A 121,896-nucleotide genomic window follows, 5' to 3' on the forward strand; every position below is an offset into this window, starting at 1 on the left:
TTACTTTGTGAATACTCTATTAATCATTTCATTCATTTTCATTATATGATTAAGAACCAGCAGATCAAGATTGTATCGGTGACTTGGCGTTATTCAGTATTACTTGGAATCTCGAAAGCACCTAGTATGGCTAATATCAAGTTGCAGTAGATACTCGAGTAAGGACGCAGTCGACCGTAAAATCGTCTCGAAGTTGGAAATTATTAATAAATATTTTGAATTAAGTTGAAAACATGTACAGCAACTACACACGTATTTTTAGTTTGTCATAGAATTTTATTTTTTTAAATCAATTATTTATTTATTTTTATTATTATTCATTACGGATTTTCGTTATATAAATATCTGATGATAAAATGGTGTGAGAGATGTTCCCAATATCAGTATACGACAAAAGTTAAAGATAAAATACACATTATTATATTCATTCGGTTTTAAATATAGTGGAGAATCTCAACCGTTCCATGCAACGTTGATCATTTATGATATTTTAATTAACAATTATGAGTTTGGTGAGACGTATGTTTTTAATGAGATTGATTTTTCCTGTCCATGACATCAGCATCATCGGTAAATGTTATTGCTAATAAACTGTATTTTCGTACATCTCATATATTGTTAACATTTTACTGTATTAGTTTCGTACACAGAAAGAAAATACCTTGGTGGTTTAAACGCATAACAAGGGTTAATCCATAAAGGTCGTATAACATAGGGAAAATCGCACGGTTTAGCCGACAGTTATGTAGATAGTCAAAGTCTTAAGTGAACTATTATAATCACTTACTAAGAAGAATACAGATACAATTATAAAGGCATTGTCAGCCTGCGATTCTGACCCAGGAGGTCATGGGTTCGAACTCACAGAGTTCACAACAATGGTTTAATCTAATCTGATAATTTGTTAACATTTTACTGTTTTATTTCAGACACTGGTTTATTTACCTTATTTCAACACAGTAAACGTTAAGAAACAATTGGCTTTTGATATCGGCAGGTCGCGCTTCGCCTTTTGAAATACCTTATCTGTAGTGGACAGTGCATTTACGTGAAATATTAACTTGTGCGATGAATGAGAAAAATATTATTTGTATTGCACAATTTAGCAGGCAGTAGAGGCATTAATAACTGTTGATCTTATACGAACAACTGGAAAAAAAGGTCATACAATCTTTGCTCTCATACGTACCAATGTAATATTAAGTGGCGTATTTTTCGCCACAATTTTTTTTACCGCTGTATAATGTCCGACCAATACTGATAACCGCATAATTCAAACTTAACCTAACTATGAAATCACGAAGCATAATTGAAAAAACGGTTCTTACCAAGAAAATCTGTGATCTTTGATGGCAGCGACCACTTGCGATCCTCGTTGCTGGATGTACTGCTTCCACTCGAGATTGACTGGTTCGAGGAGCTTGGACCTGTAACATGATTATTAAATCAATATTCCTACAGTTACTTATCATACAATATCTAACCAATTACATCAAAGCCTAAATCGGAATACACATTCAAACATAAACATAAAACATAGCTTACAATTATAACACACTTATACAATAAATATATATGATAATATATATATAATAAATTGTATGATGTGATCAATACATCATAATATATTTAAAATAAAAGAGTAATAACAAAGCCTCTAAAGTCTAATAAAGGATACCAGATTTTTTTATATGATTTTTTAAGCATGATTAAGTTTCAATAAATATATCTATTTTCTAGTAATTTGTGTTAAAATCTGAAGGTATACGATACATGACCGAGTTACGTAAATAGTTTGTATTAGACCGAAGAATTTGAAATAGTTGCCTAGTTTGTGTGAAGAAGGGTTGTGAAATTGTTAAAGCGACAATAAGTCAGGGCAGTCAATTAAACCGTTGCAAATAGCGTGTAAAAACATAAGGTCGTATTGTTTACGTCTACATTCCAGGGATTTATTACCAAAGTCCTTGCAGGAATCTATACTTTCGGAAAGCCTTAAAATTTTGTAAATCCCTTTTTAAAAAGAAGCCTTTTTTTAATGTTCCTGTTGCTTCAATGTGTTTCTTGTAGATCCGGCTATATGTATTTGGTTTGATCTCCTACAAGAATTGATGTCGTTAAAATGATTAAAGAAGCCAAAATAAACTACGTTACATTGGTTTTTTATATGTCGCTTAATCTATAATGTACCAAGGACTTTTAAATATACAATTACATACACCAATTAAGGAACTAGAAAATAAAATGCACGTTTGGGTTAAAATAATTCCGTGCTCGCATTAAGTGAATAATACAAGATATAACAGCACGTTTGCAAGTCAAATTTGAAAAAAATTAAGTTTTCCCACTAACCAGAAAAGGGATTAATAAATCATACAATGCATTTAATTTAAACCCTTACGAATATGTCTTATATTAAACCGGATATTATGCAGCTTGTTATGAGGACTTATAATATACTCGTTTTAGAAGTTATCTCTCACTCAAGAATTTAATAAAGTGAATTTCAGGAATGCAATAAAATTTCACAATAAAATTGTAGTGATCATTTCAAATAAAAATTAATGTAATTCATATCAATACCAACTATTAATTTTTAGGAACTTTCCGTATTTTTATTGATATATATTATATTAATACTAGTCATACTAATATTATAAAGAGGAAAGGTTTTGTTTGTTTGAAATGAATAGACTCCGAAACTACTGGACTGATTTCAAAAATTCTTTCACCGTTGGCAAGCTACACTATTCCCGAGTGACATAGGCAGTTTAATTTTCAAAAAAATTAGGGATGCTTACTAAAACTTGAATAATCTAATCCAAGGTGTAAAAAAATAAACAAAAAACTTCCTTCAATCGTGTGCGCTGCGAAAACTATTAATGATAGAACAAAATGATGTATTTCATTTTTTTTAGGAAACATCACTATCTATAAAATCTGTCCCGACAGCATGTCTCTATCTTTTATAGTTACGTCACAATAAGCGTCCTTTTATTATTTTTTTTATATTAAAATACCACCGCTATAAAAGGCTCTTTATTCGTACCTAGGTATTGATCCTTATCAAAATAATTATCAACGTTTCACATAAGCTACAATTTTAGGGCATAACCACTATAAAAGCATGGTGGATTGGTGTTCTCCTGCCGTTTCTCTTGAATACTTTACTACTATGTAATGTAACAAAAACCTTAGCCACAGCAACGCTTGGCCGAGTCTACTAGTTTATTTATATTCTAAATTATTGGATCCTACAACGCAAGTCTAAAAGGAATTACCTATATGCCAAAATAAGAAAAAAATACGCGTTTCACTTGTTTTTGATGGGTCAAACAGAACGATAAATCGTGTCGCGTGTCTGTGGTTAGCCTATCGGACTAACAGACACGCCAGTGTACTTTTCACAATTTAGGGTCTTACGCCATCTTTATGCCTGTCTTTGATATTCTAAGATCACAGATCTTATCTATTTTCTAATGGAGACATTATAACTTTTAGGCGTTAATTAATACAGGAAGAACAAGTTACACCCCGTAATAGTTTGTATATTAGGTATTTTAACCTAAAAATATATAGAAAGTTGCAAAAATCACCATCAAAACAGAAATATATCTGCCCGATTAAAGAGTTGCAAGGTTCGAAATCTTCTCTTTAACGATTAACGAAAAGTAAAGGTAATACTTATTATTAATAAGAAAAATAAATATAGTTTAAAAACTATAAAACACGCTTTTAAAGCACATCAAAGTAAAATGTGAAAAATAATTCCTAATTTACGCTGAAAATGGTAATGAACAAAAAATACTGGTTTTATTGTGAAAAAGCGTGGGGCGCTCTGTGCCATATTTTTCGTCTATCGAGCATATTGTCTGACAGCGTATATTGTCGCTGATTATTTATAAGTGTACAAAGTTTGAATTAAATCTGTCTGTTTAAAGTGGGTCAAAATCAAGTCCGAAGGAGTCGGTTACATACATACATACATACAGGTGAAGCTGTAATATAAAGCGTGTAAAAATAGAATATATGTAGTTTTTCAGGTAGTCTATTACTATATTTCAAAATAGTAAAAATGTAATGGCTTTGTTCTTGGAATGCGAGAATAAAATATGTTAATATTCACATCAATGCCAGGCTCTGTAATTTAATATTGTTGCATGTTCATTTATGTCTTTATGAAAGTTCTTTGACGTAAAATAATTCACATACAATTCCTTGTTTTATTACTACTACAAATGTTAACTTCCTTAAGCATTTCACATTGTATTTTTATGCAGTATACTTAAATCTTGAAATTATTAAGAATAATTATTTTTACGATTTATGAGCTTCTAGCAAAATAAATACAATTTTCCTCATTTGTTGCCTTTCATCTCACTAAGCACCTTAGTCGAATCTTTGAAATAATATTAGCATTGGTGATTTATAAATAACACTTTGAAGGATCCAATCGAGGAACGATGCCTGGATTTAGATGGTCGATTTTGAACAATCAGTAACAATATTAAATAAATTCAGTACTGTACACACTAACATATCGCAACTTTTACTATACTCTAGTTTAAGTTATTTCAGATTGTAGGGTATGCATTAAATTAAAAAAAATCTGTGGCGCTACAACCATTTTAGTTCTGGGCCTCAGATTTATGTATCTGTTTCATGATCAGTTGCTAACCAACAGGCAAGTAGGTGATAAGCTGTGCCTGATACACGCCGTCGACTTTTTGGTTCTAAGGCTTCCTCACGATGATTTTCTTTACCGTATGAGCGAATGTTAAATGCGCACATAGAAAGAAACCTACGACCTCAGGAATGAGAGTCGCACGCAGAAGCCACTTGTCCAACACTGTTCTACTGCAGGTTTATTTATCTCAATAATAATTATAGTAGCGCTACAACCGCTGTATTGTCTCACTTTCTTAAATAATTTATTTAAGACTGTAGTCTATAAAAGATAATAAGTAGGTCTTAGTCTTGGCCTTCGTTGATCTGTCAAACATGTTGTAGATTTTGGTTTGTAGGGCAAGTCGGTTTCTTCACGATGTTTGATTTCACTGTAAAAGCTTGTTTTAATTTCGCACATGGCAAAAGAAAGTAAAAGTTTAATTGTATATTCTCGAAGCCTTGTTTTATGTACAATAAAATTACACTTTAAAATGTAATAACTAAAATATATTATTTAAAGAAGTCCCTTTAGGCAAGTTTCCGAAGATACTGGCAGCGTTCTCCCTTTGAATAGCTAGACTAATTCTTCTAATATAAACGAGTTCAAAACAAATGTTGAATTTCACCAGTATAATACTCGAAACAGAACTAATCTATACGTATAACTAACCAGGCTCCAGAAGATAAACCACTCCTTATAAGGAAATTGTATTCGTTTTTAGAAACTCCCAAGAGAAATTAGAGAATTATCACTGAATGAATTCAAAACTTTGTTAAACGTAAATTAAACAATAAAGCTTATTGGACGATTATTTAAATGATCCTAATCCTTGAGATTGATTTGCTCCAGTTCAAATATTAATAGCTGCTCTGATTTACAAACAATTTGTATGGCTCAAAACTTAACGATTAACAAGAGTGGCGTAGAGTTCCATGCCAGTTCTTCTTGCCCGCTCTACGCCCTTCTTGCAAATGTAACTTTAGAATCAATTTAACATCTTTTCTCTTGATGTTTATAAGTGTACTTAGTTACCTACATGAATAAAGGTACTTTGAGTTTGAAAATCCATTGGTAATTTGAACGCACTTGCACGTTGAGATTTGCACGGTTAAGCCACTAGGTCAACACAGCTCTTTAAATTTTATATTCACTTATTTACAGTACGTAATACAAGTACATAAGAGCATTCAACCTGCGATTTTGTCCCAGGAGGTCATGGGTTCAAACTCAGTGCAACAATGGATTAAACTTTATCCACAATTTACAGTTTTTCCAATGAAAAATAATCGTTAGGAATCGGCTTGGCTTGATTTATTCTAGATTATATAAAATTTTATAACAACTCAAAATTTGAAACTATCCCGATGTTTACAACGCGTTATATTTGATGAATGATGTGTAAGTAATTTTAACATATAATTTAAATGCTCAAAATCAACGGAAACACTTTGTAACAAATGTGGCATTACATCGATTTTCCACGTTTTGGAATGTCACAAACAATCTAAATGACTTTTAAAGATGCAATTGCGTCCATTTATTTTGAAACAATTGAGTGAGTCGCATATAAGAGGGAAACGCTTCAAAGGGATTACTCTGTATTTAATCTAGAAAAATTTAAATAATTTATGCTTAAACATACAAAAACACAGTACTGTATCGTCGGATTAAGCGGTTTCTCATTAGTGGAATACTTAAGCTGAAATAAAAGCTGTTTATTTTACGGGTGTTTTCAATAACCGCACATTTGGCTGAGTGGTTAAAGTGGTTTCGGAATATTTCTATAGATATTGGCTATTTACACGGGATATTATGCACAAATTAGTACGCAAGGATATTATTTAGTGAGATGTGAAACTTAGTGCCCTGCCTCACCGGGACGCCATGGCCACGTCGCCGGTTACGTAGCCATGGCTACCTCTGGCTACATTCGGATGCCAAATGGAGTAGCCAAATGGAGTAGGCCTTATACTCTGATAGGATGGATATCTGACATAAGACGTAAGACCGACAGCGATAAATGGGGTGAAAACCCATTTTAATTAGGACATTAGCTCCATCCTGAAAAACTATATGTCACCGTCACTCGCAGCGTGCGTGTACAAGTATTTTTTAGTTTCTAAAATGCACATTTTTTTTTTAAATAATAATTAGTAAATCTGAGAGTCGAGCATATTGACTCTCCGTTTTTCTGGGTCAATCATTGTTAGATATTGGCTTAGAAATGCGTTTCATTTTGACAAGGTACTTTTAAATATTTGATGAAATATAAAAGAGTGTTAGTTCTCTAAATATAATACATAATTCCGTAAGTTTTAAGCTTGTATCAATGCGCATACCGTGTGATCGTGAGGATACCAACGCCGCCGTTTTAAATCTTCACTGCACCGCTACTTAGCAATACACCCTGTATTGCTAAGTAGCGTATTCATTTTCCATAATACACAATAAAACATGCGAGTAAATATGAGTTTCATCATATTTCATAGCATAGCTATATCTAGAAGCATTTCATTAACGTGTGATTTATAAATCACAATCGTTGCTTGTGGCTTTCCGTTGAGATCCTACGTGCTGCAAGGTGAATCGATTTTATACTTTAACCACTCTAAATGTCCGTTGCATTTTCTTAAACTGGAGAGAACATTATTTAAAAATTCATTTGAAAAACGCCAATTAGTACGATCGTCTGAATCTTTTTATGTACACTTAAAAATTATTGATATAATTTAACTTGTACGAATAAACAAAGCAATGGGGCATTAGGTAAACGCATTTTTGCTTGTCTTATTGTGGCGCGCTTGAGTCACGTTATTTGGATCAAAGATTTGTCTCAAGACGTTTTCCTACGAACATGTATTAATTGTGCAAGCAATTGCTGTATAGCCGGGACTTAAACGTGTTCAAAGCCGTAAGCACTTAGCATGACAGCTCACTACCAAGAGCCAACAACTAAAATTATCTCTGTCAAATTTAATGTATTATTGTAACGAGTTATGGTAGTTTTGGTCACCTCTCTTAGACACGTTTATCGGGATGCGAGAATTGGAAAAAAACATTTGTGAATCTATTGCGATCAACGTGAACTGAAGATTTATTATTCCTTAATATTCTTAAGGTCACCGGTCTCCGAATCACTGTTCTACGTTTTACTTTGTGGAAAATCCTCACAATAAGGCAAGCGTTTACCTATTGTAAAGGAACATTCCCAACTAACGTTAGACTCCATCACACTAACTAACAAACGATGGACGATACAATTTTCAAAGCAAATATATTTCATACTGAACATTTGCATATTTTTTTTTACTTTCTGCCATTTTTGTTCAACAAACTTAATTTTTCATAAGTATTATTCCTTTCATTTTGCAAAATAACTATTTCTAAATTTCGAAAAAGCCCTTTCTAGTTTTCTTTTATATAAGTACAGAGGGCAAACAGGCAAGAGGCTCATCTGATGTTATGGGATACCGCCAGAGGATCGCGAGTGCGATGCCGGCCTTTTAATAATTACTACGCTCTTTTATTGAAGAGCCCTAAGTCGAATTGGTTCGAAAATATTTCAGTTGGCAGCTGGTTCCACAAAGAGGTAGAGCGCGTTAAAACCTGCCTCAAAAAACGCTCAGTTGTGGAACGACGGACGTTGACGTGAAAAATGTGGTGTGGAAAAACTATTGACTTTTTCTTATTGTTTCTTGCATGTACATTGTACAGTCTAATGATAACATATCGCTAATTCAAAAACTCAAAAATTATTGTAATGATCTCAGGAGTCTAAATTCTAATTCCATTTCGAAAAAGACCAAAATATGTTAGAAAAATACTAGAATAAAAAATTTACGATGGAGATCTAAAGGAAGATTTTTTATCAAATGATGTACTGGCCTCTGACACCCTGGATACACTTGCAGCTCTTTGGTCAAAGCATCCCAGTGCACGAGACACACATTTATTTAGACCCTCCCACAGATGTCCAGACCTGCCTTCAAATTCAGTCTATGAAAGAAATTTTAGACGCAAAAAAATCATTTAACCATCTTTAGCTATTGGCTTTGATGGGATGTCACCCCATCATCTAAAAGATTTAAAATAATTCTCATAGAAACTTTTGAAGAATACTTTAACTCGACGGTAATATTAAAAAATCACCGTCTTCTGGATATAACCGCATACTCAGCAATGTTCATTTTAAAACTGTCTTTTTATTTCTTTGTATCTTTACTTTATATGTACTTCGCTGTAGCCTTGTAGTCCTGCAACTCTTAGGAATCATTCAGTTCTGTTGAGTGATTTGGATAATCTTTTAAAAACTTCTTTGGAATCTATTTTAAATGTTCGTTTTGAAACATCTTCTTGGAATCAAGCATCGATCAGTGCACAGGCGCTAATTAAATATTAAAGTTGGCGCTGATCTTTCTGTCACTCAACGAATAAGTATCGCAATACAGGGAGGAAATATTGCCAGCCATACACTGCCACAGGGACCAAACTTTTGAATTTGTTTTATATTTATATCTTTATTATTATTAGTATTATTATTATTATTATTATTATTATTATTATCGGACAAGCAAAACATCTGGGACGGCCGCAGAGCAGGCAGAAAATAATAAACGGCCCAAATATAAGAGTCTTTCCTCCAACTTCGATTGTGTTTCCTTTGGAGTAGAGAGCCGTGGGGTTTAAGTTGGCGCCTAGTAGATAGTACCGGTGACCCCAGGGCTGGCACTTTCCTGGCTCAACGAATAAGTATTGCAATACAGCGAGGAAATGCTGCCAGCGTTAAAGATACATTGCCACTGGGACCATACTTTTTAAATTTTTTTTGATTTCCTTTTGAATTATTTTTATTATTACTTTCTAAAATTTTAATAAAATTATATTATTATATTAGGTATATGAGCAGTGTTGGCCTAGTGGCTTCAGCGTGCGGCTCTGCACCAATGGACTTTCTTTCTATGTGCGCATTAAACAATCGCTCGAACGGTGAAGGAAAACATCGTGTGGAAACCGGCTTGCCTTAGACCCAAAAAGTCGATGGCGTACGTCAGGCACAGGAGGCTGATCACCTACTTGCCTATTAGATTAACAAATGATCTAAAAAGGTTGTAGCGCCACTGATTATTATTTTCTAAATTATATATTATTTTATTTGTATAAAAATATATATATATGTATATTTTTTGTGAAATTTTAAAATTCTCAATTCAATTTTGTAGACAAAATTTTTAATTTTTCCATTTTATTTATTATTGTAGTAGATATTTTATTGACTTAAAAAATGTTTCCTAGAAATAATATACACGGCAATAAAACGTTTTCCGGGTTAGCTAGTTTTTTAAAAATTCGATGCCTCGACCCAAAGAGAATTGTGGTATCAAACACAAGATTTTTCATTTATTAAAATTTTCTAAATATATTTAAAATATTCCGGACCTAAGTTCAAAAGCACACCTCTGTATCCCTTTCCCTGATTAAACATTCTAATTCTAGCCCATAAAGAAGAACCGGAAATCTAATCCAGAACTATACAAATACCATACTCCGAGATTAACAACTGATGCAGGCGATAACAGTGCACTTAAGTAACTAATAAAATTTATTTCAAAATGATTTTCAATAAATTGCCATCGCGTCGGTGCCGATTAATAATAGGTTGAGGAAAAAGTTTCTTCGCATTTTTCAAGAAAATTCACAACATTTTTTAATATAGTTTATTGTCAGAGAGCAAATTTTTAAATTTATTTGACTGTTGTATTTTCACATATGACATGTTCCATTTTCATAAAATATATATCACGAGATGTTAAAAATCAAAAAAATCGGTTGTTTGTAAAGTCGGTTTACTGACGATAGTTGAACGTGACAACGTCACGAATCGCTCACTCAAGTAGGAGAGAGACAGATGTCGAACGCAGAAGAGCGCGGAGTCTGATTGTGCCTCTCTGTCGCTTCGCGCTCTCGCTTGCACTTCAAGCCTTAAATGGAACGCCTCAGAGCGAGGTAACGCCGCATGAGTCATGTTTTTTCGTGCGTGCAGCCGGCTCCATCGAATTATAAGACGTTGTCGCGTCAAAAACACGTGAGTTATATTCGTATTAATGAGATTATGGAATCGTAGAAACTATTTCCAGAAAGAAGAAAAGGTTTGAGAATTATATCACATAGGCTATAGTAAAACGAAACGCACACCTTCTTTATTGAAGCGTAAAATTGTATATCAATTGTTTCTTTTACTGATAAAAAATTACTTCATTAATCTTTATTTAAAAAGTGATAACATATATTTCGTTTTATATCTTTATTTTTTCGTAATAGAAACATATTATGGCAATAAATATTAAAAGCTAGATAATGTTTGATATCGTATATATGTAGTCCATTCCTTTATATTCGGCATCAAACCGGCGAGCCTATTAGCGTCGCAGGTGTAGTGTAAGTAACCCGTTAGCAAGTTAGGCCCCTGTTCCATTAAAAAAATAAGTAACGAAATTCAGCTTCACAGGTTATTTCAAGGGAGTTAATAAAAACAGATATTTTAGCTGCGTTAATGACATCATTTTGTGAATCCTTTATTGGTATAACGATAGTAAAGTACCGTTACGATTGGGTTAACTTTATCGCTGTTTTTAACGAAGCTTTTATGAATTTCCTTCGTTCAACAAATGCGAATTAGTACACTTAATATTGTTGGGTCTATATTTTAAATTTAATCTCAAGTCGCAAACTTGTTACGCGCTGACAATTATACCAAACCTTATACAGAAAAATTGTTTGATAGCTTCGGAAACTAGGTTAAAGTTTGATTGACGTTTTGGAGTATGGGGAAAATACACGCAAGTATTTCGTAAACATTTAAATTTTGATGCAAAAAATGCACATTTATTAAATAGGAAAATGTTTGTAAGAATACAATTTGTTTTCATTAAATTACGTAAACGATAGAAATATATATTTTATTATACATAAGAAGTATTGTTTTTATATATTATTTTTAATATATATAACATAAGTGAATATGGGTTATTGGTTTTAATAATATATCTGCGAAATTATATAATATATATAAATCATATAAAAAATAAATATATCATTAATCACGAGACTAACCAAAAATTTCCTACGAATTTTCTACAGTGGTTTCATAAAGTTATAAATAGAAGACGATTTCCTGAAATAATACATTGGATTAATTATCGAATCAGTTTGGTGGAGCTTGTTGAATTCAGATTTTTTATGTGTGGTGTGTTTTTGTACTTTGTTATATTTTATTTAATGTCATATTATCTTATTTCAAACTCGCGTGACTTATCTCAATTAAATAATTTCTTTATTTTTCGATATTGTGAAAAAAACAGTTTAAATTTACCAGAAACAGTATAAACTATATAGTCTAGTCGACAAGTTGAAAATGGTACAAAATAGAGATACTGCTCTTAAAATTATGTGCGATACCTCATTGGATCCGGAATGACGTCTAGAAAAAGTGCTAAAAGCGTGTATTAGCACATAAAAAATTGCAAAGGTATACACAATTAAAGATGAAAAAAAAATGTCATTTAGTTTTTCGCCAATATTTAATAAACTATTAATATTTAAGAAATTTCAAAAAAATATTCTGAAAGAAGAGGAAATTTCCAATAAAAAATTCCTAAAATCCCGGAACTCTATCTCCATTATTTATAATTTTAATTTAACGCTGATAATAGGTCTGCGCGTGACATTTTTAGGATTCGCGCGTGGCGTCAAAAGTGACTACGGCACATTAATTAATTTATTTAAGGTATTGAATATTTTTTTTTAAATTTGAAAAAATTATGGTGTGTTCTGAACACTATCATTAATTTAATCCCGTTGGAAATTTTACTTAAAGTTAATTTTTCAACAAGTTAAACAATTGTTAACTAACGAAATTTTCTCGAACGACCGTCTTACTTGTAAGTGAAAAAAAATGTTTAAATAATGGTCGTAAAAATATTTCGCTTCTTAGAGAGGGAGTTAATAAACAATAGAATTGTTGATTAAAAAATTTTTTTTTTCTGTTACTTTATAGAGGACTGTCAATTATGATTTTTAGAAAAAAAATTTTTTTTAACTAATTATTTAAACAATAGAAAATTAAAAAAAACGATTATAAACAATTAAAAATTGTTATTAAGGAAAATTTTTTTTTTAAATCATAATATTTTTAATGTAATAAAGTTGTGAAAATTTTTTTTTTAAAAATATTGATTTAATCAATTTGTTTAAAAAAAATTATCAACAAATGGCGGGAATTTTTTTTTGCAAATCAATAAATATCTTGTATTAATAAAAAAACGATTATATGATGATTAAGAAAAAAAAAATTTTTTTAACAACATTACATGGATTTTTAAGTTTTTGTTTAAGTAAAAAATTGTTATAAACAAAGTATAAACATTTCTTTAACTTTTATGGCACAATCTTGTTAAGTATGTATGTAAGAAAGGCTCTAAGAAGCGAAATATTTTTACGATCATTATTTAAACATTTTTTTTCACTTACAATTAAGACGGTCGTTCGAGAAAATTTCGTTAGTTAACAATTGTTTAACTTGTTGAAAAATTAACTTTAAGTAAAATTTCCAACGGGACTAAATTAATTATAGTGTTCAAAACACACCATAATTTTTTCAAATTAAAAAAAAAATATTCAATACCTTAAATTAATTAATTAATGTGCCGTAGTCGCTTTTGACGCTACGCGCGAATCCTAAAAATGTCACGCGCATACCTATTTTCAGCGTTAAATTAAAATTATAAATAATGGAGATAGAGTTCCGGGAGTTAGGAATTTTTCATTGGAAATTTCCTCTTCTTTTAGAATCTTTTTTTTGAAATTTCTTAAATATTAATAGTTTATTAAATATTGGCAAAAAACTAAATGACATTTTTTTTTCATCTTTAATTGTGTATAACTTTTGCAATTTTTTATGTGCTAATACACGCTTTTAGCACATTTTTCTAGACGCCATTCCGGATCCAATGAGGTATCGCACATAATTTTAAGAGCAGTATCTCTATTTTGTACCATTTTCAACTTGTCGACTAGACTAATAATATTTGTAGAGCTCGCATCTCAACAACATTATTCACTGTTACACGACCATATTAATTTATTTAAAAAAAATCCTGACCTTCCTCAATTTGTGAAAAATTTTTTAATAAAATATTCGTGCATAATAAAATTTTTGATTGTCACTTTTTCAAATAACCGAGACCTCAGATCAACCTGACGAAGGTTACAGACGAGTCGTGGACCTGAGATTAACCTAAAGGACCTCAATCCTCCATCAACTTATCTTTAAACTTGAACCTACCTTTGGCAATTAATATTCGTTATAATTTAGAAATCACTAATAAAAAAAATATTCTTACCTCGGACCTCGGTCTTCGAGTCGAAATCGTCACGCCGCGAGTTTTTTAAAAATTTTAAAGCACTTGACCACAGCTTTGCGCCGTTGGCGGCCCCGTAGGGCCTACACTTTACGCGCGAAAAACTACCGGGCACGGCAAGGGTTGTGTTAACAGCTGGGAGGCTGAAGACACAGTGATGAGAGACCGCTTAGAGTTCTCGCGCAAAACCCTGCCTCTCTCCTCTCCCCTCTTAAATAGGGCTGACACTTTTTTGTAATTTCAATGACTCGAAATAGGAAACTATAACCTACCTGTAGAATAAATTAGGCTTTAAACTTTAAGTAAGATAATATAGATAGTCAAATAGATAGAATAAATCATTGCAAAGTTAAGTATATATAACTGTTTAAATTCGTTCAAACTGTGCATCTGTTGATGTACCTATGTATCTAACATGAAAATTATGCCGTTTTTTGTTTTTTTAGTATTTATTTCGTACAGCGTATGTTGTACGCAGTATATTTTGTCAAAGCGACTAACCCTACACGTTTAAGCACCCTACTAACCCTGAAAACAGTGTCGAATCCTTTGTACCTGTTGAATCATTTCATTGTGCACTCGGTATTGTGTTCGTTTCGTTTCGTTGTTAGAATTAAATAATAAATGACAGCCCTATAAAGACCCCTCCTGATTTTACCTTCACTTTTATAATAGGCGTATCAATTTCGGGATCTTTTTTGATAATATGAGACACAACAAGCTGTTTCGGGTAAGAGATCGAAAGATGTTTAGGTTACCTATTTTTTGTGCTAAATAAATATAAACCGATTAGATACACTATTTTTAGTTTTTAAAGCGACCTATATAATTTTAGCTTAGCTTTTAATTGTTTGTCGATTGTAGAAAAGAGCTATAAAAATATCGTTTTGGCCAAAGAATAACGTGCCGCTACGCTACACCTTGCGTAGACACGCTACGCTACGTAATCGCTACGTGAACCGTGCTACACATGGCCTACGAAATGGAAATATAAGATTACGCCTTATATTTCCATTTCGTAGGCCATAAATATACATTTACTTATATACGTATAAATTAAATCGAGTTTGTACTATACATTTTATATAATTGCTACAGGATCATCTTTGCATTGGAGTCTGGAGTTGCATTACATCTGTACTTCCAGTGCTCAATGTTGTTGTTGTTGACCGGGCTCTGTAAATTGATTTCCCAACAATAAGAAAAGGATCGCCTCTGCGTTATTGTTTATATTTCTTCGTAGTGTAAAGTTGTATAGCTTATGTTATAAGTATTGCACGTATTAGTGTTGCAACGAATACAAATATTCGAATATATATTTCCCGAAGTTGAAAAACTGTCTTAAAAGTATTTTTCATGAGAGCCAGTCGCCTTAGAAAGACAGTCCAGTGGGAATATACACACAAAATAAAAATTGCCTAAGTTACATAGGTTGTGTTGTGTGATGTTAATTATTTCGACTATGTGTTTGCGTGTTGTTCCCACGAGAATGTAAGTGCGTGCTCCTATTTCACCATGCCTCCTGCTGATAGGGGACAAGTCGTTGTTTTTAATTTATGTTATTATTATTAATTACTTAAGATGTCATGTGGAACATGGTGTAATGGTTGCAGCTCCTTACAAACGTTGTGTAAAAAAAAAAATGGCGATTAAAAAGAGTGGCGGAGAGTTTATTGCCAGTTCTCTTGCGTTCTACGCCCTTGATTTGAGAACTGGCAGTAAATGTAAAATTAGAAGCATTAATATTTATTTCTTTAATGACGAATCATAAGTGTACATTGCGTTACCTATGTGAATAAATGATTTTTGAATTGAATTGAATTGTGCTTTTTGAATATAAATTTAGCTAGTTATCACACATTAATCGAATCGAATTAAATGATTCATATGTTAAACATCGATGTAAAACACTAAATCATGCTCATTTAAATGGAGAAAGATACGTAAAATTTAAAAACATTTTGATCCCACAAATTTACACAACAAAGAGCAATAAAATTTTAATCAACTACAATTTTCATGTTATAGGCTACATTATAGCTGAGAGCAAAAATAATACAATTACATTAATAGGAATTCTAGAGATCAATATTTGTATCCAGGCGCAATACAAAGCAATGCTAGAGGCTACGCCTGAAATCATTTTTTTTTACAGAGCAGGGGACAAACAGGTAGGGGGCTCACCTGATGTTAAGTAATACGAATGGACACTCTCAATGTCAGAGGGCTCACGAGTGCGCCTTTCAAGAATTCATGCGCCGATAAATGTTTAATACGGAAAAAACAAGATCTCGAGAGGAAACCAGAACTTCTAAGCTGCATAGTCAAGTTAATTGTCTTACCCAAATTAAATATGTTATTTTTATTTATATAATATTTTTATATAAAAATTATTATTAATTGCAGCGGCTTGGTGTTGATCAATATACGAACTTTGTTTTCGCTGTCCGTGTGAGAGTTGAAAATTAATCTAAACTTTGAAATTACAGCGCTGAGTAGACTCGCATTTTACAATATTTACAAAGATAATCGAATTTCTTTTTATTATTTTTCTTTGCTTTCGGCGCAAACTAGCTGCTGTGGTCCCTGGCAGAATGACCAGCGCTGTGGAACTTTTTGCTCCTCAGCATAATGCTGAGCCAGGGCCAATTACAACCACAGTACACACACATTGCACACTAGAAGCGAACCGAATGGCAAAAGGGAATTTTGAATTTTTATTGTTTTTGATATGTCTTATGTTATTTTTTCTTTAAGTATTGTTATTTTGTGTGTTTTCGTTTGTAATAAATGTTATGTCTAATATAGACGTGGTTATAATTTTTTTAATGACTTACATCACTTTATGTAGACAGTGCAGTGAACTGCTTTTTGTCATTTTTGTTTGGAGACTTACATCCCGGAGCTAGCGGGTTCCACGTGCCGCATATTACATCGCCATCCAGCGAGGATATCCATCATTATTGGGTATGCTCTGTTTCAGTCTACCAATTATTCATGTTGTCTAATAGTTTCACACAAAGTTTAGGTCGTATTATTTGTAATAAATTTAAAGAGTTTGGTCCCTATATCGGAGTACTATTAATTCTGAAACCTATATACATAAAATTTGTTACTGTCACAAATGTCCTAATATAAAAATTAAATAATATAAGGGAATTACACATGTTTATATATTGTAATTTAGTATATGCATACACCCTTAAGATATCTATTTAATATAAAATGATCCGGTATCTCTGTGAATAAAAAGGTAATCCAGTGAGTCATAAAACTAGAAGTCACTTTTTCCTTTTTATTTACTGGGTATTTTGTGCAGGGCGGATTGCATGCGCCTTTGTGTTTATAAAATTCCGAAGTGATAACCCACAAACACAAAAGTTCTCTGTACAAAGAATGAAATTGAAGAGTTTGTTTTCTAACTTCATTGTTAGTGATTACTCAATACGGTGCTGTAAAAAATTTCATTGATTTAATTCTCGTCGTAGTTTGGTAAAATAGGGTAATCACGTACACGAAAGCCTTACTTCGAGAACGACTTCGTTTCTGGTTCAAAGGTTCTTTGGCGATTTGGAAACGCCGCGAGCTTTCTCCCTTTGAACTACCCTAAGGGTACTGTAGGGTATTTAACAATAAACACTTTGGCTTAATATTTTTTATGATTTATTCAGACGCAAGCAACACCGTCATTATAATACTAGAGAGTTTTTTTCTTTGTCGTAAAATTTAAATGCAAGCTGCAGGTTTTCTAAGGTAAATAATTTATCGAAGTAACACTATTGTTTATAACTAATTTCGACTTCAAGATACATAATTTTCTCAGCTTTAAATGTGTTTGATAGTGAAATTGATAGTTGTCATACAAAATACAATAACAAATCACTAATATATCAAAAACTTTCCTGTTTAGTTCGTACCGTGAATACTTAAATAATTTGAGGTACTGAGATTTGATAGTAAAAATAAACTTAAAATTTAAAGCTTTTACATAAGCCATATTCCCTAAGCCCATAATTTTAACATAGACGTTTAAGGGTCTGTTTCACTATGTATGGATAAAGTACCAAATAGCTATGCAACACATAAATTATTTGCAAGATAAATTGTGCTGTTTGACATTCATCGGACTCTTAACTTATGATGGACTTTATGTGACGAATAGCGCTATCTGACAGTCGTGAAACGCAACAATAGTGTTTATCCTACCAATAAGTAATAAATAGATAATTTGGAACTTATGTAGAACTTATCCTTACATTGTGAAACTGACCCTAAATGTGACAAATTACCTATATATTTCCAAAGTAGTTGGAAAGAATAATTTGAATAAAGAATGCCCTGAAAATATTCATATATTTTATTTTCTAATGAATTAACCACTGGTTGTAAGTTACCTACTGGTAACTATACTATACTGGTAAAATACTTATTATAGAGATTCTCTGTGTTGACTGTGGCCCAATTTCATGTCATGTCGATCCTTAACTGGAGCATGCGTGATGCGGCACCTGTGACACTGTGTCAAGTTCAAATCACTTTTATTCACATCCTTTCGATTTCATTTAGGGCGTACTAACCGTTCTATTTCCAAAGTAAAACATACCTTGCACAATTTAAACAATATCTAGAAATTAAAACCGGAGACTGTTCTGTATGTTTACAAGTATTGGGAAAACATATTGGAAATTCGTACACAAATTGTATTATTTTCTTGACGAAAATTTAAATAAAAATAATCAAATTTAACTAGTAATAATTAGCAGATAGCAATCTGTATACAAGTTAAAAATAACAATATCATTAAATGCGTCATTTGTTTGTTTTAATTTTAATTCGGGAGATAAATTAAAAATTTCATAAACTATACCAACTATTTCTACTGTTATTGTAAACTCATTCGGCGCTTACGTTGATAATGTAAAAATAAAATCACGAAATAATAGATACATTTTTTATTTTTAATGTACTTTTCTTACCTTATGAAAATCAATTAGGTATATAATTAATAATTATATTAGAATTAGAATAGTTTATTAATTTTATAGTATCATGTCTATATTACATTAACATGTTAAATAGTGGAGGCGGACTGACTAACACAATCACAAGTCCATCACAGCCCTGAACATATGAGCTGTTATAATATGTCCACATATTAGCCTAATGTTCATCCACGTGTGTGAAGATACTTTGACAAGTATCTTCATAAACTTACAGTGGGCGTGAGGAGGCGGACGCAACCGCCATATCGCATGTCGGGAAGAGGATAAAGCTCTGCTGTTACCGCATCTCGCCTAAGGCGACGTTCCTACAATATGCAAACAATATCGATTGCTTGCATATTATTTATAAACGTAGAAATTACGGCCGCGACATCACCTCGGTCATGTGGCATTGGGGCATGTGTAACAACAACACGAATAAAGCTTAATATAAAAGACATTAGATAATATAATACAGATTAGATAGAACGTGTAATGTTGCGATACGTGCATCATCCTATAATCTACAGATACAGCCAATATATTGATATCATACCCTTAAATGCGCTAACAAATTGCCAGTGCGCTTGCGAGTGGCAGTGTGTCCATGGGCGGCGGTATCACTTAATATCAGGCGAGCCTCCTGTCCGTCTGCCTCTTGTAACATAAAAAAAGCTTATTACGGCCGCTAAGGATTAACCAGAGAATTCGGGCCGGCCAGTAATTATTTACACTAGTCGAGGATCCACCCTTCGGACGAAAAACAGCACTTTTCATCCATACACTAATATGAATCTAAACTATTGACAACGTTAAAATAAAACTTGCTTCACAGCCAATTAGACAGCGACTGTGAAAATGTCGCGGCTTAATCTTAATATATATAAATTACGTGTCACGTTGTTTGTCCGCTATGGACTCCTAAACTACCGAACCGATATCAATCAAATTTGCACACCGTGTGTAGTTTGATCCAACTTAAAAGAGAGCTTACATCTCAATTTATACCCGCAATATTATTTTATAGCAAAATATTTGTTTATTATTTGATAGTCACAATTCTAACAGATGGCACTGTGTTGAAAGTACCAACGATTCACATAAGCTACAATTTAATGGCATAACCACAAAAAAAGCATGGTGGTCCCCATGACTGGTGTTCTCCTACCGTTTCCCTTGAATAATTTGCTACTATGTAATATAACAAAAACCTTAGCCACAGCCATATTATAAAATAGCAATTATTTCTGTTAAAAATGTTTTATTCAAGACCTGTCTAGTGTCCGCCAAAAATAAACTTCTTTTACTGACATTCGACGTTTGGAGCGCTTTACTATCGTGGTTATTAGAGAGAGTGTGAGAACACTTATAAGGTAATAAATTCGCGTTTATTTATATTAAAAAAAGTCAGTTTTATCTACTGACCGCTTAAATGATAATATTATTGGTAAATTCTACAAAGCGTGTAATAAACTCACTGGCAATATTAAATTCTTAATTATATATTTTTGTGTTTCAATATATAATTATAAATTGACTTAAAAGAACGTACTTTTATATGTTTATACGTAAATATATCTTAACTAATATCAAATACAATTAAATCATTAACAAACTAGAAATATATGCTCATTACGTACTATAATAGTAAACTTTCGCATCAAAGTTTAACGCTGATAATAAAATACAAAATATTTCTATAGGAAATAAACTTCATCTTCCATAACTTAATCATCACATACCTAATATAAAATAATAAAAAAGCGGTCTTAGCAGACATCTTATTCGTTTAAAAGAAATTCTTTATAAGGTACGAAGAAACCCAAGTTTTAATTATCCACTTATGGTAACATTGATTGGTATAGACTATTATTTTCACTAGTATAAAAAGCATTAAGAACTGTTTCGTAGAAAATTAATTTTGCCTTGGAACTTGAAAGACTTTGCAGTGGGTATTTCGACCAATTTTAATTTTTTGCTGAGATACTCGGTTCAATAAACTCCTTAGGTTCTACTTATGTTTAATAAACTTGTTAGGGTTTCATACGTATGCTTCTTTTACATATAATTGAAACTAAACCATGTTTGATAAGTAACGGTTTTCACGTAGACCTATTACTTTTTTAATCCTCTGAGTTATGCGCCATATTAACTACTAAGCCACGGAGGAGGAAAGTATAATTAAAACCGAAGGAAGTAGAAGTTTGCATTTTCAATTAAAGTTACGTTCTGTTCTGAACGCAACACAAATATATTGCGCCTGATAAAAATGTTGTAGCAAAAATGATTATCGCAAATTTTCAATTAACAGAAATGAGTAGGAGTAAAATGTTTATAAGATTTTAATTATTTTAGTATTAAATTACTTCATATTTTACCTTAGCTGCACTTGAAATTAATTTAATAAGGAATTGGTTGGAACTGTGCTTTTGACAGGCTTTATGAATCGGGGTACGAACTTTGTTAACTTTATCACGTTGCTGTTTGAGAAGCATTTCTGGGTACTAGATTGGTAGTTTTTTTTTTCTTCTTTATTTATTTTACAGAATAATATAATAAAATCATACTATGTGACATTAGAATACCGCTGTGGTTAAAAGGACTTATTTCCTTTCTTTATATAATTATGTTTATTTTTATTTGAGTGATAATAAAACGAAGCTGTAATAAACTAAAACGCTCCATATAACTACTAAGTTGTAAAGAAATCAAGCGAGGTCGGTGAACTCATAAGCTTTCAAACGAGATGCAGTCGGTTGAAGGAAGCCGTTGCCTTTCAAGAGGCTTAAACGTATGAATGTATATTTTATAATTAATAATGTTATTTTTTATAGGAATAAAATTATTATTCTAATATATATATCAGTCATTTAATGAATTTTGTCTCGGAACTACCTTTAATAAAGCAATGTTTTATCACACCGCAATAATGTAGGTGGTGCCTTCCCTTGGTCATTCAAAGTGGAGTTCGACGCAAAGAGACAGCCTAGAAGATCGGCCTTCTCCTTCGCAAACGGCTAGTAAGTCATTCTCTCTGTGCAGTGGTGGAATGGAAGGCAGCCCGCGAAGCGAGGCCGTAGAGGGCCCGTAAACGGCACAATGCTCCGGACCACACAATGGCCCCAATGGCGGGTCAACGGAGACCTGGTAATTCTCAGCAGCAGAAGGTCCAACAAATAGGGTTTATGATCATCCACATCTGGTAACCGAGTAATCGTAGAGACCATTTTCGTCAAGTCCTATGCTAAAGCAAAGTCGTGAAAGAATCTTCCCGCGTGATCGCCGGTTTCTGAGCCGACATTGTAAGCGTTGAAATCGCGGTAAGGTATCGCGATTTCAGCGGTCGGAACCCTATCGAGCAGGGAATCTGTAGCCGATTGGATGTGCTCGATGACGAGACGAGAATAGATATCCTCTCTAACGTACACGCACAAATGAATGTTCCAATTTGTACCGGAACATTCATTTGTGGTAGGAAGTATCAGCCGGGGAGGCTATCTGAGTTTTGGTAAGAAAGGGCAAGGCCGGCTTTGCTGCCTCTAAGTGAAAGTGGTCAGCGTGGATGAGGAGTCGACGGGCTCGGGAAATTTCTCTCACCCTACGAAACGCGAGTACAATAAGGCGAATCAATTGCATCACTTCACGCCGGTTTTCTGAGACACAGTGGTATTGCCCCAGTCGTGCCTGCCCATTTGGCTGTAGCTTGAAGATAGCATGGCACTCCCACTAGGTCGACTGATTGCGTTGGTACCTGTATTACATGTTATTTAGCCAGTGGGCGATGGCATCGTCACGACGCCGAAGCTCGGGATAAATATCGAATTTTGACCTGAAAATTATCTTGACATACGGGAGTCACACTCAGGGTTTAAGTATTGTCACTGAATCTGAGAATATATGCGTTAAAATATGCAAAGTAGCGGCAGGGCAGCCGTTCGATTCACATACCTACAAACAGATTCAGCTCTTAAATCACTTGTGAAGAGGTGCATTTTAGGATTTGGCATTATGATATAAACAATAACCGCAAAAAAGGCGTTGCTCGGGTTATATTTGACACTAAAATTCACGCCACTCACGCCAATAACTTAAAGGCATTTGGCATTCTGATAATGCTACCTGACATCTCATGGGAATTAAAATCGGCAGTGAGGTCGACTTTTTTACATTAAATTAAAAAATTGATCTTTCCTCGGTGAGTGAATGTGAGTTTACAAGCCATTTTTAAGCGATGTTGTTTTATATAAGTAAGTTTATAAAATAATATTAATAAATACAGTATTTTATAGTAAACATAATATTATAAGTATTAAGCAGAAATAGAACATTGTTATTGTAACAGAAAGCCCGTTTGCAATGTAAACGTTTCTCTATTTCAAGAAATAAATCATGTTTACACTTAAAAAAGATAAGTACACCCTAATGATACGCACTATTGGTGGAGCATTCGCTTTGGTCGAATACCCAAGAAATTAATTGGTACCGACGAAACCTCAAATGTTTTCTGCTATATAAAGGAACGTAGTCTTTGATAAAAAAATATGAACTAAGGTAACCTTTTGATTAAATGAAGCAATAAAATTATCATTTTTAAGTCACAAGCAATTTTTTCTCATAGTTAAGGCCCATTTAGATGGAGAGAGTTTCTCGTCTCAAACGTACGATTATTGAAAGAATATAAAAAGTTTCTTCGCCTAAACATTCACACACCTTGCTCTTCCACGTTGGCAACAAATGCGTGAGGGTGCGACGAAAACGGAAAAAAGATTCGAGAGAAGAGATTATTGGCTTAAAAAATGGGTTTTTATAATTTTCTATTGCGTGTTCCAAAAAACACTCGTAACTTCTATAAAGTTCAATTAAGTAACTTAATATTATCGGCAGCGCCAACATTAAAAGGATTTTCATGTAATTTTTGAGAACAATACCCTAGTAATCACTAAACTCGAATGAAACATCTCGCACTCAAAACGGTTCAAACCGATTTGTACGATATGAACATAAAAATTGTCATACGAGATCTTTTTTATAGTCGAGATTCTCGTAAGTAAGATCTTCTTACTAAAATGTCGATGTGAAAACAGACGCAGGAAATTATCGCCTAGCGATAAATTACTGGCAATTCTCGTATGAGATAATCATAGGTGAGAATTTAGTTCTTATCTGTATGTAAACATTTTGAAACGATAATGCTATGGCGATTATTGCTGGTGATAGTCGCGACTTTAAATCGGAAAGATTAAAAAGCTGAATAAGTGCGTGGCTTTAGGTGAGGGGTACCGGGTTCGATTCCCGGTTCGAGGGCAAGTTTTAATTTAATTTAATTTTTTTTTTTAATTTGTTCTCGGCCTTTGGGAGGGTTGTGCGGTACCGGGCGAGTGCTTAAACCGTACATGGAGGGCAGGGTCTAATTTCTAAGGCAAGCAGTGAGTATGCTACCTAAGAAGGAGACTGTGAAGGTTTAGAACGTAGCAATACGTTCTAGGCCTATTTATATGCATTTCGTTATTTTTTTTTGTTTTAAGTTGAAGGTTATTTATACTAAACCAATAGACAATCGAAGAGAGAGCATTGTTCTCATCGTCAAAATTTAATTTAAGAACCATAATTATACATCTCTATATATATAAAATTCTTGTCACAATATTCGTTCCCATACTCCTCCAAACAACCCGACCGATTCTTATGAAATTTTCTATGCGTATTCAGTAAGTCTGAGAATCGATACTACTATCTATATTTCAAACCCTAAGGTGATAAGGGGCGTCCACCCCAAATGTTTTTTTTTGTTTTTATTTTTTTATGATACAGCATACAAAAATACATACAACCCCTAATTTTCACCCCCCTACGATCAACCCCAATTTTTATTATAGTAGATAATTATTATTATTGAACTAAAGAATGTTTCCTAGAAATAATCTTCATGGCAAAAACAATGTTTGATCTTAATGGATCAGCTAGTTACACTATAAAATTGATTAGGGATCACAATGTTAACACAATTTGATAAAAAGAGTTCGTTGATTGTGATATGAACACTGTTATCCTCTTCTACGGGTAATCCATCCTTTCTTCATTAATTATGAAATATTGTAAAACAGGACATAATATCTGAAATGGTTGATATTTTGATCCGGTTTAAATACTTAATTGATATTCTCCTCTTCTCATCCCAAATGTCCATTCTACAAAGTTCTGGTTTTACAATAAACAATGTTATATTGTTTTTTATCAGCATTTGGAGTGTTAATCACCAAAAAGTTTTCTGTTGTACTCTGCATATATTTTTAATTTTTGCCATTAGTCTTTAGAATTCTGTCATGTTGCACACATACCAGCCCATTTTGCAACTAAATCAGTAAACCATCTAGAAGCTCCAACAGCCTGCAATAAGATTGTAAATCTATTAAAACTCATATTCTATTATTATTATTATATATGATATGATTACAGGTAAATCTCAAAATATCTAATATTGATGACAAACATTAATATGTTTATGTAAGTTTCGTATTAAACACCATTTGATACTATTCCATTCCATCATATTCCAATAGAATATGATGAGAAAAACAAATGAAGATCTATTTCTATATAAATACTTCTTAATGCTGTACTTCTACACCGACAGTATTTCTGAGACAGTTATTTTTATCATCTCTTGCAGGATGGCTGAGCTCAGCTACCTATGTGGTTAGGAAGACAAGACAGTTAACAGATATAGAAACCACATGTTTGGTCTATTTCAGTTACTTTCACATTATAATGTTGTATGTCATTTTCCTGGGGATCGAGCTACAGACATTGTATCCATTTTTATTTTGCAGAAGAGAGCTGTCAGAGCCATATTTAATAATATAATCTCTTAAGAAAATATCAATAAAAATAGTTATAACAGTGCCTTGTCAATTCAATGTTGATTATTCTAAAACTTTAATTAGTGTTGTTTATTTTAAATTAATAAAACCGTGATTTATAAAATTTTAAGGTGTTTATTTTGAAATTATTCAAAAAAATAGAAAAAAAACGATAAATATAAATATTTATTGATGAATTAATAATCGATTTTTATGCAGAATCTCACAATTCACATCCCTACAAGGAATGTTACTTAAATATTTAACCAGAATATGACAGCTGTCAATTTGTTAAACTTCAATCAGAAAAAATGGTTTGACAGTTCTTGAAAGTTGAAACTACTAATCAAACTTCAAGTTTGATTGACGTTCTAGAATACGGGTCTGAGACTTCTGAGCTTCTAAACAAAATACAAAATAGTGGCAATCATAAGAAAATTATTTATCGTTAGTCTGTGGTTAATGTTATTTCTATTATTTATAGCATAAACGTTTGTAAAGCTCTGTCTATAAGTATCATGTGTCAGATTATGTCCTAACTTTTTAATTTATAAAACAGATTCGTGTCTATGACGGTGTTCTGTGCACTTGACTATGGTCAAAATAAAAATTAATCGAAAGAAATAAAAGGGCCGTGGCTTGAGAATATATCGTTGTATTTTGTATTCTCATTAAAAGTGATCCTATTTAGTGCGGGTATTGAATGATTCTGCTCAAAGGCTTATAAAGTTTTCGGAAAATTAAATACATTAATTTAACAATTATTTGAACATTAAGTGCTCAAGTCTTCTTCGAATCCATTACAATAGGGAAGATGTCGTGAGCTCTTTTCATTCAATCTGAGTTTCAAGAAAAAAATCAAAATGTGGTTCCCATTGCCACAAGAGACATTGTCTCTAAACGATATGACACCGAACAGTCTTTTTGATCAGTGTTTATCAGTTATAACAGACAATCTGGATTCAATATCGATTCCTAATCCAACAACTCGTAGCCGTGTCCTCCGTCGTAACATCGTACTGCCAGCACAAATATGCGACAAATTTCTAGAAGCTTATCAAAAAAAATATCGATTGAACGACAGTATTGCTCATATATTCCGCGATCGTGAAAGCACAAGATTAACGATTGTAAAATTAGAACATGCTACTATTACAGACAAAGGACTTAGATATCTTCTTGCACACCGACCACTACAGGTCGAGCTCATCCATTGTGATTGCATTTCAGAAGCGGCGGTTGGTATAATCGCAGCATATAACCAGAATCTGGTTCGACTTAAATTTGGACCTTTAAACTTTACATCAAATTCTAGGGGGGTTGTTGACAATCAAATCAGAATGAACATTATCAAAAGAGATTTGATGCAACTCACACTAAAAATTGACAATTCCATGACCATACCGCTTCTACGATTAAAACCATTAAATAACTTAACTTTTTTGAATCTGTCCAAATTACCGGAGATGTTTAGTTCATTACAAATGCGTATAGAAACTGTAAAGTTCCTGATATTACATAATGTTCCGCTAACTCCTAACAACATGAAATGGATATTACAAGTATCAGACAATATTAAATTACTTGACATATCTCAAGAAAATGAGGCCCAGGGCACAGTAGAAAATGCATCTTCGGTACTCCATGAACTGGCTACAAAACTGCCGAAGTTGCAATACCTAGACATTTCAGGCACTAATCTAGCTGGTACAGGACAGGGGCAGTCAATGCTTCTAGATGGAGGGAAAGTGGAAGTTAAAAGTGACATACCAGGGCTTATTAGCCGAGCAACTAACCCACTAGAATTCCTAGGTTTATATGGAACCCATCATGGGGCTTGCCAGAGACATGATATTCCTGCCAGTCTGGTAAGTTTTAAACCCTTTTTTAAACCTTAAACAAGAGCTTTTAATGTCATAGGAATAATTTTGAAGTAAACTGACAAAATGTCCTAAGAATAAAAATGCACAGTGCACACTACATTTGTACACACACATATTGTATTTTGTTTGTGCAAATAATTCAATTCCCTTATCTGTTTTATTATCAACTATTCAATTCCATCAGATAATTACTTATTTTTATTGTGTGCAACACTTAATTATTTTAAACTAGCGGACCCGACAGACGTTGTCCTGTCTTAACTATGAATATTGATTTCAAATTGGTATAATGAATTAAAAAATATTTCAGAAACAAAGTGTTTATTATTCTAATGCTTTATGTTATACAACATTCTTTGTTTGTTTTTCTGGCTCGCATATTATTATATTATCAATATAATAACTCCGATCGAAGCATTTATTTTGAACGATATTCATTTTTCTTACATCCTCTGACGATATTTGCAGCACGCATTCTGTCAATGTTGTGTTATGTCAAATGCCATAAGGTTACACCAAAAAGTTCGAATTGTATGGTGTAACCTTCTCCTGACAATTACAAACACAACAAAAAAAAAATCAGACAAATCGGTCAAGCCGTTTGCATGTTATGTCGTGACAACGGAAAACGGGTTTCATTTTTATATATATAGATTATTATGATATAAGCAAACATGTAATACATGACAGTAGGTCTTTATTGATGCTGGCAAATAAATTCAAAAATTTGATATAAATAAAGAGAAATTAGAATTCAAAAATAATCTTGACTCTTTCCTTTGTTTATTTATATTCTGTAAAAATTTAATCTTAATACACAAAAATGAATCACTGAATTGTATTGTACATGCATAAGCTCGAATGAATGCACTAAAAAGGATTTTTGGGTAGAAGTTTACTGTCAGGATAGAATTTGTATTCTAAAAAGTGATAGACTATTAAAGATGTATTGCCAAATATCATTACAAAGGTAAATTTTGAAATTATTAAACTTAATCAGCATATGCTCACACAGACAACTTGATTTTACAGTTTATTCAAACCATTGGTATTAGATAATTCTGTTTTTTTGTTCACAGATCTCTGGAGATGCTAATGAGAAGCAAATTTTAACAGCTGCTTGGGCCGCAATTGATTACCCAGTCATCCTCTCAAAAGTTCTCAGTGATTTATACTACTTTTTCCGTTTTGAGAATATAACAAATGTTGGAGCAGCACTGAGCGTTGTACTTTTGTCTCTAAAAAAATTCCCTTTGGAGACTCAGATCCAAATATCGGGAAGGTATGATAGCACTTGCCTGAAAGTATTGCAAGAACTCACAAAACCTGTAATTTTTAAAACACCAAGAGGCACCCTACAGTTATCATATATCATGTTAATAATCTAGTATTAACCTTTTCAGTGCAATAATATACTATATTGTGAAAGGCAACCAAAAGGGGAATATTGGACTAAACTTGAAGAGGCGTATTATAACATTGTTGCTGGATAGTATGGAAACACACATTACAGATCACACCTTAATGAGAAATGGATGTCTCGCTCTCTGCCAATTTAGGATTCCTGAAGATGTTGTAAGTTAATTTTACTAACCTATGTCTACACCTGACTAAGGGAAGTAGAAATTGCTTTAATTCTTATAATTTTTTTATTAAAGCACACCGCAGCACTCACAGCATAAGAGAATTCTCTATATGTGTTATAATTTTTTTTATTTTAACTTAATAATTACTTATTTAAAGATACTTTTTTGCTTATGTAGTCTAGGTCTAGGTACCACTTCGGTGCTATACTACCAGGGTTGTTTTTTATTTGATTAGCCCACTAACAAGGATATTTTTAATTATGACCAAATACTGTTTGGTGGTCGCAAGACACAACAGATGTGGATACTTTAATGTCTCAGCTGTTTATTGTGCACCAAAACATCGAAAAGACTTAGAGTTTAGGCAATCGCTTCATAACACAAGGCGACTAGAACTCCAAACATGTTAATTGGGACTAATTACAACTAGGGGAAGACAATTGAAGTTGACCATCGATACAAATCACCTAAACTCAATTGCTCCATCAGAACCTACCAACTGGCCAGCTGATCACAGTGGAATCCCGGACATACTCCATTTCTTCCTAACAAAAGGACTCTCCAAACAATAAATGAAGACGAGTCATGTGTCTTGCTCACTATCGGCTCTTTACTTTAATTGAAGTCGAGGAACCCATAAGATTATATAACCAGAATACAGATTGGCCCTCCATTAGGGAACAATCTAAATCATTAATCATCAGACTTAAAGAAGCAGAGGAATTTGAAATGGCAGTAGTGCAGTTTACTAATCTCATACAAGCTGCAGCGTGGAGAACCAAGCTTACTATTGAACACTGAAACCAGCCCACAAACATACCATTGGAAGTAAAGATCCAGGAGAAACGCTGATTGCGCAGAGTTTGGCAACTGAGCCATCATCCATAAGACAGGCCGCCCTTATTAACGCCATTGTAAAATTGAAGGAAGCTATAAAGAATGCTAATGATTTAACAATGCAAGCAAAGTTGGAGTCTCTAACCGCTACTAAGGCCAGCAAATGGTGTGGAAAATCACGGCTAGGCCAGAACAAGCCTGGACAAAGCGGACTTGTTTACGAACTATGTAACAAGTTCCTTTAAGCCTCACTCATCAGAAAACTATGTTGACCAAGTTCTAGATCAAGACCTTTAAATGGATCTTCCGCCTAGACCTGTGTGGCCCGCCTAAACTGGGTGTTAGGAAGAAACTCTAGACTTTCTCTAGACACAAACTTATATATAAAGTCATCCTAACGCCCAGTAAGTAATACCAAGCTCCTGTGGGGCAGCAAGTAATACCAATATGAATATACGTCAGCGACAACAGAAAAAGATCCTAAGAGCAATTGCAAAAGTATCATGGTATATAACCAACGACAAAGTTAACGAACACCCGAACGAACTGGCTCGCCAATTCACCATAGACTAGTATGTGAGAAGACGAAAACGTCACCATATTCTAGAGCTGGAACCGACAGTAGCTCTACGCAGCAGATGAGTAGATGCTTCCAATGGGAAGCCTTTCTACAGGACAACATCACTGAATAGATTCGCTCATAGTCTTAGGGCTGATTGCAAATACCAGCAGAAGAAAAAAAACAAATAAAAATCACAACCATTTTACAAGGCAATGCCATTTCACATTGCCATTTACCATTGCCAAATTAAATCGTATATTGTTAAAAAATTCATACATTAGGGAAGCCTTGTATTTTCATATCCTAAATTTATTATATTAATTAGCCTTAATGAAGTTTTATGCTCAATTTGATCCAGTTGAAATGGATTGGTTGAACAAGAAAAAAATTGCATTGAATTTACATCAGAAATTAGTCACTGTCATCAAAAATTAAGTTTATAATGATTATTATTTGTAAATAATTATAAAATACATTAACAGTTTTAGGGTCTGTTTCACAATGTACAGATAAGTTCTACATAAGTTCCAAATTAGCTATTTATTACTTATTGGTAGGATAAACACTATTGTTGCGTTTCACAACTGTCAGATAGCGCTATTCGTCACATAAAGTACATCATAAGTTATGAGTCCGATGAATGTCAAATAGCACAATTTATCTTCCAAATAATTTATGTGTTACATAGCTATTTGGTACTCTATACATACATTGTGAAACAGACCCTTAGCCTGTTATTGTTATTTGGTCCTTATAAATTAAACGCAAAAGCAATATTTTGTATGTGTTCTTATAATAGTAAAATTACACATTAAAGTAATTAATGTGTTATTTAGGGTAAAGGTCAAGAGTTAGTAGTATGGCAAAAATATATTGGATTTTGACAACAAATGCACAGCACCAAAAAAAATATGCCTAGACTTATCTAGGCATATTTTTTTCGTTATCCTAGGATACATTTTAGAAGTAAGCTTTGGCCAGTACAAGAATTTGTATACGTTGATACGTTTTCAGCTATTTGAGTACGACCGTATAGTGCAAATTCTGCTGGACGTCTCCGAAGATAGCCATTACACATTCGTCCAACGAATTGCGATTTATCTCCTCAACTCACTTGCGTGCCAGGTTGACGGGCAGCAGAAACTCTTCTTAGGCGACAGGGGAGCCATTACTGTGAGTATATTCATTATATAAATTCGTATTATTTTGAAACAAGTTTTATATTATAGCGATGTACTGGTTGATTTAAAATTTGTGTGATAAAACATTTTTTATGCTTGATGCCCTGACGGCTATATTCTTAATAGTATTTCAAGCAGTGTTGGCTATTATTAAAATAATAAATTTTAATAAAAAAATAAAAATTGAATTGCAAAGCTACATGATAATAGTTTTGTGCAGATATTGTGCATATAAAAATTAACATTAAATACTGAGCATATGATTGGAAATAATGTTTATTTTACATAAAAACTACTGACAGAGGCGAAGTTACAAACTTTTTCATATAATGTTATTCAATGCTGAGTTATGACTCTATAAAGCTATTCTACTGTATTGATTTGGAAAATGAGTTTATATAAGTTAATTTCAGGAAATGAGTTGTCGGAACAAGGTTATGAATAAATAATTAACTGATATAAACGCTTTTTTGTTGTTTGCGACTTTGTTTGGCTTCGCGTTTGTATAACAATTCTTTCTGAAATAAACAACGGTATTTCTCTGATTTTATAAGAGTTCACTTTTCTTAATTTGTGCCTAAGAAATGTTTCGAAATAATTGGTTTTAAGAAACCGCGACCTCAGAGTAGAGAATTAACAATTAGATCATTAACAAAAATTTAATTTTATGACACATGTCGGGTAGTTTAGATAATCTCTATATATATATATATATATATATATATAAATATGTTATGTTGGTTTGTGTAAGCTTCAAAAACTCAATAAGTTCTGGACCGGTCGAACTGAAATTTTAGCATGATATATAATCCGCATCAAGGATTGTTTTTATCTATATTTTTTATCATTTTTGGTTCTTTTACTTTTAATTTTTTTCCCACAAGTATTGCAATATTAAACTTATATGAAATGTTTTCTTTGTTTTGTTTCTCATTTCTCAACCATTCAATCACAATGTGCCACAGCTAGTATTATATAAATTAATGTACAAACTAGGGAATACTTGATATTTTTTAATTTTAATTTTATTAACGGTTTTAAAAATCATTTAGTTCTCTTCAATGTCTGTTATGATACTTGCAAAATCCGAAGTTTTTTTCAAATTGATTAAATTAGTTATATACAAATAAATTAATAGTAAATACATAAATCATCAACTATCAATCATGTTTTTTCACTTAATGATGTGGCAATGCGATATTGTAATAGTATTGATATTATGCGAATTCCAGTATTCTAATTGTTTAACAATTCTTTGCGATATATATTTATTTATGTTGCCAAATAAAAAAAGCCCTTATTTATATTATTAATCACCCACAAGGGTTTGATTAATTTTGTCACAAACATATTTTGTTATGAGTTTTATTATTATTATTTCTAAAACAAAATTAGTCTTATTATTTAAACTAAACTGAGGCAAACGATAAATGTAAACATATCAACTTTTTATTACAATTCATTAATAAGAGTTATTGTTATGGGCTTAGTATTCTTAAATTTTTGTCAAGAAAGTCAAAATGTCCTAATTTGACTTTCTACCGAAATATTAGCTGTAGCGTTGAGCTTGGCGCCATAGTAAATATAGTAATTAAGTTTCCTTTGACTACAATATCAATTGACACATGCAAATTCTCATAATAACGATAGTAGTGTAAATATCAATTTAATTTTGTTATAATTACAGCGAATGCTGCATGTGATTGCTTTGCGCGTCGACCGTAGACAGTGCGACGATGTAATGGAGGTTGCCTGGTCCACGATGTGGAATGTTACCGACGAGACACCAATCAACTGTCAACGTTTCCTTGACAATCACGGAATGACATATTTCCTAGCTTGTCTTAGGGTATGTTGTTTGTCATATTAATATGTTTATTTGTAAATTAATTAAGTTACATGTAACATTTTGCTATAAAATCTACCAAGTATCCATGAATTCAATTCATTACATTTAATATAGCGATAAAGAAGTTGACCTGATATAGAGTCTCAATATAATGAAACGGCTTAATGAATTTATTGAGCTGCAATAGCCGTCTTTGACCAAAAGGTGAAATATCATCGAAATTTATCACGTAAATCATATGGAATATCGCGGGACAAGAACTCGGAATTGTGATCGTAATAGTAATCGTCATAGCTATTGCAATTTGTATGAACATTTGAACCATGACCTCGTGATGGAACCTAAATTGGATTGTTTAGCCGTAAACTATGACAAACAAGCGATCCCGAAAAAGTTTCTTATTATTGAACGATTTGTGGATCGAAGTGGCCAAATATTTGTGCAATAAATATATTCATTAAATTATGATTACAATTAAAACTTGTTTATCAAGTAAGATTAAAATGTACTATGTCTAATATATTAAGAACAGCATAATTTTTAGATATTGTTTGTTTTATTAATTGTTTAATATTGTATTAATTTTGAGTTGTAATTTTGTGTGATTATGAGAATTTAATAAACACTGACGGAGATAAGAAGCAAAACCAGAAGCCCCTCCTAGTAACTTCGAAGATTATATTTTATGGATCAACTACTTTGATTCTTTGAAGATTTCAGCGACCTACAAACTATGTTTAATAATATTCAATGAATTAATTAAGTATGTAGAAAGCGTAACAATAAAACTCTATTTCTTAAATTACGATATTTTATTTTAAACCGGCAACCGCCTGCATTGATTTTGCGTATTTTACCAAAATCTCTTGCAACCTCTTCACCGATGATTTCATGGATTAAAATACCAAAATGAATTACACACCTTAACCTTCTTTAGGAGTCAACAAACATCGGTGTGATAGTTTCAGAAATGGTCGCGTTCATACAGACAGACATACGCAGACTGATTATTTCGCGAGATTATAAAGTGTCGAAAGATTGTGAATCTCAGCGTACTGGTTACAATTTAACGTATTATTATTCGGTAGATTGTAATCTATCGATGTGAAACCGTCAATTTGTGAAACGGATCGCAACTCGCGCGCTGACTGGTTGAACGGAGTATGCCCCGCGCCGCCATATTTGTTTGTTAATTCGTTTGTTGTCGAATGCAAATTGATTGTTTTGATGAATGTAAATTGATGTCATGTTGAAAGTAACTCACAGCTTTAGAATTAGTTATATGAAATTGTTGGGAAGTAAAATTAATCTGTGATTGACCAAAGAAGTTTGAATGATAACTAAGTTAGTGTTGGAAATGAAATGAAAGAAAATTTCTAGAAAGGTATTTTTAAAATTTGTAATACGTAAATGAAAGGCATTTCAAAGTATTCTAAAAACAGTATTTCTTAAGGCAAAGTTCAATAAGGTATAATCATGTAATTAATTGGGACTCTTTGCCAAGATGTATCTCGGCGAATGTCAAGTCAAGTTTGAGCTGAAAAGATATTATCTTTTATATTTTAAATGAAGACTATCATAGAATAGAACTAATTTGTACGACCAACCAGGCTCCAAAAGATAAACCACTCCTTATATGGAAATTGTATTCGTTTTTACAACAAACTCCCAGGCGAAATTAGAGAATTTTCACTAAATAAATTCAAAGCCCTTGTTAAACGAAAATTAATCAACAAAGCTTTTTATAAATTTGAGGACTACTTAAATGATCCTAATCCTTGGGATTGATTTGCTCCAGTTCAAACAGTTTGTATGACAAATACTTGTCGATTAAAAAGAGTGGCGGAAAGTTTCTTGCCAGTTCTTCTTACCCGCTCTACGCCCTTGACTTGCGAACTGGTAGTAAATGTAAATTTACGATTAATTTAACTTGACGATTCAAAAGTGTACTTGGTTACCCACTTGAATCAAGATATTTTGAGTTTGAGTTTGAATCATCTGTAAAAATTTAAGAACTTATACAGACCACAAACAAAACTACCGTTCATTCTTTCGGTCTAGTGACTCTGATACGTTTCAGGTTATTTATGGTCTAAGATCCCGATATACAACGACCTTCACCGAGATGCTTATCTAATGAAACGTATTTTATATTTAATTTAATATGTCAATAAATATAATCCATATGGGTTGCCTAGCAAATTTCAGTCCAGAGTATATTTAATTAGTATTAAAAAAAAATATTTTTTTAAACATTTCACCGGTATGATTATTAGATAAATTCTATACCAATCGAAAGTATGAAGCCCATAGAATATGCAAACGTTAGGTTGTTTTTAGTCAATTAATTATTTATGTGTATATTTTTTATTTGACACTAAAGTATATAATATACATCTTTAGTAAAAAAGACGGTTATAGTTATACATATATGTATAATACTACCCTGATTAGAAATATTGATTGAAAAAAAATAAAAAAATTTACTACATGCAAATTATAATTTTTTTTTTTTAATATTAGTTAAACATACTCTGGACTGAAATTTGCTAGGCTACCCATATGGATTATATTTATTGACATATTAAATTAAATATAATATACGTTTAAATAAATAAGCATCTCGGTGAAGGTCGTTGTATATCGGGATCTTATACTATTAGGTACGATGTTACGAAAACGTGCGATTCACTTTAGGAACCTAAACTCACTGGGATCTCAACTGGATCGTTTTAACAAATCTCATAGGGCCACACCCTCTGGGCACTTTTCATGCAATTCTGATGGTATCTATGTTTTATTACAGTGGTTCCGTGGTAACTTTGAACTAATCCGGAACATGATGGGTCTCCTCGGTAATGTTGCTGAAGTGGCAGCCCTACGTCCCAAACTGATGCGCCCTGTCATAATAATGGCTTTTTATAACCTCCTGAACTCTGTTGCTGATGGGATTGAGGTACGTTATGCAAATAAGGATATCCAGATATTTTAAAAAGGTAACGTATTGATAACGTCCTTTGATTTTTAAATCGTTAAGATATAGCGTACTCTAGCTTGTCAACCAGTGGACTATAAAATGTGTATTTCAATTTATCTGTACGGGTGCGTACAGACTATGTAACATATTATATAACTTCTGTTTTATAACACGTCCATATTATGTAACCTTGTTATTCAACATTATAACGTAAAACAATACTGTACACATTAGAATAACAATACAATATAACAATGTTATATAACCATTTTAAATAACAAAAGAAAAACAAAAAAACGTAGATGCTGGGTTCGTCCTAGCATACATATCAATAACATGTTATTATAACATGTTATATAACATTCAGTGTCCACATTATCTGAAACATGTTGTATAGCAATGTTGTATAACATGTTATGTTATATAGTCTGTACGCACCTTAATGAGTGATCGTGTAGTAAATATAGTGTGTAACAAAACTAAATATATTAGAGCGTGAGAACTAAAAACCTAACAACCCTTCAGATCCCTAAGCCCTACAGTACCCTAAGTAAGAGATCTATGGTAACAGACGGAGCCCTACAGATAGGATCAGATGATTAAAGGCCTGAAGCAGTCCTACCATTACGACACAGCAATTTTTAAATCGGATTTATTATGTATAAAACAACCTCTTAGATTCTACTATTGACAATATAAGTCACGTGAGCTATTGTTGTTGCGCGCACCTTCAGATTTAAAGTATTGGGACAACAGCGTCATATCTGTTAGCGGTCGATCAATCGTTTATATATATAATTCTTCTGTGAGTGTGTATGTCACTGAACTTCTCTCAAACGACTGGACCGCTTTTGATGAAATTTTTTGTGTGTGTTCAAGGGGATCTGGGAATGGTTTACATTCACAAATCAGCCCGCCAGATGGCGCTGTAGTCGGTACTTTCATACTTTGCTTTACTAATTGCTTGAAATATCATGCAGGACAACGTCTGTCGGGTCCACTAGTGTACAAATAAAATCTGAATAGTATATAAAATGACTCCAATGGTTGCAGTATTTGCCCCTGTTTCGACTACGTCGACTTGCTGGCTCCAAATCGTTCTATTTTTACCTTGTCTTCATAATTCATTCTTCATAAAGTACTTATACCCAAACCCATTCCATCTTTCGTTCCAGAGAAATACATAGTATGCTGGAATAGAATAGAACTCTGGACCTCTCTTGTGTGTTTCAGTAATTCCATGAACCTGAAGTAGTATGACTTCTCTTTACTCCATTCAACAGTCTCTGATTCACGTATGCCCCTGACATCTGCCAATCCTAATCTTTTTACGGTGCTGTGGGTTCTTAGCTGTAGCTTGTGCAGGTTAGGGGGTTAGGGTAGAAGGACTCCTTTCTCCGCAATTAGACTCGTGGTTGGTCCGTTGTGCGTACGAGTCCTGGCTAATTTAGCCAGCCTAGCTCCTTCCAGAAGCACAGAAGTCTCCTGGGCACTTCACAGGCTTCCCGGAGCGACCTCACCGTTCCGAGGATTTTTTCACGTTGATTAGCCACAGTCTCGCATTCCAGGACTACGTGGGTGACTGTTTCCTCTGCGCTGAAACAGCCTCTGCACAGGGGGCTGTCTGTCGCGCCTAGGATAAAAAGATGTTTATTTAGGAGGCAATGACCCGTTATTGTCCCTATCATTATTTTAAGGTTGGTTCTGTTTAAGTTAAGTAGTCGCTTTGTCAGTTGCGGGTTTACTGCTGGCAGAGCCACTTTGGACTGTCTGCAGGCCGCACCATGCGACCATCGTTGTTGCTGGAGTTCAGCGGATCTCTGGCGAATCCAGGTTCGCACCAGCGAGAAGGGCAAAGGAAGGAGCGGATACGGGCCAGCAGGCATCATTCCGGAGCCTCTTCTCGCAAGCTCGTCCGCAGCATCGTTGCCGAGAGATCCACTGTGTCCCTTTATCCACTGCAGGGTAACCCTATTTGTTCGGGTTATGACCTCCAGTGCTTCATGACACTCCAGTATTAGTTTGCTGTTGGTTTTTTTGTTTCCGAGCGCCATCAGCACGGATGCACTGTCGGATACGAATTTAATGCAAAAGTCATTAATCCCTAGCCGCTGCACGGCTCTGGCTGCTTCGGTTAAGGCGACACATTCACATTGAAAGATCGTGCTCTGTGTGCCCAAGGGTAGGTGTATGTTGATGTTGAGATCAAGAGAGAATATGCCAGCGCCTGAGCCAGACCCTGTTTTGGATCCATCTGTATATATACGTAGCTCATTTACGGTCGACCGATCATGTTCCTCTTCTCTCAGTTGTATATGATATTTCCTGTTAAATATTAATTGGTTAGTGATTCTATCACAGGGCGCAGCAATAAGAGGTTGATACTCTATTGCCCTGTTGAGAATCGCTGTGTGTGTACTGTAGTGATTTTTTCCCTAGCTTGTGCAGGTTGAGACGGTCTGCATCAGTAGTATGCTGTGAACACTGAGCCTGATGAGTCGCTGCTAATTATAGCAGTAAAAGTAATAATGATGTTTTGTAGCTGGACGAACAGTGTTGGCCTATTGGCTTCAGCGTGCGACTCTCATACCTGAGGTCGGAGGTTCGATCCCCGGCTGTGCAATGGACTTTCTTTCTATGTGCGCATTTAACATTTGCTCGAACGGTGAAGGAAAACATCGCGAGGAAACCGACATGTCTTCGACCCAAAAAGTCGACTTATTAATAATCGTAGAGTATTTATAATCGAGAGTATTTATAATCGTAGAAAAATCCAGGTATATGTATTATTGTGTAGTTCTACAGCATTAGTTATAACTGTAAAATATAATAGTTATGTGAAAAGAATTAAATAATAATAAAATATTCTTGTATATATTAATTGACAGGTTAGTTACAATGCAGCTGGTGTCATCGCCCATATTGCCTCCGATGGCCCCGAAGCCTGGACAATTCGCGAGCCTTCTCGTACAGCAGTCCTTAACCGTATGTCTGCAGCCATACACCGTTGGGACCGCAAAGCCGAAAGGAACATCAATTACCGATCCTTTCAACCGATTTTGAATCTTCTGAATGCCCGCCATACCCCTGAATGCCAGCAATGGGCCGTTTGGGCTCTCGCTAATCTTACCACCGTATATCGTAAGTATTTATATTCGTCTATTTATCTACTCAAGATGGATGACTAGATTTTGGAAACGGTAAAGTATCAATACATATTAACTTCGATTCTCCTATATGCATGCATGTAATTGATTTTTTAATTAATTCACTTTGGTATGAAAATTACACCTAAAAATAAAAATGTAGTTTTTTACAATACTATATTGTAAGAATTCAAAAAAATATATAATGCCTGCAAATTCGCTTGTCCGCTTTGAAAAGAGCATTCACCGTGATGGAAGACATCATCCTTATAATTTACTGCAATTATAATAGTATAGATACAATTTTGTTTTTTAAGTTTAAAATCGGCGCTGAGACACCCTTTACAAATAGCTTTTCGATAGTCATTTACTGTTTAAATTTCATGAAGATATCTTCAATAGGTACTGAAGAATTTTTCGTTCAGGATCGAAAAACAGAAGTAAAAACTTCTGTTTTTCGTTTACTATAGGGGGTAGGGGTGTTAAATTAAGTGCATGGCTATTTTACCTACATCAGATGCGAGTGTCGTTTTCAGTTAACCGGCTACATCCTGTTTGTTGCTTTTTGTTTTCGACGTTTAACTGTAAAACGCTATATAGATCCGTATATGTATATGAAAACGCTTACTTTTAGATTTTTCAACTTACTCGTGGTAGAGCTACTGAATGTTGATAATTGATTTTTATAAAGTTCTCTTCCTTTACAGCGGAGAAGTATTGCAAATTGCTGGAGCGAGAGGGCGGAATAGAGATGCTGAAGCAACTCCTACACCCAAATTATTCACTGTACAACAGCTTGTTTGCCAGCATCAAGAGACTTGTGACAATCGTTATCTCCAACTGCGAGAACTTCTCCAACGAGGAGGTACCGCCGGACCAAATGGACCACTAACTAGAGGTTTTCTTTGAGGACTACTACCCTCGATTACGGGAATATTAAACTATAGTGAACATATAATCACGTTATTCCCGTAGTGATAGTGACACAAGTGAAGTGTTTGTGGTAGTGACGATGCATCATGTGATGTATCCCACATGTTATGCAGAAATTTCAATCTTGAATTAGTGTTTATTAAAATAAATTGAAAAACTGGAATAGCTCAAACTCATGTAGGGCCGTGTAACAGGTATATTTAAAAGTATTAAGTTTAAAGTTAATATATTTGTAGATTAAGATTTAAACGTCTTTTGAGCTGTGTTATTAAACATGAACTTTTACGTCTTGAAATTAAGTATTTTAGATACTGCTACTTACAACTGTTAGCTACTTTTTTTTACTTTAGAACTTGTCATATTGAATCATTGAATTTTTTTTTTGATGTTCATAGTAAATCGATACCTATGTACCAATGGTATCTGGTCGTTTTCATTTATTTTTCATTACTTGCAGCTATAATATAGTATCATAATATCATCATATTATGATGCAGTGAATAATTGTATATCCATATCTCATAGTGAACAATTCTCTTTGACAAATAAAATGATTGACACAGCATATCTGTGTGATTTAAATTAACTATCAAAACTGTCGTAGTTGGCGCACTTTTACAATTAAGTAGAGGGTCGATGTTGTGCGTTCATTTATTCCGCTTAAATTAAATTATAGGAACTACATATAGTATAACTAGTATTACTATACTGTTTTAAATTAATCAATAAATAAATTTACAGCGCGCAAATGTTTCGCGCTTTATCTAATACATTGTAAAACTACTCGTATTGTTAATGTAGTTAACTGGCTGTTAATTTTAAGAATTGTTCATTTGACCTGTAAAACATTTAAATAATCAATATACCCCATTCTATGTCCGTCGGATAAAAGTTGGTGTTGAAATAAATAAATGTTCTATCGTACTGTAGTTTGATTAATATTAGAAAAAAATTATAACACCCTCCTGATCCTGGGGCATAATTTATTTACGTTTTAGACAGGGGTTGCCTTTGGATTTTGTACTAGCTTCACCTGTTTCACCAAATATTTTTCATTTATAGGCTGTTTCAGACTAGCCTTTTTTTACGCGCGTATAAGCCCGTCTTTGGAAGCGCATGTAGGCACCTATAGGCACACGAGCAACTTGCGCTCACGCGTGTTGCGCGCTTCTAAGCTCGTATAAATTCGCAGTTCTAGGTAGAGTGTATTAAAGTGATCGGTTCTCAGTCTTAAAGCGACCATCGATGACACCCAGCATCTTTTTCGCCTGTTAGTGAACGGCGAAGTAACGCAAATAGCAATGTATCTTCGTCAGAATCCATGTTGATACTGATACGACGCCACTACCAGTTCGAGCGGACACGCTGAAATGTGCTAGTTTACGTGCACCTGTTTTTTTGAAGCGCGCGTGTATGCGCGTATTCTGAAACGACCGAAAACGCCCAGAAAACGCTAGTCTGTAACCGCCCTAACTGGTGAACAGCTTTTTGTCCCATTGGGATTTTGGATGTAAATCATACCATTTTCACTAGTTTTCTTCAACCTACGTGTATTGGTAGAAAGAAAATCTGTTCTCTAATCTATCGTTTACACCCTTACGGTTCAAAGTCAAGACTAAACTTAGGTATGAGTCCAGCGTATTTGACATACGATAAAGTGCCCAGGCGACTTTTAATTTTACCGGTAGACCCATAAATCCATCTAACTGGTACAAACTGACGGTCGCTATGGAAAATGTTCGATGAAACGTAGAAATCTATGGCTTAGTAAGTATGGTAGACCATAAAATTATAGGTAATATTTAAGATAAATATATTTTGATTTTACCAATTGTTATCTGATAAAAGGTTGATTATGAGCTGACGACAGAGCCCCAAAGTCTTTACTGAACCTGGTAGACCAAGGCTATGTTGAAAGCATGGAGCTGTCAATGACCTCAAAACAATAGGTGGTCAAAATTTCCAAACGAGATTGTTTACGATGGCGAAAAATACTTATCGACCCTGAGACCCATTAGTTGTAAATAATGCACATGTTTGAAAATTCACCAGCGGATAATAGGATGGTTGGGGAAGATGATGGAAACTAAGGAAATCCGTCTCATCAACATATCTGGGTCATAGTAGGCACAACATGTAATGCGGAGATAAATAAAACAAGTATATCATACAACAATATTATTTAATTTCATTATTAAACATTTCATTCCATAACATATTGATAAACATTTTATAATTAAAAATGTTTCATTCAATTCCTTGTATTTTATTATTTAAATAAAATTACACTAGCAATGGCCATGCAAAATATTTATAAGCATTTTATGCAAATTCTTTCAAGATATGTTAAATTTGTTTTATGGTGATCGTTATAACAATAACATGAATAAAATTTCTGCTATAGAAATAACCAAAACTGTATCTGAAACAAGTAATACTGATACAAGAAAATGGAAGATTAAGAAGATCCTGTTCGTATAGCACAGCATAGTTATAAAGAAGACCACCATAATTATTTAATCATTGAATTAATAAATTGTGTGTACCACTTAATTTTTCTAAGTTATTTGACAATAATCTACACTAAGCCTAACTTGATATAAGACGACATGATAAAATTGTTCGATAATATTTTGTAATGACATGTGATTATTATGCGTAGACTATGATATGAAAATAACAATAATAATTAACCTTTAAATATCACATAATATTCGTAAAATATCCTCTATAATTATTTATAATATCTTATGTGGTCCGATAATACGCTACCTTTACCACGCTAGTCGCTAACCTAGCACATAAGCTGCCCTTGGAATGTTTTATGATCTTAGATTATCGATTTTGTGCATTTGTATGGAGATGCTTCAATAGCCTATTGGTCATGTATAAAAGAAATATTATTTACATACACTATATTTCTATATATCTATTAAATTATGGAACACCATTAATTGATCAGAGTTACAAAAAATGTATAAAACTTGAGTCAATACAAGACTCATATTAAATATATGTGCGATACGTATTCGTAGATTTAGGAAAATCTATGGGAAATTTCCGCGACATATCAAGTGGGAAGGCGCTAGCTAACGCGTTTAAAGGCGGCATTGCTATCACTTTCATGTTATTCATTCAATATGCAAGTGCGCATGAGAGCATCGATGACAGAGTAAGGATCACAGTTGGATGATGGTCGACGGTCCTCCAGGTAGCCTTTCTTTTCTTCGGCCACTGCACGCGGTATTCTGATACTGCAGCCGCGATTTGCGACTCCTGAAATCAAATTTTGGTACTTTTATTCATTCTACTGCATGATTTTATTGCTAAACTCATTTTTAAGGCAAGTAAGTGGTCAGTCCTCTATGCTCAGCGTAATCTCTTAGCTGCGGAGTCATTTAATCATAGAAGTAAAGTTTTTTTTAACCAACTACCCTCGGGTACATTAAAAGCATTATTCGACCGACACATGTTTGTAATATGATATGGTTTTTTACAGTTTAATCTTTGCATATCAATTAGAATACAATGTAGGGTAGAATAAACTTCTTTGGGAACATCATGAGGAAATAAGCTGAATCTTACCAGCACTGAAGTCGTTAATACTGGCGGTCTCGTGCAGACCGGTGAGACGGCGCTCGTTATCTTTGCCTCCGCGAGGATCGTACACCTTGATGTGCTTCATGTGCACCTTGGACAGCTTGTCTATGGCCTTCTCGATTTCACTGGAAATTAAATGGTATATAATCTAACTTGTAGTTACAAAGCATAAAACAGTGGCTCATGGTCAGGGACCCCAACAACATTCTAGTGACACTTACTCTTCTTACTTAACAAACGATAATAGAACAGTATAGTATAGTCAAAGAATATTAGTCAATCATATTTATTATAGAGTATTTCCCAACGCCGGGCAATACCGTCAATCGGCTATTGTATTATGGATAAAAATAGTACATAAGAAATTGTCCATTGCTTAGAGATCATGCTAAATTACAAATTTAAAATATACCATATATTGAAGAAAATACTTACATAATACCGTTCTCTTCTCTCATCTTCTTCGTGGAGAAGTTAGTGTGTGCGCCAGAGCCGTTCCAGTCAGCTACAGGTTTGGGATCAAAGGTTACAATAACACCGTACTCCTCAGCCAAACGGTGTAATAAGTAACGCGCTATCCAAAGGTCATCCCCAGCTGTCACACCCACAGATGGACCAACTTGGAACTCCCATTGAGATGGCATCACTTCCGCGTTTGTGCCGGAAATCGGCACACCAGCGTACAGACAGCAACTAAATGAGAAATGGAATATTTAGAAATTTTATAATTGGTAGAATACGATGTCTTAAAACATCATCTTGTAAGAACAGATTGATGTAATTAAGTACATAACTCGGTTTAGTATATTGCCAAATGTAACGAAAAGGTACTTTGGCAAGAGAGAGAGTTTCTCATTAATTGAATAAACTTACATGTAGTGAGCCTGGACGAGATCCCTAGCGAACACTTTGTTGGCCCCGACGCCGCAGTAGTAAGGTCCCTGAGGGGGTGGGCAGCCGCCAGGAGGCCATCCGAAGGGGCGCAGGTCTGCGTCCAGAAGAATGTACTCTTGTTCAATCCCGAACCATGGCTCCTCATCCTCGCATTGGTCGTATGCTTCTTGGCATTTAATGCGGTTGTTTGTTTCTATTAAAATATCAGGCAATTACATAACTACGTTTATAATATATAATGTGATTATAGAAATTCAAATAGATTCACGGAATTAAATGGATGGAATAAGTATTGTGTTCTCTCCGAAATAATAACATTGATCACTCTCCAATATTATAAAGTTCTTTGTTCATAGCGTAATAAATTTTATTAAAATCCTTTGTAAAATAATATAATAATCAACCAAACATAACCAGCCATGTCTGCCACGGCGAGCATTTACAAACACTATCTTATAAATTTTATAATAAAACTTCATCTTACCAGTAGGTTTCATGTTGTATTTATAGGTATCACACATAACAAGGATGTGGTTTCCTCGTCTGAAGGGATCCTTGTAAATAGCCCTCGGAGTAAGGTAGGTATCGGCATTGTGGCCTTCAGCCTGTCCAGTGGAACTTCCGTCAAAATTCCACTCCGGAAGATCTGGAAATAATAATACAATTGTATAGAATCTATCTCATAAGTCTGTCACTTGCCTGATATCGTCCGAACACAAAATATTGGGTAAAACGCCGATATATTGGGTAATATAATCCAAGGATATTAAATCTATTATATGATTAAAATCATAATGGATAGGAAAGTACTCGTATAAGTGAAAATTAAATCGTATTTAGGTCATGACCCAGGACTCCTTCCAGGCGTCAATATCAGGCGAAAGTAATCAGATTTTTTGCTCTACTAATTAGCTACGCTACTTGCAATCAGCGCTTGTTTGGTGTTTTTCCAAAGTTGGAATGGAATTTTCCAGATTACAATTTATTGAAGTAATAAAACGTAAAATTTGTTTCTCTAATACACCAATCAAATAAAATCTGATGCTACATACTATCGCTCAACAGTAAATTAATTATCTTTTTATTAATTGATTACCTAATGCATTAAAAACTATATTGGTTTTCCGTACCAATTGTGATTAGGCTGCCAAGACCAAGCTCAATTATTACTAGCGTGTACCAACGTTTCACGCAACGACACACTTCTTTAATAAAAACTAAGAGCTATATAATTAATCTGAACGTCACGAGTTAAGACACGCACACAGGGGTTACTTTACCCTCCTTATAAAAAATAAATCAGTTTAAATACATTAATTTAATCTTCATTTAGTAATTTGTCACTTTTCATTATAAAATAAATACATTTTGACGGAAAAAAGAAAGAGTACTAAAAACAGTGCAATAGTTCTGATTAAATTTTACCGAAAATAGTCGTAACTGATATATAAAGTCTTAACGAGTGAAATTTAAAACATCAGTGAAGGCGTGATGTAGCTGGTACAATATATAATAAATAACATAGTATTTCCGCGATGACATCTTTTAGACTTTATACATTGGCAACCGCATATTATTTAATCAAACTCATGATAAACTTCTGCGCAACTAAGTGATTAAATTGCGAAACAAAAACTGTTTATATTAATCTGATAAAATCCTGGTCAACAAGTCATTGCTTGATATTTCACAAATAGTGGTCTAACAAGAATCTACACTAAATATGCAAATATATTTATTTATAGACTACATCTGTGCCTCAGCCAAGAATATTAATACTGAAAATTATAACAAATTTACGATATGTTTACTTATAGTTTGAGGTTGTTATTAACAAATAGTTTCTAATGCTAGACAATACAATATTTTTAATAATAAGATAGTTTTACTATATACCGTATATACAACATTTAATTTTAATTATAAATAATTAGGCAGAGAACGCAAAAACTTTCCCTTTTTGGCGTTCTCTGCCTTGGCTGAGTCGAGTAGCTGGTAAAGTGTACCTATATATTTTAGACTAACAACCTAGCACTAATCTACACTATATAAAATTCACTTCATACACAACCCTATCCAGAACAATAATACGATGAAACCTTTTAAATTCTCATCAAAAGAGCGTTTATTTGTCCGTGCCAGCAACTTGCATTGGAAATCGAATTCACTCTCTAAGTCTTTAGGGTTAAAAAACGGAGGGCAGTATTTTACAGTATACATGGAACTGCTACGGGCGTGTGCTTCATACAGACAATGCTCGGTCATCGCTTCCAATATCCTTGTCAATTTGTCTAAAGATAAACAGATTCTTTAAGAGCTCCACAAATTTTGGAAAATTGGGTATACCTTTTACTAGCAAAAGGCCTCTGTCCTTAATGACAAACGTGGTTGTCAAAGCTTCATATCTGTATATATTTTAAAGATTTACTTTGTGAAACAAAAGTGACGACACTGAAACTATGCTTTTGTCAGGAGGAACTAGAATCCAGGTTTAAAGCAATTAAACAAGCGTTAAATATGCACAGTTTAAAGATCGTTTTAATCGATCGGTTACTAAATCTCCTTAAATCGAATCAGAACCTAAAACGCTGAACTGTCTTTGTGGTGGCCTAGTACTCGACGTTGTACCATAAGTTCGTGCTAGTCCGGCAGCGCTCCTACAATTATCTTTCTATGCGCAATTAACACTTGTTCGTACAGTGATGACAAACATCGTGAGGAAACTTTCATACCGAAGTTGAAGGCATGTCGCGGAAAGTAAGTTGTCTACAAAATAGAAATTATCAATGAAACAGATTAAATATGTTCAAACATATTTCCCGGATCAGTAGCATTTCGGGTTGTCAGTTCGAATGAACTCTATTATTCATATAATCCATACTACACTTCACTACCTACAAAGTAACGGTTCTGTGAAAATATAGCAAAGATCTACGTTTTTAAACTATTAAGTATAGTCCGTCTCAAAAGAGAAATACGAATGACGATTTTAAGTAGACTAGTATAAGAATTTTAATTATATTATTATTTGCCAAAACGTTGGTCGTACAATTTCGAAACATTTTCCAACAAAGCACTTATTTATTGTTTCCAAGTTATCAGTAAATAACGAATAGTATAATCTAGAGCGGAAAACAATACGCGGTAACTGCATAGAACTATAATAGTAATTATGCAATCATAGGTAATATGACGCGCACATTTAAACTGGAACATCCGCATTATGAACTACAATTAGCATGCGGCCTTCATTATTAAATGTTTTAATTATCGCACCATTCTGTAATTTGACTTAGACCAGAATCTAGTCATTAGATCCTTCACGTGAATGAGGTTAAAAAATGTATACTTTCTATATTGACAGCAAACGGGTTGAGGGCTCACCTAAGTAATACTTTTAAGAATTGGTACTGTATCTTTCAATTAAAGGTGTGACAGTTGTTCAACGACTAAGTTCTGAAATAGGTTTGAGTTTCAGTTTTAACTATTAAATGAATATAACGAAACATTAATTCACACATACATTATACCAGTCGTAATTGTTACGAGTAGTTGACTGAATAAAATCAGTGGCGCTACACCCTTTTTAGGTCACAGATTTATGTATATGTTTCATCATTATATGTGAATCTAATAGGCAGGTGATCAGCCTGTGCCTGACACACGCCGACGATTTTTTGTGTCTAAGACATCGGTTTCATCACATTGTTTTCCTTCACCGTTCGAGCAAAAGTTAAATGCTCACATAGAACGAATCTCCATTGGTGCACAGCCGGGGATCGAATACCACTATACCACTTGTGACTTGACGGATAGTTACAGCGAGAGATTTAAAGAAACATATAATTAGATGCATGCAGATATTGTATAGCCTTGCACAATATGTAATTTTTATCAATGACAAGGGGAAAATTCTAATTCACATCATTCAATACAAAATGAAAATGACAAGGAAACTATTTATTATTTTAATAGACCCTAAATAGGATCCTGATACCTGTTACCGTGTATTATTTCCAGGGCGGAACGTTAGTTAGGGATAGACACTACAGGTTCAATAAATCACATATATATATATATATATATATATATATAGATAATTAGACATATACCTTTTGGCTGCTTTGGAATGAATCCGATGGTACGATCCTTGCACCGCAAGTGCTCTCCAGTGCCATCTATCCAAATGTATGTGGCAATTATTTTATCAGCTGGCAGTGGTAGGTCTTGGTACCGGCTTAGCAGTGTTTTTGATAACACAGCATTAGGCGAGTTCGTTAGAACCGGCCCCGATAGGATTTTAGGGTTATCTGTAAAAGAAAACATGATAAGTACATAGTAATTAACACGTGACCATCCAATGTTATTATTTTAATAATGTTTAAATATTAATTTAATCATAAATATATTTTAATATTCTAATTAGCGTTTAAGATACTTCAATCTATAAACAGTGGAATTATCTTCAAATTATGTATATGACTACAAAAAAATTTGTATTTAGAATCATATTAACGCTTACGAATAATATTTTAGAAATAATTAAAAGCCTTTTTGTAGTTAGTTCGGTTCAAAAATCAATTTGTATATTTTATTTTTACTCAAATTTTCCTTTCTACGCTTGTTGCTCGAGAAACAGCAATGTTTATATAAATGAAGATATAAATAAGCGGTCAGTCAGTGGCATTGAAGACGTAATTTCTTCCCGGAATACGGCGGTTGCCTTGTCCAACACTGGCAAGGAAGTCCATAATTACTTTTTACGTTTTTCTAAATATACCATATATCGGCGTTGAATGAGTAGCGCAAAAATCTATTTATCTATTGATGTTATTTAGTTATCATATATTTCTTGCTTTATACAGGTTAATAAGCCAATATAATAATAGTAAATTAGTAGATTAATAAATATATCTAAACGATAAAAATTTATCACCGTTTCTAACTTCCTAAAGGATTTAAGGTGAGTTTAAAATCTTTACAAAATATCTTCAACGTTGACGTGATCTAAATGAGCCGGAGTGTTATTGTGTATGTAATAAATTCCAAAAGACTAAGGTAAATTCCATAATATTTATAAAATTTCGCTAACATAAAATAAATTTCTTATATATTTTAATTCCTACTCCATTCTTAGGCGAATGCTACACGCTCGATAATTATCGTGATATTTATCGTGATATTTATCTTGTATTTTTTTAGTATACTACACACTCGATACGGATCGCGTCAGTACGACGGTAAATTTCATTGAGTACACTCGTACATTTCGTGTTACAATATGAGTAACAATATTAAGAAAGCTTGCGTTGCCATTATTATTATTATTATTATCAGTATATGCTGATATACATCAATATCCAAGACTTTGAATTGTAAACATTTTCCGCTGCAGCACCAGATCGTTTCAAATCTGTTATTTTTTAAATTATTTTCTGTAGTTTGCCTAGTTTGCATTTGAGGTGTCCCATATGGCCGATTTACACGTATTAAGTTAACTAAAAATTTACTAAATATTAACTTAATTTTAAGTAACTTAACCCGTGTAAACAGTGAATTTAGTAAGAAGTTGCAAGTTAAAATTTAGTTGCAACTAAACAAGGTAGAATAGAATTTTGTCTATTTTTCGGTTAAGTTGGTGGGCGTGGCTAATCACTTGACACGTTTGGACAGGCAAAATTTAGTTAAATTTAAGTGAAAAGCATAAGCTGGCGGAGTAATTGCAAAGCTATGCTTTTGCTTTCGGCGCTGGAAGCTCAAAAACATATCCAAAACTATTTGTCCGATATGCGTATACAACAATTAATGAACAGTAGTAGAACCCCTTCCCCAATGAATAATAGTAGCCGGTTTACTCCTTCGCCTTCTTCAAATACGTATTACGTTGAGTCCCCAGAACCTTCACAATCATGTATTGGAGCATACAATACAGTAAATCCCCAATCAGGAAGAGAAAATCCTATAATATTTTGTTCTGTGGTCGTCCATCTTGAGCGAATAAATGAGTTTAACTAATTATTTAGTATTTTTACGTGTAAACGGTTACTTAAAATTTAGTTAAGACTTGGCAACTTAATACGTGTAAATCAGCCTATACTTATAGGTAATGTTTCTAATACAAGTATGAATTCTCTATATTATTCCGCCTCCATATATGCGCGTCCTCTTCCATCGCTGGCAGAATAAATACTGACGCGATAAATATCGAGCAGAGACTAGACGCTCGATATTTATCGACGATAATTGATACGGATCGTGGATTTTTAGATTTCTAGAAATCCAGCGATCCGTATCACGGATCGTGATACGCATGTACTACACATCGTAATTTTGGATCACGATCCAAATATCACGATAAATATCGAGCGTGTAGCATTCGCCTTAGAAGTTACATAACTTGAAATAAAAATGACAACCTGGCCGTCGATCTTTCAGAATCAACATCACATAAAATACATACAGCTGTTGTATCTTGAATATATTTTAATAAAAAAACACTTTAATATTGTTTGTTTCACAAAAAATTTCCCATTCATCAAATCTATTGACAATTTCAACAACGATGACGTTTTATACTTCGAATTTCTAATAATCTAGTACCAGGATCTGTCAAACTAAACGTCACAATGCTTATTATTTCCGAGATGACCCGGTGAACTCCGTATCACCTACATGTATTTGTGCCAATACTTAAAAATTTTAAAACAGCCTATAGAGATCGGACCTCATACTACAACTATAAGACAACCAAGTAATAATTGTTTATTTCTAAAAAGACGATATACATCAAATATTTTAATTAGTCAAATCGGTCCAGCCATATTAGAGTTTTCGTGTCATCTTTCAATAATAATCTGGTGTTTTATGGTGACTGTACACACTCGAAAACCCCGCCTGGTAAGATTCCGATTTAAACATTACATTATCTATATTTTTAATTACATGATTGTCCATTTGGTGGCGCCAATCACCAGTCTTGATCACGGTGTATACTTAGGCCAAATGTGAGCGCCTCTAAATACAACGTACGTTTTTATCATCATAACTTGCGCCACGTTTTTTAATCTAACGCGTATGAGCGCACACAACAAACACATCTGTTAAACTAAAAGCACCCTTTGACTCGGGCCCAAAGACCAACATGCGGTGGAGAGCAAACAGGGCGAGTATACGTTTGCTCTCGCTGGTTTCGTTTAAAAAATTCTACTAGTTTACAATCACGGCCAACGCAGATAGATTTTTGTTGTAACTTACTTTCTATTTTCGTGCTGTCCGCCATGCCTGCTAATTGTTATGACCTGGAACAAATAAAACATATTATAAGCATGTTTTTATAATTCAAGCCTTTGGTGCTAATTATTATTATTATTTATTTATTCAGATAAAATAATCCATCATTATGTTAGTATAAACTTACGGACTAGTGTTAGTATATTATTATTAAAAAGCTAAACATAAAAACATATAAACCCATGAATCATTCAGTTTTAAAAATATGTATTTATATGTCTATCTATCTATACTATGTATGTATATCCGTTGCCTAGTACCCATAACACAAGCTTCACCAGCTTAGCATGGGACTAGGTCAATTGGTGTGAATTGTCTTTAAAAAAAAAAACTAAAGCTATTTTAGTGGCTTGACCGTGCGACACTCCCGAGGTCGTAGTTTAGATCCCGGCTGGATGGATTTTCTACGTCCTCGTATGGCGAAGGAAAACATCGTGAGGAAACCGGTGGGCTTAAACCCAAACACAACGGTGGGTTAGGACAGGCTTAATCATCATTAATCATCTTAAAAAAAGAAGATCACCAACCAGATATGGAAATCGGAGGCAAGGGTTTGTAGGTCTCTGATTTCGTTATAGTACAAAAGGTAATTATTATAATAACTATGCGTGTTCATTCTCCCTTTTAGTACTAAATACGGGGCGCTGCCATAGTAATATATACAACAATTATATATAATTGCGTATCGTATTGAAACTATCATAGACCTGACTTTCGCGATGTTTGTAAATTAAATTTTACTTATCGTTGTATAATACACGTGTATTATTGAAATTAAGACGATTCGTATATTTCGGAATGTTATGCAGCTCATTTGGCATTGACACAAAATACCGTTTACGATAGGGCGTCAGGGCATAAAATTTTCGTCATCAATCTAAATCAATTTAGCAATATGGAATTTAGTTTATATTAAGGTATATTTAAATTTTTTGTTCAATTAATTCGTATTAGGGTTCTTAATGATCCAGGACATATGTAAGGAATCTAAAGCGGAGCAGTCCGGACATGAGTCCGATGATGGAAATACAACTATCTTATAGGTACACAAATTTTCTGTTCCTGATTGTTGGTATTAGGTATATAGGTATATGGGTAATACCTTTCAGGAAAGTGTTTATATAAAATTTATTGGCCCGCGGCCCGGTGCGTGCTTGCGTGAACAAAGAAATAATTCTAGCTATCTTTTCATACTTGAAGCAAACTTCCCCCTTCTTAGTTCAAACCATAGACCCGGGAGTCTATAAATAGGCCATTCTAAATTAACTTTATGGATACGATGTGGCAATGCCTGTATAGCAGAGGTTAAATCTCTAAAACAGGAAGATAGAAACGGTGCTAGCGGATAGTGACATTTAAATTTTTGTATGACACTAATATTATACTCGTATAGACACATTTTATCGTGGAGCGCGCGATGTTGTCTCAATACATGAGTTTCATTGTTTGAATGTAATGCTTTTAATTTTAATTTTTCATGGTGGTTGCAATGAATGTATGACAGCTAAAAATATAAAACTTTGATGATTTAATGCGACAAACGTGTCTATACGCCTATAAGATTACTATACATTTAAGACGCAAGAATATGTACGGCCTCCTTAACGTCCATAAAATGATCTCTCAAAGAACATGAATAAAATTAATGTAATAGACGAGGACAATAGTTAAAAGAGGCACGAGGTCTTTTTTAGATTAATTGTCAATATGGTGAAGTTTAAGAAATAATCCAGTATCGAAATTCAAATCGAAAACCCAGAAATATGCCTATTTGGGCGTCACACGTCAAGTTGAAAATGATGTAATCCATTTTCAACTTGACGTGTATTTTGTGTGAATGTTATAGACAATAACGTGAACAAGGGTTCTTGACTATTCGGTTTATCATCTGTCAAGAAGGCTGACGAATGTGACGGTTTCCTCACGATGTTTAGACCGTTGAAGTGTTAATTGGGCACTTAGAAAAAATATCAATCAACGGATTTGACGGCACAATGACTAGTGACTACGAGAGAGCGAATCTCAGCCCTGAGAGCGTCGCCCGCTTAAGGCCCTATCCCAGCACGAATTGCTGTCTCAGTGTCTCGGGGTGGACTGCGGTGCGCAGTGGAGAGCTGGAGCACTGAGGCGCGCCGGCCCGTAATAACAATTAGTTATTTAAAACATTAAATTATCGTAATTTTATCATTTTTTTTCTGAAATGGATTACTTGGCTCGCGATCAAATATATCGTGTAAATTTCAAAATCATGTTCTATATACATTTTCATTATAAAATGAACTCAAAGCGTCAAAAATTGGCTATGTTTGGATTTTTTTTCTATCGAGCGAAGTTATTTAAATCGTGTATCGATCTTTCAAAATGGATACATAAACTACTCAACTCCACCATATATTTCCATTCGCCCTCCTTCAAGAAACGATGACGAAAAATGGAAAGATTTTTCTTTTTTGTAGTTTGGCGACCGTATAGGTCCTTAACCACAGCAACGCGCAGTGAACTTAAATAATGTTTAGTAACACTTAACTCAGAGTACACTGAACCTTAACACAAGCGATAAAACATTCATGTTTATATATCTAGTTCGATACGTTTATCTCGTTAACTTGACCCATTTGTGTGTTTCGGGCCTTGGTACACATATATGCCGGTTATCATGAGATTAAAATTCACTGCACTCAGTAATAACGATTATTTATTATTTCGAAATTAGGTATTTGCACTCCATGTCAAGAAAAAATATGTTTGTCAAAAATATACTTGTTTTTACTCATTATATACGAGAAATTGTTTGCTTTAAAACAACGAACGTGAACTCTAAAAAATTCAACTACTAAATAATTCATATTTGTACTTACAAACACGTACCAAGTTATACAGATATACACAATAATCTTATTGCAAATATCTATTTGCATCAAAGCGTAATAGATATACACAAATATAATTATATACATAAGTTACTGTCCTGTGCCTTTTGCATTTCCTCTCATACGAAAGCAGAGTACATAGCTTCTTAAAGAGAATTTATAAAGAAAGTTTTCAATTGGGTTCAATAGTTATGCACTAAGGAATTTTAAATTTATCGTCTTGGCAGAGAAATACATTCAGATAAAGCAATGGCCCAATACAAAAGTATTTCGTTTAGATGGTATCCTACAGAGCGTCCTATTGGGACCGACATCTTTGCGTATATTTTTCTTTATAGGCTTGTTTAGTAAGCTGAGCGTTTTATAAAATATTTAGTGTGGCATATTATGTAATGTTGATTGACTCACTTGGCAATGAATTCCTGGCTTATTAATGTACTTAGTCAACCTTAGACCTATGTTAGGAGGAAGAGTCGGTTTAAAGAAGTTTTTGAATGAAATTTAATTATATTTATATGTTTTGCTATTTTAGATAACCTACCTAACTACCAACCACTAAGCTGTCTCTTTTCTAATAATTTTTATATAATCTCATTCGGAATATTCTAATTATGAAATGAAATACAGACTTTTATTGGCATATTTTATTTACATACTTTTTTAAGAAAAGTAAAAAATTAAATTAAAGCATTATTCTCCTAACAAAACAATGCTTTAAAATATTTTTTTAATTATTAAAGTACAATGTGTCCCAACCAAGGAGGTGTCAATTCAATTTAAGTACACATAATCTGTGGCATGCGCTGGTTCCGAGCCAATAGACCAATAACAGAGTTTTCCATTTTGGCGCTATTTCGTACATACGAATTTGAGTAATATTTTCTTGGATAAAACTTTAGAAGCAAAAATGTCAAGTAACACCGACTATACCGATGAAAATTTAACTCCACCTGACATTCTAGAAACAGCTACGAAACTGACGAATAGTCTTTTGCCAGAAAAATCAAGAAAAGCGTACGACAAATGTTACCAAGACTTTATGACTTGGAAACCTATAGCCATGAGATTAAATAAAGTAGTGTATGCAACTGCATATAATTAGGTATTAAAACACTCGTGTAATCTTATTTTGAAACTACACTCATGTTTTAATACCCTCTATTATACAGCTGCATAAACGACTAATTAAATATACTTCATTGCAACTGGGCGACGTTTATTGCTATTTTGTTTTTTTGTAACCAAACCACAATGATTTTAGACATTCCATTATAACAAACGTAATTTTGAACTAGTCATTTTCCTTGAACAATGGCCTTATTGTAAATCGATTGTTTATTAAAATATCGAGTATTGTTATTACGATTTGCTTTACGTCACTAAAAAATAATTACGAAGATAACATTCAATGCTGTAAAAAAGATATTTATTTTTTAACAAATGTCAAGATATCTTTTATAACGAATATGAATTGTTGGGCAAATAAAAGTGTAAGCAAGGAGTATGGAAACATGGCTAAAATTATCTACATAGAATTATCAATATCGCGTTGTATGAATTAGTAACGAAGTTTATGGATAGTTACTTAATTTCTGTATTCCTTTATATGATAAGGCTACCACTGTGGCCCTGCGACCATTGTGCCATGTTATCATAATTATATACCCCATGTCGATTAATTGATGTAAAACTATTATTGTTACGTGTTTTTTTGTTTATATTAAGACATTTTCATAACCCTTTAATCACGCAGTTTGACTTTTTAACACTATGTGTAATTATTTTATATTAGATATTATTCCTTGTTTTTGTAATTTATTGTTATGTTGCGCTCATTTACGCACTTGCGACTGAATTCTTTTGTGTATTTTCCTTCATTCAGTTTGCCTAGAAATGGCTTGCTAGGCTTATTTGTTACTTAAAATTATGTGTGTTTTGCATAAATATTATTACAATAGTAGACACGTATTCATAGAGTCATCTGATAAATTTTTATTATTGTTATGCAAGTTACCTCGCAACTAATTAACATCACTATAAAATGTATGGCAATGTAAACAAATAGCATTACCCTATCGATGTCTAGTGCGCGTCCTTGAACGGATATTTCGGTTCTCTTCCAAAAGCCTTCGGAGAATCGATTTGTATATCAACTTGTTACGGAATTTTTGTGCTGTATTGGTACTTTCCATACTCCAAATATATATATGTTTAGTAACACCTAATAGAACTTTACATACATATATTTGTCATTAGACAAGGAGTGGACATTTATGAGCATGTTTTTATTCTCATAGCAACAGTTAATTGCGTCAAGAAAAATACACTGGTTTAAGGTTTCAGAACGCACGCTTAACAAGATTGGCTCTCGACTAAATACTATCCATTGTCTATAAATTAATATAATATTTTTTTTATCAGTAATAGGTAAAATCATATAATTCTACAAAACTAAACTTAATTTTTAATACGCATATATGATATAATATTCAAAATAACTCTGGTATCTAAAGATCCAAAGGCTAGGTATTTTTTTTCTAATTTATAGCTTAGTTAACAATATTTAAATTTAACACAACACAATCAACACAACGAGTATTTAAAAGTTGTAAAACATAATACAATCACAGATTAATTCCATTCATTAGCTTAGTACCAAGGTGAACACCAGTTTATAATCACAAGACGTCGCCAACAATGTCACCTACATAATAATTACTTTATTTGCATTTATTGCGACTGGACAAGGATTTTATTGCCCTCGAGTAATTCGCTACTTGGGAAATGGGAACATCTTGAACAGCCTTGCGATTCTGTAACTCACTTTCCGAACTCTCACAGCGGTTTTCACAGCGGCGGTCGCGCTCAAATCAGTCGTGAAGCAGTCATTTTACGATTTGGCATTCTGATAAAGAGCTTGTAGTTCATTATTAATTGGTTGAGATATGGCATGGGACAGACATCAAAATTCGTTTCATATATATTTTTATGATAGATTTATATGCAACAATTTTTTTGACGGGAATGTATCATGTACCACTCATGCACGAAGGTCCATAGGTACGAATTGTAATATATATATATTCTTATACTATGATAGCGAATGTATAAGCGAGTAAAAATATAAATTATACTGTGTATAAGGGACTTCCCCAAAAGGGTAGCACATATCAATGATAATTGCTGGTGTATTATCTAATATACAAAATTCTCGATCCCGTACTCCTCCGAAACGGCTCGACCGATTCTTATGATCTTTAATGCATATTCAGGAAGTCACCCCAATATTTTTTTTAATTTTTGACAAATTTTTGTTTTATTTTTATATGATACAGCATACAAAAATACATACTACCCCTAATGTTCACCCCTCTACAATCAACTCCTATTTTTTATTATTGTAGACGGTTATTTTTATTGAACTAATGTTTGAACATTGAAAAAATGTTTCCTAGAAATAACATGGTAAAACAAAGTTTGCCGAGTCAGCTAGTAAGTAAGTTATAATATAACAGTAATTATTCATCCATCAAGCCACGGTGTATTTAAACCATTTCTTTAACAGACGCGATTCAATAATAATATCTTTTAAAATCTTGTTTAGCCCGGAAAAATTTCAATTCCCAAAGTGTGAAATGAAATTGTGAGGGCGAGCTGAATCGTCTAGGCCGAGCTTTTAAGTTCTCTATTCCGATTTTAATATTCGGACTAGATTCTGTTTTAGACATTGCTTCAATATAACTAATTAAGGTCAACATTGATTTTAGTCTATTTTAACTTCGAGATAAAACCGATAACCGGTAAATGAACTAATAAATATGTGTTTTAGTGTCCACGGATAATGTATCGGATATAAACGCGAATTTTGTTTACGGAATGCATTATATTTCAATACAATGCAAATGCAATTTATTAATTGCTATACAACGGAGTTAATATATAATTAATATTTTGTACAAACACCATTCACTTCGAGTGACGCAATGAAATATTTTTATCCGGAATAAACAAAATGTATTATAATTACCCCAGCGCTGGTGATTTCCTCGCTCAAAGAGTATATATCACAATACAACGAGAAAATGCTGCCAGCGTTGAAGGATGAAGGCCACAGGGACCAAACTTTTTAAATTTCAAATTTATAATGAGATAAACGTTTTCATTACAAAAAAATGTATGAATATTTTCCATATGGACAAAGGAAAGTTAGAAACTTAATTAATTGCATTTGAAACTCTTTCAGTCTCGCTCAGAGTGTTCATTATTAATTCACAAGTGAGTATGAAGGCGCACGTTACGACAGTTATCCTCCATTAGTAGTTAATGACTAAATTGAGAGTATAGTGTATTATTAGCATGGTAGAGATCGGATAGCGATAAGGTCGCCTGTTGCACTCAGCTACTTTAACGTTTATTGTTTATGTGTGCAATTGAGTGTGAATTTCCTTAATAATAAGTCTGGCTGAGTGGCAACGACATTTCTGCAATTCAAAACAAAAAGTACGTCGTGTGATTCACCCGTATTCGTCCAAAGTGCATTGCAGCCGCGTTTTGAAACGATTTCCATTCCATTATCTAAGGTTAAATGTTTTGGACGCGGGGTCGTTAACCTTAACGATTTATCTTTAACTTTTACGATTGACGTATGGTTGCACGTATATAACACATGTTCGGTTTATCGGTTTTTGTGCAGTGTGATATGGAAGATAACAATCATAACTGGATCGCACTGGTTGAGTTGAGAACATGGATTGCCTATGGGTAAAGGAATCGTGCAGCTTTGGGTTTAGGTTTGAGGCAAAATCAAAACGGCGCCACTGGTAGTACAAAATATTGTCTATTTTTAGACGGAGTGATTTTTTTAATGATTCGGAAGTACAGAACGCTATGCAAAATCCATAAATCGAGCCATTGCCAAATAAAAATAAATATAATAGCTACTATTTATAGTCTGTTGCTGGTACATGTTACAACTCAACAAAATTAAGTAAACCATTAAATATTAACGAAGTTCTTTTATCAATTCTGCGCTGTGTTCATTATTTTAACTTTGTTCAGCATTTACTCCCTGGCGAATTTGGCTAGTATGACTGACGACTGTGTTAGCGCGTTTCAGGGTATCGTCATCCACGTCATCCGTCACCATAATCCACCATGTGAGATACTAATCTTAATCCAAATGTTGTAACAAGTGTGCCAAGAACCAGTCGATGGATTGTAATGGCCATCTCTCGACAAAACTGGATTGTCTCCGTAGGGTTTGGTTATTGGGATGCAGATAGGAGATCGATCGTCTGTCACGGTCTGATTGAAAACAATCTGAGATTGTGGATTAATTATTGGGTTCGGGCGTTAGTGATTCGTAGGCAGAGATTGTTCCAGTCGCTACAAATTTTACCCTTAATGAACATCCCTGGTCTTCAATTATTAATTGAAAAATTAATCGAGTTCTGCGTTCTTCTGTCAAAGCCATTCAAATAGAAAAATGCCTTCAATATTCAGAAGGATTTACTTCAAGATAACTAAAAATTTCCTTAATTAATAATGCTGAAATTGAATAACACTGATTCAATTTATACCTACCTACCATCTCATTAGTCTTATCACATTTAATTACAAGTTAATGGTATTCTAACGGTTCTTACGGTTTAAAGAATGTTAGTTTTTGTAGACCCTTAACCAGTTTTCAAAACGACTTAACTGTCCGACTGTATTTGAAGTATGTTGATTTGTAATAACATAACATTCTTATCTCCCATTTGATCTATTACGAGGTATCTTTCATTAAACTATATTATCATTATAAGAACATAAAATTTAAATATATCTCTCTTAAACTAAAATTTTAACCTCTTAAACTTGCAGTAAAATTGTATGTATACTGTGATGAAAGAGTTTTTTGTGAAAACGCTGAAACTGGATTGATGCTTTTATGAATAAGGGAAGAGTTCATGTGGCTAATCCTAAAAGCTACCGGTTACAATTTATAAAGGGAAAAATCTGTTTATCTAGAGACCAACCAGATTTTATAAATAGTAATCAAAATGTTAATTCATCTAACTGCTAATGGTTTTTAACAGACATTAAACTGTAGATAACTTTAAGCTTAAGTTAACTAAATTCGTAAGTATTTTGAATTACCGTGACAAGCTTTTGATGCTTTGTAATAAAGAATATTAACAAACATTTGGAATTTTCAGACCTTATCAATAGGCGTTATCGTAAGACATGAAAGGGATCCGGAATAGTAATAGTAGATTCATCACAAACAGTCTCTTTTCTTAGGTTCGATGCCCTCTGCATACCTTAGAAATTCGACCGTGCCCGCCATGTACGGTTTAAGCAGTCGCCCGGTACCGCACAAGCCTCCCAAAGGCAGAGAATAAATTTATAGAAATAAACTTGCGTTCCGACTGGGAATCGAACCCGATACCCCTCACCTAGCGGACGCATGATAAGAAGATAATATGAGGCCTTTTGGGACCATACTGCTTTTTTTTTTTTTTTTTTTTTTTTATACGAGGTGAAAATGCGCTTACGCAGGCCCGCATCAAGGATGTCGAGCTTGACGCGGGGACTGTGGGGCTGGGTCTACACTCAAAACCCTCTGCTATTCAGAGGGGTAGCGAGACCCACTAAAAACACCTCAGCCCTTCACATGCCCTTAATATGGGCCCTCGGGGTTCGCTAGGCATTCTACCCAAGGAAGGGGACCATACTGCTAAATTATCCCTGAGTAACTTATTCTGCACCTATAACCAAAATATTCATCAAATGCGAAGAACAGAACACTGGTAATAGATTTAAACGTTTTTAAATCATTTTAAACGAAAATGGAAAATGGGACGGGCATCCTACTTGTGTGGACACGTTTGCCCCGTCTCACCTCCTTCAGACGAACTAAAAAGTTAGGTCGGCCGCAGAGCAGACAGAAAATAATAAACGACACAAATATAAGTCTTTCCTCCAACTTCGATTTTGTTCCCTTTGGAGTAGAGACTCTTGGGGGTTCAAGTGCACAGGCAGGTTATTAAAGATTTAAGTTGGCGCCTAGTAGATAGTACCGGTGACCCCAGAGCTGGTGCTTTCCTCGCTCAACGAATAAGTATCGCAATACAGCGAGGAAATACTGCCAGCGTTAAAGGTACTCTGCCACAGGGACCAAACTTTTTAAATTTGTTTTGATTTTCTTTTTAATAATTTTTATTATTACTTTGTAGGTTAAGAAAATTGTAAATACTGTATATTTCATACAATAAAATTTTAAGACATTTTAAACGAAATCTATTTACTATGTTTCTTTTAAGTGCGTATTAAGATAAGAGCGGTGTGAGATCAAAGCATAACAATTTCATTAAGAATTAATGAAGACTACAATTTTTATCGGAGTTTGCGTCAGTTTTATTTGGGTCAGTAGCGTGTTTAGATAATATTATATTGACGTTTGACTCCGATAAAAATTACCCTTGTGATAAAGGATGTTTGTATGATCCATTGATATCATTTATCAATATTGATTATGGGGTGTTTACTTTTAAATAACCCTATAAGTAATATTAGAACGCATTCAATAGATCGAAGAAATACGAGTAATTAATATAGTATAATTATGTTAATGTGCTTTTAGATATATATCGTGATCGTAGAACAATGTCGGATTTGAAAAAAGAACCACTTTTTGCCATATTTGGATACTACATCGACTAAATATTACGGCTACATCAAAAAAAATCAAATAATCAGTCGGTAAAGTGACGGATTTGATGGCAGCATGTGATTTTTCTAGAAGACTGTGTATTGTGTAATCTAATGTTATTATTTTTATTTTGTGTAAAAAAAACCCTTTTGTTTGCTTGTAAGCCAATTTTTATAATAACAGAATATGAATTAAAATAGTTACGACAAAAACAAACATGATATATTATTTTGAAATGGCTGCCCTGTAAAGTTTACTATTTGTCAGATCCGTCACTATTCTACGACTATGACGATATGTGCAAGGAAATATTGTTTTGGTATAATCTGTATTATTCTCGTCTATAGCGAGCAGATGGTTCATTGCACGTCACGGACCGACTCACCACGTCACTTTAACAAGTTGCCCCGGTGCAGTTGATAAATTTATTCCCCAACAATAAAAATCTAATCTAAGTCAAGAATGAATAAAGATCTAAAAAAATCTTCTCTTATGATCATATTTGGAATCAAATGGATAAATGTACTTCCCCTAAATAAAAAACAAACAATATGAATCATTAATTTTTATCATCAAAATGATGCCAACGAGGAATTTGTGTTTTAATGTTTATGTACATTATCATATGCTTTTAGTCCTCATAATATATAAAGTAATCAAATACAATTAGTTTAAACGCATTTTAGTGAAAATGTATTCGATATAGAGTATTTTGGGATGGTCCTAAATTAAATAATTCTATAAAAAGCGAAAGACAAATTGGTACAAACAATATTTCTTTGTTAGGATATTATATGCTATCACAAATTATGTTATCATACGTTAAGTATATAATATGCACGACAAGGGACAATAAACCGAGATAACCTAGTTAATTGGAATTTATAAAACAATGCTATATATATAGAATTAAAACATAATTTATAGTTAAGATCTTTTTTTACACAATGCTACAATACTATCTTTAAAATACGAAGTCTTCGAAATATTTCAAAACAAAAAATATTTCCTTTTTTTATGTAATAAGAGGCAACCGATGCACACTGCCATTCCTAAAAGGCTCTCAAGTGCGTTGCCGGCCTTTTAAGAATGGATGAGCTATTTTCTTATTTATTAACATCGAGACGTACCAATTACGATTTTGAATATTTAATAATTATGGGGAAAATAATTTTTATTTTTTTCTAAATTAAATAAAGAAGTTAATGTCATAGAATTATTATTAATTCTATTGTATACATGTGATTCGTATGAAACCAGGCGATAATTGAATTTAATTTTTTTCTAGAAAAAACTACTTAAAACTTCCCAAGTATAGGACCTTTTGACCCATCAGTCATCACAAACGCGGGCAATGTTACCGGCCCATTTATATCTATCTATATTCAAATACAATTATATATTTCAATTGAAATAGTGGATAACGATATGTACATCAGGCCATAGTATTATGTTCTGTGGTTTGAGAATGGCCCTTCACAGTCTTAAGCAATGTACCATCGACCTTATTTGTATTGTTATTATAATCAGATACTCAGGTAATAATACTGCGTCATGCCTCATGACGTCAAGTATTTTTATAACAAAATATATTGCGTGTTATAAAATTGAGTTTTGTTCTAGAGTTGTTATTGTTCATCGCATAAAGCAAGTCGAGTTATTTTAAAAAGAACCTTAAATTCATGTATTCATGTAATTCATACAATTGTTTTTATACAAAACAAGCCCGAGACTATTAAAAAACTCGATGTGCGATGTAGAACAGGAGAAAGCGTCCTTTTAAACCGACCGTAAAATTTCCGATGGACTGTAATTCTATGTGTGTGTGTTTAGTTTTTATACACAAAGACACTCTGCATGTGCATCTATCGTTTTATATACACATCGTCATATAACATTAAAACACAAACATATTATATAGTAGTTCCTGAAATTTGCGCGTGCAAACACTTTAGCTTTATGTTAAGATATTAGATAATAAGAGATATTTAGATAATAGCAGGCCCAGTAGAAGTAGGTACAGAGGATGGGAATAGGAAGAACTTCAACGTACTGTTGACTGTATAATTAATATAACATAGCAATAATAGCACAAAATAAATTATAAGAAATTAATTTAAAAAAAAAAGGATTTTTCGTACGTGTAAGCGGCCCCATAACCGGACGATACCCTTGTCTCAATAATATTGTTAAAGATAATAAAGCTAAATGTGAATCTACGCAGAAACGAGGTTCATTGCGATGTGAATAATATTATAATTCTTTTGGCGCGAGTCAACGGTCGATCACCTTGACATAATAACACACTGTAAACGACCTCAGATCACAAAGAAATTTCCGTACAAGGAATGTTCTTTGTTTGTTTTCGATAATAATACTATGTATTTCAATAAAACATTTTTAAATTAAAAAGTACTTTTATTTGTTTTAGTAAATGAAGACCTGGATTGGTCACTGGTCAATTTTATATATTTTTGGGTTTTCAGCTGAACAATTATAGTTTAGAAGTTTAAATCATCCATTCGTAAGTAATAATAGGTGGAAAATACGTGGATTGCAGCGGCCTATGGAATTTGCATCTGATGATTAGTGCGTCGTTGGCTCTTGACGAAACAGAGACAGTCATAGGAGACGTAAATTAATAAAAAAATAATTAAGTAATTTTATAGAAAAATATAACCTAAGTATAAAACGATTAATTAGGTAAAACGAGTTTTGTATTTTGGTAATATTAAATAATTTACGGTTTTTGTATGTTCAAAATTCAATAAATCAAAAATCATTTAATCATATAGGTACACAGTACACTTATGACTCGTCAGTAAAGAAATACACATTAATGCTTCTAATTTTACATTTAGTGCCAGTTCTCAAATCAAGGGCGTAGAACGGAATGTTGAATTTAACACAACTCTACAAAATTGTTCTGACATATTTTTACTAAAATCAAAAGAAAAAAAGTTATTAAGCAAAAAAGTAAATTTTGAATCTTATCCTTATAACTTTTTGAATTTTGGATTTATGAAAAAAAAGTCTAAAGAATGTCTTTACAAATGAACAATTTAAACAGTAGTACAGTTTATGAAAACCTTTTCCTTGTTCCAATTACGTAACCTACAATTTAAGTAATTTACAAAAGAATCATAACGTTAAGTATACGCTGCACTTAGTAATTGTGAAATATTTATTGTTGCTATAATTAACTACATGTAGGGTAATTTATTATATACTGTTAATATAGGTTAATAACATTTCATATATAGGTTACAAGACAGTTAGTGTCATAATGTTATAAAGAAGTAATAAAAAGGTAAAAATATGAATAATTCCAAGTCCCTATCTCAAAGTGCCTTAAACACATTAACCTAAATTTAAGAAGAGAATTGACTGTCAGGCACAAACGGCTGAGCGCTTTAAAGAAATATTATCAAGAAATACAGTAATATTATATTAATATACTTTTATGCCCTCTGATATTAAGTCATACTGACAATACAAAGGAAACTATACAATAACGACGTGAGAATAATCACAAAGTAAATCAGTAATTTAATCAAATATATCAACGAACTGTATAATATCAAAACTGTCAAATAAACCAATTTAATTAAGGTCGTAATAAATGTTTACGATTTTGACCTCTTTATTGGTTTAAATATATATGAGGAAAACTTCTAAAGAGAATTGCGCTAAAAAACCAAGGATTTATATTAACCTTAAAATTATACAATTTCGTATGAAATGTTGTTAACATAACAATATTTCATATGAAATTGTATAATATATAATTAGTTTAAACGCAATATTATAAAGTATTTTCTTTAAACTAAACGAAACCGTACCTATCTAAAATATATTTGTCAAAATTTGGGTAGAATCTTAGGTTATGCCAGATATGGTGACTGTGTCCTATTGCGCAAATGTATAAAATAGTAATAAATACCATAGTCAGAAATAAAAAATAAAAAATTTATTCTTCCCATCTCTCTAAGGTAATTACGGAATGTCATAAGGTGGAGATATGTAATTAGTACTGATTTTATTTTATTGTCATCATAATTTACTTTCTGTTAAAATACTGCAAATCTTCCTAAAATTTAATAAATAAATAAATGATTGTTGGACGAAAAGTCCACAAGTACCCTTATTTAATAATTTATTATTATAAATATACGAAGTAAGCTATATATTATTGACCGACATAAGTAATATTTAGGAATGTAGATTTTTGTACAGTTTGGAGTAAATTAGAGCGTACCACTTAATAAAAAACAAAGGGAAAATTACAGCCTTCGGAAACTTGTACATTGAGTGTAAGTGTTCAATATTTTTAAAAGTACAATATAAACAATGCACTAAAAGTTATAGCAAATAATACAATTCATGCGGTAAGAACCTATGATAATAATAGAACTGAAATGCCGGGTAGTTATCTATCCATAATCTCTTATAAGTACAGCTTTGATAACAAAATTGAGATAGGCCAGGTAATATTCGACCTTACATGTGGTAAATGTTCGTTCAAATAAAACCGATTACTAAATCCACATATTCGGTCACGCAATGGTTATTATAGAACGCTTCGATCCAATAAGTTGAAGCTTAATTTATTCTAAAATCTTTATATGACAAAATGAATTTAATTGATCTATTGTATCTTTCGACATGGATTTTAAGTTTGTACACTTACTTTTGTGTTGTAACCGTGTTAAACATATAAAAGTTACTTCCGTTCGTACCGTTTATTTAATTCTCCATTACAGTTTTTTTTTCAATTCCGATTAGATTCCCTGATTCAAGTTTTAGATTTGACAAGTTAAAGATTTGTATTTTTATTGATTTCGTAATCCTACAGCTAACATAAGCTACGTATATAAAAAAAAATATACTAAAGATATATCCAAAGATGGAATACATAATATTTACAAAAAGTTTCAAAAAGAAAAAATTATTCAATACATTTAACTAAGTAATACCTAATTCGGCTGTGTTGTGTGATGGAGTAAAAGTTAGGATTAAGCGCCATTTTTTATTTATTTATTCTTAATACTTCTTTTGAGCGTATTAGACGAAAGCTTAAACAGGTCAAGTCTTAAATAATTAAATATCGGTCATTATATCCAGGGTGCGCCATACAAAACTGAAGTTTTTGTATAGTTGGCGTTGACGCAAGAAACAATATATTCAAAATAAAATGCACTGGCATTTATAGTGATAAGGGTAGTCCCCTGATCGATCCGGTATACATTATATGGCAGGTTTTCTGAGTAAAAAGGTTTCTATAAAGATAATAATGCTTATCTGAAGTTTAAATAACCTAAACCGGTAATCAAAAGTTATAAAGTGCCTTCACGTGAAAGTATAATGATTGTCAGGTGCTAACAGCATGTTCATATAAAATTATCTCCATTAAATATTGCCGATATAAAGAGATTATATTTTAGTTAGGAATTGTGCACTTTTATCTTGTATCTTGATTTAAGATAAGCCATCATATATCAAAATTGATGACGGTAATGATAATATAGTAATATAAAATACAATAAATTTATTTTTAAATTTGTAATCATGTACGGGTTGCTAAGCTGAAGCGTGAATTTTTTTATACATGTAAAGTGAAGAAATTATATATTAAACAACAAATCTACACCATGTGAGACAAAAGGCTAAACACATACAGAGCGGTAATATCGCCGGTTTCTATTATTCGCACAGTGCGCAAAATATTACTCGTATAGGACGGTAGATGAAAAAACCTATTTATAAAAATAAAAATTAAGCACTCTTTGATATAAACAGTTTTTAACTTTAAAGTTTTAGACTCGAAATGGTGTGAAGATTTTATCTATTTTATTTTTTAAGTCATAAAGTGTTTTTTGTCTACCCTCCTGTAGTGTATGATATCAAGATTATCTCTGGACTCATACTAAACACAGAAAATCGTATCTAATCACTATTGTGTAATGCTTTTAAATTTTATATAAATATTTTCTTTTCGTTTTATAAATTTACTCTACTAACAATATATATGGACTTATAATGCTCTGAATTAAATGATTTTTAATTTATAAATGCAAAACTATATTTCCGAGAATCAAAATCTATTGTACTAAGTGTTGGATGGGCTCCTGCTAAAAGTTGTATCGTATATCTAATGTACCTATCGGCCCCATTTGACTAGACATATAGCTATAAGAGGACTAGGTACATACAAATAAAAAATGTGCGAGTAACGGTTTTTTTTCCTTGGGCTTATCAAACAGAAAATGCTACTGAATTTCGATATCAGTATTTAGTTAGGTGACGAGCAAGGCCGTTTTTGTTGGCATTACAATAACGCTCTTTCGCGTCTTACAATTGCAATCTATAAACTACTATTAGTTTGCCAAGAAAAACAATATACTCAAATTTTACACTAATAAAATTGATTTTACGTATATTGTGATGTATTTCCATAATTACAGTAATAAGGTGAATAAGGAGGCGAAAAGTTGTTTTTTGTTTGTAACATATTCTCGTGGATACGGTGTACCCTAGTGGATATACTGAAATCCCGGAATGAGTAGTCGGCGCTGGCTGAAGTCGGTACAGCTACAGTACGGTAGACAAGCTAGACAATGGAAGCCATTTCCTTGGAAGCAGCAGATATCAAAATGCATTTCTACCTCTTTCGCATTTTATTTATGTGCAATTTTTTTATAACAAAGTGCAAAGTAATACGAGTATATCTCTCGTAATGATAATAAAGGCATTTTTATCCGTATTTTTCTGTTTGTATAATTTACACGCGTTAAATGTAAAACTAATATTGGCATTGTTTGCTTGTGTTTTATTTAATGATACAACTGAAGTAATTTTTATTATCTCCTTAACAAATTCTTGTAAATAATGTACTGTTACATACGTAATACGTTATAATGAAGAATTATAAATTTCAAATTAAAAAAGATGCAATACGAATATTTATTACAAACTTTTAATGTCATAATTAATAGTAATATAAAATTACATGTGAATAATATATTATTTATGTAGAATAATATATATTTAGAATATTATTTTATCGAATATTACATCTTTATGTTTTTATTATTATTCGAATTACTTTCAAGTAAGTAATGTTGTGTGTGACAAACTGTATAAAGCTGTATTGTATGATAAAAATAAACGTTTCATTTTTATATCATCAACGTTGGAATACCACGATAATTAACTTACTAGAGTAGAAAAACTTTGTTAGGAAAGTTTTTTAACACGATATTATTTACATAACTCAATTATTGCTCATTAAAAAGATTTAAAGTCTTTTGAATTGCCTTATTGCCACCATCTAGTGCTGCAGAGTTGGTAGTTTCACTATCCGCATAGTGTAAGAGTAGACAAAATACAATTTTACAAGAAGCTTTATCAGAAACTGATGAATGTTGAAGTAGTAATGTAACTAGAGAATGTAGAGGATTATAATACAGTGGCGCTACAAACCTAACGAGTCCTGGCTTTAAATTGATATTGTTTCTTTTTAAAGACGGTATAGTGTTGTGAGAAAAACTGTGCCCAGCTATGATTAGAACTCATGTTGATTTATATTATTTTTGTTTTTTCAACTGTTTCCAACTCGTCCGAGTGTATGAGTGCGTGTGTGAGTGAATCAGTAAGTGTGTCGGTGCATGTGTGTGAGTGAATGAAATGTGTAACTACATATTAGGGAACGTACCCATACAACGTGACCCGTTTAGGGGGAAGCGGAGAGTTTAAAATACTACGGTCAGTCACAGGAGCGGGGGGTGGCTCAGGTTTTTGTCACGTAGTCGATTTTACTGAGAGAAATCTCGTATTTTTCTACGTATATTCGAATATAGAGCGCAGTGTTTAGCGCTTTGTAAACTTACAGTTGCGCTGACGCACATATGAAGAAGAGTAAGATAAAGACGAGTATGAGAATTTTTTTTTTTAATTTCTGCCATGAGAGTGAGTGAATGAACTACATATCGGTCTCAGGAGCATCTTTGGAGATTTCTACACTGCGTCATAAGGTGTCGTAATAAGCCAGTCCTTTAATCGTATTTTTAGATTGTGGACGGTGAGCGGGTACATATTATTATAGTTAATCTATTATAGATATAGTCTGCCTGCATATTGCGTCTGGCAAAGTCACTCCATACGGTCAGACCGACGATGATTATAGATGAAACGTTAAGAATAAAATGTTTACTTTTAAATGTAGATTACAATTTAATTTATTGTTACACACACCACAAACCACCTTCGTGCACGTCACTAAATGTATTATTATTTATTTTTGTGATAATACGTTAATGTGTTTTCTTTTAAAGGTATCTTGTTTGCGTGTCAATCGTATACTTGTGAAAATTTACTAGATATTGTTACCTTATCTAGATTAACGTTTGTTATATTAACACTCATGAAGCATACAATTGTCCATTTAAAATATTCAACATTGTATCTGTTTTATATATACACTAATTATATATAGCATGCGTCATCCGTTCTGATTATATGTCTAAATATATGTTTTAATTGTAAAAAATCTAGCCGACAACGCTGTGGCTTGCGTGTTTAACCAGAGAGTTTGATTTCCGGAGAAACAATTGTTTCGGATCGTCACAGTGGAAGAGACAAACTCCGCATTAGAGTGCTACGGGACGAATCAATAATTTAAAACTTTAAACAATGCGTTTAAATAAAGCAACATAATTTAAACGAATAAACGGATACGCTATTTATAGATCCAACTTAAAAATTTACATATTTCTTAAATACTAATAAAAGCCAAAAGTTGATAACTTGATTGAAACGGGAAGCTTGATTTCACGATTAGTATGTGTACAAGGTATATAATCTTTATATATATAAATTACGTGTCACGTTGTTTGTCCGCTATGGACTCCTAAACTACCGAACCGATTTCATTCAAATTTGCACATCGTGTGTAGTTTGATCCAACTTAAAAGATAGGATAGCTTAAATCTCAATTTATACCCGCAATATTATTTTATTGTAAAATATTTGTTTATTATTTGATACAATTCTAACAGATGGCGCTTAAAAGTACTAACGTTTAACATAAGGTAGATAACCTTTCACATAAGTTCTCCTACCGTTTCCCTTGAATAGTTTACTACTATGTATTATATCAAAAACCTTAGCCACAGCAACGCTTGGCCGGTCTGCTAGTATATATATATATATATATATATATATAATATTATTCAAATCTTTCACTTTGCCCACTCCTTAATGCGGCTTATATGAAATATTTAATTGTAAATGTAATCTTTAAATTTAAGGTTTTAAGGTAATTGTTAAGGTTTTATATCGAAGGTTGTTAAAAAACACCTTAGTACATAAAACAGTGACGCAACCGCTAAGTACGCACTTGCGTATGAGTACTTTACGTATACTTATTTCAATAATAAGAAATATATAAGATTACAAAAGTGAAGTGTTAGACATATACATGAATGTACAAAGACATAAAATTTATAAAATGTTTATGGGGCCAATAGAACCAAAACCTTTGATAACTTTAATTATATTTTCAAATTGAAATAGATGACACTAGTGTATAAAACAGAACAATCGTTTATTCAAATTTAACAACAAGTAGATAAACGATCTCGGTTTATCTCGGCATTTGTGCTCGAATATACTAGCATAGTATTCAGGAAAAACATTACAAAATTACTATTCTATCGTAGTATTTTATACCATATTTTTGGTATAAAAAATCTATAAAATGTATATAAAGGTTGAAAAAATCTCAAAAAAATAAGTCAAGTCCAATTTATTTCAAAACAGAAATCAACGTGGATAAAATTAAAACGCTTGTCAACTGCGGATTCACAGTATTGAAACAATGGTAACCTACTTATTAACTAATTGCCTTGGTAATAAATTTATCAAACGGTCTTTGGTCACATTAATTAAATATCATTAGAGCTAAATCATTAAGTAACAATTAAATAGCGCTAGAATTTATTTACTTTTAGTAATATACGTTAAACAAAATTTTTATCTACCAGCGTGAGATATCTTTTAGTTATTACTATTTAATAATCTATTATTTAATTCGTTTAGTAGATTATTCTGTATCTAATAAAAAATACCGTTGCGACAGTGACGTCAAAGACTCCTAAGGGCATAACCAGGAGGAGAGTGACCCAGAATCATAATTAAGTAGGGATCGTGTAGAAACCAACAGTACTAGCAAATATAAAAAGCGGATCAAGTTTAACAAGTAGCGTACTCGAGGGAAACCAGTCGGTTTTCTCGGCAGGTTGTTAAATGACGACACAAGCAACACCTAAAGTTTAAACAATATTATATCGTGGACCTGGGAGACTTTAAAAGTTCGCTTAGCAAAAAGTTTATAACGCGGGAGCATTCGATGGATCACGACCGGGTGTATGATGCAATTCGCAATGCAACCGCACGAAAATACCGATTGACACGAGTATTGGGTTAATTCCACAATCGAATCCCCCTCGCGCGCAACTCTAAATAAAACTTAATATTTACAGTACCTTGATAAATCCAAAGTCACGCGCGAAACGTGCTTGCCGTAACGAATGAAGCACAAATAAAACCGCCTCGGGCGAAATTTACAGATTGACTGATGGCTGAACGGCGTGCGTGTTGTTTATATGCGCGCGCATCTTCGCGCCTGCGTGGTGGGAGATTTACAGTGATCCACCCAGGTGTAGAAGCGAAATTTCCGTTCGTCGTACGGATGCAAAACGCTGATGGGTGCCACTGTACCACCGTAACGTACGTCAACATCCGTCGTATCATTAACTGTTCAGCCAAATTGGAATAGGGTGTTAAATAGACGTCAATAGATACGGTGTTCTGCTGGGGTCGATACTAATATAGAGGTGAGCTGAAATTTATAAACATTTTTCAGTGTGTTTATATGGTGCAGAATTTAGAATGGCATTCGAAAAAGTAGTAGTAGTAGTAGTAGTAAAGAGTCCTAACATATATGTTGTCTTTACCCTCTAATTTTGCTTTCTTAACTTCTAAATTACTTTTTCATGTATAAAAACCTATACATTTTTATACTTATCGTAATTTGACGTAGACATAACACGGACTTCATTTGACGCATTTTCTACTATGATTAAGTATAAACTGATTAGCTAAAACGTATCTTATAACGAATGAAACTTAAAACAAAGAAATTGTAAAAAGTAAGGTATTTACATTTATTCTAAATGTTAAAAAAATAGAGGATGGTATTATAATTTGCTAAAATTTCTACTGTAATAAACCAAGCCTTATTGTTACATCCGTGTTGGCCTAATGGTTTCAACGTGCGACTCATTCCTGGGATCGTAGGTTAGATCACCGGCTGTGATCTCGACTTTCGTACGGCTACGGAAAACATTGTGAGGAAACCGGCATGTCATAGACCAAAAAAATCTACAGTGTGTCAGGCACAGAAGGTCCCAAATCTCAAAGGTTGTAGAGCCGTTGGTATATGGTATATTATTGTTTGATAAAAGCACATATAAAACTCGCAAAAAATAATTTATTTCAAGATTCTTGTAATTTAATTGTAAAAAACTGCCTTTGTTGCTCTTCGTTGTGCTTTTAGTAATTTCATTTAATTCCATTATGGGCTACCTCGCAAGCGGTTAAGTAATTTGCAAAAGCCATTTACTAATTAATTGCAGTGTATACATTTAAGCAACCTATATTTAGAATATATTCAGTCACGACTTAGTGCTTACTGGATACGCGTTGGTATCTTTGATTCTACTTAATTATTGTTTCTTCCAAATTAAGAAGAAGAAAAAACGTTACTGGAGATCAAACTTATTTAAAAACAGAGGCGTATGTGGTGGTTTGTCATTGATAGCAACTTTGAAAAACCAAATGATTACTGGACAGTATAAAAACTTTGTACGCATGTCTCCGATCGCTTTTGAAGAACTGTTGAATTTATTTGCTCTGGATGAGCTGGGTTCCACAACACTTCCTCTTTTCTTCCATTTTATAGAAAAATACAGAAATTTTTCTTTGTTCCACTCCATGTTTGATTGGTTGATCGATTTACGTGTGATTACTTGCGACGCGCGTGCGCTCGGGACGACTTTTGACAAAGAGCGTACTGACCGAACCGCGTAACACTCAAAGGATTCGCCAAAAAACCGACTGCCGGGTGGAGCACTCAAAGCGAGCAACGAGCGGCTCGTTGCTCGCTGGTTTCCCCGTAACACGACGTACTGACTGCACGAATGCTCGCTGTGTAACATTACATTACATGTTACATTACACCTCGTAACGTTGGTCAGTTCCCACCTTTATGGGCTACCTCGCAAGCGGTTAAGTAATTTGCAAAAGCCATTTACTAATTAATTGCAGCGCATACATTTAAGCAACCTATATTTAGAATATATCTAGTCACGACTTAGTGCTTACTAGAGATGTTATGGATATGATATTTCGGATCTGGATCTGGATATAGGAATAAAATTAAATCGGTTTCGGATACGGTAATGGATATGTAATTATTTCGGATTATCCGTTAGTATAAGATATAGGATAGTTTCGGTTACGGTTATTAGATTGAAGTAAAATGTAAACACAAATAGTATGTAATAATTTAGTTTTATATATAGGTTTTATCTAGACTAGGTTATCAGTTCGTATTATAATCGGTCATATAGGTAAGTAATTATTATAAAACTCCTCAGTTTTATCTATTAAAATAAAAGTGCAATAAATTTAATAGCTTTACAAAAACATTAAGCTTGATAGATTGCACATATTAACTTATAACCTATGTATAACATATTAAATGTTTTCTTTTTAATTTTTTTTGTGAGTAATGAAACCATTACGGTTACGGAGCATCCCTACATTACATAACATCCCTAGTGCTTACTATCGCATGTACGTCAAATTCTATACATTTTGGAGACAGGGGAGTCAAAATCAAAATATCGTTTATATATCTACTGTACTATATAAAACAACTCCATAACCTTCTATAATATTTTTAATATATGTAGATACATTTTACTATGATTTTACAACAATCGTTGTTGCTTAATGTGTAAGCTCAAAGATATCAAAATATTAAATTCGACAATCTAAAATCTCTGGATATCAATTGAAGTGTCAAACAGTTCAATCGATTTAAGGATTTTAATATGTATACCGACCGAAATCTGCGCAGCCTCGCAGTGCACGAACGATTCAAAGGTTTAATTAAATGGAAATAAAATATATATTGCGTCGGGAATCAGGACCAAGCTACCAAGCTTCGAAATATAGTAATGTTATAAAAAATAAGGATATAATAAGTATCTTCTCCTGCATAATAACATATAACCGCCATATATTGTAACAGTTTTGCTTAAATGTCTTTAAAATAAACACATTGTAAGTAAAATTCGAAATTCCACCAATATCGTCTTGACGTCAGTCGTTCCACAACTGAGAATTTTTAAGGCAGTTTTTGCCGCGCACCACCAATATGTGGAACCAGCTGCCCACTGAAGTATTTACGAACCAATTCAACTTAGGGTTCATGGCATACAACTCTTGCAAATACGTAGTAAATAACGAATAGGAGTATGCCTGAAAATCGATGTATGATACAAGACTGATCAATGATAATCCTGCCTATAAAGAAAACAAAAACAGTTGAAATAATTCTAGGGCAAGAGTTGTAAAATTTATGGAAGTTTTTAAACCTGCAGGGTCATTTTAATTCATATAACTAATTCATACAATTGAAGCCGTTAAATATCCCGTATTTTTAACATTTTACACAATTTCCTTTCGTGACATAAACGTTTAAATAGTCTTAATTAATGGCAATTACGTGCTCACCATGGCTTAGATACTCGTGCGCAGTTAATTCAATAACTGAGTAAATGGGTTCGATTACTGGATACTTATTTTACTTTACACAAACGTTTAAAGCGGTAATAAATAATAATAATAATTAGGTGTTTTTTGCCTCTTCGCAAGTTTCCATAAGTATTGGCTACCTTCAGAAATCAGTCTAAATACCATTTAACAAATGAACTATCTCATATCTCTTTGACAAACAGAGAAGAAAGAGTGTATTTAAAATTATGGACCTTGGTTAGTAGAAGATTGTTTTTGTTTTGTTTTGATTTTTCGAATATTATTTTTAGCGTTTTTGTTACAGTTAAGCTCAAGTTTGTTTCAGTCATGCTTCGATAATTATTGTGAATCCTCCTTTAAGAATCAAATAGTGTTTTATTAACAGTGTTATATTATAGTTATTAATGTTAATGTTAGTTATATTATTATATTGCTAGTGGTACATAACTTTGTTCCGAATTAGTTAATTAATTAGCGTATTTTTAAATGTATTTTAAATAGCATTATAATAATGACAAAAATACGTGATTTAACATGTCTACACAATTATGATCCAATGTATCTACATTACTACAATAAAAACAATTCGCATATATATATATTTACACATAGATTAAGGAATTTTTCAAATATCCGATAACAAACCTTAATTTATCGTGGTTGGTTACAAGATCTTAAACTTATCAGTGAACAACAATACACATGAGCTGAAAGCGTGGTGTTTGGTACAACCTTTTATATACGTCAAGATGATCTATATATATAAAAAGAAAATGGTGTTCGTTTGAGGCTCTTTCACGCTTAAACCACTGATCGTATCGACATGAAACTACCACCATTCGATGCGAAATTTTTCATTTTTTTCAATTTAATTCCAACGTTCCTTCATTTTTTTATTTCTGTTTTACTTTTATGAAAATTTTTCCCGCTAATAAAAACAAAAGAGGCTTCCTAGAACCGCAAAACGTCAACATCTGTTAAAAACTCGATTTTCGAAATATTTCAATTTTCTTAGCGGGAAGTTAAAAAGAAGAATAATAAAAATATGAAAAAAAATAAAATAATGAAACATAAAATTTATTTTAATTCGTCCAGCAAAGCGGGCGCGAAACGGCTAGTATATATATAAAAGAAAACAGTTGGACAATAATTAAGCAACGTAAAAATAACATTCTTTGAATCTACAACTAAAAACCTTAAAAAATATAACATATTTACTAATATATATCATAAAAAGGAGTCCCTTTAGGCAAGGTTCTACTTAGAAGAGCGTACGCTTTAAGAAAAGAGCGTACCAAGTCTTGGGAGTGTCCTTGGGGAACTGTGTTACTTGACATCAGATGAGCCTCATGTGACAGTACAAGTACAACCTTTTGAGGTCTGGGCTCCAGATTTCTGTATCTGTTTAATGATCATTTGTCAATCTAATAGGCAAGTAGGTGATCAGCCTTCTGTGCCTGACACACGCCGTCGACTTTTTGGGTCTAAGGCAAGCCGGTTTCCTCACGATGTTTTCCTTCACCGTACGAGCGAGTGTTAAATGCGCAAATAGAAAAGAAGGCCACTGGTGCACAGCCGGGGATCAAACATACGACCTCAGGGATGAGAGTCGCACGCTGAAGCTACTAGGCCAACACTGCTCTAATCAATAAAATGCAGTGGTAATATCTTAATTATTATGATAGACATATGTCCTTATATGATGACTAACATACAAATATGTTCCAACTTTTATTTTTTTACTTCATTAGTCCCATTCGCCATGCACGAGGTTTATGTTTTTTCATTATTTAATGGTACTATCAGCAACAATGCTTATGCATTTATTTCGTATTTTTCGTTCAGTAAAATATAGTTTTCTGTGCCTGACATATGCCTATTACTCAGTAAGACATGCAGGTTTCCTCAGGATACTTCATTTTAGCCCATGTTTCACACTTAATGCACATTGAAAATTGATTTAGTTTACTAACTTCCTAATTTTCTGACGGTACCTACTACATATTCAAAGATGTATTCGTTTTCTTTCAGTGAAACAAAATGTATGCATAATTATTTTTAGAATGAGCAACTCAATGTTGCTGGTAAATTTGTATGTTTAAATTGTTATTCATTACAACGAACTATTAAGACGAGGTAAAAATATAATTTAATGAAAATGTTACTAGTAATCTTCAATTTAGGAAAACATGGGATATACATTTAATTAATTGCACACCATTTAAAAATCAAACAACATGCTTTATTTATTCAAGTTTACCACATCATACATAATACTGAATCTACATATAGGATATATGTTACAAGCTCTTTTATCAAAAATATATAAAAATTAATAAAAATACCGGCAGAAAAGCGGATTAGGTATACGATAGGCACTTAACAATGCTTTCTTTAAAATTGACCAGCCCATTACCTGAACTCCTAGGTAGGTTTTTGCAGACGGAATTTTGAAAATTCTGCTGATTTTAACAATGCTTTGTACTTAATATAATATTAAACAGTTTAATATAAATAACTTCTATTGAAGCAACTACGTTGGGATAGATTGGTCATATTCAATCAAAATTATAAGATGCAAAACAACATTCATTCAGATTATGTGAAATGAACATATTTTTAATATTTTTAAATCCGTGAAAAACTCTCGATTCGAATTTCACACTTCACTTAGGTTAATTGGCCGTAGATGCATCGAATCTGACTGAGTGTGTATGCAAGTATTTTTAATCAAAATTTACACATCACATTGGAATTAATTAATCTAGAATTAAAATAAGTCAAATAGCTGTTATTTATTTATTTATTTATTTGCTTAATGATATTCCTACAGCTACTTACAAGTACTATACAATATTCAAAAAATTACACTATACACAAGAGCCAAAAATGGAATACACATTTAAACATACACAAAACACAGTTACACCTATACAAATACAAAAAATCCAAAAAAAAATTACAAAGAATATATGTATGTATGTAAATTCTAAATTCTACGATTCACAGTTCATTACAACATATTTATTATAAAGAAGGAATAACAAAGCCATTCTATCTAATAAAAGATACTAGATTTTTTATAGTTATAATTTACTACAATTTTCTTTGTTAGACACAAACAAAAGACACTTATTAGTTTTGTGTGATTTTGCCAAAATCATTTATAAAGTATTAGTGTCGAAAATGTAATTCATATATATTGACACATATTTAGCATATATATGTGAGATCACGAAGTTTAAATTGTACCGGCATCTAATTGTCTGCCAAATAGCATACCAACTGTAACCGGATAAAGCGAACTACATAGTAACTTACACGAGGGGAGAGCGTGATACGTATCACTGTGAGATAGTTTTTTTTGAAGTTCAAGTATAAAGCAATTAATTAGGCATTTAAAACTTAATTATCTTTTGGCATATAAATTTCCTTTACGAATATATATTTATTACATTTACTTCGGGCTCCGGTCATTTACAGTAGTAGGTAAAAAATCTAAAAAATTACGGGGCATCATAAAGTGAAATGACTATCAAATTTCTAAGGGAATTGGCATCATAAAATGAAGTGGTCACTGGTGGTTTGAATATTGTTTTAAGCAATTAAATTAAGAGTATTGTGTTTGCCCCACGTCATCGATTTTTAGATCTAGTGCATGTTCATCAGAACAAGAAGGCATAAAAATATAAATCCATTTGTACAAAACCGAAGACCGAATGAACTCATTCTCAACCTCAAGGTTTTTCGCGCGTTTAACAAGAGTAACTTATCATAGGTGAAAAAGCATTAAGTATTCTTTTGGGTTTTCTTGATCAGGGTGGTCACGTGAATCACGTGAAACCGATCAGGCCATAATTATAAAGGCTGAATGGTGAATAACAGGAACAAGCCATGGCTAAGCAAAAAGCGACCTAGGTACACTCCGACCAGGCCAAGTCTTGTTGGTGATAGAACATAAAAAAAATCCCCCAGATGTTATTGTAAAAAAACGTGTATGTACTTATAACGCGTTAGAAGTTATTCTTCTGAGGCGTAACAAGAGAAAAATTACAAGACGGTAACAGAATATGCTCACAATAAAATATCATTGAGTTTTGTCGTTGAACCAATTTTGATGAGCTGGAACTAATTTGAAATTCAAAACACGAGCGCCACATTCGTTATCCTGTCAAGCAGCAATCATCTGTTGTGAATGTTCTTGGCTAGCACACGTCGTACGTGGTCGGTTTATTTATTTAAAAACTTACCAGTTCCCGCTACATCATTTTCTTATATAGTTATTTAACCGGATTCGGAGACGATTGCCCTATTATCAGGCTCGAGAAAAGAACCAACCAATTTTTATACCCACCGTACTCACCAGCTTTCTGACATTCCATGGGAGGCGGTATAACTCATCAGGTTTTTCCGTTGCCCTTTGTTCTATGAAAAGGCTACTCATAACAGTAGATAAGCGACGTCTTCCTTCAATATACGATGATTTCTGCACTTAACCATCACCACAATCTGCAGATTGCATTTAGATGCCTTCTATTCCAAGATAAAACTGTCTTATTTTCTCACTCATACCTAGCTCAATCACATAAAAATGCAAAATCTTTAGATAATGTCAATCTTTCTGGAATCGTCTAAAAGTATTAGGCAGGTTCTGTCGTAATCGCTATTTTTCATCCATGTGTACCATGTCACTGACATCATCAGATGATGATCCTATACATGTAGACGTTTTATGTGACTCTAAAAGTTATCCCTTAACACCAAAGTAATGCATTGAATATAGTAAGGAAAAATAGGGATGAGAAACCTACCTTGTTGAATCTTTTCAGCCTGAAGGTCAAACGCTATTTCATAACTGCAAACATTATTTCTGGAATTTTTATTTGGATAAGAGCAGTGATGGCCAAGTGACTTCAGCGTGCGACTCTCATACCTGAGGTCGTAGGTTCGATCCCCGGGTGTTCACCAATGGACTTTCTTTCTATGTGCGCATTTAACAGCTAAAACGGTGAAGGAAAACATCGTGAGGAAACCGACATGTCTTAGACCCAAAAAATCGACGGCGTGTGTCAGGCACTGGAGGCTGATCACCCACTTGCCTTGCCTTTTAAAATACAGCTCAGGGACACACACGATATCTTTACATCAAAGTTTTCAATATCCTTTTGCCAAAACGAATATAACTTTGGTTTTCGCCATCGAGGTGTGGTTGGAGTTAATAAACAGCTTGGCAGAAATTAATTGGACTGACTTTTATTATTTATTTTAATAAGGGTAAGGACTGCATAATACTGTGTCCATTATAGCTTTAATATCAAACAATGGCGCTGATAGCCTTTACTCCTAGTTAATGTAAGATACATTTGTACCAAGAATTGATAAAACACACTACCTTTTATCAGCCTTATCTTGAGCATATTGAGGGCGACATAGACTTCTAAACATCTGTACATTACAGTCATGCGTTGCCACATCAGTAGTCCTAGTTTATTGCAAACAGGATGTGTTTTGAACATTGGTGAACTTTAATTTAAAAAACGAAATTCCAAACAAATGAATACCGATTATAAATCATCTGTGGCATAAGCTCAACGCAAAAGTTGGTTTCAGGCTCGGAGCTCCTTTCCCGGTGATTAAGCAAAAATTAAACAGACGCACAAATATTTCTTAATTGTACTGTATTTGTACTATTACATCGTTCAATTAGTTAAATGCTTTAATTTGTCAATGATGATGACAAGTCACGAGGTCTTGGTTTCAAAATTTTCCTTAATACTTGCTTCTTCATTATTTGTGTTAAGATTTAGATACACTTAACATCCGAAAACTTTTAGAATTACAGAAACACGAATAAGTCCATAAGACAACTCATTTTATCCGTTAAATAGGTTTTTTTTTAAATAGGGGACATACGGGCAAGAGACCAGCCTTGCGATTCTGTAACTCACTTTTCGAAAAGTGAGTTACAGAATCACAAGGCTGATGTTAAGTGATACCGGCGGCTCAATGCCAGAAGGCTTGCATTGTCAGCCTTTAATGAATTGGTACTTTTTTTTGAAGAAATAGTATATAATACTTTTAGTCAAATTAATACACGGCAGACTCGGCTATATAGTGGCTAGCGGCTAAGTCTCACATTCGGACTGATTCGGCTTTGCTAATGGATTTTTCTTGCCTGGAATCAACTGTCAACGTTGCGTAACATGGTGAGCCGAATTTTTTCATCTGCTTACCATAAAACTAAAGAAAGAACGTGTATCTCTATATATACGACCATTGTGACATTTTATATGTATACATTTTATGTCACAATGGTCGTACCCATACTCCTCCGAAACGGCTCGACCGATTCTTATGAAATTTTTAATGCACATTCAGTAAGTTTGAGAAATACATACAACCCCTAATTTTCACCCCTCTACGATCAACCCCTATTTTTATTATTTTCATTTGTTTATCAATATTCCAGTAAATAAGAATAATGTAAAAAATAATAAAATGGGCATCACCTATCGTCTAGCAGAATAAGGGTCATGGGTCAAGCGTGTGCGTCACTAGGGGTCTAGATAATTCCATTCTTATCACTATTTTTAATGATTTATTATTTTTGTCAGTATCAGTTATGAATATTTTTAAAGCTTTCTCATCTCCGAAGATTTAAGGCCTATTTAGATGAAAGGAGTTTCTCGTCTCCAAGGTACGATTATCGAAAGCATATAAAAAAAAATCTTCGTCTAAACATTCACACCTCTTGCTCTTCCACTTTGGCGACAATTGCCTCGCAATGGAAAATTTATTGTGTTCGTGTAAACAGAATTTTAAAAGCAATAATCATATTTCGAGGTTTTGTGCTAGTTGTTATCATGATTGCAGTGCACGAGGGTGTTTTAATTATTAATATAAGTGTTAATTAAACGGAAACGAAAAAAAAGATTTTGGGTTACAAAATGGGTTTTTATAATTTTCTTTTTGGTGGTCCAAAAACACTCACTAACTTCTATAAAGTTCAATTAACTTAATATTATCAGCAGCGCCAACATTAAAAGGATTTTCATGTAATTTTTGAGAACAATACTCTAGTAATCACTAAAAAGAATCATCTCAAACGGTTCAAACCGATTTGTACGATACTCGTATGAAAAAAAAAATGTCATACGAGATCTTTTTTATACTAGTCGAGATTCTCGTAAGTAAAAATCTTCTTACTAAAATGTCGATATGTAAGCAGACGCAGGAAATTATCGCCTAGCGATAAATCACTGGCGAATCTCGTATGACATAATCGTAGGTGAGAATTTAGGTCTTGCCTGTATGTAAACATTTTGATACGATAATTCTATGGCGATTATTGCTGTTGATAGTCGCGTACGACTTCTCGCAACAATACGTGCGAGAAACTCTTTCCATCTATGTAGGCCTTTAGAGATAACATTTTCTGTCATAATGACAATTTTAAAAGTAATATGAATTAGTTCTTTGTATTAACTTAACAAATTTTTTGACATCACAAGAGTTACTAACTAAACGGAACGGACGGACAATTGATAGTAATAAAAGTTAAAAATGTATTTATGATAGTGGCATTTTATATAATCTCTGACACCAAAGACCAATAAAATTAAAGTAATCAAATCAAATCGTACATCGTTTTGTATACAATGTAAACAATATTAGACAATTATATATTTGTTTATTATATTTAAATTATCAACTTAAAATAGTCTATACAATTAAATTGTAAATCTTCATTGGAATGTGTTTCTGTGAGAGCAGTGTGGGCCTAGTAGCTTCAGCAACTTTTATCCCCGGGGACTTTATTTCTATGTGCGCATTTAACATTCGTTCGAACGGTGAAGGAAAACGTGAGGAAACCTGCTTGCCTTAGACGCAAAAAGTCGACGGCGTGTGTCAGGCACAGGAGGCTGGTCACATCACTTGGCTATTACATTGACAAATGATCATGAAACGTACAGAAATCTGAGGCCCAGGCCTAGAAAGGTAGCTCCACTGACTATTTTTAGGTATGTATTTCGTAATCTTTATATATATAATTCTTCTGTGAGTGTGTATGTCACTGAACTTCTCTCAAACGACTGGACCGATTTTGATGAAATTTTTTGTGTGTGTTCAAGGGGATCTGGGAATGGTTTAGATTCACAAATCAGACCGCCAGATGGCGCTGCAGTCGGTACTTTCATACTTTGCTTTACTAATCGCTTGAAATATCATGCAGGACAACGTCTGTCGGGTCCACTAGTCTATATATATAAAAATGAAACCCGTTTTCCATTGTCACGACATAACATGAAAACGGCTTGACCGATTTGTCTGATTATTTTTTTATAATATTCCTTGAAGTACGAGGATGGTTCTTACGGATAGAAAAATTAAAAAAAATTGAGTGAAAAAGTCTAAAAACAACACTTTTCTCTATTCTCATACAAAATATTCGTGATAATATTTAAAGGCAATTTGAACTTTAATACCATATCATAAAGTTCAAGTGTTAGTGGAGGGGTTCCGGGAAGGTAAATTTTTATTTTTTGTCATAATTTATTTGTTGTATTATCAACTTTCTTTTTTTTATCTTACTAGCTAGACCGGTGTCCGGAATAGCAGAATAAGTATTTAAAAAAAATTATGAATCGACTATTAGGCGGTACGATGTTCGCCAGGCCAGTTAGTAATAAATAGTAAGTAGTAGTAAGTTATACCTGTGTTTCTGCGTATGTGTCACCGATTTACTTATAAACCTCAAGGTTGGCTACTGCAAGTTATACCTATAACCGCAACTGCATGCGTGTTACATGTTAAACGGGAAATAACTATGAATATTTTTATTTTGCAGATTTATTAGTAAGTTTAAGTTAAGTAGTATACCCTAAGTGTCCCTCAACTAATTTTAGTTAGTTTATTGTTTTCTTTGATAGATATAGATAGTTGCATTAACATGATTTTATTGTTACCTTTTAATTTTTAAGTATTATTAAAGTTTTGTTTAATGGTGTAAAAAGAACTTTATATTTAGTTTGTAAGTTAGTTCTAAGCTGTAAATCTTTCTCAATAAATGAAAAAAAAAGTATTTATATTTGTAGCGTCTTCATATTGCCTATATCCACGCTGAAAACGAGCCTAGAACATGTTAGAATGTAATATCTTTATATATATATATATCTCAAATATCTAAATAATAAATCTTAAAGCATTAATAAAACTTAACTCTTAAACTTTAACTTATTTCCACGTTATATCCAGAATGTCACTTTGAACTGTAAATCTATCACCGAGACAACTAAATAGCCAGTATCTATTATCAAAAGATAAAAGGTACTTTGCTGCTATCTGTGTGATTGTAAACAAAGAATAAGAAACCAGCCTTGCGATTCTGTAACTCACTTTTCGAACTCACACAGCGGTTTTCGCAACGGCGGTCGCGCTCAAATCCGTCGTGAAGCAGTCATTTTATGATTTGGCGTGTGTGAGTTCGAAATCAGTTACAGAATCCCAAGGCAGCTGTCTTTGGCGGCCGAGTCCGTGGAATTATAAAAATTGTAACAAACAAATTCTACATTAAAAATATATTTGGCAATCAAATTCCACGTGTAGCCTACGATATGGCACCCCATTCCTGAAGCCACTCAAAGAAAGTCTTGCAAGCGCAAACAACTTTCAAAAAACAAGGAAAGTTCATCAAGAGTAAGTCCAATGGTTGCCATGGGGAAATTCCACCTGGTCTTTTTAATGTTTAAGTTCACAAACAAACATCTATTGGAGACCTTTCCACGAACTTGAAACTTTTTATGAATACACTTCTAAGGATATCGTAACCTTAAGTCCTCTGGAATATACTAAACCATATTTCGACCATTTTCAATGTTCATATAATATCTGTAGCTAGCACAATATGCACTTTTAGCAATTGCTATATACAAGATCCTGTAATTATATAGCTCTCGAGCAAATGCTCAATTTAATATGATGATTGCTTATTCAATTATCATTTATATGACGTGCAATTTATGCAACTAAACATTACATTACTTACACGCATCTCACCTGAAAGATGAAAGGCCAAATTCATCATGTTTTTGACTTACGGAAGTCACACACAGGATAGTTATTCATACAAATAAAAAATCGGTTGTCTGTAAAGTCGGTTAACTGACGATAGTTGAACGTGACAACGTCACGCATCGCTCACTCAAGTAGGAGAAAGATAGATGTCGAACGCTGAAGAGCGCGGAGTCCGACTGTGCCTCTCTGTCGCTTCGCGCTCTCGCTTGCACTTCAAGCCTTAAATGGAACGCCTCAGAGCGAGGTAACGCCGCATGAGTCATGTTTTTTCGTGCGTGCAGCCGGCTCCATCGAATTATAAGACGTTGTCACGTCAAAAACTTACAGCTAGTAAGCAAACTGTAGAACGGACAAGAAGTATTTTCGAATGAATTCGATTTAGGACCCTGATTACCTCCACTAGTTTCCCTAGTGTTCTATAAAAAAAAAGTAGCAATACACTTTCTGCCACTCTTTTTAATCGCCATGTTTATGCTGCAATATTCGAACAAAAATATACTTAAAGTATGGGAAATACTAAATATAATTGGAACTATTGTCTATATATCTAATATATGAAATTCGCGTGTCACAATGTTCGTTCCCATACCGGTTCCGGCTCCACCGATTCTTATGAAATTTTTTATGGATATTCAGTAAGTCTGAGAATTACCCAACAAAAAAAAAATTTTTTATGATACAGCATACAAAAATATATACAACCCTTAATTGTCACCCCTCTACAATCATCCCCTATTTTTTATTCTAGTAGATAGCTATTTTAATTGAACTAAAAAATGTTTCCTAGAAATAATATACATGGCAAAACAACGTTTACCGGGTCAGCTTGTATTTTATGAATAAATAACGAATTTATTGAACAATGATTAATATTAATCTAGTACTTGTTATTGTAAATATCTTCAAACTTCTATGAGGAAATCTAAGTAGGTGAGTATTGTACTTATTAAAATGTGTCAAAGATGTTGCTTTAATCACTCAGATACTCGTTTACGTATCTTTATTTAACACTAAAGTAACAAACAAAGTAAAACTTGAAAAATTTCTTAAAAACTTATATAAATGAAATAAAAATATAGTTATTGCTACAAATTTATGTGTAATGCACTAGTTCACTGCGGTTGCAACGGAGTTACGGAGCAAACAATAAATGTGTGGTTTGACTATTTATTGTGGAGTTAAAACGTAAAATTATTATACCCCCTAAGTTCATTGAAATTAAATGATGTTTTTTATGAAAATTGACTGCATATTTTTTAATATTTAAGACTGGATATGGATTTATCTTGCAATCATCATCATCATCAATCGGATCACCTTGATGGCTGGTCGTCCACGGGTCGCTAGGAAGTTTCTTTTGGGAACCAGCAAACTATGAAATCGACTCCCAATGGGGCCTCCCTGAGAGATACGAACTCTATTGTTTGGAAAAAAGCATACTCCTGCTCATACTCCTCTTTAAAGGCCGGCAACGTACCGAATAGAATGGGTGTTCATAGCCTGACTGCACGCACAAAAAGGGCTCATAGGCTCATTGTACTCTCTTTATTGTAAAAAAATATCATGTTTAAATGTAATAAAATAAGTTTATAGTGAGACTATTTGTTAAAGAAAAGGAACATTTTTCTCCGCCCATGCAACCGAGCTTTTTTAGAAAGTTAAGTTAAACTATACTGATTTAATTTTTATGATTATGTTACTGTTGTGACTGTAAACAATCACAGTTAAATTATTTATTATTCTCCTCATCAAGACTCACATCCTTCAGAACCATTGAAACCCCTTCACTTGTAAAGACCTCCTCCAGACTTCAAATGTCTAATTCGCTTCCGTCTAACGCTTCTTTATCTTCTATCCACCATTTTCTATTACCTCTTTTCCTTCCCCTCGGTCCTTTCTAAACAGTTATCTTTAAAATCAATCTAAATTACGAATTAAGTTTCAAAGTAATGATTTGTAAAGGTTACAAAATAAATGCCCAATTTAAAATTTCGAGTTATAGAGAAGAAATATGCACCAAATCAGCTAGCAGGAACTTACTGATTATTTTGACTAATTTAGGTTTGAGATTTTGAGGCTTGAAGGGAAGGGATCAAAACATTTTTTTCGACTTTTGGAGGTTTTCGATTTATGGAGGTTCTACTGGATATGCTTTTTTACTAAAAATACACTTAATTAAACTATTGATGATTTTTTTTATTTAATTACATTATAGGTTTAACTGTAGGTAGATTTTATATAATTCCCCTATTTACCTCAAATATATATTTAATTTTCAGTCGGCTTATTTTACGATAGTGGCAAAAATAAATTTTAGTCATAAAACACTTCCTGGTAATTTAATATAATAGTAATTCGTCTCTTCACAATACGTTCATAAAAATAAAGCGTTAATTAAATCTTAAGTAATTAGTATTTATAGGTACCCATAGAATATTAACCATCTACTTGAAAGTGTAATTTAAAGAAGGTCAGGAAGTATTATATACAGTACGTTCATTAATAATAAATATAATGTTGGAGTAGAAAATATTGTAATTTTCACCACAATTTTCAGTACGGTAACAGATCAGTGGCAGTAAGAAAGGTTCCATTCTTTAGTCTTTGTTTCTTTGAAATTCGATGTCAGAAGCTAATAACTACTAAGTAACGAATAAGTATCGCAATACAGAGAGAAAATGCTGCCAGCATTAAAGGTACACTGCCATAGGGACCAAACTGTTTATATTTGTTTTGAGTTTTGACTTGCGAACTGATATAAAGTCAAAGTCAAATCATTTATTTCAATTATACACCTAAAATGGTCCGTCACCTTTGAACGTCAACTTAAAATATGAAGAAGATTCTAGTTGCCCCTTCCAAAAGGTAGTCTCGTGTGGAGAAGAATGGGCAAGAAACTCCACACTTACTCTTTTAAAATAGGTTTACAATATTTTGTTTACATTAGTTAAATAATTATATGTGAAGACAATGTACTCTTAGAATAAAACTACTATACTAAAAAAGTTAGTATACATGTTAATCACATATTTACAAATATCGAAACCGTAGGATATTATACAATAAAGAGTAATAAAAATAATATAAAAAAAACACTATAAAACAGTGTGTGAGATAAAATAATTACATTTTTTAGTATTAAAAATTAAAAAATTATTTATGTGAAAACAAAAAATCCGCAACCAATTTGATTTTTTCCAGGCTCTATGATTGTCCTATGGAGCAGGACCAGCATGTTTCCAAGCATTCTTATCTTGAATATAATCCTCTAATTTGTAATATGCTTGTTTACATAGTGTACTTTTAATAAAACATTTAAATTTTCGTTCATTTAGTTTTAAAATGGCACACGGTATTTTATTGTAACATTTAACACAGTACCCCATAAATGATGTTTGAACTTTGAATATAGAATCAATTATTCATATTATAAATGAAGTTGTTTTGACTTCGACTTTGAATTACTATTATTATTACTGAGTAGGTTAAGAACATTGTTTACTAAATAAATATATTTCAATTAAACAAAATATTTCATTTAGTAGTTCAGTATTTCAATATGTAACTTATAATGCGCCTGTCAGAAATATTACGATTCTTCGCGGTTTTCTCAACTATAGGCTAAAATTACTAGGGGTGGTCAATGAAATGTGATAATGACGCAATGTTCATAGTCACCTTTTAAGTTTAAACACTTTGTATGTCTTGCTTGTTAAGCTAAAATTATCATAAAAAATCGTGGACCACGGTACACTATTGCGTAGTTCAAATTTATAGTTTGATACCTTGATGAAACAAAACAACTTTAGGGAGTTAGCCACGCCGTTGCTTGAGTATTTCCATCCGCAACTTTGATATTTGTCCTGCGTACAAAGTAATAATAGTGATTATTGATGACATGTGGCTGTCACAGAAAAACAGCTCGTGATCTTACGATCGCCTTCGATTTCTTTGGAGTTGGAGATGACAGCCTCCTCCAAGACATGGACTGTTATTTCGATTAAAACATAAGGTTTCCTTGGTTTCCCTGAATGAGCAAGTGTATAGACTATAGAAGATATTATATACAATGTACAATAGTCAAATAATTCTGACTGTCTCTCAATCCTATATTTTAAATTGAAAATAAAAGCACTGTTTTAGTTGTGAATTATAAATAATAATAAGTTTACATAAATCAATGAAACGTATGATAGGGAAGAGTAGAATAGAAAAAATAATACATCATTAAGTATAATAACTAAGCAGCAGATGTCACGATGAACTAAAATAAACTTTAGTGGATAACACAATATGGCAAGAGGAACAGAAAAGTGGATCAACATATTATTAAACTAGTGCCCTATGTACGCAAAAATATGACAATTTGGAAGGCGGATAGACCCGATTATGAAAACAGCAGTTGGCACGAAGGAATGGCAAAGTGCAGACAGAAATGGCGGGATTTGAAAGAGGTCTTTGCCAAAAAAGATACCTAGGAATTGAGGATGTGATAGAAATATAAATGTATAATCAAAATAAGTGACTTATATTATTATTAAACTTAGTATTATTTTTCACCACCACACTGCCAAACTGTATCAAACGAAGATTTATTCGAATACTAGGTGATTTGAAAAAAATCACGATAACAGATTTCTGAGCCTAAGAGCCAGGGTTGTCGCGCCCCTTTTTTGCCTGATCAGGGGACACAAAAGCTGATATTTATTAATCGATAGGAATATATTAATTCCACAACAAAGATATTTCAATCGTAATTGAATAAGTTCACACTGAATATGGAATCTCCATCCGAAGTAATCTAAACTAGTAATACCTGATAATTTGTTAGATTTCTGATAAATTTAAACAACATAAGGATTAATGCACCCTAGACACTAAAACGGTCTTCCGCTAAGGTATTCGCTGGACGTCCTCCATGGTTATAAATTGCCCTAAGATTCATTTTAACCCCTCTGAAAATATAGCAGCTGTAATGCTATCGTGTACAGTATATATATATTTATTCAAGATACAACATTTTTGTTTTGCCGGTCCATGGAGACGGTATCAGCTTAAAGATATTTGCACTTAACACTTTTGTTAGCTTAGAAGAAAAATATCCTCTCTACATACCTCGATTTTAGATCGTGTTACTTATGTTTGGGGTCAAGTTTTATTTAATCTAGATAGCCGATGGGGCAAATACGGATGTCGATACTTACTCCAAGGCCCGACTCCCCCTCCAATTATCAATTGTGTGGGGAAGACAAGTGAACTAGACATTGACCCCAAGGTAGATACTTTTAATTTATTCTAGTAGCAGAATACATATACTTTAAGGCCGATTTACATTAGTGTTTAGAAGAGTGCTTTAGTACAACTTGAAAGGCAAGTTCTTTAGCGTAGCGTTTACATGTTTCAACTAAAGTACTATCCTAAAGCACTCTCCTAAACACTAAGATAATGTAAATCGGCCTTTAGAGAAAGGCTAAACCCTTTCGGGGTTAGATTCTAGGCGAAACAGTAATTTTATAGCTAAGATTGATTACCTACTTGCCTTTTCAGAATCTATGCTTGAATAAACTCCTTTTTAACTAAAAACAACTGACTACAAAATAATATAATAATGTAATTAATTAAACAAGCGGATTTTGAGCTACAGTTATACAAAATTTTAGGAAATCTTACATTATATGGAGGTAGCTTTCTTTTTAATTTTTAATAAGTACCTACAGTTTATAAATGAGCTGAAAATGGCATATATGTACATAATCTAAAGTTATATACTGTAAATACATATTTTATATATTACTAGCTGACCTGGCAAACGTCGTTTTTTATATCATTTATAATCAAAATAGGGGTTGATCGTAGAGGGGTGAAAATTAGGGGTTGTATGTCTTTTTTTAAAACTGCGTCATAAAAAAATAAAAATAAAATATTCATTTATTTTCTTTTTGACTACCCTTAACATTCAGGGGGTTAAAAAATAGATATTGTCCGATTCTCAAACATACGCAATATGCACACAAAATTTCATGAGAATCGATCAAGCCTTTTCGGAGGAGTTTTATTACAAACACCGCGACACGAGAATTTTATATATTCGATAAAATATGTATTTACAGTACTACTAATAAATCTGTGATAATCCCCTGTATAATAATCTTAACGTGCAATTTGCTTAAATGAAACAGATTTGTATGTTAATGAATAGTTATTACAACTAAATCATTTTCTAAACGGAAAACAAATTACAAAAGCGGTAACTGATGGCCATCGTATACATTATTAATTACTTAAGTAGGTATAACAACTATTTTGAAAAGTCAGAAGCAAAGTTTTTTTACTTTTATATCTGTTACTAGCTGGTCTGGCGAACATCGTACCGCCTAACAGTCGATTCTTTATTTGTTTAAAATACTTATTCTGCTATTCGGGACACCGGTCTAGCTAGTAAGATAAAAAAAATAAAATTGATAAGACAATAAATACATTATGTCAAAAAATCAAAATTTACCTTCCCGGAACCCCTCCACTAACACTTGAACTTTATACTTTGGTATTAAAGTTCAAATTGACTTTTAAGTATTATTACGAATATTTTGTATGGGAATATAGAAAAGTGTTGTTTTTAGACTTTTTCACTCAATTTTTTTTAATTTTTCTCCGTAAGAACCATCCTCGTACTTCAAGGTCAGAAAAAAATCAGACAAATCGGTCAAGCCGTTTTCATGTTATGTCGTGACAACGGAAAACGGGTTTCATTTTTATATATATAGATAATTAAATTATGGTATGATACATTTAATTATCTTGGTAATATAATACCAAACATACTTTTTTAGTTTTTTTTTCAATTTGTCACAATATGTGTAAAATAAAAATGAAAATTACAACAAGACTTTTAGCTTCCAATGATGAATGTTGCCTTAGCATAAGAACTAGCATAGACACTGCACTAGAAAAGCAAACGAAGGAACGTTTTAACACTTTAATCATGCTTTAATATACGTAGGTTGGTAGTCGCTTTCGGCCAGTCTATGATCCTATGTCGAATTTTATTGATGATAAAATAGAGGGGTAACCACTATTTTAGTAAAAACAAGATAGAAATTTATTCATAATTACACTATAAGGGGGCGTCCATATATATCCATAGCTCCCCCCCCCGGTAGATGTCCCCCCCCCCAGGAGATGTCGTGAGATTTTATTCCACCTCCTCCCCCATCCCCCAATCTCACGTGATTTTTTTAAAATGTGGGTTTCTTACGTAAACACGTTGGATTGTTATTGTAAAAAGAAAATAAGTGAAATGTTGAGCGTTTAGATATGGAGTTAGCGGGAAGTTGCAGATGGCAAGAAAAAAAATTGCGTCATATTTTCCGAGACCCCCCTCTCTCCAACGTAAGATTAAATGAGATTTGACTCGACCGACTCCCCCCTTAAATACCTCACGTAATTTATGGACGCCCGCTTACTAGTATATAATATGTATATAATTATACTGTACCTATAATAATGAATTACGTACTATGAGATCTTAACTGAAGCGATAAAATAAATAAAACACTAAAACTTTAAACACAAGACTATTATGTATATTAAGGTTTAGTGTTTTTTTAATTATAAAATAACATTAAAAACATTTACCACACATCTAAAGGGGAGTTACCCAAATGATTATGACCCAAAACAAAACATTTAATATTTATAGATATACTAGCAGACTTGGCCAAGCGTTGCTGCGGCTAAGGTTTTTGTTATATTACATAGTAGCAAACTATTCAAGGGAAACGGTAGGAGAACACCAGTCATAGGAACATCATGCTTTTTTGCCATCTGCCATTAAATTGTAGCTTAAGGCCGATTTACATTATCTTAGTGTTTAGGAGAGTGCTTTAGGATAGTACTTTAGTTGAAACATGTAAACGCTACTTGCTTTAGTAAACGCTACGCTGATGAACTTGCCTTTCAAGTTGTACTAAAGCACTCTCCTAAACACTAAGATAATGTAAATCGGCCTTTACGTGAAACGTTGGTACTTTCAGCACAGCGCCATCTGTTAGAATTGTGACTATCAAATAAGAAACAAATATTTTGCAATAAAATAATATTGCGCGTATAAATTGAGATGTAAGCTATCCTATCTTTTAAGTTGCATCAAACTACACACGGTGTGCAAATTTGATTGATATCGGTTCAGTAGTTTAGGAGTCCATAGCGGACAAACAACGTGTACACGTAATTTATATATCTTAAGATTAATTGTTTTGGGTGTTGAATTATAGATATAATACATTACTGATATTTTTATCGATCCACCAGTTTATTGTTCTTCAGAATTTTTTTAGTTCATCATATACATTTTCCTGTTATAGTTTCAAGAAATAAATTCTTTATATAGTTCTGTATTGGTTTTAGTGTAATTTAAATTTTTAGGCTTACGTTTGGCCATTAACTTCTTATGACTAATAGGGTTATCAAAATTAATTATTTATTATCCAGAAATATGATGTCTTTTTCTTCTTCGTTTTTAGTTCAGCGATTTTGAAAGTAAACATTTTATTAGTTTATAATCATTTAATGTCACATAACGAATAAAATTCTTAAAAAATTTTTATAGAGAAACTAGCAAACTCGGCGAACTCCGTTTCGCCACCAGATTTCGTTTTATGTAACATTTCGATTGGTGATCCCGCGTTTCTGTTGAAATTTTTCCTGAATTTTCTTTGCTATAAACCTCACGGAGCCCGAGACCTTTCCAACGAATGTAAAACCGTGGAAATCGGTTCGTGCGTTCTGGAGTTATAGCGTCAGGAAGGAAAACCCGACTTATTTTTATATAGTAGATTGTGTACGGCAAGTTTGATATTGAAATAAAGTGCGCTCGCATTCAGAACAAGACATATTTTTACAGCCTGAAGATCTGCCGATAATGCATGTATAATTCATTTTTGTGCTGCTTCTTTGTCTCTGCTTTTTTCAGCTCTTGTCGTATTTTTCAGTTCTATGTGTTTTTTTAACTGTTCATCCAATAAATTAACTGCCTTGTGACAGCAAACACCACAAGCATATGTTTTAGGTGAAATAGGCCAATAATTTCTTCAAATCACTTTCAAACAGCTTTCTTGAAACTGCAGGTTCATTTCTTGATTTTGAATATCAGAGTAAAGTTGATACAATTGAGCTTTTGACTGTATTACAGGTTCTAAATATAGCTTAGAAGTTGATTGCCTGCAAAAGTGTGATGTCAGTTTCGGCAATGCAGTTTAATATTTATTTTTTGTTTGCTTGCGATTCATCTTCTGTTACAGATATGTTGTTAGGAGCATAACTTTTTTCTCCTAACCAATATAGAACCGTCCACTCTTTGATTCTCAATGTACGAAGGAAAGTTTTTAAACAAACTCTTGCTTTTATATCATGAGCTTTCAAATAGTAAACTTTAGTGTCACTTCGTCTCAAATTTGAGGTTTTAGTTTTTCTTGCTGTTGCTTTTTTATCCACCATTGAAGCTGCTTGACCCATCGTTCTTGCTGGTTTAATTTAATTTTAAGTATATTTAGATCCTTCCTTTTTAAATCCAAAATACCTCTCCGTTCGTCCTCTGACACTTAGTTTTTATTCTTTTCCAATTATCTTGATCTAGTTTTTTCCGCTGATACATTTTCTGCATTGCCTCAGATTTGTTATTTCTAAGAGAGGCACAAAGGTAGGATCTACCACTGAATGATCAGATGAGAAATTAATGTCACTATAATGATGTATGGAAATAACACGGGCTGTGCTGTAATCTTTTTCCGCTGTTAGTGAGGGATCTAAAAATGTTGTAAGTGTAGTCAATTCTGGGTATTATTGTCATTTTGACAGTTATTTTCGTAACCTTCAAGTATAACAGTTTCTTTAACAAATTGCAATGCTTGTTCATTTTTATTTTCTTTGCTTCTGTCTAATAATAATTGTTTCTTTTTTTCGAGTTGTAATTTTCGTCTTTCTTGTAAAGTTGAAGCTTTACTACAAGTATTTGGATTTTCCAAAGAAGACTGGTCATCATTTTCTTGGTTGTCCATTCCATCTTCCATTTTCATCTATTAAATAATTAAAAACTATTATAATAGACGTTTTCTACAACACCGCGTAAGTAATAACTTAGATAACGAGAACAGCAATGCCATAATCGCGTACATCAGTTGATTAGGAAACGGACTCAAAAATGTATATTCCCAAGTGAAATTTGAATATTTACAAGACACGAAAATAACATTATTAAAAGCATGCAATACAAATATAACAAATATACTTACACACTGGTTATTTACAAATAAACAATCATAAATCAGGAGCGCGCATCATTCGTATCGGGCTTCCACTACAATGCGGTAAATACGCGGCTTTGCCGCCCAACTATCACGCGGTATTGCTATATCGTTAAAATGGACGTTCATTATTGGCTAATACAAATGACGTGAGTTCCATTAGGTGCCAATAGATAACATTCAGAAGTCGTTGGCGCAATTTCTTAATTTTCGTACACTGCCGACAAAGGCGCAAACAACGTGTTCGTTTACGACTTCCTTCACCTGTCTGAGATGATAACGAACAATCCGTATCCATTTTGTCAAATTTATCTTGCTAACCAACAGATACGTTTGATCCCACAGGGAGATTCAGGTCAACATCAACCGACCTGGGTCGGGGCGCTCATTCATACAATATATTTTACAGTAATTACAAAAACTTACCAACTACACGATGACACTATACACAAATATGATATAAAGATTACATATAATACAAATATTAAAACTACCAGCTAATCCTCTGCGTTTTAACTAGTAAAAGTAGTAGTAGTAGTCGCTACCGTGAAAAAAACGTCTACCATGAACGAAGTTTCCCGCGCTTTTTTCACCCATAAGTCTTATTATTTATACTCTTCACTTGGTTTTTAATCTTTGTTTATATTCTATGGTCAGCGGGTTTTGTGTTCGACAGTTAATGACATAACTGTAATGTCAGTTGTCACATTTCCGGTTTCCCGCCGATGACTGACTTAAGTTTTTCTACTTGCCATTTCAAGTTATTGTTCAAAGGAGGATATTTCTAATTGCTGATATCTTTTAGTTGGTAATATGGCAATTTAATTTTACATTTTCTTTTCAAACATTATTAATTTTATGGAAATCCTTTCTCTGTTAATATTATTTTGTAATGATTTCCACAGAAACGTGCTTTCAATGTTAGACTAGTCTCCATTTTGTTTTTTGTTGCAGGATAAATCTTCTCATCTGATATCACCATGATAATTATAGTGAAAATAAGAAGGTTACAAGGAAGCGATGAAGATATACAGATTGATGATCAGGTACGTGCTATACACATTAGTTACACTACACTACACTACATCTACTACATTGAAATAAAGGTCTAATATATATTTTCACATTTTACTAAAAACTAAGGTAGAACGTAGGTACAAAATTTAATGAGGAATCGAGGTCTTCTTTTTAAATTGCCATTACGATTAAGTGAAATATAATTTGTTGATTCAAGGCGCAATTCAAATGACTTACATTTTCTTGGTATAAAAATCAATATTTTGCAGGTGACCCACCCAATAACTTAATAAGTTTGTGAGATGTCTAAGACCACAAGTCTTAAAGATTTGGTTGTATTTTTCATATTCATTGTGGATTCCATTGTTGACAGCTTATTCTGTATCTTCTTATTCTTAGCAAAACATCATAAATTTACAATAATAGTAAAAAAATCTGAAAAATCTTTCCTTTGACACTTAAATAGATCAGGGTATAAAGTATTTTTGTTTCCTTTATAGAGATTTTATCTTAGGATTGTAATGTAATGTATATTTTTTTTTCTTCACAATAATGTTGTCTACATAAATATTTCATATTTTGGTGTTATATTGTAAATATGATTTTATATTTACAGTGCACAATATTGGAATTAAAACAGTTTCTTCATTACCGATTGGGCATTGAACCCGCACAACAACGGCTGATTTTTTGTGGACATGTTCTGGATGACACTCGGACAATATCTGATTGCAGTAAGTAGCTTAATATATAATATATATATATATATTATTTTATCATTTGACAAAGTAAATACAAGCTGAGTTCACAGTATATAATTTTAGTATGTATCAAAATACATATTGAATTGTAATAACCTTATATTGGACATAGTAATATGTGGTAAATAATTTCATATATCATAATTATTTTCAGATATTGGTGATAACCAAGTGGTACATATGGTTACTAGACCACCACCAATGCCTGAAAGAAGCGAACCAGAACCAGATCTGTCTGAAAGTGACAATGCTCCCAATCAAGCGCCATCTGTAAGTTTTCTGTTATTATTCTAAATACTAGCTTTGCGCTGCAGACTTGATATGATTTATAGTCTGTCTTAATACTTGAAATATCCAAATATTTGTATCTAAATCATCATTTTGGTTTTCTTAGATTATACATATATATAGTATACATCTGATATTCATAAATATATTATACTAATATAAACAACTAATCTCTCAATAATTTTGGGTTTCTTGTGAACCTGCGTCTAGACTTGGTGTGATTACTACTATTGATCATAAATATCAATTTTTACTTCTTGAGCTAGTATGTTTGAAAATATTACAAAAAATGCTTGCGTTAATTACTATTATTACGAGGAAAGGTATTTTGGTTTTGTGTTTGGAATAAAGTATACAGTTGATAAGTATTCAGCTAAGCGATTAAAATTTTAAGGTTTTTGTATTAGTATTTTTATGTCTTGTTATATATGTTCAACTCAAAAGACAAAGAACCCTGGAGCTCAGCAGCATTGATTGTGCTAATGTTATTGTGGTAGATATTCCCAATGAGGAATATCTCCACCCGCAAATCATCCTACAACTCATCTGCTCATAGACAGAAGACAGATTGCACGATGGGCTCTATTAAAAAAAACTGCCTTGTTATAAGAACTTTCTATATAAATGTGTATTTATACTTTAATACATGCAAGTGTACTATAATGCAGTTGTTTTAATGAGTTGTCGACTATATAAATATAAATGTTGGTTATAAATAACTTGCTTACTACTTAGACCTCACCTTTTGAAATATAATTGCATTATGAATATAACTAGTATAAATTAGAATTAACATTATCTTTTTTTTTATTAATATTAATCATACAATCAGTCTTTGCGACTATAAGTAGATATGTTGAGTGCTTCTTGACGTGTTAGGCGCTACTCCCAGCGGAGCCTGCCTATTCTCATTAAAACTCAGTCTGTTGGGTTGTCCTGGTCAAAAATATCTCGCCGCTTTTTTAGTTGTCTAGTAGTTTCTGGTATAGTTAGCTGTCCTGCTAGCTGATTGGGGTGCTTTTGAAGTCTTAGTTTGTAGAGTTATACCCATGTGTGATTACAACATCTGTATGACATAACATTATCTTTAAAAAATTTAAAAACATGTTGCATGTTTCTTTTTTGTATATCTAGGGCCCATCAAGCTTGGTTTTCGTTACACATGAAGATCAAGGGTCTATGTCACCTACTGCAATACGCTTGAGGATCCTCAACACCATTGTCTGTGAATTAAGAACAAGATTATTGGAACTAGTAAGTGTTTGTGGCCTTTGTGTTAATCCGTCTGTATTTAGGCAAAAACAGTGAAGGTACATACAAATGTAATAATAATAATGGCTCACTCGCTCACTAATGCTTTCAAGAAATCTATCAGTCATGTTCACATTGCTCATATGACCTGATATGCTTTTATTTTTAAATTCCACCAAAGTTAGTAGAATTTTGAAAAACACTGGCCATAAGCCACCATTGATGTATCTTGACATAGGAAGCAATTATTTTATACTAGTAAGTATGGCTACAAAAAAAAAGTTTTTTTAAATTTTAAATAAGTAGTACTTAATATTTCTAGTTACAGATGCTATTTTGCTTATGATAATACATATGTATTATGTGTCGTAATACCTCAAACAATATAATTGAGGAATTAGCAAAAGAATATAATATATAAAAAACATTAATTTTGTGTTAACATGTCAATGCGAAACAATTGATTAATATATTTTACTAATATGAGAATAAAAAACATTTTATTAACACTGACAGTTTTCTAAATAGGTTTACAAGTTTTAATACAGTATATTTCTACTATAGTAGAAGAATGAGTACCTATATATTATTAACACAATTATATTCTACTTCCAGGACTCGGGTTCAGATATTGAGGAAAATCCAATGTAAGTTAAAGACTTTCTTTACTATTTAGTTTAAAGAATTCTTTACTGACTTTCAATTCATATACATTTATTTATATAAAGTTATAACGGTTTAATTGTATTGTGATGTTACTATATGTAAGCCCATGTTAGATTTTTATTATTTCTTTCTCTTATCAAGAATGTAAAAGTTATAATTAATTAGTATAATATTATAGTAACTTAAGTTGGAATAAGAACCCATTTGAACTGAAAGTCAAACTCTTCTGATAATTATCAGGTTTCTCTTGATCATTTTCAACTAAGGGTCTGTTTCACAATATACAGATAAGTTCCAAATTAGCTATTTATTACTTATTGGTAGGATACACACTATTGTTGTGTTTTAAGACTGTCAGATAGCGCTAATCGTCACATAAAGTCCATCATAAGTTATGAGTCCGATGAATGTCAATTAGCACAATATATCTTCCAAATAATTTATGTGTTGCATAGCTATTTGGTACTTTATCCATACATTGTGAAACAGACCCTTAATCCATTTAGTTACAAAATTGTTGTTTGATCTACTTACAAATTTTTCATTATAAAAACTGAGAAAGTGGTTGGTCAGTATCTTAGTGGTCTTTTCCCATTAGTAGTTGAAACACAAATAAAGGTTTCAGGGCTGATTGACTGATAACTAGTGAAACATGCCATTGTTTTATTATACCATAATAATAATATAAGCCTTTATTCAGACGGTGACACAGACAACCCATCTGTTTGCCCAACTTTGGCAAAGGCCTCCTCCATTTCTTTCCACTCTGCTCTGTTTTGAGCTTTCCTTGTCCATATGTTCCCAGTTACGGATTTTATTTTGTCTTCCCACCTTCGAAAAGGTTTACCTCGTTTTGTTCTCTTATTTCTTGGCTACCAATATATGATCTTTTTGTTACACATTTTTATGCCTCTTATTATATGACCAGCCCATTTCAATCTTCGTATCCTCGTTGTGACGTGTTCAATTTTCGTGTGGTTTCTTATGATTTGACGTGAAACTTCATTACACATATGCTTGCGAAATTAGCCCTTTAGAACAATCTTTGACAATATATGTTTGTGTTTAGGCCTATGGCGGATAACCCTGTGGACGAATTCGCCCGACTGATTGCTGAGGTTCATAGCCTGGATAGAATTTTTGAATCACACAGAGAAAATTACATAGGCCTCATTAATGACTTTCGTGATACCAATGTAAGTATTTATTTGATAAAAATAGTGTTTTTGCAGCCGAATTAACATAATCTAAAACTAAATCAATTGAATAATCAAATTATATTACCTGTTTTCTATCTAATTAGATACTGTATACTATCTAATGGGGTACTGGATACCTTTGTTTTGTATATTATCTGATTGGGTACTTTTTTTGTGTGACAGGTCTCTCTTGAAATGAGATCCTTCATCTTAATTTTCTCAATAATCTAATAGAATCTCATGTCATAGATTATATTTATTTAAAATAATTGGTATACATTGGATATATCCGAAAACGGGATTATTTGAATACAATGAATACTACAACAGTTTATTACTATTGAATTACACTAAATATGGTACATATAACATGCTTCCCTCTTCTAAAATCTGGGTAGATTCAGAAACGACTGACTCGTATGACCGAAATGGATTTTGACATAAATAAAGTGCGTCTAGTAAGTAGTTTTTCATCTAAGCGTAAATTTTGAAGATATGAAAAACTACTCAAAGATTATATTTTAAAACTAGTGTACCCGACAGACGTTGTCCTGCATGATATTTCAAGCGATTAGTAAAGCAAAGTATGAAAGTACCGCCTGCAGCGCCATCTGGCGGGCTGATTTGTGAATCTAAACCATTCCCAGATCCCCTTGAACACACACAAAAAATTTCATCAAAATCGGTCCAGTCGTTTGAGAGAAGTTCAGTGACATACACACTCACAGAAGAATTTTATATATAAAGATGTTTTTAAAGGGGCCCCGCGACGAGAGAAGCATCCAGGCGAGAATGCGCTACTCGGAGCAAATCAATGGAGTGTTTCATAATTTGGCGCACGCGTTTCATTTGCTAAGTGACATTGCGATGCTGGAATCACCACATGGTACACAGCTGGCTTCAGAAGCGTTCTTACGTCAGGTAAACACACTTATGTATTTATTATATGCAAAATACTTATGTAATATATGAACACTGTCTTGTGTTCATATATTATCTATCTTCTAATAAATGTTAACCCGGTATCGCTAAAGCATATAAAAATTCAAAGTCAACATCATTTATTCATATAGGTAACACAATGTTCACTTATGAACGTCAAATGTATATGGGAGCGTGATCTTTTATATTTATCTTTAACCGACTGTAAAAGAAGAACGACAAGTATATGATCTTCAGTGCCTGATACATAATGATATTAAGGAGCTTCACTCTTCACCATATGTGCAAGTGTTAATGTACCAAACCAAGCATATTGCATATTCTATTTTTTAAGCAAAACTGTTTTAATGTTAAAAAAAATATGTCGTGAAATCAATTTATATGTCTAAAAAAGATAAAAGAAAAGTTTAATATGTATTTGATTTACAAAATAAAAAACCTTTTGAAACTGGGCCTCAGATTTGTTTTGTGGCTAATAGGAGATCAGCCGTCTATGCGTGTCAGACGCCGTTGAATTTATATATCTTACTAATTGTACACTACTAAGTAATTATCACTCGCCGTTTTTAATGTGGAGCACCGCACTTAATAAAATGGATACATTCACTAACAAATAAAATGTATGTATAGTCTCGGTTCAGACTGGTGCAGACAAAATGTGCCCAGCCAAAAAGGTTTGCCATCTCTGACATTTCAAAAAATGACAGCTGTCAGAATTCTACGGAATGAACGATCGGAGTACAGCCCATATACTAGTGGCGAGCCTGCCCGATAGCTTTGAGAAAATCTCACCACCTTTAACCTTAGATCCTACCCACAGATCTCCGTCTGTTACCTGGTATCTCGGTTCTTATTATCCCGTACTTATTTATATATTCACAATTTATGTGTCTTTGAACTGAAAACATAAAAATGTATATTTGTCAATACAGGGTCAGACGGCCACCCTCGACACGCATTCCGGTCGCACTGGGAACATCGACGGCAATATTACCGAGCCGTTTAATGTGGAAATTGATCCCATTATGATCCAGTTACAAATAGAGACCAGTGAACCTACGATGGCTCAGAGAAATGCGGCCAATCCCCCGCCCGACGTAGATATGGAAGATTTGAACGCCGATGAACTGATGGCGCAGGACGCGACCTACGCCACCTCACAAGAATACCTCAGGAGTCTCGAACAGAGGATGCTAAGTATGTATGCAATGGTGTTTGTGTGTTTTTACTCGGCCTATGTATAACACTTAGCTTTTCTATCTAACGGAATTTGCTTTGCTTTTATTTAGAAATTAAGAAATCGTAATAGTCGTAGAATAGTGACGGATCTGACTAATAGTAAACTTTACAGGGCAGCCATTTCAAAATAATATAATCATGTTTGTTGTCATAACTTTTTTAATTCATATTCAGTTATTATGAAAATTGGCATACAAGCAAACAATAATATTTTGAAACAAAATAAAGATAATAAAATTAAATTACACAGTTTTCTAAAAAAATCAATGAGTGTCTATCAAATCCGTCACTTTTTTACCGACTGATTAATTTGAAATTTAAAACACATGGATTTTTTTTTATGTATCCGTAATCAATTTAGTATACAAATATGATTAAAAGTGGATTTTCGATTTTTTCAATTCCGACATTGTTCTACGATCATGACGAATTGTTTCCTCACATTTAAATTTATTCACTCATTTTGAATTGTAAAATAATCATTATTACTAGAACTCCCTGGAAAATTCAACGGTCGAAATAAATTAACATGAATTAATATTATTATAAAACATTTTCTATTTTCCCGGCCTTAATAGTGCGGCAGTAATGATATAGAAAATGTAGGGTACGGTACGGTTTTGTTGTAGATATTGAACAACATGTTGAACAGGCGACTAGGGAGTTCGAAAATCTTTATAATTTTGACGCAGATTTTCCATGTATACCCTTACCATCTATGAATCCTAGCATTCGAATTCGACGAGATTTAGGGTACCCGAATAACCCCGATGCTCGACATCAACATTCTGGTAAGAAGTATTGGGTTTTAAAATGGGGCGCGCAGGGGCAATATTTTTCAATTGCTTGTAGTCGTGTATAACATTGCATGTCGTAGTTTGTACGTAGACAATATTTAATTAGCGTATGTAAAATGACCGAGGTTTGTTTTACTAACGCTGGGGTATAAATAGGCGTAATTATGACTTTTAGATTTTATAGAGGCTGGGGATTTCGTGTGATTATGTCATGGATGGAATTATTTAGATATTTATTTTATTTTTATTACTTGTTGTTGTATCTGTTGGCTAATGTCATATCAATAATAAATGATGATTTAAATATCTATGGTCGTAAACACAAGGACTGGACACATCCTTAATTTATGTTAATTTTCTTCTATACTCTGATTTTTCATTTCGTAGAATTCTGACATTTCATTAGTGTTGCTACTAAAAAAGTTCTCCACCGAAAAAGGGACAAATTTGACCCATTTGAGGGCACTAAAATGAAATGCTACGATACATTCACTAACAAATAAAATGTATGTATAGAGTTAGATTTTTAGACTCGTATTGAAATTGAAAAATGTGCCCGGCCAAAAAGGTTTGTAATCTCTGACATGTCAAAAAATTATAGCTGTCAGAATTCTACGGAATTAAAAAACCGGGTATATAGTACTTTAGTTATTATTTCTATTGTGATGTCTCTTCAATTACTGAACAACCCAAATATCTTGTTCAATACCAATATAAAACATTACTTCACTGGTTCGACCCCCGTCTGCTCTCGGATGTATGGGTTGGCGTTTATTAGCAATATTTTTTCATTATAGTCTTGGTTTACGGACTTTGACCATGATATTGATGGTGCGGACAAGCTCTAACAATGTAAACAAAAAACATAACAACGTTTATTTATAAATTATAAAATTAAATATGTATTGTAATTATACGGGGAGTGTTCAATAAATACTGGTAATGTGATTTGTCTCCTAGAAAAGAAAAATAAATAGAAATCGAGTCAGATATTAATAATAAATCAATTCTCTTTTGTTTTTTTTTTAATAGAAGTCATTTGTTTACGTCGTATCGGAATGGTTTCTTAAAATGAGTAAAATTTAAGTTCGCGCTCTAATAAAATAATTCTGCCTGTGTTTTCACATCGGTAGTGACTGAACAAAATATTTAAATTGTTGAAAAAATTGTCTAAAACAAATGGTGATTGTCAAAAAAAATAACAGGAGAAATTAAGATTTCTATAAGAAGTATCCAAAATACCTTGCCATTAGAAAAAATATAATACAAATACTTAGTATCTAATCTAATATATAAAATTCTCGTGTCGCGGTGTTTGTGGTTAAACTCCTCCGAAACGGCTTGACCGATTCTCTTGAAATTTTGTGTGCATATTGGGTATGTCTGAGAATCGGACATCATCTATTTTTCATCCCCCTAAATGTTAAGGGTAGTCCACCCCTATTTTTTTTTTTATTTTTAGATACATTTTTATTTTTTTATTTTGTTATGATAAAGCATTAAAAAATACATACAACCCCTAATTAACACCCCTCTACGATCAACCCCTATTTTTTTATTATAAATGATATACATGGCAAAACGACGTTTGCCGGATCAGCTAGTCTTAATATAAATAACTTTTATTGAAAGATAATTGCATAGTACACATTGTCACTTTTTATTGATCACCGAACGGTTATTATATTAATTAGTTATAATTGTGAAAGCATTAACAAAAAATTATTTATTAACAGTGTTGTAGTAAATTAACTGGCGTTTTTTTATTATGATTTTATTTTAAATGTATTGGGGAAGGGGTTGGCCTAATCGCTTGAGCGTACAAACCTAAGATTCGAATCGCGGCTGTGAATCAATGTATTTTTCTTTCTATTTCGTTCGTACGGTGTAGAAAATATCCAGACCCAAAACCCTACGCACAGATGACCGATCGCCTCCTTGCCTATTAATATTCTGAACCGTCCAGTGTGTTACAGAAATGCTTAAATATATTTTTAAGCATTTCTTTTTTTTATAGTTTTGATTTGAAATAGTGTAATTACTTAACACAATGGTGGTTAAAATTTGTGAATGTTGTGGGACTTTTGAAAGTCGATTTTTTTAAATACTTGACAGTTAAATTACATGCAGTACATGGAGTATTTATTTACAGGCGCTATGCAACCAGGTTTGAGGAACAATGCAGCTGCGCTGGACTTCGGAATGGAGCTGGATGATTCGCCATTAGGCAGTGGTAATTTGCAGGACTTTCTTGGGCACCCACCAAATTTGACAGGAATAGTACAAAACGGTAAGTTCAATTTGTTTTTAGTGGCATTAGTGGGTTTGTACCAATATTATCACCTTAAAATTTAATTTCACTCTTTGTATGTATTTATTTGTCTATTGTCATGTGTTTACAGAATTTAAAAAACATGCTTTATGAATAATTTTATTATGAATCATTTATTTTATTTTAAAAAGCTTGCCAACGCACTGCACACTGATATATTGGTACAAAATAAAATAAAATATTTAATGTGACAAGCACTAGCAAATACACGATGACATAAAAAAAATATTCATATCAAAGTATGAAGTGAACAGAATATACATGTCGCAGTAAAGTAGTTAAATTCCGTGTTTTGTTTTATTGTAATTATTATTCAGGAAAATATAAACAACAATATATATAGGAAAATATATAAATATATTTTTTTTTTCCAATCAAATATCTTGGTCACGTCTTGCGTCTTGTTTGCAGGAACGTTTAGGTAACTCGTTAAACGTTCCGTTCACTCATTTGTCAGACGGAACTTGAAGCGGAAGCTGAAACGGAAGCGACTTGATTGAATATCGATCTTTAATTAACCGTCTAGAGATTCAATTAACTCTCTGAATAACCTACTTTACTGCGACATATATATTGCATATAACATCTACTGAATTAACGGATGAAAAGGTAGTATTATAAGCCTATTAATTTGTAGACAATTGGTTTTTCCCTTCCTATTCTGTGGTAAAATTGTTCACAATGTTTTTTGTCATTGTCAGTATATAACACACTTAACTAGTGATTAAGCTAAGCGATGTTGTAGTACGGTGACGTGTGTTCGATCCTAGTCAAGCCTAATTATATCTGTAATGTGTTATCGGTTAGGCGAATTCTACGGCAATTCCTTTGTTGGTTTAGTTTAAATTCTAACGGCCCTTAGCCGAGTCAAGACTTATGACACCCGTATTTCAGTACAGTGGTACCTCGACATACGAGTTTATCTCGGTACGTATCCATGCTCGAATCTCAAAGCAATTTTCCTTTAATTGAAATGCCATGAATTGCCATTAATGTCGTTCTAGCACCTAAATACATTCTCAATATCATATGTTTTCACACTTTGATTTAATTAGACATTATCTTCGGACCCATGGTTATAAAATTAATGTGATAATGTTTTGTAAATGAACAACAAATGCTTCGAAAATGATGGACACAATCAAATCTAGATCTAGTCTGAGGAAGAAACTATTAGTGTAGTGTGTTGTGTGCGATTCTTCGTATCTCAAAACACTCGTATATTAGGGCACTCGTACATCGAGGCACCACTGTATTTGACATGAGATAGTCATACTTAGCCTTCTTACCATACACAGTCATAGTGACTGGATGTAGTTAAGAATAAGAATGATGAGATCAACCTTGTTTTCATTGTTCGATCTAATATGGAAACAAAACAGTGGGCTGTTGCTATGGTGGTTATAAATGAAAAATTATACAACTAGATGAAATATTTCTTTAATGTTTGATGGCGGATGTGTGGATGGGGATGGTTGGATAACTACTAAGTATTCATTATTATAACACATTGGCACTTTACTCATCACAATTCTGTTTTTAGTTTTTTTTTTTTCCTTATTATGGTGGCCTGGAAGAGATCGCTTGTTAGCGATATGGCCGCCCGTTGCTTCCCTTATATTTTTATGTATTATATTATTTGTTTTTTTATTAGTGTAATGAATTCTAAATAAATAAATATAAAGTTTTCAGTAATATTTCATACAACATTACCTAATGTTACTGCAAATATTCTAAAACATACAGTCGATAATTTTTTACTTGAAAAATACTCGATAAATTGAATAAAATCAATGTTAATTGGACCCCTCGATAGTTAGAAGATATATTGCTTGACAACATGCGATAATTTGAAGTGTTTATCATCCATTGAAATTTGTGAATTTTATTTTTAGTTGTTAATACTCAAAAATAATATAGAAATAGAAAATCACGAATTTTCATCAAACTATTATTAACTTGCGAGTTTAAAATTATCGAGACTCGACTGTTTTTTAATAGTTTTGAGTCAGTCCAGTTTAAATTTTGTGAAGATAGGTAGGTACTAAGTAAAGAAATATCTTGTAAATATATCAAGATAAATAAAATATATTTACAATACAATTCTATTTACAGCGCAATCGCCTATGATTGGTAGTGTGCCATCGGATTTAATCCAGCAAATCCTATCTTCTGTTATAAGAAACGAAGTAACAGGTGCCAACTGGCCTAATACCGATCAGAATGCGACCGAGCCGGGTTCTAGACCAGAAAATGTTCAGCCGCCAAGACGGCCAGCTGCAGGTTTTATTTTAGACATTTTTTAATTAATAATAAAAAAAAATAGTTTTTTTATTTACTATATACTTTACACTTTACTTACATTATTATTATTACATTATTTTTCTTTTTTTGCGTCTGAGGCGCAAACTAACTGCTGCTGTCAGAATGACCAGCGCAACCTCAACACACACACATTACACACTTAAAATGTACCTTAATCCTTTTTCTTCATAATTTTTTGTTATTTTTCTTTTGATTTTTATTTTGTCTGTTAATAATAAAAGTTATGTCTGTCATATTTTCCAATACCGCCTTAATATTGCAAGAAATGCATTTTTTTAAAACAACTGAAACTAAATACATTTAACAAGTACAAAACATTAGACTATAGATTTAATAAGTTAACATTGTGCCGATTATATGCAGGCTACGCACTCGAGAGACTTATGTTATTTGACATCAGATGGTTGTTTAAAAATTTTAGATTCACCTGATTCACCAAGGCGCATTTCGATTTCAAACATCGTCTATGATCAGGCGACGCCATGTGAGAGCAGACACACCCGCCGTGCCCTGCATTTGAGAAGGTAAGTGTTCTATACTCTATTATCTAAAAAAACTATATCTGTATAGTGATGTGCTATACTCTATTATCTAAAAAAACTATATCTGTATAGTGATGTGCTATACTCTATTATCTAAAAAAACTATATCTGTATAGTGATGTGCTATACTCTATTATCTAAAAAAACTATATCTGTATAGTGATGTGCTATACTCTATTATCTAAAAAAACTATATCTGTATAGTGATGTGCTATACTCTATTATCTAAAAAAACTATATCTGTATAGTGATGTGCTATACTCTATTATCTAAAAAAACTATATCTGTATAGTGATGTGCTATACTTTATTATCTAAAAAAACTATATCTGTATAGTGATGTGCTATACTCTATTATCTAAAAAAACTATATCTGTATAGTGATGTGCTATACTCTATTATCTAAAAAAACTATATCTGTATAGTGATGTGCTATACTCTATTATCTAAAAAAACTATATCTGTATAGTGATGTGCTATACTCTATTATCTAAAAAAACTATATCTGTATAGTGATGTGCTATACTCTATTATCTAAAAAAACTATATCTGTATAGTGATGTGCTATACTCTATTATCTAAAAAAACTATATCTGTATAGTGATGTGCTATACTCTATTATCTAAAAAAACTATATCTGTATAGTGATGTGCTATACTCTATTATCTAAAAAAACTATATCTGTATAGTGATGTGCTATACTTTATTATCTAAAAAAACTATATCTGTATAGTGATGTGCTATACTCTATTATCTAAAAAAACTATATCTGTATAGTGATGTGCTATACTCTATTATCTAAAAAAACTATATCTGTATAGTGATGTGCTATACTCTATTATCTAAAAAAACTATATCTGTATAGTGATGTGCTATACTCTATTATCTAAAAAAACTATATCTGTATAGTGATGTGCTATACTCTATTATCTAAAAAAACTATATCTGTATAGTGATGTGCTATACTCTATTATCTAAAAAAACTATATCTGTATAGTGATGTGCTATACTCTATTATCTAAAAAAACTATATCTGTACAGTGATGTGCTATACTCTATTATCTATAGAGACTAGGAATATAGTTGTAGCTTGTCAAAATATAATCAAAATCGATCCAGCCATTTCGTACTTTCAATACACGCATAATTTCTTTTTAATTGGTTATTATTTGTCTTTTTTCAAGTGGGATCAATCCAGCCGAATTCCCTATGCAGCATAATGATGCGGCGTCTACCCGGACCTTTGTGAGTTGCCTGCCTATTTACTAGATTTCATTCGTTTATTGAGCCTGGTATACCGGGTTCGATTCCATATAAATAATAGGTTTATATCGTTTGTGTCTTGTTTCCTGTGTCATTTGTAATTTTCTTAATAACGTGTCTATGGAAAGATAAATTATGTAAAATAATGTCTAGCAAGTAGGGAAAGATAGCTCCCATTTGTTGTTGTTTAGTTTTAAATAAATGCTTGTTATGTGATGGTACTGTTCTAATAACCTAAAAGGAGGTTTCGGCCCATAGGCTCAATGGCTAAAAATGCCTATATATCTTTAGATTTATAAGCTAAAAACTTATCATCTTTTTCATGGTGTATGACTTAATCATTCTCCTATTTATTTGTTACCTTAGCCCCAGGAAAATGGAAGGAAAAACTTTAAGAAATTAATTGGATACAATTTTTTTACAGTTCACTGTTCAGTCCCTGTATGACAGGTTTGACAGGAACCCAAGGTCGTCAGATAATTTGGTGACAGCATACTTCTTGCTTTTGGTGAGTTAATATTTTAGATTTTTAACTAGAACTAAATATTTCTTGACTATAATACGATATAAGATTTTTTTACAGATTAGACAATCTAATAGTTGCAGTGTATACGCGTTTTATTTATATTTTCAAGGTCTTAGACCAATAAAACAATGTTAATTTCGTTTATTAAAACCTAAACATAACAATCAAATATGTAGTATTTTTCATTACATGTAATAATAAAAATCATTAAACATTAAAATATCCTTGTGGCAGTGTGCCTTTATCATTTTTTTATGTTGCTTAGCCTTAAGCTATTTATTAGCCGCGGTAACTACCTGTTTATGAACTTTATAAAGTCAAAAACATACAATAAATTTAACTTTTAAGTCACTAGGAAAAGTCTCTGAAAGCACTATAAATAAATAAATCTGTGGCGCTAGAACCTTTTTAGGTCTAGGCCTCAGATATCTCTATGTTTCATGATTGTCAATCTAACAGGCAAGTAGGTGAACAGGCTCCTGTTCCTGACCCATGCCGTTAACTTTTGGAGTCTTAAGGTAACATTTCCTTTCGATAGAAAGAATGTGACTTGGTGTACAGCTGGGGATCGAACCTACGATCTCAGGGACGAGAGTCGCAGAAGCTAATACGGGTTGCAGACCAAGAGCTAAGCTAAGTTAGTTTAGCTTAGCTCGCGTAGCTGACGCAGTTTTCCATACTTGTGTGCAGACCGCAAACTATGCGAACTAAGCTATGTGAGCTAACTAAAATATGCAAAGCTAAGTTAGTTGTGTATGCCGATGCGCAGCTACACGAGCTAAGCTAAGCCCCTCCCGCTACCCCACACACCCTTTGCACATCCTTCGCTACACTGACTGAGCTTTGGCTTAGCTTTTGGTGTGCACGTTATTTATTTCTAGCTTAGCTTAGCCTAGCTTGCTTGGCATAGCTTAGTTTAGCCTTGGCATAGCTTAGTTTTCGGTCTGCAACCGGCTTAATAGGCCAACACTGCTGCTGGAAGCACTATACAAAATAAATTATTTCAGAGAGAAGCCGTGGTACCGAGCTCTTTCCGCTACCTCAGCACCCACGAGGTTCTACAAGTTGGGGATGTAGTGGTCACCTACTTTAGAGGCCTGTTGCAAAGCGTACCCTACGAGGAATCCGTTGATAGAGTGACGGACATCATCATGTCCAAACATACCCAATTTTTTAGACGCATTGTAAGTGATTTTTTATTTCTTTTCAAATAATAATCTTTTCTCTACTCAACTTCACAATTTTACAATTTTTTTATTAATTTGCACAAAAAACCATTTAACTTTCAAGTTTAAATTTTATTTAATTTACTAATAAGGATATTTAATGTAAGAAAGTGTCCAATAACACTACTTACAGTCTCTGTATAGCTTTTAATATAAGGTGAGACGTAAAAACTTAACAACACTACAGATCCCTAAGCCCTACAGTACTTGAACGCTCCCTAAGACAGAGCAATATTCAAATTTGATTTATTGTTATAAAACATTTCAAATACTACTAACAACTATTCACACATACATAGTAACTTTTTAGTACTATTAATCCTAGACTATAAACTCTCAAGCGAAATTTGAGAAATATCACTGCATAAATTGACGATTATTTAAATTATCCTAATCCTTGGCATTGTTTTGCTCCAGTTTAAACAATTTGTATGACTCAAAACTTAGCGATTAAAAAGAGTGGCGGAGAGTTTCTTGCCAGTTATACATTCACTAACTTTATAATAACACCTCAATCTGTCCAATGCTAAAACGGAAAATATTCTTATTGTGCAACAGTAGTTTATTAATTGTAAGTTTAATGTAGAAATTATTAAATCAAATACCGTTTATATGTATATTTTTTTAGCCCCTCATGGTCTTTGTCTCTTCGAGTATCAATATGACCGCGTCTATACGTGCGGTGTTGTGCCATCACATGCCAGCCATTTTCAATTTGATCTCCATAAGGGACCCGAACGAGTTTTGCAGAAGCATGAGGTCTCTGGTGCCACTGTTTTATCAGGATCTATGTATTGTGCTATTCTATTGCGTTGGAGAATGCACCGTGGCTTTAGAAACGGTGTTCCGTGCTTATTTGGTAAGTTTTACCGATATAAATATATATATGTTAAATTTATTTTAAAATTTTATATATTTTAAAGTAAACTCAAAAAACACCATGTATGCAATGGTTTCACATTCTTAAACACTGTGCCAGGTTGTTGGTACAGGGTGTACGGTAAAATGTACTCTATAAAAATTCATCCAACATGCTTATTTATTTTGAGAATACCTGTTTGAATATAACAAGCCTTAATATAGAAAATCGATATTTTTATCGAAATCAGGACGGGGGTTTCCAAATGCAATGACGTCACCCTACGAATGTGAAACTTTGGTGATGGATTGATTTGTTACCCAGTATTAATTAAATATTTTTACAGATTGATTGCATGCGCACTATGGATGAGACCAATAGAGACTTACTGCTGAATATTGCATTTTATTGTATGTCTGCGGGAGTGTACCGTGCGAGTATGTCCCCGGACGAGCCTCCGCATTTCATCGTTCACCGCGAACGGGTAAACTTTTGATATTAAACCTTTTTAGAATCGTTGTGATTTCAAACCGGATGCAACGGAAAAAGAGACAGACGCATAAATTCGTAGGATTTTATTTGATTAAATTTGAGTGTATTTGATCACAAAGTGCAAAATGTGCAAAAATTTTAATAAGTCAAGTAAGTAGTTCAATTATAAAATACGATGAAATTTATTAATTTTATATAAATATCATTAATGAGAAACTTTTTGAAGTGAAAACTTCTTACTACACTTACTTAAGAAAATTTTAATTTTATTGAATTGATCGATTACAATATAATCGATTTAATAGGATATATACTTTTTATACAATAAAGATGTCGAACGCTGCCGAACGCAGAGGCCGATTGTGCCTCTTTGTCACTCGTTCCGCGCTCTCGCTTGCACTTCAACCCTTAAATGGAACGAGGTAACGCCGCATGCGTCATGTTTTTTCGTGCGTGCAACCGGCTCCATCGAATTATAAGACGTTGTCACGTCAAAAATCTCATGTGTGCAATTCACAAGTGGTAGTGGTCACAAACCTTAAAAAACAAGTTCTTAACAAGTTTTTTATAATTATTCATTAAAAGTTTATTTAATTTGAGGTTTAAACGCTGTGCAATACTTCCCACGTTGAATCTTGTGATTTTTTTTTGTACCACATAGAGCCTTGCTTATGCCGGTAATATTTCCCTAAATGCTTCTTGTTGCAATAGTCAATGTTTACACTCAACTGACTGCTCTTGCCCACTTCCTCCCTGTTCTATAAAAAGAATATGCATAATTAATTCTTAACAGCGAGAACGTGAACGTGACGCTACTTGGTATGGGTCTCCACAACCGTCCACGTCACGGGCGACCGAAAGCAACGTGAACCACACCCGTGACATGTATTCTGGAAATTTGCCAAGAGCCCGCCCAATGTGGACCTCCAGGGTACAAAGTATGAGAATAAGGTAAATGTAACCCGTATTTGCGCGACTACTTTCAACTACAAAGTATTTTCAGGTATATTGGACTTAGGGAACCCTTCAAGTTTTATCAAAATCGGTTCAGTGGATAATCCACTTATTTCTTAAAGCGATCATGTAAATGTTACCAGGAATTGCAGTTAAAATCTTACTTTTGTTGAGAAATAAAATTAAAATAAAAGAGCGCATTCTGAGCTCGGCCCTGGAACGGAAGCTGTTGGAAGGTTTCCATTTAAAATATGGAGTTTAATTTAAATCGAGTTTACATTCCGAGAATTCCGGCTCGTAGGACCTAAATGTACGGTTCCCTGGGCTGGGGGTTGCTGTAAATAATAGATAATATTATTTAATTTAAATAGTATTATCTGCAGAGTGAGCGTTTGATTGGAAATTTTGATAAAATCGACCTCGTCGACGTGTTTAGGTCAGCTGCTACGCTGGATGCAAATAGGCCAACATGGAATTCCAGGTCCGAGATGCCCGAACTGGAATCGGAGTCTCCGGAGCCTCCGGATACCGCAGCATCAGTTTCCAACACGACGTCAGCGTCTGCACCTTTGGAACCAGCTTCCACATCTGCACCAGCTTCTGATCCTTCCGGACCAGTTGCCACGTCTGAACCAGCCTCAGCATCAGTTTCTACTAGTGCACCAAGATCAGCTCCTTCACCACCAGTTTCCACGTCAGCACTAGCTACAGCTCCTTCGGCACCAGCTACAGCTCCTTCAGGTCCAGATTCCACGTCTGCACCAGACTCAGCTTCTTCAGCACCAGTTTCTACGTCAGCGTCAGAGCCAGAACCAACTGCAGGACCTTCAGGACTAGATTCCACGTGTGTGCCAGCTTCAGCTCCCTCAGCATCAGCTTCCACATCAGCGTCAGTAGCCAGGTCTGAATCAGCTTCAACTTCTTCAGCACCCGTTTCCAGGTCTTCATCTGCTTCAGCACCAGTTTCCAGGTCTGCATTAGCTTCAAACTCTTCAGCACCTGTTTCCAGGTCTTCATCAGTTTCAGCACCAGTTTCCAGGTCTGCATCAACTTCAGTTTTCCGAGGTGCTGCTCCGGTGCTACCTATGTCGTTAGTGCAATTTGTGTCTCGCAAGTGAGTATAATCTGAAGTATTTGTTGTCACGGTAAGAAACTTTTATAATAAATGGTTTATTTGACAAGGTAACATAATTTATAAGAAAAAAAATTGATTTCGTCAAGTCTTGTTGGTTCCAGTAGGATTTCCTATTACGGCTTAAAATTTAAGATCGAAAAAAGTAACATTTTTCGAGGATTAAAAAAAAATATACGTTTATGTACTATTTAATTTTGAGAGCTTTGCTTACTTTTGCTGACAAGAAGGGGAGGGAAGGATTAATTGTAAACCTGGTATATACTTTTTTATTTACCCATCAAACTATATAAAATATATTATCTTCACTAGGGTAGGTCTATGATAATTTTTCCTTACAGATTTGAAATAATCATTGTATTTTATTTAAAATCTTTTAACCATTCATTAAAATTGAGAACTTCAACTTGAACTTTTGTGTCTTTCAGCATGCCCGACGACACAGCATCCTTTTCTTTACTGGTAAGTTTTAATTATTTAAAAATGTATTATCACTTATAAATAACCATTTAAATTTCCTTTTTATACCAGTTTTTCAAAATATTTAAATAATAGCTTTTTTATGCGAGTACTAAATTAGATTACACAATACCGTCTTCACCATAAGGGCACACGGGGCCCCGTGCCCAGTGGCCCATTCTCAGGGGGCCCCGAAGGACCAACAATTTCTCACCCACATTTATTCTCAAAACATTTTTGTCGGGCACATACATTTTTCACAAATCAGTAATCTTATCAAGGTCAACAAGGCATATAGTACGCCATTATATCGATTACTGCGCCTATTTCTACTGTACTAATTAATAAGGACTCAAAGAAATCTCGAAAGAAACCGTTATCGTAACCAAAAAACCATCATACTGTATTTAATGATTTATAAATGGTCATACTTAGTTAATTTTTTTATTATAGTTAGCTTTTTTTCCTTTCCAAAAGGGCCCCAAATTCTTGTGTGCCTAATGGCCCCAACCTAGTTTAAGACGGCTCTGATTACATTCCATATTCCACTATGTTTAACAGTAGTCGACCTCCGACGGATTTAAGACCTCCTCCAAATTCTTCCACTTGTCTCTATTCCTCGGACAATTTCCAACCAATCTTCTAGCATTTATGTACGTCGGTCTGTTCTTTTTTATTCAGAACGAATCCAATGTTGACTGGTGGAGTGTAGAGGAAGATCGGCTGTTAGCTATGGATGATACGCGTGACTCTGGCCGTGATTCGCCCTTGAGTGACGCCTACCATGTCGGACATACTCAGCGGAACCAGGAACCAAGTCTACCTTCTGATATCAACTCGTTCGCAGAGTGTAATTAATATTTATATAACATACCTTTAAACCGATTTCATCAAAAAACATAGGCTCTGTAATTTGTCATTTAAAGCATAAGGATTTTTGAAAAAGGCTGATGATGAGTTGATAGTTTGCGAGTTACGGAGGGATTGATTGGATTTGCCAATCATATATGTGGTGGATAAATGAAAAAAAAAACCTATTAAAAAGTGTTTTTTTTAATATATTTTATATTCGAGTTCAATCTACATATTTCTTGATGGTTTTTGAATAGTCCGAATTTTATGTAAATCGGTTTAGTAATTTTGCTAAAATTAAATATGATTTTTTTTTTCATTAAAGAATAATATTTGAAGTCTAGAATTTTTTAAATAGTAATTATAACATGAAATAATCAAAATAAAGTTGGTAGTATGTTCCTTGATGTTTGTTTTTATGTCTAGTTTTGTGCGACCCACGCGATATTAACCTAAACCTAACATCATTTTAGATGTTTCTCTGAATCTCGGCGAGAATATAGAGGTCGATGACCGTCTGCGCAGTATGTTCCTGGCGTTCCTCTCCACCAGAATCGAAGAACGCACTCTGCAGTCGCCAGACTATGATAGAACGCAATTCCTCGCTGTCAGGCTTCTCACTGATAACACTATTTCGCCACAAGACAGAGAAAGGTAAGAAACCATCTAAAATTACTTTGGCTTACTTTAAAATTAACTTAATTTGTTCTTTTTTAATTCCTGATTTATTACAATGTATTAAGTCATTCTTTTTTATATTTCAAAAGGTTTCAAGAGGAATTGCGCAATCGCTACCACTTAGTGCAATCACAGGAAGGAAAAGAAAAGAGATAAGTATGTTTGTCTCTCTCTATCTTTAGTTATATAATATATTGAATTATTATTAATTTATACGTGTGTGTTTAATAGAAATAATCGCCAGGTGCTTGGTCATTTATAAATTATTTCTCTTTCAGATCCGATACCGTCCTAGTTATAATCCGTTTATACGAGACTTAATTCTTCTTTAGAGGCTTTTACAACTATAAAACAATTTCCGTATATAGTGAATGTTATAGTTAATTGTCTCTATCACGGCTTTTTAAATACAGCCGCTGTGCAGGTTTCACACTTAAATGTGCTGTTAAATTAGTATAAGGATAGTTCAGTGTTTGAGGCCAATTTAGGATAGTATTTATGTGAAAAATTGTATCTAAAGATGTATGTGAACGTAAATAAACGGAATTCTTATTTGCCAGCCTAAACACGCGCTAAATATTGGGGAAGGCGCTAGTTAGCATTTAATAGGCAGCATTCTCCATTCCAATTCTTGTAGATGAAATGGTTTTTATCTAAAAACCATTTCATTTCAGCTAATAATTACCAATCCTTTAGATAAAACAATAGATGTTTTAGTATGTGAATTAAATGTTTAATCTTAAAAATTATATTGATGTTTCAAGGTAAGTTTCAATATACACATAAAAACTAAAGAAGACGCTCTGTATATTCACGTGTATTTTTTTTTCAAATGTCTATTTTTTACGTTATCTAGTCTATGAGTTTTCAGCAGTGTGAAAATTATCTCTTTAAATGTGAAATCAAATTACTATTTTTAGAATTATGTTCACATTTCACCAAAGAGCTTAGAGCTTTTTGTCAATCTAATTTGTCTGGTTGAAAAGTTACGGTGACACTCCTTAATGTCAAAGCATACATATCAACTCGGAAAGAGATCGCTCTCTCTACTACACTACCATTATCCCCTGACCACTCCCACGGCACTCCTTGCTTTATTCATATCGTGTACCCAATATCGTTTTCTTAGATTTTTGCTATTTTCTTTTCATCAATCTCACGTATTGTAAACCGGGACATAACCGTGTGCTACACTTAACTGGTCGGTGAGCCGTAAGCGCGGTGTTGCCTAGCCGTAGCCGAGTTGACGTACAGTAGCTGCTGATACGCTTTGCATAATATCCCTTTCCGAGTTGATATGTGTGCTGTGACCTTTATTATGTGACCCATCAACCAATATGTTTTTGTATTATATGGATCTATGTTGCGTTTACGAGTGTAATTAACTTCAATATCGCTCAATATTATAATTATTTAAAATAAAAGTTATGTAATATCTTTATATTGAATAATTATGTTTTTTCAATGAATGTAATAGAAATTATAGATGTTGTATGAAACTTTAGATATATTTAGATAAGAAAAAGCATGTATTAGATCGTCCTTTTAATAAGGTTATCCTTCAGTCGCCTATAAAGACAAATTTATGTTTGAAAATTTGAAACTTGTTTAATGCACGGCCATTTGTGGCACCTTTAATTCTATAGTTTTTCAGTTCAATTTGTTTTTCATGCGTTCCATGTTGTTTTAGTATTAAGTTAGTATAATTTTCACACGCATCTTTAATATTTATAATGGTTTTGTTAATCGGTCCTGTAAACACTGAAAATTAAATAAATGTCATGATAACATGTTTTATTTATTCTCCTGATACATAAAACATTTAGTTATTCTAAAAAGGCTTTTTCTATTCTCTGCGCCGCAACGCCATGCGCCTGTACTTAGGTTTCCAATTTTCTTCTTTCTTGGAGTAATGTAACATAGTTTGTAGCTAAAAAGAAAATATACATATTAGATTTAACATATAACATGCAATTTTAATTAATAAAATAACATACATTGCGGTTATTATGTATCGGGCCCCAACATAGTAGTCTATCAGGCACGCGATCTAGCGGAGATATTAGGCAGGAGGGGAGTGTCAAAGCTCCCTAAATGGGGACTAATTTACTTAAAAAGTTTGATGTCTCCCGCCGGGAAATATCCTCGTGATATTTATGGGTGAGTCGGAGCCCGCTTACTTCATGTACTATTTATCGTAGAGACATATTTGACAATTTTATGGCAGAATATTTCTAGCACGTACATTGCGATTAGGACAAATTTTGTGTAAGTGCTATCTATGAAGATATTACATATAAGCTTTACTTGCAACAGTTTAAACTTCGACGTAGTCACGTTTTACGCTACGAGATGGCGCTGTTTTAATAGTATATAACATCCGTTTTTAATATTAACTTTTTTTCGATTACAAATGATTTATTAATAATTTTAATATTATTATAACACGATGCTATACTAAATGTTAAGACGATATTACAGATAAAAAAAATATCATTTAAGAGAGCTTAAATGGACCCAACAAAACAAAACTAAACTTATAGAAATGTATCTTCTCTACAAGAGAAGGGATCTCTCCATACATTTCTTAGTTAGAAAACAGATTAG

General features: G+C 33.1%; 3 protein-coding genes across 9 annotated transcripts; 2 read left to right on the forward strand and 1 right to left on the reverse strand.

Annotated features, from left to right (window-relative positions):
* The first annotated feature begins 26,489 nt into the window (after positions 1-26,489).
* Positions 26,490-41,803, forward strand: LOC125062431 (protein zer-1 homolog). The gene is made up of 8 exons (XM_047668354.1): positions 26,490-27,795; positions 28,890-29,092; positions 29,214-29,385; positions 31,810-31,968; positions 33,664-33,825; positions 36,632-36,781; positions 39,691-39,943; positions 40,656-41,803. The coding sequence occupies exons 1-8, from the start codon at positions 26,791-26,793 to the stop codon at positions 40,838-40,840; spliced, it is 2,289 nt and encodes a 762-aa protein (XP_047524310.1). The 5' UTR covers positions 26,490-26,790; the 3' UTR covers positions 40,841-41,803.
* Positions 41,804-43,131: 1,328 nt separating this feature from the next.
* LOC125062537 (glutamine synthetase 2 cytoplasmic-like) lies at positions 43,132-73,925 on the reverse strand. Its single transcript, XM_047668541.1, has 8 exons — positions 73,776-73,925; positions 52,630-52,673; positions 49,488-49,685; positions 45,860-46,021; positions 45,355-45,568; positions 44,917-45,174; positions 44,467-44,606; positions 43,132-44,157 (listed from the first exon to the last, which is right to left on the reverse strand). The coding sequence occupies exons 2-8, from the start codon at positions 52,652-52,654 to the stop codon at positions 44,009-44,011; spliced, it is 1,146 nt and encodes a 381-aa protein (XP_047524497.1). The 5' UTR covers positions 52,655-52,673; positions 73,776-73,925; the 3' UTR covers positions 43,132-44,008.
* Positions 73,926-74,007: 82 nt separating this feature from the next.
* On the forward strand, positions 74,008-121,074 carry LOC125062536. 7 transcript variants are annotated; one of them, XM_047668540.1, is made up of 26 exons: positions 98,180-98,298; positions 98,445-98,536; positions 99,124-99,241; positions 99,423-99,538; positions 100,691-100,810; positions 101,423-101,454; positions 102,543-102,669; positions 103,432-103,593; positions 104,547-104,811; positions 105,483-105,644; positions 107,803-107,940; positions 110,098-110,265; positions 110,729-110,831; positions 112,033-112,093; positions 112,536-112,619; positions 113,645-113,821; positions 114,492-114,722; positions 115,069-115,206; positions 116,008-116,165; positions 116,605-116,800; positions 117,020-117,282; positions 117,729-117,762; positions 118,441-118,609; positions 119,085-119,265; positions 119,379-119,445; positions 119,568-121,074. In XM_047668540.1, exons 2-25 carry the CDS (start codon positions 98,471-98,473, stop codon positions 119,443-119,445), a joined length of 3,336 nt encoding a protein of 1,111 aa, XP_047524496.1. In that variant the 5' UTR covers positions 98,180-98,298; positions 98,445-98,470; the 3' UTR covers positions 119,568-121,074. The 7 variants fall into 7 exon arrangements, with proteins under 7 accessions (XP_047524491.1, XP_047524496.1, XP_047524490.1 ...); XM_047668535.1 differs by lacking the exon at positions 98,180-98,298 and adding an exon at positions 74,008-74,126 and having other exon boundaries at positions 116,605-117,282; XM_047668534.1 differs by having other exon boundaries at positions 116,605-117,282.
* Positions 121,075-121,896: the final 822 nt, after the last annotated feature.

This window comes from Pieris napi, chromosome Z, assembly GCF_905475465.1.
Source record: "Pieris napi chromosome Z, ilPieNapi1.2, whole genome shotgun sequence".
NCBI lineage: Eukaryota > Metazoa > Arthropoda > Insecta > Lepidoptera > Pieridae > Pieris > Pieris napi.

What these genes read in the sequence shown, in the direction of transcription:
- LOC125062537 (XM_047668541.1), bottom strand. Translation starts at nt 52,654, where the DNA reads ATGGCGGACAGCACGAAAATAGAAA. An exon ending in ATACAACATGAAACCTACTG is followed by an intron (nt 45,569 to 45,859) that starts GTAAGATGAAGT and finishes ATATTTTAATAG; the next exon opens with AAACAAACAACCGCATTAAA. An exon ending in TATTAACGACTTCAGTGCTG is followed by an intron (nt 44,158 to 44,466) that starts GTAAGATTCAGC and finishes ATTTGATTTCAG; the next exon opens with GAGTCGCAAATCGCGGCTGC.
- LOC125062431 (XM_047668354.1), top strand. Translation starts at nt 26,791, where the DNA reads ATGTGGTTCCCATTGCCACAAGAGACATTGTCTCTAAACGATATGACA. An exon ending in GCGACAGGGGAGCCATTACT is followed by an intron (nt 31,969 to 33,663) that starts GTGAGTATATTC and finishes TTATAATTACAG; the next exon opens with CGAATGCTGCATGTGATTGC. An exon ending in CTGTTGCTGATGGGATTGAG is followed by an intron (nt 36,782 to 39,690) that starts GTACGTTATGCA and finishes ATTAATTGACAG; the next exon opens with GTTAGTTACAATGCAGCTGG.
- LOC125062536 (XM_047668535.1), top strand. Translation starts at nt 98,471, where the DNA reads ATGATAATTATAGTGAAAATAAGAAGGTTACAAGGAAGCGATGAAGAT. An exon ending in TCGGACAATATCTGATTGCA is followed by an intron (nt 99,242 to 99,422) that starts GTAAGTAGCTTA and finishes AATTATTTTCAG; the next exon opens with ATATTGGTGATAACCAAGTG. An exon ending in CTCCCAATCAAGCGCCATCT is followed by an intron (nt 99,539 to 100,690) that starts GTAAGTTTTCTG and finishes TTGTATATCTAG; the next exon opens with GGCCCATCAAGCTTGGTTTT.